General features: G+C 39.1%; 1 protein-coding gene across 5 annotated transcripts; it reads right to left on the bottom strand.

Annotated features, from left to right (window-relative positions):
• Positions 1-9,223: 9,223 nt before the first annotated feature.
• On the bottom strand, positions 9,224-72,260 carry SPIN1 (spindlin 1). Of its 5 annotated transcripts, none has more exons than XM_021530430.3 (6): positions 72,163-72,260; positions 31,536-31,764; positions 22,110-22,158; positions 16,729-16,982; positions 15,540-15,773; positions 9,224-12,989 (listed from the first exon to the last, which is right to left on the bottom strand). In XM_021530430.3, the coding sequence occupies exons 2-6, from the start codon at positions 31,585-31,587 to the stop codon at positions 12,790-12,792; spliced, it is 789 nt and encodes a 262-aa protein (XP_021386105.1). In that variant the 5' UTR covers positions 31,588-31,764; positions 72,163-72,260; the 3' UTR covers positions 9,224-12,789. The 5 variants fall into 5 exon arrangements, with proteins under 5 accessions (XP_021386105.1, XP_021386104.1, XP_077646670.1 ...); XM_021530429.3 differs by having other exon boundaries at positions 71,928-72,241; XM_077790544.1 differs by lacking the exon at positions 72,163-72,260 and adding an exon at positions 71,248-71,448.
• Between the last annotated feature and the right edge of the window lie 71,919 nt (positions 72,261-144,179).

The raw sequence follows: 144,179 nt of genomic DNA on the forward strand, positions 1-144,179 counted from the left end.
GTTGCTTTGAGTAGTTTCATAGCTGCACACAAAAGAAATTGGCATCTGCACAGCCTCTTCTGGCAAAACTTGAATAGTCTTCAGTTGTGGAAGGGACAGCCTGCATCTACTCCTGCATCTACTATCTTGTTAGCAGCCTTTCTTCTAGCTAGACTGACTGAATGATTTCATTAAACCATGTATTTCAGGTGATCATTTCTTAGCAAAAGGACTGGGTCCTAGAGAAGCCTGTGCAAGTTTTACAGTGCTGAAGCTAGAATATTTCTGCCAATAAGAAAGCTGCCAATGCATCTATGCTGCAGCTGATAGCAGGAGTAAAATGGCTAATAAGAGTTTTGGTAGAGCACATGGACCTCACTGCAGTCACTTGTCTCACAGGTTTGCAGATAGCTTCTTAAGAGTTTTCTGTCTAGCATGTTCCTTTTCATAAGAAATCTCTGTTTTCGCTGTTTGAATTAAGGGAATATTATTTTAAGTCTGGGATTCACTGTCATTTATATTGTACAGTTTTAACTAGCCACTGTAAAATCCCAAAGACCTTCCCCTTGCACAGACATACATAGAATATATAACATTCTGTAGCCTGTAGTATCATGTACTCTGATTTTAAAATCATAAGAAACACAGAAATAATTGAGAAAGCAATGTCACTAAATAGGCTGAAGACTCCACTACAAAATCCCCCAAAAAGCAGCCTAAGGTAAGACCTATTTCTTTTGTTGACCATGAGTTAAGAAAACTGTGATGGTACTTTAGAGCTCTGAATGACAATTAGCTTCAGAGAATGACAGATGTCAAAGACTCAGGTTTCCCATGCTAGCTTCGGTGCCTCGTGAACATTGACTTTCATGTAATTTTCATGGGCATCCGTGCCCAAGGTGGGGGGTTTGTAACTAGGCAAATTTACAGTCTCTTCCAGTCCAAGACATTTTATGATTCTATCATTTTCAGTTACATAGAAAATCATCTTGGGCAAGGAAAAGAGAAATCATACAGAACCTTGCTGAGTAGAATAAATCCTTATGCTATTGTGGTGAGTTAACCTTGCATGACTGTCAGAAGCCCACTCACTTTGTCTCTCAGTCCCCCTCCTCAACAGAACTGGGGGAGAAAAATGTTGAGAAAGTTCATCAGTCGAGATTGTCATGGTTTGACACTGGCACAATGCCAGTGCCTCCATGAAAATGTGATCTTTACCTTGAATGCTGTGAAGTGGAATCTAGAATAGAGCAAAGCAGGCCCAAGCTTAATAACAGGAAAAAAACTTTATTAAACTACCACTACAAAAGAAAAGAGAAAACTAAAGAAGGGAAAAAAAACACACAAAGATCCAAATGAAAACCTTGCAAAACATTCCTCCCCCCACCACCCAACTCCAACAAACCACAGTGAGACACAATCTGGACCCCAATCAGGTTTCCACCCTCCAAGCAATCGATACTCAGTCCATCAAGGGAACAGAGTCTCTCCTGTGCCACAGACCCCCCAAAAAACACAGCTCCACATCCTGTGTTTCCATGTCACACATGGCACCGCCCGGAGAAAAAGTTTGCCATGGTGACCCTTCTCCTTTCCATGCACAGTGCTCTCACCACCAATGCATGGATGGTCACTGCCTTTAGGATTTTTCCTTTCAAGGATGCCCTGCCAAGAGGGGAGAAAACAACAGTTCAGTTTTTCATTGTTTGGGACCACAGTCCCCCCCATTTTCCCCTGGGGCCGAGGGCTCAAGAACAGAGATCTTCTTCTCTTCTCTTTCCTTTCCAGGGCAAGGGGGCGCCACCACAAACCCCCTAACCTTTTCTCTGTTCACTCCACTTTTGTCTTTTTCTCAGCTGAAGCAGGTCTCTTGACTCACTGGCATCCTCCCAAAACACAGTCCCTCTTGAAGGAGAAGATTTGGTTCAGGTTGTGGCTAACACGGAAAAGTCCAGCTAAAAGCCACTCCTTGTCCCCCTCCCATCCAGAATTCCTCCTTCCAACATCCCATCCCAGGGTCCAAGGTGTCCCTCTTCCTCTCTTTCAAACCGAGGAGGGGAAAGGAAAATTCACAAAGCTTTCATTTCTCAAGGAAGGGTTAAAAGTCCGAACTCCCAGGATGGCTCGATGCCCAGACATCCAGCAACTCCCACACACTGGGCACCTTGCAGCTCCCCCCGCTCCTCCTTGCGGCTTTCTCTCTCCCTCTCGGGAGAGGAACTCTGGGGGGGGGAAATGGAGACATTTCAGATTTCTTCCACCCTTCCATCTGCAGGGGCCAGCCCGGTTCCAGTCCTTTCACCACCCTTGGGGCTTTCGGCCTACCTTTCTCAGGCCATGGGGGCTTCCCCTCCCCCACCCAGCTCGTGGCTGGGCGGGGGAAGGTCTGCACTGCACGCTGACCGAAACTAAAGAGAGCGAGTTCCCCTGGGAATTCTGCTTTCAACCCCTCTGTGTTCTCAGAGGCGTGTCTACTTTCAATTGGTCAATATCTAAATTGACCTCTTCCTTCCGGGGAAAAATTATTTTTCCGTGTCAAACCACGACAGAGATGAAGACACAAATGTTGTTTACTAAGTACCATGAAGGTAGGACAGGCTTAACCAAGGGAAAAATATTTTTTGCAAATTAAAAATAGGAGTAGGATAGTAACAAAGAAAGACCAAACCAAAAAAATCTTACTCCTTCCTCTTTTTCCCAAGCTCAGTTTTGCTCCTGAATTTTCTGCCTCCTTCTCCTGCCCAGCTGGTGCAAGGAAATGACCTGTTCATTATACTCTATCTTTGCTGCTCCTCCATGTAATCACAAAACTGTTAGAGTTGGAAGAGACCTCTGGAGGTCATCCAGTCCAAGGCCCCTGCCAAGGCCAGTCGCTAGAGCAGGTGAGGCAGGAATGCATCCATGTGGGTTCAGAATGTCTCCAGAGAGGGAGACTCCATGACGGTCCTGGGCAGCCTGTGCCAATGCTCTGCCATCCTCAACATAAAGTTAATCCTCTTGTTGAAGTGGAGCTTCTCGAGTTTTAGTTGATGGCCATTGCTCCTCATTGCTCCTCACACTTTTTCACTTTTCCCCCTGCTCCAGTGTAGGTCCATTCCATGGCCTACAGTCCTTCAGGAACAGATTTCACCATTTATTGGGTCCTTATTGGGCTGCAGTTCCAGAAAACTGCCCCAGTGTGAGCTCCTTTTCACATGCATACTACCTGGAGACAGCTTCAGGATGGACTTTCCACAGACTGCAGCTTTCTTTAAAGCATCTCCATCTGCTGCAGCACCAGGTCTCCAGTGACTACAGTGTGGATATCAGCTCTTCAGAGGTACTCCACAGGCTGTGGGGGCACAGCTTCCTCACCATGTATGGGACCACAGGCTTGTCAGAAACTGGAATATTAGTTTATGACTTAAACATCTTCATGAAGGACTTTTGCCTGTTATAGCATAACTGTATTACAAAAGCTGCAGAGAAGACCACCCACACCTGAGTGGGGCCCTGGCTGAGACCCTGCACTGCTCACTGATGAAGATAAATAAACTAATGGCCCTGTGAGAGCAGTGAGGCCATGCCACGCTGGGCACGGGGCTCGTGGAGTGGCCCCTTCACCCCGAGCAGCCTCAGCCACACCAAAGACACGGGGCAGCCACGGCCATGGCATCTGAGGGACCCCGAGGGACCCCGACCCTGGACAGGGCACGGCAGCACAGCGCAGCAGGCCTGGTGCTGCAAGGGACAGTGTCAAACTGGGTCCCTGCAAGGGAGGCACCTGGCTCCCACCTGCCCAAAGGAATCTCAATCCACAGGATTCCACACGTTTTGGTGTGGCACGCTGGCACGGCAGCTGCAGGGGACCTCACCACCAAGAAGTCCAGATGAGGGGAGCAATGAGATGTCTCTTGTCTACAAGGGTGATACGCATCCACCTAACCCCTGTCACTCTCTCCTTGCTGCCCCATGTATACCCCTTCCCTTCCCTTCCCTTCCCTTCCCTTCCCTTCCCTTCCCTTCCCTTCCCTTCCCTTCCCTTCCCTTCCCTTCCCTTCCCTTCCCTTCCCTTCCCTTCCCTTCCCTTCCCTTCCCTTCCCTTCCCTTCCCTTCCCTTCCCTTCCCTTCCCTTCCCTTCCCTTCCCTATTAAATAAATTTATTCAACACCAATATCTAACCTCATTTGGTTTTAATCATGTTTTTAGGTGTATTTCCAGTTTTAAAAGTTCTTTCCATTTTATACACAGAGACTTAATTTTCTTTGCTCTTCTGGATTTAAACCGGATTGCAACAAGGCTTCAGGAGAACTTCTGCTCCAATGACTGGAGCACCTTCTTCCTCTTCTTTTGCCCTGACCCTGGTGTCAGCAAGGCTATTGCTCTCACATAATCTCACTTTTCTCTTGCAGCTCTCTTGCAGCATTTTGTACGCTTTTTCTAATTGATTTCCAGAGGCAGCACTAATAGCTCAGCTAATGTGATCAGCAGTGTCCTGTAGCGGGACTGTTCAGGCTGGCTGTCCTATACAAGGGCAGCACCAGCTGTTTTCTTACAAAGGCCACCCTACAAGTTCTCTACTGCCAACACTTGACATGTACACCCAATACTCCTATTTTAAACTCTTGCATCCCAGTAACTTCACCTCAAAACTTCTACAAATTCAGAAGAGGAATTACTTGAACACAATAATCTTCATATTCAAGAAATTGTTAAGGCTGCTAACTCTGAAAAGTTCTGGGGCTAAGCCACAGGAACAGATCACTGCAAACAGGACATGGTGAAGATGCAGAAAGTTGGGTCCAGGTTGCAAGGACCTCAATGCTGTTGATCTGCCACTATTAAAGCCTCAAAGCAGAAGTCTTCCATGTTCACAGTAAGACCACATTTAATGCTGCATTTCCAAGTGGTTCTGACAGAAATTCTTCCTGTGAGACAGCCCGGGATCTTGAATAGAAGTAACAGACTTAGAGTCAGACAGGACTTCCCCAGTACCAGAGCATCAAGACAGAGCCTTCCTTATGTTGTTAATCCCACTGCAAAGAGAGCACTAGAGCATGGGGCAGCTGGTCCAGTCAAGAAAGGATTACTGCTTCAGAACTAAGTATTACAGCTCTACTCCAAATGCCAGTAAAAAGCAGGTTCATCTGCTGCCATAGCTTGCAGCAGCCTCCTACCCCAGTGCCATCCCAAAGGCAGTTCAGGATTTCTGTCAGTTGGACAGGTCATTTTTCACTCCGTAGCACAGTTTCCTCTGGTGCTTACTCTGCACATTTGCTGCCCAAGACTATTGACTAATCCCAGTAAAAAAAAAAAAAACAAAAATAAACTTTGAAACTGCATTTGTCATTTCCAAAATGGTTTTAGTGATATAATCAGGTAGTTTACATAAAAGCAGATATCTGAAGAATTCAAATTTCCACCTCTGGCAGCACAGTGTATACTTCATTTTTTAAAATTTATTTACTCAAATGGATACAGGCATCAGCAACTATTATCTTTACAATCCTGAACCCGTATTGAGTATAAAAAAATGTTTATACTCCACAGAGGAGCATCTTAAAACAAAGCATGAAATGCATCACAGGTTTTCTACAGTAAGGATTTTAGCACTCTTCAAGTGGAAAATTTGAAGCAATTCAGATCTCTATTTCATGCTTTTGTATTATCTGGAGGAGTATGATTAGATAGTATCAATTAGTAGTAATTTTAGGTAGTTGTAGTTTCGTCATCTGCTAGAGTGGTATTTGTTGAACAAAAAATTCAGAATTTGGAGAACATATAGTGTTCATTTGGGCCATTTACCTGCATAATTTGATTATATTTTAAATATGACAATTTTCATGTGTTAAACCAAATCTGTGGAAACCAAAATGCTAAGAATCTTCCCCTGTATACACTGCTAGTCTTGTTAAAGGCTAGGGTAATGTTTGGATTTAAAACATTAGAAAGCACCACGTATTGTAGTTAATTTTCTTTTCTTCTCAGTAAAATTTAACACATTGCATTTCTCATATGAGCATTCTCCTGTTAAATCTTACTGCCAGTTTTCTAAGAATGAAATCTTATTCTGTTCCCAGTCAGTAGATAATGGATTTATACTGATTTTTCCCCCCACCATCAGAAGTTCTGATTCAGAGTAGTTAGCTCTTCTGCCTTGCTTTTTCAGAAAACTGCACTGTAACTCACTTTTTAATTTTTTTGTCTATGAGCTACTGAGTAGACAATACACTGAGCTGCACCAGTAATAATAGAAGAGGATTTTGTGTCAGGCAGAATTACATCCTTTTAAGGCATAACCTGAATTAAATGAAAAATGGAGAATATTAAATATTCCCAGCAAGACAGAGTTCCAAATTTCCATAATGAAATGAGTGGCATCCTATCAAAGTTATTTGTAAAAATTGCTGTTGCCATTCTTGCAACACTTTAAGCACAACCTTTTAATCACTTTATCTTCCCTAGTGCTTCTACTGTTAGTGCCGATTTATTTTGTTCCTACAGCTTAAAAGGTTAAGGTTTTGTAATTAATTAAATTAATGGAAGTCTAAGTTAGACATCTGCCTCTGTAAGCTAAAAATAGTGAGGAGTTAGTGAACAGTGTTGTAAAAGCAAATAAATTAGTGACTGCTTCTATCCAGTGGTAAAGGCCTTTGTGGATATAATCAGTCATCCCTCAGTCCATTTCCATTATATATTCCCCAAAGCTGAATATATAATGTACAGCTAGTTAGTGCCACAGCACTAAAATGAATCAGCCCAAAACTCAGATGCTGATGCCCTGACACTGAGCAATCTTCCATAAAAGAGAAAAAATAAGACCAATCTCTCCTTAGTGGCTGTTGACAAGGATTCACTTTGATCAACAAGAATGTGTGTTTAAAGTAGTATAAAGTTATGGGTTTTTTTAATTAAAAAAAAAAAACATTGCCTCTCATCTGCTGGATCTGGGTGGAACATCCTTAGGAAATAATAGGATTATGCAAATCATAGTAAATGTGAAGATGTCCATATTCATTACTAAAGTTAGCTTTGAACAGATCAGTCCACAGACCTGAGAAACAATGGCATCAAAATACTAAAAAAGAGCCTGTAAAAATACTAAAAATGGACCTGTTTATATTAAATATCCATTGAATATAAACAATATCGAATGATATTCAATTTCCAATGTATATAAACAAATTTAAGAATTAACTGCTTGAGGGTGGGTGGAACCAGTGTCAAAACATAAAGGTATTTAAACTGTGAGGCTGCAAAACCATTTACACAAGTTGCATATAAATGAAATTAAGCAAATCATAACTGATTTCAGAAGAGATCTGTAATGAACAGAGATCTGTAATGAATATCTATGTACAATAGGGAAGTCTGGACACCACTTCACACTGCTGAGACTTCAGTGCCTCCTGTTATATATACATCGTGCATATGCAGTTCTGCACCCTGTTTGGAAATCAGGAAACTCACAAAGCAGTGGGAAGAGCAGAGCCTAAGAAAAATGCTGAGTAGCTTGGTAACTTCCCCAGGTTGTAAATCTGAAATTAATTAAAATCGTAAGATACTGATACTGGCAAAGAGGTTAAGTAATGTAAGTAACATGGTAAGGCAGGAACTTATTGAAAGAAAAAAAGTCAGATTGAAAATAAAAGCTTTAAAGTTTGTAAAACAGTAAAAATCTTTTATTATATAGTGCTTGAGGATAAAAGAACATACCTCTAATTTCCTTGACCTATTTTTACTTCTCCTTTTGCACCCTCATGATCTTAAATTGCAGCAGCCCAACCTCCACCAAAATATCCTTACTGAACTATATCCTTTCCAGAAAGCAGTAGTCCCCTGAAGTCATCAACGGTTCCACTGCTTACAGCATGAATATAAAAAAAGTATGTCAAAATAAGTGATTCACTGAGCGAAGAGCAGCTTTGTTTTCTTTCCCTGAAAATATAACCTGTTCATATTGACACGGAGGAAGCTGACAGATGTGAAAATACAGTATAGTAGCATTAAAACAATAGCTTTGAGGACCCCTATAACCCTCTTAAATCTGAGGGACATTATTGTCTACGTAGCACTGACATTTAAGATGCTTGTAAGAGAACTTGTAAGTAACCACCTCTCAGGAGCAAGTTTATTACTGCAGTGATAGACAACAAAAATATCTTTGCTTTTATAAGCCTTCTCTTTGTCTCTATACAGAGCAAGATGCCACCAAACTGAGGGGGGTTTATTAGCGGTAATACAGAACAGATTCAGGCATTAGTCACAATATATTACTGTATCTATTTTTAACTACAATTTAACAGACTGGTCACAGAGATAAACACCTGCTCTTTGGAGGTGGTACTCTGCTACAGCAAAGGCTTAGACTCTCCTTAATCACAGTTGTACACAATATAAATCTCCACTAGGATCAGTGTCAGGAGCAACAGGATACAATAAACTGGATGATGCACTAAGGGAAAAGGCTTGGGTATGCATGCTGGCAGACTCCATATTCTTCAGTATATGACAAAATAAGCCTGGTGCCAAAAACGTATTTTACAATCACAGAATCACTTAGGTTGGAAGAGGTCCTTCAGATTATTGAGTCCAACTGTTAACCTAACACTACAAATTCACCACTATACCACATCCTTTTAAGTGCCATGCACTCTTTATTATCAGAAAATAGGTAGTAATAAAGAAAATCTGTTCAACATGGAAAGCCTGCCATAGTAATTTAATCACATAAAGTCTTCAAAACAACTTAGAAGACTTTAGAAAATTCACAACATGGTGATGTTATCTTCTTTCCTCATCACATCCAATTTGCATCAACTTCATTTTTTATCACCAGTAAAATACACTTCATTAATTTTTTTTAATTCAAAGCAAATTAATATATCACCAAAACACTGCCAAATACTTCTGCAGCTCCCCACTGCCAAAATATTCTGTGTGCTCTGGAAATAGAGACTGCTTCACAGACCGGCAGAGCCGCCTGGGGAGAGGGGGAGAAGTTTTCTGTGTTTAGTTAAATTTAGCAGTATGCTTTTCCTTAGACAAGTTCCATCTTACTAACACTCATACTTACTTGGAAAAAAGAATAAAGATTTGGCTCTGCAAGCAAACATATTTCATAGAGCAATTATTATACCAGCATACATGGCTCAATATTAAAATAATAAATCCTTTAAATTAGAAAAATGAAGAAACTGCTTCTTCATAATCTGAAATCACATCTCTGTGTTTTGCTCATGAGAACAAAGTTTACAGGCATAAGTTGCACATAAAGGGTTTATTTTAAATGTTTTAAGGATAGAGTTACATCATAATTATAAAAATTACTTACAGAATTAAGTAACAATTTAAAGTGTTTATACTTCTAAATGCAGAGAACAGGGAACTGTCTACATTGTTCAAAATAAAATAAAAATAAAGAAATCAAGCTCTAAAGATGAATTTAATACCTAATTTAAAAATGCGAACACGAAGACCTCTGAACTATACGCATACCAAGAACCATCCAAATTGCACTAATGATGTAAAATACAAAAAGAACAGCATTTTCAAGGAACCAGAAACTGTTTTTACCGTAATTCTTTTTCCTGATGCAACTTGACAATTCTCTCTGAAGACAAAGCCCCTATGTTTAAACAATTCATTTAAAGAATGCTTCTACCTATTCCAACTAAAAGGGTTTTCCCCATCTCTACTCCAACATAGTTTAGGGTTTGGCACTCAAAAAGAAAGAAGAAGAATGTAGTGTTCTGCTATTCAACTGAAATTTTATTTTTTCTTTAACAGAATACATGGTCCCTTCAAATGCTGTATGACACATACAACTGGAAAATTACCTTCCGTTGGCACTATGCTCGTCTCACCGGTGCATTTAATCCTACTAACAACCATTAAAACAGCACAATAAGCAAATTCACAAAAAACTGAACACAAAATAAAAACAGAACAAAACAAAAACCTAAACATTTTAACATGCAACTTTAGTTTGTTACATTGAATGTTCTAACCCTCTAAGCATGCAAAAAAGGATGGTCTGCATTTAAGTTTGTTTTTTTTTTTTTTCCCTTTTAAGTTTTACATGGCAGCCTGACATCACACACACGCACACACACAATATACAACAATACTACAGCAGGTAAATGTGAAAGGTGAGTAACTTTTATACAAAGATCCATGGCTTGTGCCATCACAAGCCCTATGTGATTTTGGAAAGTAATGTTGAACCCCTATAACAAGGAACCAACATTTAGTTACCAGGGTAACGCAAGCACTGCATGCAGATCTGAAACATGAGCCTAAAACAAAGCCCAAAGCAGATGGGCAGGGAGTGGAATTAGTCTCAAGCCTCAAAACTGTGGTTTAAGCTATCAAAAAAAATAAAACCCAAAAAACCAAACCAAACCAAACCAAAACAAAAAATCCCCAAAAAATCCCCAATTGAAAATATCCACACAACGGACGAATGGGGACATCCAAAAACAACAGTGAAATTTACAGTTTGTAGATTATTCTCTAATTGTCAGAATACATAGTGTATTCAATAGGCTTGCAGAAAACCCACAAATGCAAGCCTAATGCTAAAAGTGTTCCAGTAGACCTAAACCTCAGATATTTCAAAACAAACCTCTTATTCCTCAGATATGTAGCCCCAAGATCAGTGTACTAGGTAATCCATGTATCTTGTGTGTAATTAATACACTCACTCATTCCTGTGCCACAAATATTGACTTGGGCTCATGGAGCCAGGCTCAGCTTTGAGATTTACATGCAGGACTCTTAAGAGTCAATAGAAAACACAACAGATCTGCAGGATGAAAACACTGTGTTGCAAATCTGCTCACTTTGTTCAAACACAAGAAACATTTACGACTCAGGTACTTACTGCATAAGGACTGCATTGAGAAGCTATTCACTGAAAGACAATAGCCTGCCTTTGGTTGCCCATGATGAAATACTGGACATAATGCAATATAGTAGCAATGGACAAAGAATTAAGGTATCATATTTATACGGAGAGTATTTATTACCATTCAACAGCATAATGAGGCACAAGCCTTAAGGCTAAATTATGAAATCAGGCAAAAAAATGGACAGAAAGGGGCTTAAACCACTGAGTCTTCAATACCAAGAATACCCACAACAGAGGTAGTCTGCACCTCTGTCCTCTGATTAACAGCTCCTGCATTCTTCCACTAATGGCACACAGTTGGATATCAGGGTATTTGTTCCTTCCATCAAAAGTGTTAACTGTCTTCACATTCTGTACTTCTGTGAAGCAGTTCTTTGAAACTTGCAGAGCTCTGCCTTACTGTAACATGACAACCTTGTTGCTGTGCTGCATTGTTGTTTCAATTCCATATTTTAAAAGCTGCCACACTTAAGGAAACCCTAATTTTCATTTACAACTATCTTGCGAGATTATAACCATGAAAAGATTTTGCAGTTGTGGGCTGCTATTTACATCCACAAGCTAATGCAGATGACTGAACCACTGAGACTGCCTTATAGCTTCCATTAGATAGTACACCACTAGCATGCAGAACTCTAGTGTTCATAGAATGAAATTAATGTTAACAGCATACCTCAAAGCAAGTACAATGTACACCACAAAAGGCAACAACAGGTTTAAACTGTAGATTTATCCAGACACTCCTTAAGTGGAAAAGCCAGGAAAAGAATAAACTGGGAAGATGCCTTCTTGAACCAAAATTATTAAAAGCAAACCAAAACAGAGGAATGCAACAGACTGAGCAGAAGGCAACAAATGCTTCTCCTTCTCTAAAGTTACATCTTCACTGTAAAAGGAAACCCCCTCCCACTCCCCTGGTGTGAGACTGTATTTACCATGTAAAATATTAATTACTGTTAGACTTCTAAGTCCAAACACAAACATTCAGGTTGCTAAGTTTTGATTTTAAATGAGAGACTACTGATGCCAATGCGTAGTCTAAATTCTTCTGAAGTAGCATATATACTGTTAAGAGTTGTGGCACCAAGCACTTGGGTTTTGCTAATAAGTGTGTATAACAAACAAAGAAAGAAGTACAACATTTAGGATTGAAGGCAGCCTTGTTGCATGTATTTTACTGGTTCCTATGACTTGTAAATATGGGCCATTAACTGGCATATTCTAATTAAGTGGTTATACAGATTAAATGTAATTTTATAGTGTAAAGCCTTTTCAATGAAAGGTGCGTAATCCAAACACTTGATATCCTACTGACCTGTGACTAGTAAAAAATGCACAAGCATTTCCACGCACTGCAAGTTCTTAAAAAGCTGATTTTGAAATAAAGTGTAGAAACACAGCAGATTGATGTTACTTGGGTTAGGCACTCCTTGATACTGCACAAACTGTTTAAACCTTTCAGAAAAGTCACCTCTGTCCCAACCCTGAAAACAAGGACTGCCAGTATCCAAGAAATTAAATTTAATGTTACAAAAGAAGGCATATCAAAATATCAAACTACACTTGCATGTGGCAGTTGAACAAGTGAGTGCAAGATTGAAGAAAAAAATCAAAATCTATGAAAAAATTTAGATTAATGATTACAATACTAGATCAACTTTACACAGCTTGAATTTGCAGCTGTTCTTTGCTTTTAACTCCCTCCTGCCCAAACATACTGACTTCCTTCAAGAAAAGGAGTTCTCTTACACAAAATGTGTCATGTTTGTATTACTCAGAACAAAACAGTTTTGCTGGCAGAGATTGTGGGTTCGCAGGGACATTTAAGCTTTCGTTAAACTGGAAAGCAGTCAAGTCTTTGTGTCTACAAATTTTACATTTAATAGTTCCACAAATTTGGCAAAAGTTCATGATGATGTCTAGGATGTCTTCACCAAATCGTAGACATAAATATGGAAATCATCATCAAACTTGATGAAATAGACAGATGGTTTGGCTTCAACTTGATGAATGACCATGCCAGTCCTTTTCGAGCCATCTTCTTTGGCATATTCCACTTGTTTGCCTACCAGGCTGTCCACAACTTCACCTGGTTCCCGTTCTGCAGGAGGTGAATCATCTGTAACATAAACCAGTATGCTTTAGTAGACATTAACAAAATTTTGCACTATTGGAATACAACTACACAGTTGTCTTTAAAAATCATACAAAACAATTAAAAGTTGTAAACAGCTTAATTAATTTAATTCAGACAACCTAACAATTGCCATGCTTGTGGAAAGTAGTTGCAGAAAAATTTTTCTAGCAATACTGTCTTCAGTTTTATTAAGACAAAACCAGCACTTTGGTAAGAGAAGTAAATCTTTGACAGGAAGGTGTATACACAAGTTGTAGAAAATGGCTGTAGACAGCTGAATTTAAGCCATGAGCAGAAAAAGGCATTGGACCTACTTAGCAGAAAGGTACTCTAACTTCCCTCTTCCCACACATGTTATTCAAAGGTTCAATGTGTGGATTTGACTACAACAGAAGCATCTCTTCTGAAATGGTAGCAGGTGTCAACTCCTTATTAAAAGGGACTTTTGACGCCATATTTGAGTAATTTTGGTGAAGTCTGACTGTATTATTTTCCTCTCTGGCAAAACCTAACCAGACAATCCCTACGTTAAATCTGGATTATGAAAGGTGTGTTTTGCAACATGCATAGTGATTGGCTACAAGCCAATCACAGAACATGATAAAGGGTAAGAAGTACTATATGGAGAACTGGAAGCTAACCACATATTCTTTCTCAGCTCCTCTTCTTTGATGCCTAGTTCAGATAAATTTCTTTGTATTGTACTGGAAAACTTTCTAAAGCAATTGTAATATCTGATGTGGCTTTTATTCTGGAAATCATATGCTTTTAAATTAATAACTTAGTTACAAGTCTATATTAAGAATCCCTTACAGATTCTATCCATTTTATTTTGAGTTTTGAGAACTATGAAAGAACTCTCAAAGGAGGAAAAAAAAAACAGGGAATGAATAGACTGGCTTGCATTTGCACTTAGAAACTCAGGCAAATAGAAGTTTCTCTTTTTGTGTTTCAGCTCCTCTATAAATGCACTGTCACACATAGTTATTATCCTCTTAGTATGAGCTTTATAGGAAGATTCTTTCTTGGCAAAGATTCAAGTTCAGTGCCTATATTTTCACTTAGAAGTGTAGGCCATGTTTTAGTATCAGATCCAACAGTATATTTTCCCTTTACGAAAAGAAAAAAGGTTAAAACAAATTATCTATTATTTGATCTCTTCATATGTGCAGAACCAACACTTGATAAGGGTCAGTACCCTAGAAATTTTATTTATAATATTATGGCAGGTTCCACCACATTTACAGAACTATCTGCAGATATTCTAAAATCTGATTTTGAACAATACTATTCCAAAATACTACCATCCAGCTGTTGACTCAAAGACATGATTCAAAATATCTGGAAAGCATTCATGTTCAGGAAAGGAAACAAATACTTAGAAGTGTTTAGAAAATCAGTAAGCAATAATTGTTTGGTGAGCACAGAGTGTAAAGTGCACTAAAAGCAATTAAGATTTAAATGGAAAGGAAGCATGTAAATTTTCCTTACTCTCAAGGTGGAAGAAAGCAAAGCAGACTTAAAATACATTCCTAATCCATTTTGATGGTCAATACAAAGAACAAGTTATTTTAATATTTAAGTCTGAAAGAGCTTGCTTTATTTCTTCAAGAAGAGGAAGGTCACTTTTTTCCATTAACATCTGTAGTTCTTTCTTTAAAAGCATCAGAGATGTTGCTTTTTGCTTGGGCCAGAGGAGAGGGCAATTTGAACACAGATAGTTAGCACAGAGATACTGCAAGTAAGTGCCACTTTTTTATTCTGCCAGATCATTACCAGTGGTGTATCTGAAACAAGATGATCTCAAACTCAACAAGTTACTAATTGGAGAACTGTAGTGGCTGACTACATAGCTCTTTGCATATGTATTAGTTACAATTAATTTTCTATAAATTAATACTAGTCTTTAGGATTAATAGAAGTCCTGAAGAAGACTACTTCATCCAAAATGAGGAGAAATACCAAGAGAAAAAAATTTATATATAACTAGTGTTAGAAAATGTGAGAGAAAATCAATTTCCAAAAAACCAGTACTTCTTTCCCACAGGCAACTACTCAAGAAGCTTTTCACACTGAAGACACATAGCTCAGTGAAATTGTTCTTACTGTATCAGTTTGACCCAAAATATTCATTCCCACAAGAACTGTTCAGAGATACAAATCAAGAGCCAACTCCACACAACATGATACTTTTGTAAGAAAACAGCAGTGGAAAACTTTCTGCTTGTCAATTCCCACTAAAAAACCAAAACGTCAAGTCTTTCTTGGTAGTACACCCATATTTTCAGCAGAATTAAGATTAATTATGAAAAGTATCACCCTGTATACATCACTGCTAAGAAAAGTTAAATATTTCAGCAGTTAACATAGATATTCTTTGTTGTATTATCACATTTGTTAGCTGTGTAAAAAAAAATTAAATGTAATATCAAACATGATGTTTGTTTGCCAGCTATCTCGACCATAAATAAATCACAGCTAAATGTTTAATATGAAAAGCTGTCAGAAGAAAACAGTAACTGGCCTACTTACTTGAATCAGGCATAATGCGAAGGTCACCTTCTTTATAATCATCTAAGAGCTGGTACATGTACAAGACGGGATCCTTCTCATACGTAATATAAAACCATGTGTTCATAATAGGAGCTCGAGCCAAGACCATCCCCCTCCATTCATCTTTTGAGCCATCCTCTGTCTCAAACATATGTTCCACAGCTTTACCAATCATTGTGTCTGCCAGGTGGGCATCACTAATTCGAGACGAAGCTGAAATGAAACAGCATTTCAGAAATATATTCAAAATCATATATATGTATCTTTGTGTATTAATCACCATAAAGATTATTTTTACAATCTGATTGGCAGTTAGTAAATTCATATACAAAACAAATAGTGTCCATTCCAGAGAGTTTAGTGCTGTGGAACTAAGAAGTTCAGAAGGTTGTTAAAACAACAATGCATTATTGTACTCCCTGTGATTAAACAATCACAATGCAAGCTAGTAAGAGATCAATCGAGCAAGAAAGACTCTGAACTTTAGACACTGGACGGGGAGAGGTAGAAACAAAAGGCCGGTCTCACGGCAGTTCTATGATGTTATTAATTCAGCTTTGGGGTTTGGTTCCTCATAACTCAACCCTACGGACTGTAACCAATTCCTTTGCAGTTAAAAGGAACAACAGCTTTTTCTATTTACAAACTAGTGTTTACTTGAGTAGGTATCACACCTGGTGGATTGAAAAACCTGCAGTTTAACAATCCAAGTGCTAATTCTGAAAAACAAAAAGCATTATTACTAATCAGGTTAGTTCATTTAGAAAATGTCTTCCAGCCATTATTTTAAGTACACGGTGGTAGTACAAGAAAAAATGTAACCTTATTACTGTTAGACACACAAAATAGACAACATAGTCTAGATGGCTCAGAGTTGAAATTTTAACAGAAATATCAGTGTTAATCTGAAAACTACAGAATGTACTATATACTACTTAATGACAGAAGACAGCAACTGAACTCACTAGCATCATCAAAGTTTTGTGGAATAGAAAAAAACTCCAAGATTTTAGATTACCTGCCATGAGACAAAAATGAAATTGACCAGTAACATTTAAGTGGTCATGGGTTACCTTGGGGGAAGTCTGGAGGGATTAGTGGAAAACATTCAGTGATAAATACCAGCCAATATATATATTTGTTTAGGAGAAAAACCCTAAACACTCACCAACTCTGTCTGGAAGAACTTCAAGTGCTGAAACTCTTTCATCTTTGTGAAGTTCTAGTCCGTACACACAATCAAATCCATCGTACTTTATGAGATAGAGCGAGGGATTTACAGGAACTTGATCAAGAACTGTGCCCTTCCATTGTGTTACAGGTCCACTTCCTTCTTTCCATCCGTGCTGTATCCTGCAGCCTACAATATTTCTTCGTGGCTGAGAAATAGGTTTGCTTGGTCCCACATTGTTTCTATGTTTTCTGTACACAGATACAAACATTAATATTAAACAAGTACATACATATTCTACTTAAGAAAATACTTGTATGCTTTTACATAAAAATATAAATATAAAAAATATTTTATAGCTTAGCACACCTTATTCAAATTAGGTCATAAAGCTTATCATGCTTTATGGGAAAAAAGAAAAACAAAAGTAGTGACACATTTTTGACATGCTGTATAAGGTCAGTTTCCTAAGAGTAAATTATAAATGTAGTTTGCTTAAGCCAAAATAACTATTCTATCCCTCGCTACACTGAATGTCAAAGGTGAAACTCACCTCAACAGATCTCAAGGCACAAGGCTAGATGGAAGTATTACAACTTTACTACCTTGTTACTCTCTGCAGAACAGTAAACAACTCCTTCTCAGAAGGAAGAAGTCAGTGCAAGCATTATGTGGCTGACTGAAATTCTTTCAAAATGTTTGTTTTCCCTAAAACAGATCTATTTTCACCTAAAGAAAATGTTGGCTCCTTCATTTACAGGTGATTTTGACTCCAAGTAGTTTTAAAGACACATGACTGCAACAACACTTCTGTATTTAGTATGGAAAATGAAAAACTGCACGTAATGTAATTAGCCATAGATGGGATACTCCTTAATGTGAAAAACAATCAAGTAACTTTTTTGTCCTTCTGATATTTTCAAGCAATTTGCAAGAAAATTCCCTCTGCTACTGTTACTATCAGTTACTATTCTGATGACCTGTAATGTAAGCTATTTGACAGTTCCAAATCACTGAAAGTGTTACACAAGTTTTGTTTTATCCAGCTATTAAAATCACAGTTTTGAACACAAATGGAAGAAACTAAGGAGCAATATATAAATATCAACTAGTTGGAAAAAAAATTTTTGGGCTACTACTTGTAGCACACATTATTTCAATGGCACAGTAATATATGCACACAACTAACTTAAAAGTAACATCAAAAAGATGATCAGTTGCAAAAGGCAGTATTTTTCCTTAGAGTAGAGACAGTGATCAAAGAAAAAGGTCTCCAGATATGATTAATACTCTCATAGAAGTCCCTATATGATCCAAAAAATACAGATAACGACCATATCACTGAAAACCTGGAAGCAGTATTTCAGAATAATACACTCACAATATGATATTGGAATCTTTAACGCTGTATGATAACTGTAATCATAACTATTAAAAACAAGATACACAATTAACTTCAGTACTTGTCCCACCTCCAGACTTTATTTCACTACGAAAATCTTAGCAAGGGTGTTTTCACATTTCACTTTTGTTATCATTGAGGTTTTCAAAGATCAGAATGCAGTTTTGCATTCCTAACCTTGATAGCACAGATAACTGCAACAGGTTGGAGTTCCTGTAAAGAGAAACTCTCCCACAAAGCTGGTTCTAACTTTATGCAAAAATTAGAATTTATTTTCAAATTCTAGCTCTGCTGAAGTATATATATGTGTTTCTAATCGTAATAAGTGTCAGTAATAGCTTACTATTACAAAGTAAGTTCACAGATCTGGTTCTCAGCAGAAAATTGAGTTTGTTTTGTATACAATTCATTTAATTAGTGCTAATGGAGCACTGCTTCATTCAGAAGGGAATAAAAACTACTAGAAATAAAAGAAGCTTAAACTGACATTGTTTTGTCTAGTTTAAGCAGTTTATATTGCTCATCATTTAATCTTTGAAAAATATAATGCTATTGGATATTCAACCTCAGTCAACTTTATGTTCTGCCTACAAAGCATAATCCACTTTAATATTTAATTTGGAACAATAAAGTAAAAATCTTTACACTAATTCTAAAAAAAAGATGGAAAAAGACAACAAAATTGAGTTCAAATAGGTATAAAGAGCAAAGAGCATTAGGAATTTAATTACAAATCAAGTACCCAGTAGATGTACCTGCGGTGCAAATTTTTGTTTGAATTTTGCATTACTGAACAGCTGCTCACTTCTCATTTCAAGTATAAGAAATTAGATATTCAAACTAGTGTATTACCAAGGAAAATCTACTTCCTGCATTTGAACATGGTAAGAAAACAAGCAAGTTTCTAACTATTAATAAGTTACAAATTTATTTCTATGTAAGACAACTAAATAACTAAACTCAACAGTGTGACATTCTTGTAATAAATCAAGTTCTACAGATAACTTCCTATGATGTCCTATCCAGAAGGTCCAACAAATTTTTTCCATCTCTTTCATTAAAACAGTCTTTAAAATTTCCAGAATTTGCTCTTCAATATTTGAAAACAACTAGACATGTAAGAAATGAAGCCAGGATAAACAGAAAATAGCAAGTCCTGGAAGTAGTTCTTGACACATCAGACAAATCCTCATTGTAAACGGCCCTTCGATTGCCAAAAGTTTCTGATCCTCTTCTTTATCTTGCAGGCTGTAAGCTGTTAAGTAAAACCTAATGTGAAAAAGTTTCATTATCAGAACTAGATACTTCGGAAACATTCTAAAGACTACACAGGCAGAAGGAAATCTGCCCAGAGGCTAAAGCTATGCTCATAAGGTGCTTGCACAAACTTTAATTTGGCTACTGCTACCTGGGAAACCAACATATTTCAGAACTGCAGAGGACTGGTAGCAGAAAAATCAGCCGTTACCACGAGTTGTGCTTAAAACACAAACTAGCATTTATAAAAACAGGAATGACAATGCCCAGTAACCTACAAAGTTACCCATTTAGGTTTGGTTGTTGATTGTTTTTTACCCTGATCATGTCATTTTAGAAAAACACAAGGGAAAAAAAACTCAGAAGGATGAAAGAAAACCACATCTCTTAGATATGCAAAACATGGAAAACTGTGAAAAACTCGAATGAAAATGAGAAAACATTATAGAAGCAGTACAGTAGCACTAGTCATTATGCTTTCAAATCTCGCATGGTACAAAACAGAAAAGTTATTGAAAACAGGATATAAAACTTAATACAACCGTGATCTTATTAATGTCTACGACTAATAACATAATGGTGATCTCAGAATTGTTATTAACTACTTCTCACAATATTCAGACTATGAGGCACATTAATTAAGACAGATGTTTTAAAGTACATTCTGTACTCCCTCAAAAGTTAAAAAAAAAAAATTCAGTTGTGAATTTCAGCTCTAGATGCCGCAGAAGCCAAGAGCATCTTACCTTAAAGTCGTATCAAAATTTCAAAATGTTCAAGTTCACTTGTAGTTAAATTGAAATTATAACCTACACCTCTAAGTCTCTAAATTGCTGACTACAAGAAATCTGGGGAGCCTCTGAAGAAAGAATTGCTTCATACCTGTGATACATCTTGCATTATCCCTATACACTAAGGGTGGAAAGAATGACATCTGTGATTATTGATTGATCTGATGCCAGTGAGGCCAGCTTCATATTGGCAGAGATCACCACTACCCACTGACAGAGCACTTGGAAGAACTGTCCTATCAGCACTGGAACTGTCTCCAAAAGGCTCAACAGTTAACTACCATTTAAAGAGCTCAGAAGGCTCATCCACACTGCTCATTCTATCACAATCTCACTTACTGAGTCATGCTTTGCTCCTTTCTCTGCCATAAACCTTCTGAAACAAACCTTTAAAATCTCAATGGCATTTGAGTACCAGTAGACTTTTTCTTCTTTTTCCTTAAATGAGGATGCAACTAAATAAATAGCTAAATCAGTGACAAAGTATACATTACTAACTCACAGTCTATCATGTTGCCTCAGAGTAGTATCAGCATATAGTATTACAGCATATTCATATCCTACTAATTTATGGTAAACTATAAACAATGTTTTACTACTCTACCTTATTCTCAGACAAGTCAGTAAGCAGCAAACAAGAAGTCACCTTGGATTGGTACAAAAAACCCTAAACTAAATAATAAAAATCGAACTAGGCTAAATTAACATAAAATTAAGCTGGATGCTTAAGTTAAATACCTCAAAATTATGTCACTTAGGATCAAAACTTCTTATGTCCCACAAAAGCTTTTATGCTAAAAAATTTACAACCTATTTAGTTATTTAAATAAGTGTATATTAACACAACAATAAAGACAAATCTAGCCACCCTCAAGTACAAAAGGCAACCCACCTCTGATAGTCTTCCCATCATACACTCCTTTCTCTGAGCGGTTGAAAGAGAACAAGAGAAATTAAAGTTTAACCAACTCTACCTGCCCCTAGACAAAAAAAAGTTTCTCTTTGCCTTCTATGAAGATAGACAAGAATGGATAATGATGAGCTGGTGGAAGGCATCAGAGTAGTTTAACACCAGGTGTTGTCTCTGGGAAACAGTTAACACTGTTAATAGTGATTAACTAGATTAACTGTGGAAAATACACCTGCCAAACAAATTGCTTGTGATTGATACACACTATATGACTTTACAATTGCAAACAGCTAGTAACATTTAAAATTTCCCACTTACCCAGCTTAGATTTCTCTCACCAGATACGGTATCTTGCTGCATGAACTAAGACCAATTATACCCAGAAGGTTAACTCTATTTTCACACAGCTACTCACCAGTGTTCAGCTGCCACTATTTAAAATGTTGAAGATGGAAAAATACATGCCATGAAAGTGTAGCAAAGCAGGTATCCTTCCTTCACATACTAATAGCAGCTTCCTTAAAGAAGTATTTCAGTGCATTCTTTACTTTTAAAAAATAAAAAATATTTTCCAACACTACAGTTATAGTGCATACATGATTACATATATCTGAGATTCCTTTCCAACTGGGTTCTTTGTAAGAATGATTTGCAGTTTTTGTTTTTTTTTCATGGTGACTGCATGAACTCTGTGCCAGAGAACAGACGTCCTACAATAGATGTGGCTAAGCTTAGTCTTGAAAATCCTTCTCTACAGATTCCAGAAAGAATTTCAAAATTATATTTAAAAAAATATAATGTTAACAGTCAAAACAATGTTTAAAGCTTTATCTGTATCTGTGGGGCTTTCTTTCCTACTACTCTCCTGGAAGGATTAGAAGTCTGACTCTACACACATATACAGACTGAATATTATTCCACAATTTTCACAAATAGAGTGGAACAATACAGATATATTTCTTGAACAGTACTTCCAGTTACTGAGAGCTATTCTTTAGTAAATATATTAACAACTTACTTGTGGGATGTTCTTTTCTTCATCATGCTGGCAGACACTCCTGCATGACCTACAATATAAAAGATGTTGGAATTACTGAAAACCAAGTTAAGAACTTACATAAAAGCTATCATATTTAATATCAAATCCAAACATTTCATGTTATGACTGATCAGGGACCTGCTAAAACCAGAAAAGGCTCTAGAGAGGTACACATTGGCTATCTGCACATGAAGCTGTGGTGTGCTGGCTGACCTTGGCTGGATGCCTGGTAACCACCAAAGCTGCTCTACCTCTTCTCTCAGCTGGACAAGGGAGAGAAAATACAACCAAACATTCCTGGGTCAAGACAGGGACAGAGACGCATAATTCACCAATTACCATCACAGGCAAACCAGGCTTTACTTGGGGAATATTAATTTATTACCAAGCAAGTCAGATAATGAGAAATAAAGCCAAATCTTAAAAATACCTTCCTCGCAGCTCTCCCTTCTTCCTGGGCCTAACTTCACTCCCAATTTTTTTCTACCTCTTCACTTCCAGGTAGCACAAGTGGACAAGGAATAAAGGTGCATTCAGTTAATCACTTTTTGTCCCTGTTGCTTCTTTCTTTCTCCTCAAGGTTAGGGTTAGTTCTCCCTCCTCAGGGGAAGGACTCATCTTACTTTTTCGCAACTGCAGCATGGGGACCCTCTCACGGAAGCTACAGGCTGCTCTGCAGTGAGCCCCACACAGGCTCACATGTCCTGCCAGCAGACCTGCTCCAGAGTGGCCTCTTCTCTCATGGAGCCACACAGACCTGCCAGGAAACCTGCTCCAGTGCATATTTCCTCCAGCCTCACAGACTCCCTCAGTCGCATCCACCTGCCCCAGTAGGGTCCTCCAAGCCCTGCAGGGGCACAGCTGCTTCACCATAATCTTCACCACAGTCTGCACTGGACCCTCTGCTCCAGTGCCTGAAGCACCTCCTCCATCTCCTTCTGCCAGTGACCCTGGTGTCTGCAGGGCTGCTATGCTCACACAGTTCTTCTCCTCTCCTTCACCTGGTGTAGGGCAGGATCTTTCCCCTGTTCTTAAATACAATATCCCAGTGGCACTACCACCATCACTGACACGCTCAGCTTTGGCCAGTGACAGGTCCATCTTGGAGCCAGCTGGCACTGGCTCTCTTGGACACGAGAGAAGCTTCTAGCTGCTTCTTACAGAAGTCACCCTTGCATGCTTCTGGTACCTTGCCATGCAAACCCAACACAGAAGCTCAGTGATGAACATAATGAGTGACAGCAACTATTAAAATGGAAGTTGAACAAAACAAAGACAGTAGATGCAATGGTCAATCAGTGACAATAGTGAAAATATGCATGAACAAAATGACAGAGAAACACTTTCAAAAGAACACTGTACATGAAAGGTAATGTGCACAGGTAGAAAAATCAAAATTAGTTATTAGAATAAAAACTGCAGCCCCCGATCACAGTCAAAGGCCAGCTGCATACAGACCATTTACTGGAGTTGACTGAAATAGCCCCTATTAAAGTGATGGCTGAAGGTGACTACATGGCCAGAAGGTACCTGGCTTGATCCTGATTCTCCTCACTATACTACTTTTTAATAGTACGGAGTAAAAATTTCTTCACAGTACCTTGTTTTGGATTTTTTGCTTCTTGGTTGCCATATCTAAAACAACTTGGTCAAAGTACTGGACTGAACCATGTATAACTCTAACACCTTGTGTTTATGTACAAACATGCCTACAATTTTAACTAGGAATGCTTGAATTAACACTTGCAGAGAAGTGCTTTAATTTCTGTATAGGCCTAAACAAACAAATTATTTTAAATTTACACTATATTCATGTTCCAAGCATATCTAGAATTATATACATATTGAAGAGAATCACACAGGAGTCAAGCACTGACAGTACCAATGATCTTTAAAGTCTTCACAAGTATCTTATTTTTTTTGTATGCAAACTCTAAAAGGGCATACACAAAGTAACAGAAATGGCAGAATTAATATAATTCATTAGTAATTAAAATAATCTTATGTTTATTATAGTCAAGCTTGCATCAGATCTTCAGGAATCTGCATTTCCAACAGTAATGATATCTGAAATGTGCCTAATTTTTATAAATTAAGCCTTGTCTGTCAATTACTGCAGTAAAGGTCCTACTTGCAATTTTTGACTGTTACAAAACCAAATAAATTGAGTATTTTTAAGAACTTAGCTGGAAAAACAAAAACAGTATCACAAAAAGTTTGATTAGAAACCTGTAAGACTTTAGGACTTTATTACAGCCTGTAAAAAAAACTTTCTAAGCATAATTTCAGTTATCTCTCTGTATATGAGGCTGTATTCTACTAATATATAACATAATAAAACACATTTTATTAAAAATATGGTGATGTTTTATTTTTTAAAAAGTAATTTCTTAAAATCCAGTAACTGTTTTTACAAAATAGAGAAACTTCATCACCAGAAGATGAATATATGCACTTAACATTTTAGATTTCCAGCTAACCAGAAAAAAGTAAGATTTTGGCTAAAGTAGCTCAAGTAAAAACACAGCAAAACAACAGAATAGTGTATCACAAGAATTTGCTTTCTGTCCACCTCCTCTCAAAGATTCTGTAACCCATAAGAAGGGAGGTATGAAGGATTTATCTTTCAAAGTCAAGAACAGAAATACTAAATTGACACAGAAGAAAGATTTACTACAACATTTTCAATAAGTAGAGAAGTTAACCTGACCTCTGGGAATGGGATTTTGCTGTTTGCTAAGTTCTCACCTTGGGATCTTCAAAATTTTTGTATGATGCAACTTGTTCACTGATGTAATGAGCTCTATACCAAAGACAACAGAGACAACTAAGTACTACTCATCATCTTAAGTCAGTCTCTTAAGAGAGCTCACAGTTTAATACATCAGGTAATGGCATCTGGATGTTTAATACATGTATCAATAACAAGTATTTGAAGATCCTCAGTTAAACACACTCTTGTACCAACCAGATGCCAATTTGCCACAATTTGCCCTCATAGAGATGTAAACTCCTTTTAAGGCTGTTATCAGGTTACTGTTGAATTGCTTGGCTACTGTAGTGCATCTAATACTGGCCAAATGCCAGTGCACTCACTAGAATTACTTATTCATTTTCTGCTGTGAGATAAGGATTAAGAGGAGAGCAAAAAAGGCTCTAACTTTTAAAGGGTATAAAGAAAACTTTATTAATAGAATTAAAAGAAAAATAAGAAATCAGAAAAAACCTTGAGAACACTTCTCCTCCCACCACACCCTCTTTTCTTTTCTACTAACAACATAAGAGACAAAGCCTGGGACCTTCAGTCAGTTTACCACGTCTAAAATAGTCTTCAGTTCTCTTAGGGAGCAGAGTCTCTCTTGCTATGCCATGGAGACTTCTCCACAAGGAGCAGTTCCCTCATGGCTTTAATTTGCACAAATAGCACCTGCCTGGAAATCTGTAATCATTAAGTCCCTCCACATTTTGGTAGTTTTTTCCATAACTATCACCATGGCTGAGTAATTTCAGATTATTGGGGTATAATTTTAAGGATGAGTTGTTCTAGTATAGAAACAGAAGTTCTCTTCTTCCATCTCTAGGACAATGTTTCTCATCTCTCTCTGTTCAAGCTATTTAAACATCTGCTTGCTTCAACGCTGGTGCCTCTGCTCACTGTGGCTAGAATGCTACATCCCCCCAGTGCATTCAGTGAATTACAGGGAAAAAATAAAAGTCTGATGTATCAATTATATTTTCAGCATAGGCTTAAAAGAGAATTTCAGCCCAAGACTAAAGCATCTCCTCCCATCTGGGATTTGACTCCTTTACTGACCTTGGTGTCTCTATGTTGTTTTCTCTATGTGTCTTCACTCTTTTCTCTCACTCAAGAGGATTGATGTCTGCAAGTTTCATCTGTATACTAAAAATGTTAATATCTTGCCCAGGTTGTGGATAGCTATATGATCTTTGCTGGGCATGGCTACATGGCTGTTTTCTGACCCCTGCTACATTTAATTCCAGTCACATGGACTGCTTTCTGCACGAGGCTGCAGACCCATCTCTGTCCTTAGCCACACGATTTTTCTGCAGCACCAGCAGAATGGCTCGGTGGCTTCACAGCTGGCACGGAGCCTGGCTCAGCTCTCCCTGGCCCACCAGCTGTGTTTGGAAGCCGGTGGCAGAATCTCAGCCAAGCCACACTGTGGGCTGGGCTGGCTGGGCCGTGTGGCAGAGTGGGGCCCAGCCTGGCCAGCACTGCAGGAGAACAGGGCCTGGCCTGGCCCTGCCAGGCCACAGGGGCTGCACAGTGGAGCGGCGCCTTGCCCGGCCAGCATCAGTTACCTGATGAAAGGTTAGAAGCAAGAGAGCTTTACCCAGGAGTTGTTCGGTTTGAAATGTATTTTCCACAGAGGCATGTTCGGCTCCTTCAATAGGTTTAACAGGTTGTCAATATTCAAATTAGCCAACTGATTGGTTTTGTCAGGTCCAAAGGAAGCTGCCATGGTCCTTACAGGGAATCACTTCCGTAGGTCAGAGATTTTTTTTCTTAACTAAAAACTAAGCTATGTTAAACTATGACAGCTACACAATTGTAGAAACTGCAACAAGAGTTTCTCTGTCCTCTACAGAATCCTTATATTTAACATATTCTAGTAAGAAGGTCAAAATCAGAACTATCTGCTGCCTGAATTTTTCTTGGTCCACAAGAATGCCATAGCTGGATGAAATGACCCAGCCATGGGCACTCCCAGCCCAGAAAGCCAAACGTGTCCTGGGCTGCATCCAGAGCAGCGTGGGCAGCAGGGGAGGGAGGGGATTCTGCCCCTCTGCTCTGCTCTGCTGAGAGCAGAGGGTTTCCACCTGGAACCAACCCTACATCCAGGGGTCCTAGCACTGAAGAGACCTGCTAGAATGAGGTCATAGAAAGGCCACGAAGATGACTGCAGGGCTGGAGCACCTCCTGTATGAAGAAAGGTGAGAGTTGGGATTGTTTGGCCTGGAGAAGAGAAGGCTCTGAAGAGACTTTATTGCAGCCTTCCAGTACGTGAAGGGGACCTATAAGAAATACAAGGACAGACTTTTTAACAGGACCTGTTGCAACAGGACACAGGGTTGTGATTTTAAAATGGATATTAGCTATAAGAAGTTTTTTTTTACATTGAGGGTGGTGAAATGCTAGCACAGGTTGCAGAAAGGTGGTGGTCGCCTCATCCCTGAAAATATCTAAGTCTTCAGTACAACTTCAGTACCCTTGTCCATCCATTTATTCAGAGAGCACAGTGAAGCACTTTATTAAGTACTAGCAAATAAATTGTGACTTTAAAAGGATTATGAATAAATTTTCTGTCTCTGAAGCATGATTTCAAATTTGGGGCATAGTAATGATTTGGGATATTCTATTTAAAAAAAAATTGATCTAGTTGAAGATGTCCCTGCTGATTGCAGGAGTTGGACAAGATGACCTTTAAAAGATCCCTTTCATATCAAACTATTTTATTTTTTTATGACTAAGGGCACAGAAACATATTTTTTGTAATAGAAAGTGACCACAACCACCACCTTCCAGACAAGAGCAACAGAATTAAGAATTCAACTGCCATATGGTGTTTTGTCATACTTGTCTTTTCTGAGGCTCATTAATTCTACCCCTTACATTAAACCCTTAAAATTCAACAGGAAAACTAGAAATTATGTTTCTGAACTTTACTCCAGATGAAGATAAAGACATAGGGTATGACAAGACAAAAAAAAAATTGTTCAGGATTTTGGCTTCAAGAGAAATACACGTGTTATTTCAGCTGGGGCTATAGAGGAATAGGAAGAAGCATGGGAGAAAGCTACTGGCAATGTTCTGCTATTGTGACATGAGCTGGTAATTTCACACAATCCATGAAAATCAGACAGGCTCTTCAGAAAACAGCAACCATATTTTATTTCTCTAAATATCTCCTATGTTTACAACAGGCAGCAAAATCTAGATGCTTTAAAGTTGTATTCCAGAATTATCTGTGTGAACAGCAGTAATTCCAGTCTGTATCTGGAGACTATTTCAGAATTACTTTTAGGGACCTAAGAAACACTTAGGTGTGCTGATTCACACCTCTAAGTATTTCTTGACCTCAACTTAAGAGTTTGAAGAAAGGAGGTCTTTTAATTGAAGTAGGTCAGAAGTACAGACATAAACCAAAATCTAACTCTGCAAGAAAGATTCTAAGCAATTCACATCCATGATCTCTTTTCTTAGTTAATAAAGACAATATGAAAACAATTTACACTTGCTTTTACGAGTGAAAATATATGACTCAATTGTTATATGCTTATATATGTGTTAAAAGTTTTTTTTTACTAAGACGGTATTTTTATGTTTTCAAACCATCCAGTAAAGTCTTTACAATTGTTCTTGACCATCATACAGTTTGGTAGGATTCTGTATCTCTGGGAGAACCCTGCTAAGAAAGACTCCAGAGGACCATGCCTTTCAGTTATACAGCATTATACAAGAGATCATTAGATTTAGAAGGGTCAAGTGTGTTAACGCAGGGTAATCACAGCTTACTTTACAAGCAAATATACTGCAAATTAACTTTTTTTAAAAGGCTGTATTTCTCCTATATTTGGGACAGCAATACACTAATTAGAGAGACACGCAGGCACGCTGCCAAAAGCACCTGTCTGATTCATGGAAACTATATAATGGAAAGAAACTCTGTCCTTTGACAAACTCATAGAGTCTGTAGCCATGTATTCTACTGTTGTGTAAAAATTAAATGTCTACCTTGTCTTCTTTTGTCCACCTTCAATCCCACCCTTTGCTTCTCAAAAAGGATCTACGTACAAATGTTTCCCAGAGAGAGAGATTTTAAAAGTCTAGACAGTATAAATCACATATACCTCTTCCTTTATACCTACTTTACAACATAAATAAAAACATTTCCTTCCTAAGCACCTACTTTACAACATATAAAAGCATTTCCTTCCTAATCAGACAGATAGGACAGCTGAAAATTGGCTTTGTCAAAGACGCTACCAACCTGTAGTGCCACTGATCAGTATTTCTACAACAGAATGAAATCAAAGTCAGTTGAAAAATGTTTTGTTAATGCATCAAATTTTGCCCTATATGAATACCTGATGCAACCACTGGACTTCCAGACTGTTTTTTGCTACCCATACATAATCCAGAAGTTTCCTAGAATCCAACCATTTTATTATTTTACATTATTAACACATCAAATATAAAATACGTAGACTATTTCCACTATTTCACTGTATCTTTTTCTTTTATTAATTTTTCCTCCTAATAAAGATCATATTACTGCTTTATTATTCAACCCCAGATGACAGCAATTTTACAGACATGACTTAAAATCCTAATTTCTACTTAAAATGTAGCTATCCTGGAACCCTACATGCTGTTTGTAAACTTCCTTGGCAAGTGGCAACCACCATTAAAAATGGAAGGCAGTAAGTAAGATATTTGTATCCATAATGCTGTAAAGTTCAACAAATCCGATCTAAAAGTTACTTCTTTAAGTACACCTTTTTTCTTTTTCTACAGCTGTTCCAGGTATTCTCACAGATTCTCTTAAAGTTACCTAGTTTAGCTCTATAATGGGGGAAGGCACTTTTTACTAGATCAAGTTGCCTAATATCTCTTTGAACATAACCTTAAACATTTCTAATGTTTAACCCAAGGTTAAAAATGTTAACCCAAGGTTAAACATTTGGGTAACCTGATCCTGTGTTTTACCATACATACTCATTGTAAAAAAATTCTTCTGTATATTCAAACCTAACTATACTCTATGTTTAAAACAATTACCCCATGCACTGTCACTGAAGACTCTGGCAAATAGCCTTTCTCTGTCTTCTTCATAAGTCTCACTTTAAAACAAAAAGGCTGCACTCCCTGGAGCCTCCTCTTCTCCTGGCTGAACAACCCCAACTCTTAGCCTTTTCTCATGAGAGGAGCTCCAGCCCTTTAGTCACTCATGGCCATCCTCTGGACCTACTCTCTTTCAGTTTGAAGCCATTTTCTCTTTTCCTATTATTACAAAAGGTTGTAAATATCTCCTCTTCAGCTGTCTTTTAAGTTCCTGCAGGTACCTGCGGACCATAATTAGGTCACCTTGGAGCCTTTTCTCTCCAGGCTGAACAACTATAGCTCCTGAAATCTGTCCTTTTGGGAGAGGTGTTCCAGGCCTCAGATTATTTTCATGGCACTCCTCTGTAGTCACTCCAACTGATCCACATAATCCTTACATTAGGGGCCCCAGAGCTGGATGCAGTACTCCAGGCCGAGTCTCACTGGAGTGGACTAGAGAGGCAGTAACACCTCCCTCGACCTGCTGGTCATGCTGCTTTTGATGCAGCCCAGGAGGTGAGAGGCCACTGGGGCTGAGAGTATACCCTGATGGGTCACGTTGAGCTTCATATTTGCCAACACCCCCAAGTCCTTCTTGTCAAGGTTGCCCTCAGTCCATTCTCTGTCCACAATGTATTTGTGCTTGGGAATTGCCCCAACGCAGATGCAGCACCTGGCACTTGGCTTTGCTAAATGTCACAAGGCATGCAGGGCCCACCTCTCAATCCTGTCCAGGTTCTTCCAGATAGCATTCCTTCCCTCCAGTATGCCGACTGTAACACACAGCTTGGTGCCATCAGCAAACCTGCTAAGAGTGCACCCAGCTCCACCATCCCTGCCACTGAGTAAGATGTTAAACAATGCTGCCTACAATACTGACACCTGAGGAGCTTCACTCATCACTGTCTCCATTTGATCACTGAACCAAGTGTTAAACACTTCACTGGATCTCTCCTTTGAAACTTGTAGCTCCCACTTGAAAGGTAATTACCTGTATTACTTCTGGAATCAGTACATGTTTCAAATAAGTGACAGCAAATTTTAACACAGTCTCAGGTAAAATACGAGTTCGAAAGTCTCCAAAGGGTTACTGGGAAATCCTCCAGTACCAGTTCCAGTATTCAATGAATCAAACATGTATTTGGAAGCACACAAATGGTTTATTGCTTAGGTACTTTAAAAGTTAACTCAGCTTTCCCAATTACACTTGCCAGTTGGCTCTTGAGAGTTTCATAAAAACTACAATTCACAATGATTGGTGATAAAAACCATGTTGCTTTCCCCACACAGGTCACTGATTAATAACTTTTGACACAAAATAGAAAGGTCAGATCTGTACTGCTACATTTACATTTAAATTTACTACTTCATTTTTTAGTTTGTCTTTTCAAGCCACGATCTTCCACAATAAAAGCAAAATTTCTTTTAAAACAGGTATTATGACATCTAAAATTATTAACATCTGCAGAAAATCATTCATATATTTAAAAAGTCAGTAAAGTAAGAATGCTTTTCATTCATTAAAAGCAAAGAAAACCATCCAAAAACGAACACCTCACCTGCATCAGCTCTGGACCGCTGACCTGGTGATTTTCCAAATGGGGTCTTCATTCATCTGTGTTTAAGTGAGCAGCAAAGCTGCTTGACTAGGGTGAAAATCCAGTTCTTTTCAACTTCCAGGATATCTTCTTCTTTAGTCTTAGGATGAGACAACTACTTATTAATCCACCATTAAATCAACAACTTGTCCTTTTTAAATGTAGAAGATGATCTTTCAATTACAGTACTCTGAAAAACAAAACAGGTGAAGTTTGTAAGTGGCTTGATTTTGAAATAAAAATATTCTATCTTAACCAAGACTCTCATTTTAAGGTTTGTTTTCATATGCAATAGGATATTCCTTCACATTATCTTATTCTGAAAACATTTAACAACACAGGACATATACAGCCAAATACAAGGGCTGCTACTTTTATCTCCTAATCACAGTAAATTTCCAGGTCACTATGTCAGCTTCAAAGAGAAAGGAAAGCTTCTTAAAAACCATTGAGATTAACACAGGGAAGTATGACTACTAACTTAAGAGAAACTGTACTACCTTTACTGGGTTAAAGCATCAATCAAACAATCTAGTCCATCTATTTGGTTAGAAATATCATGCTCTTACATAGTAGAATAACTTTGCTTCACAGAAGTGAAAATAAGACTGTTGAAAAAAAAGCTTTTAAAAACATTGATTTCACTGCAATGACTGCTCATACCAGCAATTTGTTGAGTAGGTCACCAGTTAATAGATCTCATGATTCATAGATCTCTTTAAGTTTCTGGCAATTCCTTCTACCTAAGTTCATCAAATTCCTAAAGCATTTAGTCATCACATTCCCATAGATAAGGGAGGTAACCGAGGACAACTTTTTAATATCCTTTTCAGCATTTAATAACAGAAAATTTTGACCATGTGAAAAAAAATCAAAGCATTACAGGTTAATTTATTTCTGGGCCAGAAACACTGATGTATAAGAATTCACTACTTCAGTGTTGCTCACAAAACAGGCAAGTGAGATCAGATCACTTCCTTAAGAAATGTCACTGCTAATCTGTGACAGACAGGACCTGTTCTAATCTGTGAGTCAGCACTGTCTTCCCTCTCTTACTTCAGTTTTGGAAACTGTTGTCAATTTTCATACAGGGGTAAACAAGACGAATGCCTCTAACCAGTGATCCAGACATGGGAAAAAAACATAGCATAAGCTAGTGCCTTACTGAATAAGAGAACATAAAGGTGACATACCTTGAGGTATGGTAAAATTATTACACAGAAAAATGCATTTACATCTAACACTTGGCAATTCTTTAATGAATTTTATGCATTAACTTCTTCAAACAATACAGCAACAAAGAACAATACACCTAGGAAATATTGGTAGGGAGTAATCTGCAGTAATCTTTCTTTTTAGAAGGAACTAAAGCAATTTACAGTCAGGAATTCACAGAACTTGTGAAATTAAAAAAATATTTACAGAAATGTACTAGTTTCCCACATTTCATTTCATCCTGAAATCTACCAGTGTATACCCAACAATGCTAAGTGATACCATGGCAACAATATTCAACAATATTCCAATAGGAAGCAATTAGTTTGCTTAACTATTTTACTAGAAATACAGCATAAAGATGATTTTTTTCTACTGAACTCAGATGTATTCTCCTATGGATCAAAACACATTAACATAGAATCATCACAGATTATGAAAAAACAACTCTAAATTTATAGCACTGCTGTGATATACTACCATACTCAGTCTCACAGGTATGGCATAAAAATACAAGAGATCAACTGTTCTCCAGCAAAGCTATTAGTTGAGAAGTAATGGTAATCTTGTATTGTATCTTCTGATTTAAGAATCCCCACAAAACTAAAAGAACAATCCCTCCAAAACATAAACCAAATCACCATAACCATCTCCACAAATTAATTATAATTTATAAATTTATATTATATATAAAAATTATAATAATACAACCTTTTACAGTAAGCTGAACTGTTATTCAAGGGAGGCATTTTGTAACACCTGTAATATACACTTCTCCTTCACAATATTTCCAATTCATAGTAAAAATAAAAAGTACTAGACGAAAGTAATAGACGAAAGATACAGTTTTCTACTAGTTAAGTTTTTTAATAGAATATCCCAAATCATTACCATGCTTCATAGACAGAAAATTTATTCATAATCCTTTTAAAGACACAGTTCATTTACTAGCACTTAATATTAAGTGCTTCACCATGCTCTCTGAACCAATGGATGGACACAAGGGTACTGAAGTTAAAACCAGATCCAGCTGTAAAACTGTTTTCTAGAAACTAAGCCAGTAACTGTTACCAGTTCAAAGCCCTACTGAAGATGAAACTCATGTTATCCTAACATTAGTGTTCCAAATTCAATTTACATTTCAGTTGCATAATGACAGTTCTGAAGTAACTAACAAGAAGGCATAAAACCTCATTTTCTGAAAACAAACTGATGCAATTTAAGAACACTCTGAATCTTAAGAATATATAAATTAAGTCTTACTTATATAATTACAAATACACAAAACCCTGTACAACTTAAGGTTCTTAAAAGTGAAAAATGACAAAATATCAGATTTAATGCCAACATGAAAGTATCGTGATCTCCTAATAAGTAAAATCAAAAAGGAAAATTAAAAAGAGAAGATCATTAACTCATAAAAATGAAAAATCATTTACTGCAAGTCTCAAGAAATGTCCTGCTTCACATAAAGTTAGGAAACATAAAACCAAAACACACTTCTGATGCACCCAGTCGCAATAATCTGCTCTGTGTAGAAAGAGCAGATATTCCTTGTTTGGCAATATGTAAGATGACCTATGAAACAATAAACTTTTTAAAGTCATTCTGTTGATAGCGGCAAACACACTAAAGCAAATCCAACGTAAGTAGGGATTTTTTGGATACAAAGTGACACATCCAAAGCAACTTTACAGACTGCCAGTAACTTTGGGAAAAGAAGTGCCACTGCCTCCTTGTCAGACACCCATTTCCCCAGCACCCAACAGCACAGGTCACGATCAGTGCGGCTGCAGGTTTCACTTAAAATACAAACATTGTTTTGACTTGTGAGCTTCTCACCAGCCTAGGTGTGTTGTTCATCTGTTTTTACAAGCCTTTCTACACAAAGGCATACTTTAGGAAAAAGTGTGAAAATTAGATAACTATTTAATTTGACAGTAGACTAATTAGTGCAGTGTTTCAGAGGCTTTTAAGTGTTAGATTAAAAACACTAGCACTAAAGATTGTCAATCATACCAGTTCTATTTGAGAACAGTGGAATCATACTACCAATATAGGCAGAAAGATACAACATAAAAACAGAAAAAATAAAACTCATGAAAAAAAAAATTTTTGTAGTATAAACAGAAATTATGGAAAAAACAATATGCACAGACTTCAGTTCTTACTGTGAAGTATCTTATCCCCTTTCTATAAACTTAATTGTTTACAAACATTAAAATGTTTATATGAGTTTTTAACTCCATGAAAGTAAGTGTAACCACCTAAAATAATTCTGTAGCTTAAATTTCACTTAACATTCATGTATGTATTTCCATGAAATTGCATCCATTTCACTGCAACACATGGCACAATGCTGTTTACAGCATTTTTGTGAAAGCTTCATGGCTCTGCTATGCAGTGAAGAGAGATGTTAGCACAAAACCAGTGATAATTAATGCTGACACCAAGCTCACAATTTTAAGAGCCTCACTCCTAAACAGCGTATTTAAATTTTACCATCATGAACACATAAGGAAGTATCTGCTGAGGAAATGCTTTAGGTATAGAGACGTTTGGAAGGAGGGGAAGGGTAATAGCACACGTTGCTTGTATTTAGAGGATACAATTTCAGCCAAAAATGGCAGGTTTGCACCTTCTCAGGTCTGTTCCTGCTGTCAGAGCCACAGTGATCAGGCCTTCTGGCACCACCTGGTGGGCTTCAATATTTTTACTTCGCTATCTAAAAGACTTCTGTGTACAACTCACTGAGAACTTTCACTGCTAGCTGCATAGGGGAGGACCAGCACTTCACAAAAATGTTCTGGGGAAGGAGTCATTCTAAACTGAAATGCATCAACTAAATTCCTTGGTTAGCAATTGTGACTTCCATAAGTTAGCTCAGAGCTACTGCTACACGTTTCAGATGAAGAAGTAGTATAGTTTATTCCAGCACTATCAATCTGGATAAAGCATGTTATTCAGCATGTTAGTCTGTTATTCAGACTTCCTAATCCTTATTATATGAGCAGAAAGGATCATTCTATGCAAGTCTTCTACACCTGCCTTCCAAAAGGCAATCTTACTGTTAAGATATCTTCTAAATAATGGTTGCAATAAAAATATGCTGGTTTTAGTTTGTTACAGTTGGGCCTCTTTTTTCATTACCTAATAAAAAAATCCCAAGCACTTTCCTGTGGTACAAGAATTCAGCAACTGAAATGACAAATTTTTGAAATATCCTACCAGATAAATCAGTATATTAGTTGTTAGGAACTTCTTTTATTCTAAACTAGGAATTTGTGTAGGTAGTAAGATCTGATGTCTGAGAAGAAAGTATTGCTACAATACATTAAGTCTGAGGATAAAAATTATTTGGAGCTGACAACTACCTTTCAGGAACATGTGTACAAACTGAAAGAAAAATCAAGTCAAATCAAGTACAACTACCTCTTCACTATCATGGCCTCTGCAGTTTGACCTCTACCCAGAAAGGTGCTGTCTACAACTGTACAAGAAAGAAGCAGCACTGGTGTGCAACTGTGTGCATATACACAAACACACCCATACTACTGCACTGGGACTGGCTGTATGGGGCTTTGATCTGGTTTAGGGAAAGAAATTCCTGCCAATGACAGGGCAGTTAGACTAGATGTTCCTTAAATGCCCCTTCCAACACAAACTACTCTCATGATTCAGAATTCAAAGTTAACTCCACATTGCAATGCCATAGTGATGAAACTGCAGATTACTTAGCAGAAGACTAGAAGAATCTGAAATTCATGCAAACTCTTTTGTTAACAAGGTGTCTATAAAATTCAAGAGACAGCACACTGCAATTCCTAATTATTTACAAAAAAATTTTAGTACTAACAAATGGGCAAGTTATTTACCATAATGAAAATCAATATAAAAAGGCATGCTAATAAATTACTGTGGTTGTAGGGAGCGGGTGGAGCTCAGAACTGCACAGGCATGGCTTATATTGCTATTCTATAGCATCTACATGACAACTACAGGACACAGCCATGGGGGAAAGAAAAAATGAGTACCCTGCAGAAATGACATAACTTCGTTTACCTCTTCCTCAGAGAGGTTGCTGGAATCAGCTGAGTGGACCCTGCCCTCTCCCATAACTCCTCATCCATTCCTGACCAAGGAATGTGCTGCTCTGGGTGGCGAACACAGCTGAGCTCTGCGGAGCAGTTAAAAACCCTGGTGCTGCTGGGAACCGAGCCCTAGCAGAGTGAAAAAGCACAAGCAGAGGTGCTGGAGTGGGAATCAGCCATGGGGAACAAAGCAGTGGCATAACACAATGTGAGCAATCTTGCTTTTAGGGGTCTGTCACTGTTTTCCACTGTCTCAGGCCTGCAGGACAGGGAGAGCCAACTGTGGGGAGTGCCTGCTATCTTGTCTTTGTCCCATCTGCCACAGAGAACTACATGGAGGTGGTGAATACTTGTTTTTGTCTATAACACACCTTCTTATCTTGTATATATCTGTTATTAACATTGCTGCTATTACTGTGCATTTCTTATTCCACTGATGCTTGCTTTCACTAAATTGTGATCTCAACCCATAATCTCTGCCTTTGTCAGGAAGAAGGGGAGAGGCTTATTTGGAGTTTAATTTGTGGATGGGCTTAAATCACTATATTCACTGGTGCCCACTGTGAGCCACAAAAGGGTAGGGATAACTTTGATCTAAGAATCTGTGTATTAGGTACAGAACTCCCTAGTTATAGCTGTTCGATTTGTTCATGGAAGTGTGATATTCAACCCTGCATATATTCCTATACATGCTCCCCATGATGCTATTTTTTCAGAGTAGGGAGAAGGATCAGGATTGCCTTGTTGCTGTACTGTGCGGTATGAGTTTATGACATGATAACATCAATGGCAATAAAGGCCATCTGGGATGGGTGGTCAGTGCTGTTCACCTGCCCTGGCCTTGGCTGCTACCTCTGAGAAGTCATTAATGATAGTACCCAGCCTGTAGAGGGGTCAGAGGACAATGATTTTTCTCAGTCTTTTACCTCTTTTTCCTCCTTTGGACCTGCTACAACAGTTTTTGAGAATCTTAAATTTCATTTGGATGTTAAAGAAAGCATATTCTAATTGAAATGTCTGCCAAGTTTCTTCAGTGCAGTTTAGAATAAGTGAAATTTAGAATAAGTTAAGTCTACACAATGTTTTGAGTAAGCTTAGACACATCTAGGAAGTTGTTCAGTGAACTGCCCTGGAGCTGAACAGTCATGAGTTGACACTGTTGAGGCAGGACAGGAATGAGATGACTCCACTCAGAAAGCGAGAGTAAAACTCAGATTTATTTCAAAATGCATCACTCTTTATACAGAGCTTTGTGCAGACCAATTCCATTGGTCCTGAAGTGAAAACTACGCACACCATTGGTGCAGAGTGCATGACACACAGTGGTAGATCTTAACTATAAACAATGTGAACACCAAGAGAGATAAAAAATCTTTCCCAAGAGATTCCCAGGCTTCTGCCCTATTAAAAACTTTCAGTTTCTCTCTTTGACTGAATCTGAGACAGACAATGAATAGCATGAGATGGCAGAGAAAATAAGCCAGCTTTTAAAGGAGTATGCTGCTCCAGTGGTTTGGAAGTTCACCCCTGAAAAATACAGGACCTTGATGAAGTGGCAAAATATTTGAAAGAAAAATGCTGTGACAGCTCCAGAGGGGTGCATAGCTATGCATCTTGCTGATGCATGTCTGACAGCACTCTGGAAGGAAAAGAAAGCAGAACAACAGGTAGCAAGATGACTCAAACTGCAGCTGAATCAGAGAACAACCCATGTCAGTTGCAGCTGCCCCTGTTCAGAAAAAAAAATTCAACAACTAATCAATTCACATGGTGAGGGACGAGGACCCTCAAAACCAGAGGGAGAGACAGGGCTGGACATAATCACCTGATCAGTATCCATGGGTGAGCTCTGAAATGCACAAAAAGGTAAAAGCCACCAGCCTGGTGAGCCCTACTGACCTGGCTGCTTGATTTTGGTATATCATGGTAAATAGTGCAACACCAGATGGCAATGAAAGAAAGCAATTAGGATAAACAACAAAAAGGATAAACAACACATTAAACTCTGCTAATAAATGAAGCTTCAGTTTTCCTTGGGCAAGACCTTAGAGAGATTAAAAATGCTGATGTTATTTCTGATCCTCTTGAAGATCATATTTACAAGAAGTAACAAGTACCATGACCAGAACAAGAGATGCCCTGCCTCTAAAACATAAGAGGGAAAGGAATAATCAGGTCTACTGGAATGTAGATCTGATACCCTGGCACATTAGACCCGTAAGAAGGCTTTACTTGGCACCAACACACCATGTCCCCTGCCATCAAGGTACGTAGGGGCAGAATCCATCTCTATTTATGGGCTGACAGGGGGATCACAACAGCAGACTCTACTGAAAGCTGAAGTAAGCATGATTGGAAACAAATGACAAGAACATTCCCTCAGGAAACTGTGGCTCTGGGTGCCAAGCACAGCAGAGTCCAGAGGAGTTGAGTGGAGACATCAAAAGTAGTGTCACTGGTTCAAGAAGCCACCAGGAATGATACAGTGGCACAGTGTGATGGATGGTCTTGCTTTTGGGGGTTTGTCTGCCAGTGTTTGCTGTTGTCTTGGGCTTGGGGACAGGGAGAGCTGGCTGTGAAAAGTACCTGCAATCTTGTCTTTGTCCAGGAAAACCACATGGTATGGAGTGTGATAGTAAACTGGTTTTAAAATCATGGGGATTTGGGGAGTTAGAAGGAAAATTAAGCTTAGTAGGCCCTGGGAAAATACCCTGGGAAAGCATAGGCCTTGTACTTGCTAGAACTGCACCTATGTAGCTAGTATATGATAAATGATATAATTGCTAGATGTGATGATTGTTTAGTAATTAAATATAATTACTGTTTGATCGTAAGAATAATCATTATTCCAAAGGTTTAGAAATAGATGGGTAGCTTTAAAAAAGATACTATTCTTTCAGAAGGCTGCTATCTCAGGCAATGGTTTGAACAAATTTCATTAAACCTATTATCTTTTAATGTATATTCTTACCATAGCTCTCTTAAAGTTAGGAACAATGACCAAGGTGAAAGGTGGATTTATTTTATTTTAGTTCATTAGCTTAAAACATTAGCATAGTCTTACAAGATCCCATGTAGATAGTAACCAGTGAATACTGCATTCAAAAGTTCTTACACATATGAAAAATAAATATTAATGAAAAGAAAAGCCAGAGAGAAAACCTAAAATTGCAATTTCCATTGTCTTCTATCCAGGCTTGTTTTTTACTTTCTGAATTAGCAAAATGTAGCTGTTAAAGAACCCAGTATAGTTGGTGCTTTCGTTCTATTACACTTCCTTCATATTATATCATTAAAACAGCCTGTCTCAATCCAATTCAGCATTACAATGGATGTAACTTGAAATAAACTCTGACAGTGTATATTTGGTTAATTTGTAAAGGCAGCAGTAAAAACTTCATCAGAGCTGATACTATAAAACAATATTTTAAACAAACTTACTTATCTTTTTTAATTTCAGAGACTTAACATCTTTACAGGATCAGAGTATTACCTTGCAAGACTAATTTTCAGAACACCCTCACTACACTTCTAAATTGCAAGAAAAACACGAGTGAAGAGGTCAAGAGGGCACAGGATTCTCAGTCCCCATGTTAGATTGCATCTAGTTCTGATTTAAGAAAAAAGTGTTATTGTCTGAATGATAAAAAGATGTTGTTTTCTCCAAGCATGTAAGTAATTTTTAATATCTACATACCCTTAAGTTTATATATATTTGTATGCACATGTATTTGTAATATCCCTCATCACTGTCGGAGATTCAAGATACGAAAAACAGCATTACAGCACCTATCCATCAATAGCATGAAAAACCAAAAACCTCAAGGAAATAGGACCTTTCACTGTCTACTGAGAAATACCAAACAAACATCCGAAACACAGAACAATCATGTTAGACTCTACCATGCAGGAGAACTGCTTAAAATTACAATAAGAACACATTGTATGACATTTGATGGCAGGAGTGGATGTTCCTTGAAAAGCCCTGGATTCCTGGGAGAAAAATCAATATCAGAATTCTAAGCACTATGCAAAGAAGGATAGGGTGTTTGCCTTAAAATATTCACATATAAATATATTTTGTAGTTTAAAATTAGTAAAATCCATAGGTGAAAAAGTATCTGTGAAATGTGAAACTTCCCAAATGTTTTCCAGCCCAAGGTAAGAGTCAATAGACCTAATTAGCGCCACATCACTGAAATTGATTATTGAAGTTCAGCTCTAGGAGTCAAGGTCATCCAGACAGCAAGAAGTACTTCCCTGAAAGTTTAGGTATCTAGAATCCAATGCCTACTCTTCTGAAATATACCAAGGGGTCACTCTAAAGAGTGTATAAATCCTACTGCATACAAAGAATTATTTCAGACTTTCTGGGCAACTACAAATTAATATAATGTCATCTTTTTTCTCCTCTGGCTGGCTTGATATTTTATGCTACCCCTCAGGATATAGTAGAACATGAATCTGGAATTCTGGCCTCAAGAGTGCTACAGTTTTCACCGGCCATTTGGGTAGTCCCTAGAAAGGTCATAAGGCTTGCTTCCTTTGTGAGTCCCTTTTGTGTGGAAGGTAACATTTTCAACATACTTGAACACAAACCAAAATAATAAGTACGTATGACCACGAAAGAGCTACCTTTTAGCCTCAGGGTTACAAAGGCCCAGGCTGTACCAGCCTAGGGTTTTGGGTTTTTTCTTTTGTTTTTTGTTTTTCTATAATGGGGAAGGAAAAAAAAAAACTTACTACAAATCGCCTGAAGAACACCAGCAAACAAAACCAGGGGTTGAAGCCTGATCCATTAGAGATCTGGAATTATCAGTTCCTTGCACATGGGTAATGTCGTGGTTTGACATGGAAAGAGAATTTTTTCCTGAAGGAATAGGTCAATTTGGATATTGACCAACTGAAAGTGGACACGCCTCTGAGAGCACAGAGGGGTTAAAAGCAGAATTCCCAGGAGAACTCACTCTCTTTCGTTCCGGTCAGCTGCAGTGCAGCCTCCCCCCTGCCCGGCCGTGGCTGGGTGGGGAGGGGAAGGCCCATGGCCTGACTGAGGTAGCCCCAAGGGTGGAGGGACTGGAACCAGGCTGGCACCCTGCAGATGGAAGGGTGGAGAAATCTGGGATGTCTCCGATCCCCCCCACCCAGAGTTTCTCTCCCGAGAGAGAGAAAGAGACATCTGCAGTTTTGTCAGCAATTCCACCGCGAGGAAGGAGGAGCGGGGGGAGCTGCAAGGTGCCCAGTCGTGTGGGAGTTGCTGGATGTCCGGGCATTGAGCCATCCCTGGGGAGTTCGGACTTTTAACCCTTCCTTGAGAAATGAAAGCTTTGTGAATTTTTCCTTCCCCTCCTCGGTTTGAAAGAGAGGAAGAGGGACACCTTGGACCCTGGGATGTTAGAAGAAGGAATTCTAGATGGGAAGGGGACAAGGAGTGGCTTTTGGCTGGACTTTTCTGTGTTAGCCACTACGTGAACCAATCTTCTCCTCCAAGAGAGACTGTATTTTCAGAGGATGCCAGTGAGTCAAGAGACCTGCTTCAGCTGGGAAGAGACTGAAGTGGAGTGAACAGAGAAAAAAGTTAGGGAGTTTGTGGTGGCACCCCCTGTCCTCAAAGGAAAGAGAAGAGAAGAAGATCTCTGTTCTTGGACCCTCGGCCCCAGGGGAAATGGGAAAATGGGGGAGACTGTGGTCCCAAAAAATGAAAAACTGAACTGTTATTTTCTCCCCTCTTGGCAGGACATCCTTGAAAGGAAAAATCCTAAAAGCAGTCTGTCCATCCATGCACTGGTGGTGAGAGCACTGTGCATGGAAAGGAGAGGGTCACCATGGCAAACTTTTCTTCGGGCGGTGCCATGTGTGACATGGAAACACAGGATGTGGAGCTGTGTTTCCTGGGGGGTCTGTGGCACAGGAGAGACTCCTGCCTCCCTCAAAGGGGCTGAGTATCGATTATCTGGAGGGTGGAAACCTGACTGCGGTCCAGATTGTGTCTCACTGTGGTTTGTTGGAGTTGCGTGGTGGGGGGAGGAGTGCTTTGCAAGGTTTTCATTTGATCTTTGTGTGGTTTTTTTTCTTTTTTTTCTTTTGTAGTAGTAGCTTAATAAATTTTTCTTTTCCCTGTTATTAAGCTTGGGCCTGCTTTGCTCTCTTCTAGATTCCACTTCACAGCATTCAAGGGAGGGATCACATTTTCATGGGGGCACTGGCATTGTGCCAGTGTCAAACCATGACAGGTAAGAATCTCAACATAACCTCTGAAAAACTCCATTATTAATTTGCCATTATCTGTCCATGTACTTGAAGAAATCACTACGTAGGAAACTTTAATATGCAGTTATTGTAAGGAAACTCTATTCTACAGGTTCACAGAACTGTGAGCTCCATCCACAGAAATTCTTCTCATAAAAAGATTCCTTTTGGAGGGCTCTTGTAGTTCAAACCCAGATGGAAATCAAGCTCCAAACTGCCACTTCATTTCTTCCAACTGCTCCACTGAGAAAGGGACAAAAAGGCAGAGATTATGGATTGAGACAATTCACTAAAAAAACAGCAATGAGCTAAGGAGCACAAACAGTAGTAGCAACAATACCAATAACAACAGCGAATAAAAGAGGATGATCACATGTAAAAAATGCTTATAGAAGTCTAAGTGACTCAGTATTACTGTGTCCAGTGACACACTCCTGAGACAAAGGAGAATATTGCAGACATTACCACAGACACCATCTTCTTCCCTGAGCCCAAGACAATGAAAAACAACGGCAGACAAATCATCTTGGGAAGTTCAGGAAGGACACTGAGACACTTGAACGCATCCAGAGGAGAGCAACTTGTGAAGAGCTTGGAACACAAGCCGTATGAAGAACAGCTGAGGGAGCTGGGAGTATTTGGCCTGGCCAAAAGGAGGCTCACGGGTGACCTTATCACTCCCTACAACTTCCTAAAAGGTGGTTGGAGCTAGCTGGGGTTCAGTCTCTTCTCCCACAAGAGCATGAGGACACAGTCTTAAACTGTACCAGGGGAAGTTTAGGTAAGACATTAGAGAAAAAAATCTTCCTTGTAAGAGTGATTTGGCACTGGAATCACCTGCTCAGGGAAGTGGTGGAGTCACCATCCCTGGACATATTTTAAAAAAGACTGGATGTGGCACTCTGTGCCATGGTTTAGTTGATGAGGAGGTGTTAGGTCATAGGTTGGACTTGATGATCTCAAAAGGTCTTTTCTAGCCCAGTTCATTCATGCTCCTTTCCAAGGCCTGAGACAAAAACCACAATGTACAAATCCTCCAGCTACACTGTGCACACTACTCTACTGGCTGCTTTGCTCTCCTGGAAAAACAGAACAAGTAACGGCCGTTCTCCATCATGTTCCCTTTTTCTCCAATTTCAAGCCACACCCTCTAATAATGATGTGGCTATAAAGTAATCTGGTTCTGCCCACACAGCTATAGGCTCCATCTTCCTCCTGGCAACTGTGATGAAATTAACTCTGTCCTAGCCAAAATTAGGACAAGTGTGAAATTAAAATCATAGAATAAGGATGAAGAATTACAGGTCAGAAGGTTAAATGTACCTTAACTGTTAATGAGGGAGGGAGTGAGAGAGAATACAGAGAATTCTGTACTGCATGCTCTTTCTTTTACTAATGATACGTATATGAGCAGTTGCTTCCCATACACTTTACTACAGTGGGAATTTTCATCCTGATGCATCAACCAGGATGTGCTAACCAGATTTTGCCTCTGACGGGCATAGAATTAGCACTTTCCTGTTGCAAATTCTTCCCTTCTGTCCCTGACCTCAAGTTTCCACTGTGATGCCTTATCTTACAGGCAAGTACCTTCTGTGGCCTTGACAGTCTGAGACAGCAAACTGTGCTCTTTTAAGTCCTTACACCACCCATGGCTCAAATACTGCCCTTCAGGGCCTTGTTCTTCAGCTCATGGGGTTGGCCACAGGGGTGATGTATATGAAGCAATAGAAGGAGAAAAGACAGAAATAATAACATGAGCAATCATACAATGTACAATAGCTATCCCAATAATTAAAAATGCAAATACAATTGCAATCATCAAACCAAGTCTCATTAAACATTTCCCCTACCCTCTGAGTCCCAAGGATCAAAGTACTGACAATTGGGAACTGGGGTTAAGTCCTAGAACACTGTCTTGGGCTTGGAGTGATTGGTAGCAATTTCTTCAATTCAGTCTTGGGCTTCTTAGGTCAATGCCACTGCATTGTGAACACTGATAAAACATTCAGTTTTATTAAGATTTAACATTCCACATACCTCTTGCTCCCTTAATAATAACATATCTAAAGCCTTTTTTGACACTTTTTTTGACTTGCAAGTTAAGGTCTCTGAACTCATACTTGATCCAGTCACTGAGAGTATGTATCTTCAACATAAAAGGTTCTCATGCAAAGTAGGAACCAGATATAAAAGGTTCTCATGCAAACATATCAGTCCATTGGGCCCATGTTCTATTTCTCCAGGGGACAGACTAAACTCTAGAGAAGGGGGGAGGACGACAGGGGGAGCGATTCATTGGTGTCCCATGGGTACTTCCTTACTCTGGGCTTCTTAATGGTGGGCATCCCCAAGTCCTTCTTCCAGAAGTACCACCTATACAGTCCAAGTTCCCACACAGAATCAGGCAGAATCACTAGGTCGAAACAGATCTTTAAGATCACCGAGTCCAACCCATGCCCTAACACCTCAATTAGACCAGGGCACTGAGTGCCATATTCATTCTTTTTTTTAACACATCCAGGGATGGTGACTTCATCATCTCCCTAGCCAGATGATTCCAGTACTTTATCAGTTTTTCTGTAAACTTTTTCCTAATATCCAACCTATATTTCCCTTGGCCCAGCTTCAGACTGTGTCCTCTGCTTCTGTCAGTGCTGCCTGGAGAAACAGACCAACCCCACCTGAGCACAGCCACCTTTCAGGGAGTTGTAGAGAGTGATAAGGTCACCCCTGAGTCTCCTTTCCTCCAGGCTAAACACCCCCAGCTCCCTCAGCCGTTCCTCACAAGGTTTGTGTTCCCAGCCCCTCTCCAGCCTCGTTGCCTCCTCTGGATGTGCTCAAGCATCTCAATGTCCTTCCCAAACTGAGGCCCCAGAACTGGACACAGCACTGGAGGTGTGCCCTCACCAGTGCCGAGTACAGGCGGAGAATGACCTCCTGCTGGCCACACCATTCCTGATCCAGGCCAGGAGCCATTGGCCTTCTTGGCCCCCAGGGCACACTGCTGGCTCATGCTCAGCCGGCTGGCAGCCACTGCCCCAGGTCCCTTTCTGCCTGGGCACTGTCCAGCCACAGCGTACCCAGCCTACAGCAATGCAGGGTTATTGTGGCCAAAATGCAGGACTCGGCACTCGGACCCATTAAACTTCATCTTGTTGGACTCTGCCCATCCACTCAACTGTTCCAGGTCTCTCTGCAGAGCCCTCCTACCCTCCACAACAGATCGACACAGCTTAGTGTCATCTGCAAATTTACAATGAAACACTCAACACCCTTATCCATGCTGTCAGTAAAAATACTGAACAGAGCTGGCCCAGCACAGAGCCCTGAGGGACACCACTGGTGCCTGGCCCCAGCTGGATGCAGCACTGCTCACCAGCACTCTCCGGCCCGGCCATGCAGCCAGTTCTGAACCCAGCACTGAGTGCTCCTGTCCCAGCCGTGGGCTGCAGCTTTTCCAGCAGTGTGCTGTGGGAGACAGTGCCAAAGGCCTTGCTGGAGTCCAGGTACACAACATCCACAGCCCTTCCTGCACCCACCAGGCCGGTCACCTGGTCATAAAAGGAGACCAGGTTGGTCAAACATGACCTACCCCTCCTAAACCCCTGCTGGCTGGGTCTGATTCCCTGGCCATCCTATAAGGGCTGCGTCATGACACCCAATATAAACTGCTCCATTACCTTGCCAGGTACTGAGGTCAGGCTAACTGTATTAAAATTACCAGGATCCTCCTTCCTACCCTTTTTGTGAATGGGTGTCACACTGGCCAGCTTCCAGCCATCTGGAACCTCCCCAATGAGCCAGGGCAGCTAGTAAATTATGGAGAGAGGCTTTGCAAACTCATCTACCATCTCCCTCTTTACTCTGGGATTGATCCTATCTGGTCCATGGATTTATGAACATCCAAGCAGCTCAGCAGTTCTCTGACTGGCTCCTCTTGGATAACAGGGCGACCATTCTAACACCACCAACCAACCCAGGAGGACAGTTGTCCTGAGGGCAAGCTGTCTTCCCACTAAAGACAAGAGGCAAAGAAGGCATTAAGTACCTCTGCCTTCTCCTCATTTGAAGTTATTAAGGTCCGTCCTGCATCCAATAGAGAACAAAGGTTGGTCTTACCCTTCCTTTTGCCATTAATATATTTGTAAAAACATTTTTTATTATCTTCTACAAAAATTGCTTAATTAAGTTCACACTCAGCTTTGGCCTCCCTAATTTTTTTTCCTACATGCCCTAGCAAGCCTCTTAAATACTTCCTGACCCTCCCTCCAAAGATGATACTTCCTCTTTTTATTCCAGAGTTCCTTCAAAACATCGTTGCCCATCCAAGCTGGACATTTACCTCATTGACTCAGGGCACACAGGGACAGTCTGTTCCTGTGCCCTCAAGATCCCTGTTTTGAAGCACGCCCACCTTTCCTGGACTCCTTTGTTTTTAAGGGCTACTTCCCAAGGAGCTCTCTGAGCGTGGCAGTATACCCCCTTGAGATCTGTGTTTCACCAATGATAACTGTATGAGCAGTGGCCTCCTTTCACACACTTTGCTACAGTAGGAATCTAAGAATGTATGAACCAGGATGCACTAACAAAGTTTTCCCTTCTACAGGCCTAGATTTAGCATCTTCCTGTTGCAACTTCCTCCATTTCCTGCTATCTAAATTTGCTGCTGTGCACGCTTATCTTACAGCAAGTTCTTTCTGAGGCCTGGACAGGCAACTGTGCTCTTTAACTCCTAACCTCTGGGTTATATCAGAATCACTTTTTACACAAAAAATTATCTAAAGCCATGGCTTCATATTTTCTTAAGAAAATAAGGGCTGTTAAATGGAAGTAGAAACCCAATAGCATGTTTTTCATCAGGTAACACATAAAAATCTCATTTCACAACATGTATGTTAAAACTATGAAACAGTTTTCCCTGATCTTATTTCATCTCACTCTGTGCTAAGAACACTGTAAATAAAACACAGCCCACAATCAAACAACAGATCTGAAAGAGGAACGGCTGCTGCCCAAGCTGTTGAAACTCCAAGATAGCAATGTTTTGATTTTAGATTTCTTAATTCAGAGCAATAAATAAAATTGCTCAAAGAATACAAAAAACTAAATACAAAACAAAGCAGCAGTGTACAATATGGTGCATTCTAAAAACAATCTAAAATACCCGAACCTGATCTAAAGATTACATTTGAGAAAAATAAAATTCAGAGACGAAATCCCTATAAAACAGTAAAACTCAAGCTTTTGCCTACAGACCCCTGATTAATAAGTTAAAGAAGGCTTCTAAATTACTTTTACATTTTTAAAGACTTTTTCTATAGAACTCAAGGAAATTTTTCTGTTTCTCCAAATCACGTAAGTCAGTATTAGTACTTTCCTAGTAAACTTTTTTTTTTAAACTTGCTGTGATGCATTGCCATTTAATAAGAGTTCAACAACTATTAAAGGCAAAGTTAAACAACTCTTACACTTGCTTCATTCTAATTCCATAGCTTTCTTTATAAAAGCACAGTTCATTATTTCCATGTTCATTTAAGTTCTGCTCCTCTCACATTCATAAAATTTTAAGTACATGCATATCAACCATTTAAGAGATGAGGTAAGCCTTAATAAGCACACACCAGCAGTTGCTAGTGATACCAGATATGCACATTCAAATGCTTCTACCGAGTGTATCAAGTTAACAAGTCTTTGCAGGACTTTGCAGCAGGTAGGCTTGTCTGGCTGCCCACATTTACCATCCATTGGTTACCCTTCCAGACAGGCAGGGTCTCTACCTCTCAAAACCACTTGTCACTCTACAGTTTCTAAAGCTATCTGCCACTATGAAATATTGAACTAAAATAAACAAAGAATTCTCTCATTATTTTAAAACACCTTACTCCTCAACCACTGCCTTACACTCTTTCTTTATCCCTCTCCCTGACTTCAGCCTTTGGTCATTCTTGCATTTAAATCATTCTACCATCGCTACATAGAAAAAGCCCTTCAGACATTTGACCATGACCAATTTAATCAGTCGCTCAACTTTTTTTACATAGTTCCTCATACCAATAATCTTGGGATTCTTGTGGTATTATTTTCTATCCTAGGCTAACACAGTACACACTTCTCTGTGGTTTCTGGTTTCTCACGGAGGGCTACTTGTCACAAATAAAACTCATAGCCATCACCTCTGAAAAACTGTATTTCAGTCAACATTAGAACCATTAAAAAAGCATAAAGCAGATCACAGAACACAAACCAAAACAGTCTCAGTGGTTGACTTCAACAGTGCAAGAAGTAACACTACAAATTAACTGTTGCAATCCTATCCAGCCCACACAATGCTGCATACAAAACATGGGGATTTACCAAGCTCAGTTGCAGTGGGTCTTTGGTTAAGTATGCATAAACAAGAATTGTTCAGTGCTTATTTCTTTGAGTTGAAGTGATCCATTAGCAGTTCACTATTTTTTTTCCACTTATAAAAAACCTATGCCCTTAACAAAGATTTAGTCTCTATACTCATCAATTTCACATCTTTGATACAAAGTTTGACATACATAATCAAAGACAACAGTTTATTTCGGAAGAAAAAAAAAGTTTTTCCTAACTATATCATCACAAAGACACTTCAGAAATTTTGACTGAAGTATCATTATAAATTTTCTTTAAAGATTTTGAAGCATACATCCAGACTAAGAAGTACAAATGACAACCACAAGCAGTCAGGAGGAACTGCAAATAAGCAGTACCACAAAATTCTTAAATGTCTGCTTAGAAGCACTCCCCAAATACACTCATCTTACTAGTTAAAATGCAATAAAAGGAAGCCATTTTAATCCCTCAATTTACACCATATTCTGACCAGCTACATACTTTTTCACCATTTTGAAGAACTCTGCACTTTTCACCATTTTGTTAATGTGCTCGTTTCACTATGCAGTCATAGATCCCTTTCTGCCTTTCACCCAAGGATGTCAGATTTATAATTAATTGGGCCATCCAAATTAATAAAAGAGCTATAGCAAACATTCAGTTAATCAGCTAATAATGACAAAACCCCACAGAATCATTAAGGTCAGAAAAGACCTCCAAAATTAACAGTCCTTTGTTAAGGACCATCTTGTTTGTCAACTAGACCTCAGCACTAAGTGCTACATCCAGTCATTTCCTTCATAATTCCTTGGGCAACCTGTGACTATACTTCCAAAAATATTTGTAACTTAGTTCACAAACACACATCATAGTGAAGTACTGAATCAAATATGTTTGTCAGAAAATTAGTATCTGACAAGTCATGTCATACATCATTTTCACTTATGTATTCAGAAGTTTTAGCCAGTCAACAGCAACATGCAGGGCACACACAGGCCTGCACACTGCAATTTCTTGAAATCCAAAAGAGAAAATGTTTTTAAAATATTATTTGAAGTATTACCTAAACTGTTTTATTGCTTTTGTACTTCATATGAGAAGAGTATTTTACATTACTGTACATAAAACTAAATTGATTACACAATTGATCTTATATTACTACTTGCAATTTTTAGAACAAGAGGCAGTAGGACTTAGAAGCATTTTTCAGATTTCCTTGCAGTTATCATCTACCAGGAATACAGCTAATTAAAACTAATACTGGTCAGAATGTAATGCAAACACATGCATCTATGCAGTGTACAGCAAGGGAAAAAAATGCACACTGATTAATTCAAGTGATCTCTTAATTTGATGCTTTCAAAGGCAGAACAACTCTAAGCCCAGAGAAACTTATCTACTATAGTTGACCCCAACATGCAATTATCACATGTCAAAAATTATACACTTTGCATACATTAAGCAAGAGACAGTCTGAAGCTACACAGAATTAGTAAAATAACAAATATTTCTAGACAGAGCATGACGTTATTTTGCCAGCAGAATAATTACAGAGGATTATGAGCTTTAGATCTACAGGAGATCCATTCCTTTCCTATGTACACAGAGAATAGCTTCCCTTTTACAGGAAGCAATCATATAAAATTCTTCTTTCTGCATTGCTTACTACTCATTGCTTTACTGAAATATATCACATATCTATACTACACTACTAACTACACAGGAGTTTCTTTGCTGCTTTTTTGCAGCAGAAGTTTTCAGAGCAGAAACAGCGTATTTTATCACAGTTAAATCAAGACTTTTTCTACTCTGTGGAGCATGTAATCTGTGACAATAAAATCTACTGATATTAGAAATGCTTTAGGCATTTTCAATATAATTTGAGAGGCAAATATTCCAGTTCTGAATAATGCACTGCACATTCAGCACAGTTTTCCAGCAACTCGGAATCTTCCTGCCATTCTTCTGTATTGTTAAGCTCTGAAGATTTAGCAAATGTCCCTGCTCTAACAGAAAGACGTGGTTGAAAAGAAACCTGACTTCTCTTCCTCTAATTTCCCAGGACACTGGCTTGTTAAATTACAACTTCCCTGTCAAACTGGTGAATTTTATTTCCTCTATTACATTCTGTGCTAGGTTTGGCTGGGGCAGAGTTAATTTTCTGGCTGGTATGGGGCTGTGTTTTGGATTTCTGCTGAACACAAGGTTGATAACACAACAATGGTTCTGTTATTTTTGAGCAGACTTACACAGGGCCAGCACCTTCTACGCTTTTGGTACAGCCATGTTGCTGAGGAAACTGGGCTGGGACACAGCCAGGACAGGTGACCCCAACTGACCAAAAAGATGTTCCGTACTCTGTGACATCATGCTCAGGATGTAAAGGTGGAGGGAAGAAAGAAGGGTTGGGGGATATTGGAGTGATGCAATTTGTCTTCCCAAGTAACCATTATGTGTCATGTGACGCTGCTCTCCTGAGGAAGGCTGAACACCAACCTCCCCATCGGAAACAGTAATTAATTCTTGTTTTGTTTTGCTTTGCTTGTTTGCACGGCTTTTGCTTTCCCTATAAAACTGCGTCTCAACCCGTAAGTTTTCTGTCTTTTACCCTTCCAATTCTCTCCCTGACCCTGCTGGTGTGAGAGTGAGGAAATGGCTGCATGGGGCTTGGTTGCCAGCTAGATTTAACCATAACACAAGCCTTAACACTTAGTTCTATTAATGTGCAGGTAGTCCAGTGACCCAATACTGGAAAATAATCCTGGCCCTGAAAGCAAGATGAATTTATCACACCGTAATGAATTTATCACTTCATAATGTCCAGTTTTATTCAACATCTTCATTGATGGCTGAAGAAAAACATTATACTGGCTTTTCTGGGTAACAGTAGAGGATCATCTTCAACAATGGACTATAACCAAGGGCAAAATTATGACTGACAAATCTAGTGGCCTTCTATAGCACTGGTGGATGAAGGAAGAGGGACTAACGTCATCTATGTGGACTTCTGCAAAGTATTGGATACTGTCCTGCACAACATCCTTGTCTCTAAACTCAAGAGACATGATTTGACAGATTAGACAGCTTAATGAGTAAGAAATTGACTGAAGGGCTGCACTCAAAAATGTTGTGGTAAATAGTTCAATATCCAAGAGGAGAGCAGTGACAAGTGGTGTCCTTAGGGGTCAGTACCGGGATCTGAACTGTTTGTCATCTTTGTCATCAACACAGGCAGTGAGATGAAATGAACCCTCATCAAATTTGCTGAAGACACCAAGCTGTGTGTGGCAGACCACATGCTGAAGTGCTGCCATCCAGAGGGACCTGGACAGGCTGTGTCTGTGGGAACCTCATGAAGCTCAAGAGGGCCAAGTGCAAGGTGCTGCACTTGGGTTGAGGTAGTCCCAAGCGCAAATATGGACATTGGGCAGACAATCGGTTGAAGAGCAGCCACAGAAAGATTTGGGGGTGTTGGTGGATAAGCCACAAAGACTTGGGGGTGTTAGTCACATCAACATGACTCAGTAACGTGTGTCTGAAGTCAAAAAAACAAATCATATCCTGGGCTGCATCAAAAGTAGCATGACCAGCAAGTCTGGGAAGGTGGTATTACCTCTCTAGCCCACTCTCACGAGACCACACCTGGAATACTGCAACCAGATCTCTGCCTCCCAGCAGAGACAAAAAGACAGACATGACCTGTTGGAAGAAGTCCCAAGGAGGGCCACTAAGCTGCAAGATCAGACTGAGAGAGTTGGGGTTGTCCTGCCTGGAAAGAGAAGGCTTTGGGGTAACTTTATAGCAGTCTTTCAGTACCTGAAGAAGTCCAACAAATAGGCTGAAGACTTTTTATCAAGGCAAGCAGCAACAGGACATGAGGGGGTGGCTTCAAAGTAAGAGAGAATAGGTTTAGATTAGGTAGGCATCAGGAAGAAATTGTTTACTGCACAGGTGATGAGGCACTGGAACAGGCTACTCACAAAAGTTTCAGATGCTCTATCTTTGAAAGTGTTCAAGGCCAGGCTACATGATGCTTTGAGCATCCTTGTCTAGTGGAAGGTGTCTCTGCCCAAAGCAGGGGGTGTGGAACAAGATGATCTTTAGGATCCCTTCAAATTCTGTGATTTTTAAGATCCATACAGCCTTATACCATAAAAAACCTGCTATGCCAAAAAACCCTAATCAAACCCCTCTAAACTAATGAAACTCAATTCTCAGCCCAGTTCTCTTCAACATCTTCATTAAAGACTTGAATGCATTAGTCAAATGGATACTAAATAAGTTTGACAAGGACACTAAATTAGGAGATGCTGATTCCCTCAAGGACAGAGAGATATCTTGACAATTAGAGAGGTAGGTGATCACCAATCCCATTAAGTTTAACAAAGGCAAGTGCTGACTCCTACACTTGGGACAACCATGGATGTGACAAGACTGAGGAACAAGAGGCTGTAGAGCAGCAAGTGTGGAAAGGGACCTGGAGGCACTGGTCAAAAGGAAGTTGAATGTAAGTCAGCAGTGCCCTAGCAGCCAGGAGGGCCCAACCTGGGGTGTATCAGGCCCAGCATTGCCAACAGAGGAATGGGATTGCCCCACTCTTCTCTGCACTGCACTGGTTCAGCCTCACCTTGAGTGCTGTGTGTAGTTTCGGGTGCCACAATATTAGAAAAAGACATTAAGCTATTAGAGAGAATCCAGAAGAGAGCCACAAGGATGGTGAAGGGTCTGAAAGGGAAGCCTTATGATGAGTAGCTGATGTCACTTCATCTGTTCAGCCTGGAGGAGACTGAGGGGAGAGAGACTTCATTGCGGTCTACAACTTCAGCATGAGGGGAAGTGGAGGGGAAGGTACCAGCCTCTTTCCTCTCATGACCAGTGGGAGTAAATGGCATGAAGCTCAGTCAGGGGAGGCTTAGGATGGCTATCAGGAAAAGGTTTTTCACCCAGAAGGTGACTGGGCACTGGAACAGGCTTCCCAGGAAAGGTGTCACAACACCAAGTTTGTCTAGTTCAAGAAGCATTTGGACAACTCTCTCAGGCAAGCACATGGTGTGATTCTTGCAGATGGTCCTGTGGAGGCCAGAAGTTGGACATGGTTATCCTGATGGATCCCTTCCACCTCAGCATATTCTAGAATTCTGTGATTTAGTTTTATCAGCAATTTCTTTTAGTAGCTTTTAAAAATCAAGTAACCAGCTTAAATAAAACCAAAACAACGGTTTTCTTAAATTACGTCTACCTTATTCAGCTATAGCTTTTCCAACTATTCTTGTATTACTCTGTACAGTGAAAGCTTCAAAGACAAATAGTAAGGGCTTTTCCTTCTGCCTGTAAAATGCATAATAAATACAACCTTAGAGAACTAGGCCTTAAAAGCCCTCAAAATTATCATCTCTCCTGTTGTTTGCTTGATGGTAGATTAAATTTAATATAGCTAAAGCAAATTTTCTAAGTCTTGTATTTTTTATTTACCATTTGGCTGGACTTTCTATATTTATTTTTAAAATACACTGCCTAAAATTATTCTCTGTAAGCATGTTTTCATTTTATCTTTCAAATTATTAATGGAACTTTAAAGAAAAATAACCCAAGTACATACTATGCATGGTTTATCAGGACTTAGGAGATCATGCAACAAGTTATCACCTACGAGCACCTTCTCCAGCTCAAGAAACTCATCTTCCTAACAAAAACTACCTCTGAGCACAGACCTATAATTTATTTCATATATTTACAGCTCCTGTAAGTATAGGTTAAACTAAGACATGTTTACATCTGAAGAAGTTTAGCTGACATATGAAAACAGTATCTTTTCTGACACAGCACTCTCACAATACTTCACTGTATTTAAGAAAAAAACTTTCTAAGTTTTGTCTTCAGTTACAGATGCTTATGGAGCATTACAGCTCTTATGACACAGCACACCTGTACTGGTAAACTGAATCGCCCTGGGATTTAGGAAGTAATTACAAATTGGCCTGAAGGTGAAAATTTTGGTCTCATGAATGAAGAAGGAGAAAAGTGATACATGCTGAAGAAGCTCCAGCATACAACCAACTGCCAGCAGAGGAAACAATCTACATTCTTTTCACTGATGGTTCCTGTCACATCACAGGGATGAATCTGAAGTGGAAAGCAGCTGTATGGAGCCCCACATGATGGGTTGCAGAAGGAGAAGGTGGATAAAGCCAACTTGCTGAATTCAAAGCTGTTCAACTGGACCTAGACATTGCAGAAAGGGAGAAGTGGCCAAAGCTCTACCTCTACACTGATTCATGGACGGTAGCCAATGCTCTGTGGGGATGGCTGGAGAGGTAGAAAGAGGCTAATTGACAGCATAGAGGAAAACAAATTTGGGCTGCTGAAGAGTGGAAAGACATTGCTACCAGCGTAGGGAGGCTACTTGTAAAAGTTTGCCATGTAGATGCCCATGTCCCCAAGAGTAGAGCTAATGAAGAGCACCAAAACAATAAGCAGGTAGACCAGGCTGCAAAGACAGGGGTGTCAAAGACAGACCTAGACTGGGAACAATAGGGAAAGTTATTGGGCCCATGATGCCTCAGGCCATCAGGGTAGAGATGCCACCTAAAAGTGGACATGGGACTATGGTGGATCTAATCATGGACAGTGTTTCTCAGGTGATCCATGACTGTGAGATGTGTGCTGCCATTGAACAGGCCAAGTGGGTGAAGCCCCTCTGGTATGGTGGGTGGTGGTCCAAGTACAAGTATGGGGAGGCCTGGCAGATTGACTACATCACACTGCCCCAGACATGCCAAGGCAAGCGCTACGTGCTTACCATGGTAGAAGCCACCACTGGATGGTTGGAAACTACCCTGTGTCTCATGCTACAGCCCGTAATACCATCCTGGGCCTTGAGAAGCAAGTCCTTTGGAGGCATGGTACCCCTGAGAGGATTGAGGCAGACAATGGGACGCATTTCAAGAACAGCTTTATCAACACCTGGGCCAGGGCACATGGCATTGAGTGGGTGTACCATATCCCCTACCATGCACCAGCTGCAGATAAAGTGGAGAGCTACAATGGACTGTTAAAAACCCAGCTGAAAGCATTGGGTGGGGGATCTTGCAAAAACTGGGAACAGCATTTAGCAAAAGCCACCTGGTTAGTTAACACCTGAGGTTCCACCAACTGAGCAGGTCCTGCCCAGTCTATAGCAGATGGAGATAAAGTTGCAGTGGTATGTCAGAGGTTTGTTAGGGAAGGCAGTGTGGATCAATTCTGCCCCAAGTACAGACAAATCCATTCATGGGATTGTCTTTGCTCAGGGATCATGGTGCACACGATGGATCATGCTGAGAGGTGGAACAACATGATGTGTACCTCAGGGAGATCTGATTGTGGGGTGAGACTCATGTCACTGCTAGATGTTACTGCCATTGTCTGTACATTAAACCACACAGACATAAAACAGAAGGAAATATTTAAGTGTCAAAGGTCTGAGCAAGTGAAAGATGGAGTTTTGAGTGAGTAAAACGAAAGTGCAGCTCTATGTTCAGGGGCCTGGATTCAGTGGTTTGGTGTGGGGACGCAACAAGGGCATGGTGGGTATTGCTTGCAAATTTTGGGTGGAACATATGAAAGTTTTTACATGAATAAAATGCATTATGTTTGGTAGTAAGTTGATGATATGGGGATAAGGGGTGGGATGTCCTAGGCTGACATTATGATGCTCATATCCCCAGGTGTGTGTTCTGTTTATGCTGGATATTCTATCCTGTGCCTTCAAGACTGGCTCTGAGAGCAAAGGCGGGGAGAAGAAGCACAGAGTTTGTTTCCAGCCTGCACTCACTTCTCCACACTCTGCTGGACACAGAACTCCACTGTGCTCTCTGGGCACGGACAGGGCAGAACACCGCACTCCTTTGCTGTTTAGCTCGTTCAGTGAGCTGAGGCAGCCCAAGTTTCCCTGGACTGGTTTTCTTTCCCTTTTCTTGGATCCATTGGACCCTGCTCCGGACTGTGCCCGGGGAAACACCGAGAGCTCGCACTCTGTGGCCCACCAGGGCCTTCCGTGGGCAGCAGCCTTCCCCAGGGCTGGCGGGACTGGTAACAGGGTGACCACGCACTGCAGAGACTTTCTGAATCTGTCAGCTCTTCAGAGTGACAAATGAGTTTTGTCACCTGGTATTGCTCATTTTTGTGTGCTGGGTGAGTGCTTTGCCTGTTTAAATAAACAGGTTTTTTTCCACTTCTGTCCGAGGAAATTTTTCCCAAACAGGTTGTGGTAGAGGGGCTGTGCGGGTTTGCTTTCTGGGGAGGCCCCTTCTGGAGGTTTTCTCCCAAATTTGTCGTAAAACCAGGACACAGGGTAAAGGCAAACAGCAGAACAGCCACTTTAAGCATTCCTAAATAAATAATCCAGAAAACAATGGAAGTTCTGCAGAAATTAATTTCAGAAAACCTTGTAGGCTTAGTCTGGTTTTTTACAATGAAGCTGTGCAAAAGTAGAGCATTTTACTAAAATTAAACTGATTAAAATGTAAGTTTCTTATTTGATCTGCTTCCCACATAGGCAATACTATAGCCAGATTAAATATTTGGCTAAGGACTCACTGACATTTTGACATAAGTTTGCCCTTTGAAGAATTCCTTGCTTCTCTCTCTTGGTTTAAGAAATAAATTCCAAAAATTGAACATAAAAACGCAAAAAAAAATTAATTTCATAAATCTTGTATTAAAACTCACAGATTTTGGCAGTTCTACTGACTAGGAATGAAGCTAATGAAGCTAAGGCAGGGACAAGAGAACTGATTCATACCAAATCAGCTTACAAGAGTTTCCTTAAAAAAAAAGAAAAAACCAACAAATGAAATATACTTGTCAACACAAACTTTCAAGTTGTACACTAAATCATGCAGTAGTTTTTAAATAAAGACATTTCTAGTCCATTTTCTTTCTAATGGCTAAGAACAAATATATCTGTTTGCCTATACACACAGATGGCTGAATAAAACTAATTTTGAAAAAAAAAAAAAATCCCACTACTGCAACACTATGCACACTTTATTATAAGAACAATGAAGACACACAGAGCGCATTTTAAAAGACTTTTCTTATATCTCTTGTCTACCCCTCTTTCAAGCGGCTTGGACAAGCACAGCTATGGAATCATTATCAACTATCAAAGTTTAGCCGAACAACAAATAGTGACAGTGTCTAAAATATACGTAGTAACCCAAAGATATTATTTCTTTTCACTATATTGCTACAATTCTTCCTATGACTTTGCATAATATACCAAGACTCTGAAGTACAATGACTTCTTTTTAATGCATTCTCTTACAAGCAATGGAAAAATACTTGCTGATTCAACCTTGTGTATGTTCTAACCTATAGACTGATCATTTGATACTTACATGATCCTCCATGCTTAAAGTAGTCTTACAAGATAAGGCTTTTTTAGAAAATATGAAGAAGAGATCTATCTAGTACTTATTCAAAGTCATGATAACCTCCCTTACATCACTTTATCCAAAGGTAAATTTTAACCCATTCCTAATTGTTCAGTCTACTACAAATAACTTTACATTTAACCACATGGCAAGAATATGAATCAACAGCACAAGAAGCTGTCAAATGCTTGTGTAACCACCCAAAGCAGCACACTTTTGCATCATGGCAAATACGAACTGGGCTAGCTTCTCAGGGCTGGTGAACACAGGGCTGGAACACATCTCTACAACATCAGGTTGAGAGCTGGGGTTGCTCCGCCTGGAAGGAGAAGGCTTTGGAGTAAGTTTATAGCAGCCTTTCAGTGCCTGAAGAGGACCTACAAGAGGCTGGAGAAAGACAGACTTTATATCAATGCAAGTAACAACAGGACATGAGGAAGTGGCTTCAAAGTAAGAGAGAACAGGTTCAGATCAGGTATCAGGAAGAAAATCTTCACTGTGCAGATGGTGAGGAACTGGAACAGGCTGCTCAGAGAAGCTATGGATGCCTCTTCTCTGGAAGCATAAAGACTACCTGAATAAGCCCTTAAGCATCCTTGTCTAGTGAAAGGTGTATCTGTTCATGGCAGAGGAGTTAGAACTAGGTGATCTTTAAGATCCATTCCAAACCAAACCACTCTGTACTTCTAGAACCTTCTTTCCTGGCAGGTAACTATCCTCCCCCCTCCCTTGAATTAAAAGAAAAAAAAAAAACCAAAAACAAAAACACATGTACAAAAATAACAGCTGCCCAGAAGCACTGCACAATCACTGTGCTTGCTGCAACTCCATGGTTAATGCAAGTGAACTGTAAGTTTTACAATGCAATTGTTTCGTTCTTAGTCATGCTCTTACAGACAGAAGTGACCCAAATGATTTATTACAACTCTAAGCAAGTTTACTCAATTTGTTTTGGAAACATTTACAACAGGTCTCTGGAAACAATGGGGGAAAAATGTCTATTTAAAAAAGTAAGGCACTTCACTGTTCTCTGCTTGTGTCTCCTCAAGTCGGCTTTTGTCAGAAGACTAGATTTAATTTCTAGTCTCTGACCTCTGCTGGTCAGAGGATTGTTCCAAAGGCAAAAGGATCACTCCAACATTCTGGAAGAGCAAGCCTAGGGCAAACATACCTACCCTTCTTTTAGAAAGTAACAGAGTGGTAAGTTACTGCCCTTACAAGACTGTTAGGTTCAGTAATCATGGCAAATCAAACTCCTACATTTGCAACTCCTGAGAAGGCTGGCTGATCTTTCTAAATGTCATTTTAAGTACATCAACCACCTCTCCACAATCCAGGCTAGCAGTGATGCTACACACCTTCAAACATGGAGGGAATACAAGCAGAATAGTCTTCAGGGCAGGGGGATGATCTCCATTAGATGGATCACTTGCAAGCTCTTTAGTCTGCACATCATAAGTACCAAACTATTCTTTTACGTGTTTTAGTATCCTGAAGATGCCTCTGCAAAACTACATTAAACCTAGGCATAATAAAAACAAAAATCCTAAACAAAATATAAGAATTTGTGACACAAATACTCGTAAGAAAAGTATTCTATGAAAAATACTTGTAAGAAAAAACCACTTGCATAACACAACCACCTACCAACTTTTAATGCAAACAAAGCGCATAAGCATTCTTATAAGGACAAGCTATTATTCACAGCATTGACTAGAATGTCTAAATTTAATTGTTATGAACCCCAACCTAAGTAACCAGTGAAGATATTGACATGTAAGTGGTAACTCAGCACTTAAAAAGAAAAAAAAAAAGCAGGATGACAAAATACTGAAAAGGGATAAGGTTAGAAAATAGATACCTACAATAGCTTTCTATACACCCAAAACTATGACAAGATTTGCCACAAGATCATTTATTCAAAAATTTGAGACACATGTATCCAAACTTCTCCCATAACCAACATCACAGTAGCTACAACCATAACAGACTGTTTTTAATAAATCAGATATTAACTTGGATTTCCACTAGACATAAACACTGATCGCCCCTATTTTAATAAAAATGTTGCTCAGTTTCTTTAATCAGCTAACAGCCAGAAGAGGAATTAGAATGAAAGTATTGATAAACTCCAGCCTCCACTACTCAGAAAAAAAATGGACACATTCTTTTACTAATTACTACGATGAAGAAACAAACTATAACATTTTTGCAAACTGAAGCATGATCACAGTGATAGGTACCAAATGCACAACCCAAGCATAGGAAAATTTCTCATTATACACCTAGTTTTAAAAAAAACTTACACAGTTTGACAATTCATATCAATAGCAGTTTTCATCCTATTTTTGCAATGACCAGGAAAAAAACCAACCAAACAAAAAAAAACCCCAAAACTTTTAAAAGGATTCAGAGAAAACAATCTCTTGGCTTTAATCTACAGTTTGAAAAAGCTGCGCAGTCAGTTTTAAACTGAATTTGTCTTACCTATTTTCTTCACATTGAGCCATTTTAGCTTATATTAAATCACTTCTCAAATCCATGTAACAGTCTACAGTGGAATCATAAACCACTTAAGTGAAAACACTTGCTCTTAAGTATGGCAGTCTCTTGCCACGGCTACTAATGAAAAATGAGATGTTAATTTTTCCAGATCAACTGCAGAACATTCACTCACCGTCTAAAAATCTTGGCCTAAAGAGATTATCATATTTAAATGGTGAATAGCTGCCATAGATGTCAAAGTTGCAATCTGCACCACAGCAAGTCACTGAAAACAAAATACAGCATTCTATTTTATGAGCTCCAATTGCAACTAACTACACTGGTTTCTGTAAGTCTGGAGGGTCAGTGAAAGAACAAAAACTTACTTTAGAAGAAGATAAATTAGCTGTAGAAAATTTGTATCAAATATTTGCAATATTAATTTAAATATTTCAGTCAGAACTGAATTCATCATCAGAGACAATGGTATCTTATTCAACCACCAATCATACATTCTTCTCTAAGATGAGAACCATCAGCATTGTGATGTACCATGGTATCTTCTTTGCATCTTTCACATTTTTGGTGAAAAAACACAACACATCCTGCATATGTGTGTATATGTGCATGTGCAAGAGTGCGAGTGTTGGTAAGGAGCAAGACAACAGAAATAAATTAAACTGTGAAACCACTGACTCCCTAAAAGCTGCACAGACATCGGAACATACCAATCCTCATAGCACTAGTATTTCTTAAAAAGCACAGAAGAAAAATGCGCAAAATATTACTTCTGATGATGATATCTACATAGTCATGAAACTAATTTGTAGATGTGAAGTATTTAAGCAGATGACAAACTATTTCAAGCTGCTTCAGGAAGTTATCTACTGGACTGAAAAAATGAACTTTAAGACAACATCTCTGCATGTGTTTGAGTATAGCTGACTTAAAACACTATGCTGTCCTCATTTTCTAGTTGTAGAAAGGTTAACAAAATAATGGCAAGGAGGATGTCAAGGCTTCCAGAATGATAATCATCTTGGAATTACTTGTTATTTACTGTACTGTGTCTGACCCACAATAAACTTACTTCAACTTCAGTGTTTAAGTTGTATTCAAAAGGACTGCTGCTCTGAAACTACTGTTATGTGGAGTAGATATAATTCACGTCATTTCTAATATGATATGTCATATTGAATATTTGTTGGAGTGTACACATTTGTATTAGGACTCTCCCCACCCTCAGCACGTGAAACCTGGTGTATGTTGAAACCTGATTTACAAGTAAAAGGATGTGGATCAGCCAGGAGATGGGCCATGTCTGGAGGCCCCAGGTGCTGATCATCCTGTGAAGGGCCCGAGATGGATATCATAAAAATCCTCGGGCAGATACATGTGAATGCAGTGTTCCTGTAAATTTCATCAAGAGATTCACCAACTCCTGACACTGAATTGTTCTTCTTCATCACCAAAAAAAGAAAATTTTATTAACATATGGAGTCTGAATGGAAGAAAACACTGATTGCTGAAATCTTGGCCTCAGGCGGAATTTTCCCTATAAAAACCGCTTGTGCCAGGATGGAGGTGTGTGGGCATAGGGGAAACCTCTGCTGAGGCTGACTCCTTGTTGCACACCCAGGGCTGACCCCAGGCTCAGCTCTGTTCTTTCCTTGTGGCTGGCTAGATAGAATTTGATCGCAAATATTTTTTTTTTCATATTAATTTGGCTGGACAAATTTTAATTTATAACACTACTTCACTGTGTACCACAAATAGAAATTAAATGCAAAAGTTAATTAATTATGATACAACTTGGAGGTAGAACTTCTAGCAACAGCAACAGGCAAATGAAGTCACTTTTTTGCTTTATAATCTCATTTTCTCTTTGTAAAGTTTTATATTTGATCTCAACTAGATTCACCAATAAACACTTAAATGTACTTGCTGAGATTCTGCATCAACCTAGGCATTGGTAATAACAACAGTCCTCCTCAAAAACACACATCCCTCTTCCCTTTCGAAAATGCACATGCCAAGTTGTAGGGAGGACTAAATTGTCCTGTGTCCTTGAAACAAAGTTGAGTCTACTCAACTGGGCAGCAGAGAATGGGAAATACAGAAGCTGAAGAAAGGAAAAAGTGAGGATCTCAGGAAGTGGGATATCCTTCCCCATAAAATCAGGTGAGGCTTTCTAGGAGTCTGTGCTGGAGATAATCAAAGCACACACTACAACAACCACACCTCTGCCCTTTTTGCTCATGCCATGCCATATTGCGCCATCCTCACCCAAACACAAACTCCTAGAAATGTGATTAGAGGCTTAAGTACAACCAAAACCTGGGATGCTTATTCACACCATCACTCTTCCTTCTTCAATTAATTATACCTAAGAGCAAAAGAATAAGCCTGTCTCAAACAAATCCATGTAAATTCAGTTCTTCAAGCCTCTAGCCTAAAACTATCTGTAATGCAAAATCTGTTACACTTCTGGTTAGCCACCAAGGTTACAGCATTTGAAAATGTAGTTTTCATCCACTATTAATACAGCCACATATCCCTATTGCATGAAGTAACATTAACCTGTCGGACCTCTTTCCATACAAGCCACAGGTATGAACACTGTAAACACAGTGCTGGGGTTTAAGATTCTTCCTTATGTTTCTTTCTCTCAGGGAATTCTCTCCCATACGTGTTGCTAGGAGACAGTAACGACTGGGTACTTATGACAGACAAGAGAAGTGGCCACAGCTCAGGGGAGGGGTCCAGCTGGCTACTCTCTCTGGGAAGGGCAGAGATGCCACGAGAATTGTGCGCAAAAAGAAGGGGCTGGGGCAGCTCCTAGCTCCCTTGAATTTGGCTTTGGAGGAGGATGGTCAAGACTGCTGCTTGGAGGAGGGAATTCACTGCGGCTGCTGGAGCCCAGCCCAGTCCTGCTTCTTCTGCCATGGGGTGAGCCTCTGCTCGTGAGAGCAGCCACTGAACTGGGACCTTATTAACAGCCAACCTCACTTAAAAAAGGGACTTTTCACCATCTGCTGGGGTGCCTCAGGAGAAAACCCCGGGATCCCAAGCGCTTTCCCCTCCCCTGGAGCCTTTTCCCTGCCCCGCTCCGAGATGGGCTGTCACCTCCCCACCCCTGCCATTTTGGTTTTTTTCTGCCACTGCTCCAAGTTTTAGCTACATTGTAGTTCTGCACCCCCTCCACACAGTCTGGAACGCCCTGTGGTCCCAGCTGCTAGATATGATGATTGTAATTCGCGCCAATATAATATTGTTATATTTGATTAAGGAAAGTATGGTACGATATGTGAAATATTTTATATTGTTGCAAGCACACATGCCAGCACTGAGAGCTGCCCCCACACATCCAAAACCGGTTTCTGACAAAAGGTCATTTGCATTCTAATACATGTAGCTCGCCACCCCATCCGCCCGGAGATGGGTCCTTGCCCGGGGGATGGGTCGTTCCTCGAGGTGATACCAGAATTGAAGGCCCAGGCGTTGATCATCCCGGCAACGACCCTAGATTGGGATCCCCGGAATCCTCCAGGCTGATACATCTGAAAGCCAAGGCTCCGTAACTCCATCAAGGAAAATCCTCCACACCTGGACCCGGATTGTTCAACCACAAACTTTATGAATATGTGGGACTTTGAATGGGAAGAAAAGGCAGACTGCTGAAATCCCGGCCTCGCAATCCCAGCCTCAGGGGGAAAATTTCCTATAAGGACTGCTTGTTCCAAGAGGGTGGGGTGTGTGCATAGCGGGTGCATAGGAGGAACCTCTGTTTAGAGACATCCCTTCTGTGAAGCACCCAGCACTGATCCCGGGCTCAGCACTGTCCTTTTCCTTGTGGCTTGCTCAGAGAGAATTCGATATAAAATAAAATTTTTATTTTTTTAATTTTTAATTTAGCTGGCCCAATTTTTATTTATAACACAGCTGCTACAAAGTTTCTGATACATCTCATCTTCCACTCAGCCCGGAACTGCAGCAATAGGGAGAGTGCTCAAAGACGGGAAGAGACTTCCATGGGATTTCTGCTCTTGTTTGCTAACGCTGCCACTGTCATTTGTTTGCCTTGCTACACACACTAGTAAAGAACTGTTATTCCACTTCTCATATCTTTGCCTGAAAGCCCCTTAATATCAAAATTATAACAATTCAGAAGGAAGGTCATTATATTTTGCATTCCAAGGGATGCTCCTGCCTTCCTTAGCAGACACCAAGACACAGAGGTATAACCAAAGGCAGGAGTGAAACTCCCCAACTTGAACAGATAGGAAAGTCTGCTTGCCCTCTTGTCCTCTGTCTGGCACCTAACAGTATGCTTTACTGATAAAATGGAAGTGCCGAAGACAGAGATGTAATTCACCTGAGACGTACTTCTGTAATCCAGGCATGAAGATTTCTGTGCTTATTCACTCCTCCCTTCAGCAGAAGGGAGAGATGACCGAGAGGCGAGCTGCTCTGCCTATCAACAAAGAACAGTAAGAATATGCAACAGTGTGTGGTTTCCAAGTATATTGAACACCTGCACATCCCTTAACCCTAGAAGCACTCAATAACAGATTTCTGTGAAGCCACATGAAAGTCAGAATCTACTGTTAAGCTGCTTTTGAGGGCATACTTGTCAGAGTACAGATTTTGGCCTATCACGTCTCACAAAATCTCAGCACCACAATATTTCATTTGAAGCTCCACTGACACCTAAACAACCAATACATAGGTTTGTAGGCCATCTTTCACCAACAAGACAACCTCTGAAGGGGATTTCTAAAGAAAAACCTAATTACATCCATTCAACAACTCTCTCTGCAACTGGAATACTTTGAGAAAGAAGGAGTAAATTGATCTCTACATTGTTTGCCCCCATTCTAGCTCTAGTGATGTTTAGCTCCTTGTCTAGAACATGCATGGTTATTAAACATGATAGGCAAGCAATTGTCCAGAATCAGTCAACTCTTTTCCAAGTATAATTTTATGAGTTAAACAAACTCCATATTTAAAGCATTAGTTTTTACTGATTTTTATCACTCCCAGGAAACTGGAGAAAGACAGTCTAATCCACAGACACTTTCAAGTGCACAATGAAAACCAGAAATAAGTTACAGATATATAGCACACAATTCTTCTCAGTGCATGGCAGGTACCTAATCTTTGGTTACTAAAAGAACCTGAAGCACAGCTCTAAACTTCAGCAAACACTGTATATAGAAAAGAATGGTATATAGAAAAGTTTATCAACAAAACTTCACGGATTTTTCACTGGAGAATTAATCTAGAACGTTTTTTATTGTGCTACCTACTCAGCTCACAAAACATTAAATCTAAAAGGGTGAAAATTTCCCTATTCAAAAATTTCAACTAAAATTACAAGATAACATACTGGACTTGAGCTGCTGTGGTCCCACATAACTAGCACAATTTCCATTGTAGGAAACATACACACTAACTTAGGAAAAACTGAAACTATTCTGAAACACATAATTACTTGATTTTAAATCAAACAGACCAAAAGTCTCACATCTAAGGACTCTTTCTGTCCTATCCATCTAGGATAAGAAGTCATAATCCAGCAAAGTTCTCTTTTACATGCAAATTGGATTAAAAGATGTTCATGGGAAAAGAAGTCGGGCAGTTGGGTTTTGCTTGTTCTGTTGCTGTTCATGTTTTGTTGTTTTGTTTTTTTTTTTTTTTTTAAGTCTGTGTTGGTGACACGTTATAGACCATAGCAGCTTACTATACTAAAAAGTAGTAACTAATTGATACAGCTCCATTTTGTTCAAAATACCGTATGGAACAGACGGTCTTAAGTTCAGCACCCCATCTGTGAAAGTCAAGTATTTACTAAATCACTGAAATCCACAGAATTGCTTTTGAAATAAGCACCTACTCTCACCAGTATCTGTAGGTGCAGAACTTGAATACTGTATTGGAATATTAACAGTAACATTAAAAATCACACCACCAACCAACCAAAAAACCCCCCAAACCTAACCCAATCAAAGAGCTAATCAAGTTTTAGAGATTTTTAAGTCTTATCAAAAAGAGTATAATTAATCAAAATATTTTAATAACATCTCAACTAAGGTGCAATAGCTGCAAAAATTAAAATATGATTAGACAACAGTTACAGCTAGTAGACGTAACAGGTAATCATTACTGTTTCTATAAATTTAATTTGTGGAACCATTACAATAGTGAGGCTTCCAAGTCAGTCATTCAAGGCCTCATTTAACATAGCTTTACAGCAGTTTCACAACATACATTACAGAAAAAAAAAAATAAAAATATATAACCTGGATTTGTGGAACCATCTTCCACAAACTGAAAGCCAAATCCATTCACCTCCTGAATTCTGTGTATCTTCAGCAAATTCACATTTTTACTACATAACATAAAGTTATGTAGCAAAAATGTGATTTTTTACTACTAAGTTATGTAGTACATAACTGAAAGTTAACTTCAGCCACTAGACAGTGAAAGCAGTTAGCTCAAATTAAATTATTTCACCGTTGTTTGAAATGGATCACTGACAAGGCCCTTTTGTCTCTAGAATCAACTGTTCATAGCTAAATATAAACCACTTAACTGCACTGTTTTAAAGATCTCAATATATATTCGTGTCAGATGTAAGCAAGTCTATGCGTTCATAAAGGAAAGTCAGACTCCCCATTCTTTTAAGGCAGGTGGCACATGTAGATAGCATCTGAACAGCAAGTGGGACACATCTTGATGTACAGGAGATACTCATAATGACAACCCATGTCAAGAAAGATCAGCATTCAGCCTTCCATCATAAAATCACCAACCTCTGAAGAGCAGTAAGAGAAGGAACACAAGAAAAACAACAAACCAAAAAAATTCTCTCACACCTGTCATGAGAAACAAGCTATCTAACCACACAACAGGAAGCAACTTTCTGTAAGAGCATTCTCTTTCGGTTCAGCTTCAATGAACAGCTTTCGAAGATGGTTTCCTAAACCAGGTTGTTGAATTGGTATTAGTCAGCTATGAAAACATATTACCATGGCACACCATCAAAAAATCAAAGCTTGATCTTTTTAATACTGGACCAAAAAAAGAAGAAAGGAGGCAAGAAAAAAATAAGGTGTTTTGCTTCAGTAAATAGAACCCTTGTAAAAATATTTGATTTGTCAAACATTAACATGCAGCTCTTGCATCAGCTATTGGTTTACAGATCTGAACATGTCAAAAAGTGCAGTCTTGCAACAGATAGCAAGAAAAGATACTGGGTAAGAAGAGGATGAAAGAATACTTGAACTGAGAAAATACAAAGTACTGAATAAGAACGTACTAAATGGTTATTATCTTTAGGACTGTATGTTACTCGGTAATTTCATAAATATTTAGAACTATAGCAAGTCATTATTTACTTGATTAAAGATCTACTGAAAAGCATGCCCACTTTAAAAAAATAGTTAATTTCTAACTTTTTCCAGCAAGCTGATCACTGAGACTGCATTTATTGCAGTCTTCCTTTTCCTCAGTTTCATTTGCCAAACAGTTTTTGAAAAGAAGGTTTTACTAGTCTCAGGTTTTTAATTCAATGGAATACAGCCTAGCATAACTCACAATGGCAAAAAAACTGGAGGGTCTTCACTAAGTGAAGATGTAGAGATTTGGCAAGTTCTTCAACTACATCTGCTCCTTTTGGGATTTCCAGGCCCACAATATTGACTTTTAATTAAATCAACACAACCAAGACAGAAAGAAAAACCTTCTGAGTGTCACAAAAAAAAATACAATGCAAGGTAAAGATGCTACAGACAAGAAACTTCACGAAGATGATGAAATAGACACAAATTTCACAGAATAAAATCTCGCTCTAGCAACAAAACTGCAATGCAACAGAGTTAAACTGTGTTGTGGATGGCTTATTTTTATTCTATTTTGTTCTTCAGCCCAAGAATTGGTTTAAGTATCTGAAGGCCTATTCTGAGGGAGGAGCTAAATACTTCAATGCATTTCACATTGTTAGTATGTGAGCATAACTTCAAAATGCAGTAGTTACCACAATAAACGACAACTACAACAGATAAGCTATTCTAGTTTAGGTAATATTGCTTTCAGACTGAAAAAAACAAAAAACAAAAAACAAAACAACCCAGTTGCCTGCTGCAGGAATTTACTGATGTACCAGGCTATAGACTTTTGATCTGACTTTTCCATCTAGAATTAAAACAGTTGCCCCAGAAGCCATGACGTAGATACACATTCCAAAATGATGCTGTAATTTGGATGACTTCTTTTAAGTTTTATATTGTTGTAAACTCTTTCTATATATTATTTTCTCCATAATAAATGTCTGCTAATCAGTGCTTATTAACGGGGGATGGAAAAACCATCAGACAGAAGTATTCATATACAGTATTTAATATATACAGTATTTAATTCGCATATTTCTATCTCGGTAGAAGCTGCAAAACTGTGTCATTCCAACGCTTCTCCACTAGAAGCTTCTACAGCAAAGCAGACAAAAGACAACATAGCTAGGCCATTTGTTACTTAAGAGCAGCGCTCAGAAACTATGGCTATCCATGTGTATAAGTAAAGATCATATCTTTAAGTATGATCCTTGAAAAATTAAACACTTAGAATTACAGCAGCATGTCTAGAAAGCAAATATAAAGCATCATGTCTTCACACCTTCATGATTCACCCTTAATTTACAAGCTAGAAATAAAACCGTTTCATGGCAGATCACTTTAGATATGCTTGAACTACCTTCAAGAGTTTTGGTTTTACGTCACAAGCAGCAAAAAAATAAGACATATTTATCAAAGCCAGAAGGGGGTGCTCTGAAAAACTGAGGTGGAGGGTACTGAACTAAGAGCATTTGCCTTGCACTAGTAAAGAGGTCAAAAGCATGCTGTCATGTTTTCATTTGGGAGCTCACTTAACTTCACATTACCATGCCTTTTATACAAAAAACCAAACAAATAAGCAATAACAACAACAAAAAAACCCCAAAATAAATAAAATCTGAAAGCACCCCTTTTAGGAGAAAGGAAATGCTTCAGTTTGTACTATTGTCATCACAAGGGCAAATTAATTTGTGACAGAAAGCTATCAAGACGAAGACCTGACAAGTGTAAATTCCGGTTTTGTATTCCATGTTTTGCAAGCTTTTAAGACACTAACAAGGAGATACAGGAAATGCAAAAAAGCCAAACCGCCTATTTTACGGGTTTTACCTACACAATGCCTATTCTGACGTAACTAGTTCAGATCTTTTTAATGTGATTGTCCAGAGCTGACCGCTTATACCGAATTGTCCTGAAACGAAAGAAAAGGCCCTAGTTCATTCTGCCAAGTGTAACACAGCATTCTTATCTCTGCCAGCACTTTGGTGCATCAGCCGCCCCCCACCCCACACCAGAAAAAGATACGCACATTCCAATCAAGCCTCTCTCAGCGGGGCTCACCCAGTTCCCCCCCTCCTTCCCTCCCTTCCTCCCTCGCCCCAGGCCTTGTCAGGTTCCCAAATCACCTCCGATTTTAGGTTTCATTTTCTTGTAAACAGCAAAACGACAGGAGAAAGCGTCCAAAGCGAGGATCCTTACCCTTGAAATCCCGCCATGCTCGCAAATAAGGAGGGTGAATTGTTTCTCCTCTCGTGTTTTTTGGGGGGATTTTTTTTTGGGTTTTTTTTTGGCCTTTTTTTTTTGGATGGGCGATGTAGGGGGAGGGGGGAAGAAACAAAAGCCTACACGGAGGAGCGGCTAAGCAGCAGAGGCTGAGGGAGAAGGCGGAGACCCTGCTGGAGGAGCAGGGCGAGCGTCAGCCATGTTGTGTGTGTGCGTGTGTGTTGGTCCAGTATTTACAAACCTGCAGCTGCAGCAGCGCTGGGAGCCCGGGAGAGAGAGGAGCAGGCAGGGAAGGAAGGGAGGAGGGAGGAAAGGAGCGAGGGAGGAGGGGAAAGCGGCGCGGCAGACAAAGGATCGCGGCAGCGCGGAGCGAGCGGGGCGCGCACACACCGCGCCGGCGCTGCCTCCCGCGGCCCCGGCTCCCCCGCCGCCCTCACGCCCCCCTCGTCCGCCTTCCCGCCTCCACCTCCCCCGGGAAAGGCTTCTCCGCCAGCAGCCCCTCAGCGGGCCCCAGCCCGCACACAATAGCTCCGCAACGGGGAGAGGGGGAGGGCACCGCTCCCCTGCGGGCGGTGGATGCGGCGCGGGGCCGTGCCGGGGGAGGGCGGCAGAGCCCCGGAGCCCGGAAGGGCGGGGGGGGAGGGTTGCCAAGCAGCCAGGGAGCTTGCGGGGAAAGGGAGAACAGAGACGACACCTCCAGACCGGAGCCTCCGCGGCCCCGATGCCGCCCGCGGCTTCCGGGCGGGGAGGGCGGGGGATCCACGATGAGAGGCCCGAGGGAGGCGAGGCGCGGCCGGCCTGGGAGCGCCGGTCCCCGCACAGCGACTCCCTCCGGCTCTGCCCGGTACTGGGCCGGGCCAGGCCAAGGGCGGCGCGACGGGCTGCGCTCCCCCCGTCCCCTCCCTCGCCCCGGTCGCTCACCTGCCGGCGGGGCGGGCGCCCGGGGGTGCCAGGGCTGCCGCTCAGCCCCTCCCAGCCGGGCCGCTCAGCTTCTCTGCGGCGGCGGCGGCGGCGGCAGCAGCGGCGGCGGCGGGCACGGCCGCTCCCCTCGTCTCGCTTGTCCCCCTCCGCCGCCGCTGCCTCCAACTCGCCTCTGCCACATTTGGATCCCCCTCTCCCTACGCCAGCTCCGCCGCCAGGATAGAGGCCTCCTCACCTTCCTGCCAAATAGTGAGCCGCCCGCATCGCGCCGTTCAAAACACAGGGCCGGGGCCCGCCCTCCGCCTCCCCGCGCCGGCCCCCCCTGCCGGCGCGCAGGCGCACTGCGCCGCCCCGCTGCGGCGGGCGCGGGGCCGCCCCGCCCGCCCGCCCGTGGGCGGCAGCGCGGCCTGAGGGGCGCGGCGGGAGCAGGGGCGGCGCGGCGGGACTGCCCCGGCCGCCGCCTGCCCTCCGCCGGGTGTGCGCAGCGGTCACCGAGCCGGGTGTGCGCAGCGGGGCACCGAGCCGGGTGTGCGCAGCGGGGCACCGGCCGGGTGTGCGCAGCGGGGCACCGAGCCGGGTGTGCGCAGCGGTCACCGAGCCGGGTGTGCGCAGCGGGGCACCGAGCCGGGTGTGCGCAGCGGTCACCGAGCCAGCCCTGCATGTCCTGTGTGGTGGCCCGCAAGTCCCGCTCTCAGCCCCGCACGGAGTCACGCAGTCTGCCTAAGAGCGTTGTCCAAACGCTTCTTGAATTCTGTCGGGTTTGGTGTTGGAGAAGGTCAAGAGTGTAGTGCAGCAGCCAGAAGGCTGAGTATTTATAAATAATACAAGTAAACAACTGCATTTTGTATGAAATTTGCTTCTCATTTCAAGAGAGGCAACATTACTGGGAGAAATACTCAAAACCTAAACGTTTCCCTGAAAACATCTTTATCTATGCAATAGTGGCATGAAAAAAGATAGGGAAGCCTTCAAAAATCCATGCTGAACAAAAGCAGTAATTACAAATTCTTACCCCCTCTGGAAGGGCTGTCCTGCATGCCCCTGGCAGACAGAGAGGCAGTACTGGAGAGAGCAGTAATGCAAAACCTGCAAGTAATCAAGAGTTGTTCACCAATTGACAGACTGCAGTTAAGTGTCATCTTTTCAACTGTTAACATTAGATACCAGGACACCTAGCAGAAAAGTAGTATGTTTCTTGGTCCTAATGGGGACTGTTTTCTAATTCATGAAGCATGCGTGATCTAGGTGGAGTGGAACACAAGGAAGAAATTTGGTGAGCCATACCAAAAATTTTCAGATGAAACTGTCTAAGGCAATAATTAGAGGGGGAAAATAGTAAAATCATATGGAAATGTACTGATGAAAATATTGTACAGTGTCATCAAATCCTAATTTGTCACTTTGGTAAATCATTAAAGGACAGACCTCTAATATCCATTCACACTGTCATGCTGACAGCAAAATGCTGACATCAGTAAGATTGTTACCCTCTGACAAATTTGTCTAATAATGAAGGCAGGTGGATAGCTGATCTGCTGTAACAAATCATCGTACCGGTACCTTTTTCTGAAGCAAGGCTTGGCAAGAAATTAAGTCAGTTTGGAGAAGGGAAGATTTGGTTAAAGAACGGACATTTGGGATTTCTTAGTTCAACAGTAGCAAATGCGCAGGATAGTATCCAGGTTCCTAAGTCATGCTTGCAGATCACATCATTCATGAATTCCGTGCTTGTGATAGAAAATAAAATATGGGTATGTGAAAGTACAGACATACATAACTGCTTAAAACTCTTATTGGTGGAACAGGAGAAGAATCATTAGTTTCTCCTTTGTTGTTTTCACATCTCTTAATTTCATCAAAGGAACTGTGTTCCCAGTAATTCCTATGATAAAAGAGTCCTGAGGTTCTGAAACATTATTCATTTGCAATTTAAAGGAAGAAATTTCTGAGAAAGAGAGTGAGAAACAATGAAGTATGGGACAAAGACTGGTAAAGATGAGGGTACAAGTTAATAATGCTGTACCATCTGAGTAGGATTGTAAAATCCATAGCTAGCTTTGCATATCATTGACATAAGCAATCATTGGTTAAATTTTCCTGAAATTAAAATAGAAATAGAGTCATAGAATCACGTGGCTAGGAAGGGACCTTCAAAATTCATGTAGTCCAATGCCCCTGAAATAAGCAGGGACATCTTCAACTAGAGGTTGCTTCTACTCAGGTTGCTCAGAGCCTTCCAGTCTGACCTTGAGTCTTTTCACTGATTTGGAATCTATCAACTCTCTGGGCAACCTGTGCCAGTGTTTCACCACCCTCATTGTAAAAAATTGCTTCCTACTATCTCTAAATCCCCACTCACTTAATATATAATCATTGCCCCTTGTTCAGCTGTTAAAGCTATTGCTGAAAGGTCTGTCCCTGTTTTTCTTACAACCTTTGCTTGACTACTGAAAGGCCACTGTAGGGCCTCCCTAAGTGCCTTCTCTTCCTCAGGTTGAGCAATCCCAAATCTTTCAGCCTTCCTTCATAGCAGTGGTGCTTCCAGGTGGGCTCTCAGCAGAGCAGAGCAGAGCAGAGCAGAGCAGAGCAGAGGGGCAGAATCCCCACCCTCCCCTGCTGCCCACCCTGCTCTAGATGCAGCCCAGGACACGTTTGGCTTTCTGGGCTGGGAGTGCTCATGGCTGGGTCATGTCCAGCCTCTCACCCACAGCACCCCCAAGTCCTTCTCCGCAGGGCTGCTCTTTATCTGTTCATCCCCCAGCCTGGATTGATACTGCAAGTTTCCCTGACCCAGCTGCAGCACCTGGTCTTGTTAAACCTCATGAGATTCACATGAGCCCACTTGTTGAGCTTGTCCAGGTCCTTAAGTATCTTATTCCTTAATTGTGTAATATATGTTCTGGAATAATTGTGCTTATATAAAATATGCATGAAATAAATTGTGCTTGTACAAAAAATTCTTAAAGTTTTAAAACCACAAGCCACAGCTGGTGAAAGACTGAGAAACCACAGATGGCAGCAGAGAGAAAGACCTAATTTACAAACGGAAAAACATGGCTCCATGCAGAGATGGGCCCTTTCCCAGGACAATCCAGGAGACGCCCAAGCATAGTCAGAGTTGGGGTGTGCATTCCAATACCAGGTTCCCCTAGATCAGCATTCATCGCTTCCCAGAAACAGCTTTGTCCAGCCCAGCATACAGAAAAGGAGACCACATGAATATATGAAGCAATGAAAAGAATAGGAGCAACTCTGCCCCAGGCGAAAAAAACTGTATAAAACTAACTGGACAGAGACAACAGTTGTGAACAGAGAGGAAGTGAAGCTGTATGAAGCAGTAGAGTTTGGATCAGAGCTCACCCAGTGCTGATCCTAGGCTCAATGCTGTCCCTTTGACCGTGGCTATCGGGGACCGAATCTCGGTCGCAAAATAAAAATCTATTTTTTGATTATTAATTCGGCTTTATCATTTATTTCCTATAACAGTTGTGTCAGTTGCACTGCTCAGCTTGGTGTTGCCTGCCGGTATGCTGAGGGTGCACTTGTTCTCACTGTCTGTGACATTGATGAAGACATTAAACAGTACTTCTCTGCCTACAGATCCTTGAGGGACACCACTTGTCACCAACCTCCATCTGGATACTGAGCTGCTGAACACTATTCTGTGGATGCAAGCATCCCACCAGTTCCTCATCTGCTGAACAGTCCACCCATCAAATCATGCATGAATACTTAGATCTGAATATATGGTGTGGGATGTACTCCATCACGGAACAATATTAACAGCTAGTTAGTATCCTAGCTAGTTAATAACACAAGGATAGTAACAGCTTCAGTAGTGGCTGTGGTGCTATTTTTCTGAAAGGATTTAATGGTACTAGGATGTATTTGTTCTTTTGAGCTGTCATTGACTGTACCAGGATGCTCTGCCTAAGTGGGGATAAACAGCTCAAACTTTACTGTTTGTAAAAGTTATCAGTGATAGATAGAGAAGGGGTTCATGCTGCTTTTGTTTTGAAGAATACTGAAGCCAGCCTGAAGCAAACATTCTGAGAATGTGAAAAACAGTGTTCTGACAACAACTGGTATTACTGAGGAGGCTGCAGACAAAGATCCTGATAAAGAAACCAGCAAGTGATTATACTGTAATAGATTTAAAGGTGCTGAGTTGACATAGCTGGCCTAGAAACGTATTTTGCAGTCAACGACTTTATACTGTAAAAGCCCAGTCCCTCTTCTTCCAGGATGGACTTGCAACACACTCCTTCTAGGAGTCCATTTGGAGATTCCTCCCTTTAATGCTCATGCGCCGCAGGGTTACTTTGCCCATGGCCATTGGTTTGGATAAGTAGCATCAGTCTCATTTAATAATTATTAAGCTAGCTTCAAAATTATTGATTTAACAAATAGTCCACTCTGCTAGTAGTTGCAGTTCTGACTGAAATCTTTTAGTCTAATCACTATCTTCAATTGAAATAGCTGATTTACTTTCTTCATATAGATGCATTTGGTTTGCCATCCTCAATCTTGCAGGACAAAGTCATATAAAGGTTCAATAACACCAATGAAGTCCTTTAGACATAATCATTGATTAAGTCTGTGACTAGAATTGGTTCCAGCCGCACCTAGACTTCTCTCTGAGAAAGAGCTCAGAAAGCAAGGGGGTCTTTTCTGAACCCTCTGTCACAATAGGAAGGTATCTCTGTTAAACTTGGACTGAAGCTTCCATTCAGACTACAATGTATAAGAGCCAATTTAGGACTTCCTACACTTCATCAGTTCAGATGTTTCTGTACCCAGGAAGCCAGACCAAAATGTGCATTGCCAATAACTCCAGTTACCATGCCCACCCAGAAGTCTTCACACTGTACCACAGGACTTGCTCCTCAATTTATGGGCCACAGAACATAAATGGGATTTAAGCCGCCTTTTGAATGAAATAGTGTTTGAATCCAGTGGGGTCTTTTTCCTGAAGTAATCAGATCACATGTGAAATCAACAAAGTGCCAGGAGCAAGAGCTAAATTCAGTCCTGGACACACTCCTGACATTGTGGTTTTGTTATGCTATTGGAGTGGGGAGGAGCAATTTAAAAGGAAAACTAAACTGTAACTGCTATTAATCCTGAGCTGTGTCAAGGTCCTAGTTGCTTTCTTCTCCTGGGAACAATGGGAGAGCCATTACCTTGGCAAACCCTCATAGAAAAGGATCCTCAGTGCTATCAACCCATTTCTTGCTTCGGGATCTGAGGTGTGATGATCCCTGAGGCACAGGAGATTACTTGATTGAGCAGCTCTTGAAACTTGACTGCCCATCAAGGCCATTTGTTCTTCCTTCTGAATTGCTAAGAGCTTCTGCCTGAAGGTAGGCAGGGCAGGGCAAATTGAACTGTGTAACCCTTGCAGCTCTGGATCTGACCTCTGCTTCAACCAGGCTGTGAATCTGTGGATTCCTTGGCACAAGCTTGGACCTCTCTGTCCATTCAAACTTTCTGAGGAAATGTTGGAGGTCATGTCTGTACAGAGAAGCCCAAATTTGTGCAGCTACCTGACAACTAATTAGGCCAGGCAAAGTGTGACCAATACAGGGCCTCAGATGCTGACAAAAGCAATCCCAGATACTATATTTTGTACAAAATAGTCTTCCTTATGGAAGACCCTCAGCACTATTTCTTCAACTATAGTAGTTCCTTCAGAAGTATTCCTTTAAAATTGTCTCCTTGTCATCTGTGAACCAGGGAAACAAAAAATAGGGTGGAGCAACATCTCCAAATTCCCTGCTAAAAAAAGCATAGGTTGCAAGTTCTTTATGCAGTCCTGATGGCCTTGGTGAACTGTTTGTGCTCCTAACTTTTTGGTTCCATTAGGCTAGAGAGCCTTCAACCAGAGCATGATGAGTATAACATGACATAATGTGACTTTTTTTTGTTACAACATAAACCAAAGAAACTTTTTAATTCCTGAAGACCCATAAAACACTCTTCATCTGGCTTCCTTAGGAGTACCTTAAGAGGTACTTGAAGAGTTCAATTGGACACCATCACATTGTGAACTCAAAAAGTGTCCTGGCTTTTTACAAAGTGTTGTACAGAAACTTCTTAGAATTTTTAATGCTCTAAATGCTGCCTAGTTTCTCTGGGAACAGAATGGCTGAAATCTCTCAAAAGCTTTGAATGCTGTTGTGATGCTCTGGGTAGGAACCAGGTTTCCTCCAGTTCCAGAAACATTTTCTTTTCCAACATCCTCCTAGCCTAGGAAGGATCAGCCTTAAGTCCTGAAACAAATTGATTATTGACTTGATGGTAGAATCAATAACTCTTGGAATCCAAGTTGCTTGTTGTGAATTTGAAGGGCAAATGCCATTTTGCCTCTGAGCCTGATTCTCAATCCACATCCTTAAATACTGGGATCAGTCAGCCCATTGTTTTAATTTTCCTTAAGGGACTAGGAGGACTTAAGTGTGGTATTAAAGGGAAGCTTTAATTGATTCTCTGGTAAATTTGTCTGTTCCAAACTAGTTGTTATAAAGCTGATACAGAAGTTATTTAAAATTAAAGGAAACAGAGGCCTCCTAGTTTGTTTACTGAATGACATTGTTTCAACATTTGTGTATTATGACGTCTACAGGAACCAAGTACCTGTCTTCTAATAATTTAAGTAAAACAACAAGAATGTTCAAATATTGGTGATTTATATTACAACTTGTCTTTTTTTTTTAGATTAAGCTATGTGTGCATCAGAACATGGTGAATAAAGCTGAGCCTTAAGAGATTCTCCAACAACAGAACTGAAGTTCAGGATCTATCAGAGATGTCCATCATGTGCTAACAGAGAGAGTGATTTCTGAGCAATGTGTTTAATTTCTAGGATTGGCTAACAATGAGTCTGCTAAGAATTGAAATATATAAAAAGTAAAAAACTATAAATGCTCAAAATAAACTAAATTAGAACTTCAGTTTGAAACAAAATCCAAAAACTTAAGTGAAATTTTAGAGGTTTGGTAGGGAAGCTTTTGTAGCTAAATTAATTATTTTTCTTATAGCTCAGTCTCAATTAATGATTACATTTTTCTTAGTATTAGTAATCGCCTTCATTCTTAGTGGTGTAGTTGCATCCCTGTTATAAGTGAATGATCTATTACTAAGTGTCAAGGAATGATTAACTATTGAAGAAGAAAGAGTCTCATAAATGTGCTTGGAGAAAAGAATCACAGATATTAACCCGACATTCTTTTAAAACAGATAAATATTTCTGTCACATAAGATGAGACTCTGCTTCACAGACTTACTTTGGTCACAGCAAGAGAGAATGCCAAATGGATTATACTACTATTGTAGAAATTTAAACCCTTCTCCTCCCACTCTTGTATCTTCCCCCCTCACTTTCACACACATATATCCAAAATAAGTAGTTGTGAGCTTTTTGCAGGACAAAGTGTATCATTTTTTCCTCTAATTTCCATATAGGTAGGAGAAATGAATCTCTGTGATAGAAAAGGAAGATACTTAATCCAAAATACACTTTTTCTTAATAATTTCCGTTATATGGGGTTTGATGAACAACTTATTTTGCAAATATATGACAATAATTTACATTCTGATAATTTTTATTTTAAAGGAGGTACACAAGCACTTGAGATACATGTGGTCTTTGTGTAATGTTCTTTAAAGCTTTCCAGGAGAACTAACCAATAATATTAAAAAAGTGCACAGCAAGAAGAAAAAGAAAGAAAACTACTGTGACAAATATTGGGAAAAAGGCATGTCACCTCAACGTGTTAATAGCTTTCAAGGAAGATAGGAAGACTGGTCTTTCAAAGATTTAGTACTGAAAGGAGATGAAAAATTATGAAATGCTGATATATTTTTAAAAATGGCAAATGTATTTCTATGTAATAGAAAATCTGATGTAGATAATCTTGTGTGATTTTCTCGTCAGTAGTGTTGGACTAATTAGGACTTAAAAGGTATTTTCTATTATGTTTCAATGTTTGCTTCAATTTGTTTCAATTCTGTTTCAATTTTTCTTAATATTTACATAACTTGTAATGTATTATTTTCATTTATTCATTCACTCTTTATGTGTACTATCTTCATTACTTTATTTTTTTTTTTTTGCTTTAATTACAGCCATGTCACTTCCAGTTCAGATTTGCTAATATGCATGGGTTGTATAAAAAGGAAAGAAGGCTTTACTCTGTTCTGTATTGACACCGAAGATGGAGTCTTCCATACCATACCAAAACTTGGTAGGATGAACATTTTAGTGGTCTCAGCTATGATGGTCTAGGGATACAAATTAGTCTGTTTTTACAGTGATACTTACCCAGTAAGCTTTGAGTAGGATGATGAACATGAAAAGAAATTGCAACCTGTGGACTACTAGGTGCACTTACACTCTGCAACAACCTAAACCAGCAAATGGAACCAAATCACAGCAGAACAATGGATAGAAGACATACATGCAGAGCTTCACAGCTATTTCAATAGGTACCTCCCAGCACAGAAATACAAAAATATAATAATTCTCTATATCAATTTAGCAGGATGTGATCCACTCCATTGCATCCATCATGTGTCTTCATGGAAACAATGTGCTGTTGCGCTGAACAAACACTGCTTTTCAGCACTGAACCAACTGATAAAGGATGGAAACATCCATTTAGTAGTAGTAGTATTTTCACAAAATAGCTGTCATTTGTGCCTTAATATTTTTCTTCTGGGGAGATTAAAAAAAAAAACCTTCCAAACCACACTTGGGAACAAACATTTATACGAGAGAACTAAAAGTTCCTAACTGGATTTAGTAAAAATATTGGATTTTGGCATAGTGTCAGAATTATTTAGGTTGGAAGAGACCTTTAAGATCAAGTCTATCCACTAGCCTAGCACAGCCAAGTCCACCATTAACTGTGTCTCTCTGTGTCACACCTACATATTTTCTAAAAACATCTAGTGATAATGACTCTCTCATTTCTCTGAGCAACCTGTTACAGAGCCTGACAACCCTTTCAGTGAATGAATTGTTCCTAATATGTTTTTCTCTATGTATGTAATTAAAATTTCACTTCAAATACTCCCTGCTAGCGCTTACTTTCCTCTATCACTTGCTATTGTTTGCTGGACTCTTGGTGCAGAGCATTATTTTTTCTCTATTTTTTTATGTTGATGTTTACAATTCAGATAAATTTAGTGTAAATGTTTTTTACATGATATGCGCTATTTTTGATTGATTGCTCAAAAGTTCTTAATTTTAAGTAGATGCAGTAAAAGAAATTTGTATATAAACACCTGTTAATGGTACTGTGAATGAACATTCTTATGGGCACAATTACCTAGATAAAGATTCTTAAGGCTTTCCTGTGCTTCTTGTGAAATTCTGTAGTCTACATCTAAAAATAATTGTTTCCAATCTGTTTATATTTAATAATATTATTGGAGTGCTTCCAAACTGTTTATATTTAACAATATTATTGAAGTAGTCAACCTGAGCACTCTTCCATTTTCTGGAGTCAATGAGTAGCAGTCAGACTACATGTATTTCTAGCACACAGTTAATATGGAGAATAAAGATCGCTTTGTAAATCTTGTGAGGATTTAAGGGAGCTCATTAACTTACGGGGATTCTCAGCACCTTAATTTTAAATATTTTCCTTCCCTCTTAACTCAAAAGGAAACTATCAAAACTTGACATCTAGGTTAATTTCAGGAAGCAGATAGTTAATGATCACCAAAATCTCCAATGATAGTATTTACTGATCATTATAATTGCAGAACATTTTCTTCTTTTGGTTTGTTTTTTTTTTTTTTTCATGTACATGTTCACGGGGTGTTTTTTCCATTTTTGTTTCAGATCCAACATATGAATTTGTGATCTGATATCAGAGTTGATTAGTTTACTCTTTCTACTATTTTATACACCCTGCAGAATCTGTAATAAGATGGTTACAAACTAACCATCATGTTTTAAACAAACATAAAGGATTGTCATTCAAATATTTCATTGTGGAAAACATATTCCTGTCTAACCAGAGTTAGATTTTCACTACTTTTTTTTTTTTTTAAGTTCTGCTTTAGCTCTCATTCACAGTGATAAAAAATTATACAATATGAAATCATACAATCAAATGCCATGGAAATTAAATTAATATTGAAAAATACAAGAAAGTTGCTTCAAACTGTTCTGGCTTGAGGTGTTAATGAATCAAAAGGATCTGAAAGATCTGAAATAAGCTAGCCATCTTACTATCAAAGATACCGCAGAAAGAAAATTGTTAAAAAAATACTAAGGTAAAGTTTTCCTGGTTTTGATCTGGAATGGATTTGCTTTCATTAAGAAAGAAAAGTAATTTATAACAGCAGGAGTGCTGTTAGGAGATGTTCAGAGTTAACTCCCAAAAAAAGCTTATAATTCAAAGAAGTCTTAACTGCTTGCAGAAATCATCAATCTTTGCAACAGAATAGTATTAGAATATTTTGGGGTTTAAGACATGATTTTTATGTACTGTAGCAGGATTGAGGAAGGTGATCCTTGAAGCTTGTTTATCCGTGGTTCCAGAGAATCCAAAGACACGATTTTTGTTCACTTAGGGAGAAAATAAATCCTTGTTACTTGTGTAGACAACTTCTGAATCAGAGAAACAACTAATACGGGCTGTCCAATAGCAGCATCGACATGCATCCTATTTGGGAGGTGGGGATGCCAGCTGGGGATTTAGATTGCAGCTACATGTGTCAGTAGTGGGGCTGAAGCAATTGCTACCTCTGTCTCCGTGTTCACTGACAGACAACACAGACAATGCAAAGAATATAAATTTTCTGTTCCCCTTGCAGTTACTAAAATGAGCTTAAAGAGTAACTGGCAAAAAATGGGAACAATTGAATACTGAAGAGTCATTTTTTGTAGGTGAGGCAAATTCAACATAATTTACTGGGAACCTATTGTTTTCTTTCACAAGTGGAGTCTTTTTTTTGCCATATGTATGTGCTTTTTTTAAATTATATGGTATCTAAACTTGTGCTTGTAAGCACTTTCTTCAAGGTGATTTGGTATGTTGTTGTTTTAATCACTCAAACACTTCTCAGTGTTCTCAGAAGTGTTCTGAGTACCACTTCTCAGAGGTACACATTGAAAGGACAAGAGACATAAATTACAGCAGTGAAAATTCTAACTCATTATAAACAACAGCTTGTTTCTGGTAAAGGGATCAGACCCTGGAATGAGCTGCCCAGAAACTGGAATTTCCATCTTCAGAGATTTTCAAAACTTGACGAATCCATGAGCAGCTCTGTCTAAGTCTGAAGTTAACTCTTCTTTGAGTATTTCAGAGGTCCCCTCCCATGTCATTTTCTCTATGAACATGTTAATAATTTCTCCATGATCATGTTAAGAAAATTCTAGTTATTTAATGTCTTCATTCTGCTCCAGGGCTGAGCATCCTTCTCTGTGGAGGCAATTCTGAGCTTTCATAAACAGCTTCTGAAAACTGCTCATATAAATGCTCAACACAGAAACATTATTTTTCTATAAATAAGAAATATCAGGAAAGTGTCACCCTACAATTTTCTAATAAAGTCAAAACAGTACTAATATTTTAAAAAATGTGTAAAAAGATAGGAAAACAAATATTGTTTGGAAATATTTCAGATCATTAAGCTCCCATAAATTCAAATAAGATGTAACTTTTGCTCTGTAGACAGCTGTTCCTTTCTTCTGCATCTTTCTAGGAAAGAGTTCACAACAGCAGAATCTCAGCGCAAGCAGGAGGAGGCATTAAACTATAGGCAACCACATTAGTTGAAGAGAAAAGATGTCTTCCCTTCTGTACCAACTCTTTAATTATACATGTGGGAACCAGTTTCATCCTTCTACTCTGAGCTGCATGAAATCCAGGGCTTGGGTTCACCTCATCTGATCAAGGAGCATGAGATGCAGAGGAAATGAAGAAGTAATGCAGTTAATGATATAGACATTTTTAAAGGTACAGTGCTAATGCAGTTAATTTACATATGTTAAGTAATTACTTTGTTACTGTTAGCATATAATTTGAAGTTCCTGAAAGCTTGTTGAAGACACAATATCTAAATTAGAGTTTGTAATTATTTGTGAATTTAATCCAGAACCTGTTATTAACACTTACAGAATGTAAGGAATTATATTTTCCTCAAATCCTTGACTTCAAAAGAATCATAATCCTGTGATAAACAGGTTTTAGTAAATGCTCAAAGTCAATTCTCATGCAGGCCTGAATAGTTTCAGACTTCCATTATGTACCTGTTGCCATCAATGCAGAAAGGTTTAAATTTTTTTTTAAGGTTTAATTTTTTTTTCAGCACTTCTGTAGTGCTGAAGCAGCCCATTTTGAAAATCTGAGGCAAAAATAATTTTCCTTTGACTCTTCTTTAACCAAGTGGGTCAGATGATTTGTGAATGGATGCACTCTCTAGAGAGCATAATTTTTGATTAAATTTACAGGTTGGTGGTGTGGGGGTGCTAGTGGAGCTTTGTTTATTTGTGTGTTGTTTTCTTTTCCTGCTTTCACGAGATTACTCTTAGGAAAATAAAAAGGAAATACATTGTGACTTGCAATAGGTGGATTTGTCCATAGTGTAAAAAGCTGAAGTTATTTGGCAAATATTAATTTAAGGTTTGTTTTAAGAAAGCATGGATAATGGTGGTTTAAGTAATTCTTAAAGTAATTTCAGGTAAAAAAAAAAATCAAAAATTTTGTCTCTATCCAATTCAAATTTGTATTATCTGATGATTAAAGATGGATTCACTGCCATTAATCTAAAGGTGAGAGTCTATGAAATATGTTGAATGTTCATTTCCCAGTTAGAGTCGCATTATGAGTATCATATGTTTGCGCATCAGAAATAAAATTTAAAATTAATGTTTCTTTCTTTATAATATCTTAAACTAACTTAAAATAAATTTTAGCAACTTCTTACTGATTCTTGGACATATGATGAGACCTATAGCAGTTTAAGAAAGCTAGTTTACATAAACAAGATTTGACCAGAAATATTTTTTTCTGGGACTTTTGAGGAACAGTAGGTAAATAAAAATTCATTAACAGCCAAGAAAACATATGAAAGTCACATATAACAGCAATAGACAGTCCTTTACTGCATACAGTTTGAAATAAATATGTAAATTCAATACTGAAAATGGTACTGTTAAGGTTGAGAATTTACCCTGGAATCTTTTCCAGTCTGAATTATTCTATGATTCTGTAACAGTGAGTCAGCCAATTGGGGAGGTAATTTCACTGTGTATACTTAAATTACAATAATAAATTGTAGAGAAAACTTGGGCCACTTGCAGATGAATACCTCTGAAGAATAGAGTTTAGTGACAGAGAAACATCATCCCAATACCTTTTATCTGCATATTTTTTACATACAAGTACCTAACCTTTAATATGTACGTGGACATTATTAATAGTGAATTAATAATCTGTGTGAGTGTGTGAGGTAAGCAAGCTTTTTTTTTTCTTTTTTTTTTTTTGCTTTTATCTATCTTCTGACTCCTTTCAGAAGACCTTAGCTTATTATCTCAGATACTCTCCTAATGTCTTCTGGCCCTCTTACTTCCAGTTAGCCTGTAAAAGACAAACTATGGCTATACAATATAAAGCTTTGCTGAACTTCTTGGCATATTGGAAATAGATATATTATCTAGCATGAACTGATACATTCATTAGTATATAATATTTGTATCATAGCTATGTACTTTACATGTACATAACTAATATACTAATACCTGTGTAATATGCTGAGGTGACTTAGTAGGTAGTTTATGCATTCTAGAAATTACAGTTGTAGCAGGAGAGGTTCAGTGAGGTGGAGTGATGGGTCCTGCCCCTTGGTTCACAGCAGCCCCAGGCAGTGCTGCTGGCTGGGGTCAGAGTGGCTGGAAACAGCTCAGTGGAAAAAGACCTAGGGTTGCTGGTCGACAGTGGCTGAACAGGAGCCAGCTGTGCCCAGGTGGCCAGGAAGGCTGATGGCATCCTGGCCTGTGGCCAGCAGGACCAGGACAGTGATTGTCCCCCTGATCTTGGCACTGGTGAGGCCACACCTTAGATCTTGTGTTCAGTTCTGGGCCACTCAATCCAGGAAAAAACACTGAGGTGCTGAAGTGTGTCCAAAGAAGGGTAACGGACCTGGTGAAAGATCTTGAGCACAAGTCCTCAGAGGGCAGCTGAGGGAGCTGGGGGTGGTTATGCTGCAGGAAAGGAGATTCAAGGGTGATCTTTCTGCCCTCTGAAAGGAGGTTGTAATTAAATGCGCATTGGTCTCTTCTGCCACATAAGAACTAACAAAACAGGAGGAAATGACCTCAGGTTGTGCCAGGGGATATTTAGATTGGATATTAGGAAAAATGTCTTCATTGAAAGATCTATCAAGCACTGGACAGGCTGAACAGGAAAATGGTTGAGTCACTATCTGTGGAGGTATTTAAAAGATGTAGATGTGGTGGTTAAGGACGTGATTTTGTAGTGGATTTCTTCATGTCACATTGATGGTTGGACTCAATGATCTTAAAGATGTTTTCTGAGCTAAATGAGTCTATGATTCTAAATTATAGATGACAGATCATATCTTTTGTAGCAGCTTTAAGAACAAAATCTTTAAATACACGTCTGTCTCCTAAACCTACCTTCATTTACATATTGTTTGTAATCTATACTGTGTAGTAAATAGGATACTTCATGAGTTAACAGTAGTATCCAATCCCTTCCATTAGCAGCAGATCAAAGCTTCATCTTGCAAGATTTTTTTTTAAAGTAGGTGTTGGCATGAGACAGCATCATTATTTGTCTTGTGTAAGAGTACTCACTGCAAACACATCCCTATCATCTCATTGTTTCCCAGATCAAATTGATCCAGGTGGCTGGCCAGGTGTATTGGATTTTCACCCCAGTAGTAAGAACATGTACTATTTCCGTGGCTGACATACTAAACCTCTACGCCCTTTTGAAACTAATGCAAGTTTTATATCAATGCGTCTCTTAATAATTTATAATTTTCCATCTACAAGCTGAGTAATGTGGCCAACAAATTCATATGTTGCAGGAAAGTAATCTTCCTACCCCTAGAATAGAGAACTACTCTTATAATTATGTTAATAAGAAACAATTATGTCAGTTCACAGTTAATTTTTGTGACTTTTTTTTTAAAGTAAAATAACTGTAGAGATAACTGTAGAGTCTTGCAGTGTTAATGAATTATAGAGAGATAATTTCTTGAATTGATCATCAAGACTCAAGTAAGGAACAGCCTATCAATAATATGGAGAGATCTAAGTTTCATTTATTTGCAAAACAAGGTCTCAATACTACTACTTGATTCCATTTTTGTATTCAGCAGTTGCTTGATGATAACATGATAAAGGACAGTTACAGTTTCAGTAAATTATTCAGTAAATATGCATTGAGAAGGGCTGGAGAGGTGTTTGGATTCAACTCATACTCTATTTTCTCAGGAAGGGCCTAAAGGCCTGAAAAGTGCTTGCACAACAACAAAAGTTTATGACCAGTGAAATTGCACAACTTCTACACTCAATGTCCACAGACTATCGGTAAACTCAATAAATCTGACAAAGGTACAGGCTGTCACTCTACTAGGCAGTCAAAAGTTAATCTGAGCTTGAAAGAAAATTTAAAAAATGAGAGGGAAATATCCTATTCTCATCTTTCATTCTCAGGAGATGCTTTAGGACTGGTTCAAATTAAGCTGAAGCAGTGCTGTTGCCAACTGGTCCTGCTTTTTTTCACTCTTTTGATGTGCACACCTCCTTATTAGACTGTGTTGGATCCAGTGACAGTGGAGTTGTATGCTGAGTGGGAGCTGCATTTTCCCTCAAAACATATCTCTACAAAATATACAATTTTTTATTTAGATCATACTACTGGGAAGGGTGAGGAGGAGATAAGAAGAAAAATAAATGGTTGGACTGCTCCTTCTGACAGCAGCTGTGTATCTGGTTCATTTAACTCCAAAATCGCATGAAGAGAAGAAGGAAATAATATATTTTTGGTGAATATTTTGAATAAGTATGCAGTTACCAATGTGTCTTTTATTACAGTATGCGGAATTTAAAGGACAGAAAAAAAATACTTGTATCCCAGAGCAAATATTTGTAACAGCATATAGTGCTGCAAAAAAACCCATGTAAATAACTTGACCTAATTATGATAGCACTCAGGGTAAAAAGCCTAAGAGATGAACCAAGATGGTGAAAAATGAGACATGTTTTTCTTGGATTGGATTAGCCTTGTTTATCTGTAAAGAATTTTTAATTAGCTCTTAAACATTTAGCCTAATTGTGAAGATTGATTTGCACAATTTGCAAATATTTGCTCCAAGACATAGTAATCTCCACTTAGGTGCAATTATATCTATTTTGGAAATAATGGACAGTCATACTGTGGTCACTAGTGGTTTTCAATGTCATACATAATAAGATCAAGAAGTATATCTAAAATATAATTGCTTCAGACAAGATTCTAAGGAATTACATATTTCTCAATGCAAAAATACCTGATTTTGATGTTTGTTTCAACTGTTGCACTTGGAAAAACATACTATAGGGGAAAAGTACATAATTTTAAAATATTTATTTACTTCAATATTTAATTTACCTAGCACATCAATCCAGCATGTTCTAATCTAATCTAAATACTATTACAATTTTGTAATTATACTTAGGTCAACATACACATATTTCAAAAATTAAGTCCCTACACGCCAGATTAACTGGTCTCACAAAAAGAGTATGGGAATTCAGCAGAAAATGAGACTCCTTGAGTTTCCAGCTGGCCTTCAGAGATCAGAGGGCCTGGGTGTGGCATGATTATAACCAATTTAGCACCGTAAGTCTGGTCGATTTCAAATGAAGAATTGAAGCATAGGTGCAGTTCACCGGTCCAGCATTATAGGTCTGGTTGCACTCAAAAAGCAATGTTCACAATCCAGATTCACAATGATGAGTTTTTTTTGAAGCAACAGAACACATTCAGGATTCCCAATGATAAATGCACTAAAAACACAGAGTGGTCATATGTGTCACATCAGAAAGTTTTGTGAGAGATATTCTAATAGTGGTGTATATATATACATATATATATTATAGATGCATATTATATGTTTGGCTTTTTGCAAATATTAAAATGAATACTATATGTGTTATGTTGGAAAGTTATGCTGTATCTCTTTTAAGTTTTGTGGTAAATATAGTTTTTAGGCTATAGCATAATATTAAAATAGAAACTATGTGATGTAAGATACCTTTTGAAATTAGCTCAAGGAATGGCTAGGATAGCCAAGAGATTCTTCGCATAGAGATAACAGCAACAAGACACTAAGATCCCAAGAGAATTATTGCCTCCTTATCGGGAAGACCCAGACTTCGAGGTACCAACATGATTGATTTACAAGATGAGGAGGGGAGTTGAAACTAAGCAGAAGAAATCCTTTGTTTGAAAGGAATTTTTGAATCGTATGAAATATATGAGTATGCAACAGGCTATTGCTTTTAAGGGTTAATCCTTTGTTAGCAAGGTGTGCTTTTGTGGCTTAGTGCCCAAGAGCATCCGGACATCCTAATTCTTTACTTTTTATGGTCCTTTATTGTCCTAACTCTGATTGTCCAACTTCTTATTGCTCTAATTTTATTACTATTTTATAACTATTTTATTACTGTTAAACTTTAAAAATTTTAAAACAAGTGGTTGGCATTTTTCACATATTGTTCCATCCCCTAGACAGGGGACAAAAATTATAATATAAATTATATTTATAATTTTTATATAAATATAATTTATAATAAATAATAAAGAACTGGCAACCCTGAACATGCTTTTTTGTTGCTTAAAAAAACCTGATTATTGTGAAAATTAATATGAAAAATTAATATTCTTGGTGTACTACAATGCAGTTGGAGGCATAAACCGCACCTAAAGCCATCCCTTCAGGAGATGAGAAATAGGAGAGACCCTGTCTCTCAGTCAATCCTGAGCAGATAGAGATATTTTTCCCCTCCAGCAATGTTTTCGTTCTCCAGAGGTTTTTTCCCCCTCCACAAGTGTTTTTGCCAGTCCACCCTTTTCTGCCCTGAAGACCACCATTTATATTATAAATTTTGGCCTCTGTCTAGGGGATGGAACAATCAGGTGTTGGGGTGGGGCTTGATGGCTTTGATGCGCATGCATTGCACAACACATGTTCTTAACTTGCATCCCTAAGGACAGAAGAGGTAGAATAAACACTTTGGTCCTCCTTCACATACTGAGATTGCAGAAAAGGGTCCCTGACCCTTTTCAGACTGTCTTTGTGCTCATCCTTAACTCCATAATCAACCAAGGCTTTTTTTTCCTGGTGAAGGCAGTGTGGCAATTGGATGGTACAGCAGTGTTTTTTCTATCCCTCCCTGAAATAACATGGGGTGGGAGTCTCTACTCCAGACATAATTCTGTTGTTAAGCCTTGCTTGAGCCAGATCCAAGAGAAGCAAATGGCCCAGCCCATGTTTTCCTCAAGGAGCCTTATCAATTCTTCACCTGTCTTAAAGCAACATTGTACAATTCTGACTATTTACCACGCCTGGGAACAGATTTTTTAACCACACCAGAAATCTATCAAGATAGTAGGATTTTAATTTACTGCAAGACTCATGTTTATACTTTTTTCAAATTTACTAGTTCTGAAAGTGAATTATTCAAAAACTTGCAAATATATTTAATTACATTGAATTACCACCATCCGACATTGAAACCTGTCAGGACTGGTTCTAGTGTGTAATTACTTTAATGACCCAGAAAATAAATACCAGTTCAGGTGATGTGATAAGCAAAGCATCAAATCTCTTACTCCTTTATCCCAATGGCACTGTGCTGTATTCATCATGGTACATTTTTTTTCTGTACAACATTAGTGTTAAGAGTTACAAAATACAATATCTTTTCCAAGTACCGCAGAAAAAGGATAAATGGGATCTAATGGTAATACCTTGTACTTTGTCTTGTATGACTGCCAGAGGCCCTCTCTGCTGCTCTCTCACTCCTCCTCAACAAGACAGCAGGAGGAAATAAGATGGAAAAGTTCATTGTCTGAGATAAAGGCTGTTCAACCAGAAAATAAAAAGTTGCACATGGAAACAAAGCAAAAAAGAGGAATTAATCACTACTTCCCATTGTCAGGCAGATGTGTGTCCATTGTCTTGGAAGCTAGGCCTCAACTATAGGGTAGCTTTGAAAGCCAGAACCATAACACCTCCTGCTTCGCCTTTTTTACAGTTTTGTCCTTGAGTAGAGTTTCACACCATTCAGAGTATCTCTTTCAACTGTTGGAGACTGTTGTCACTTGAAATTCGTGCCCAGAAGCAGCCTACTCTCCTTTGGTAGTAGCTGAAGGCTGTTGGAGAGATGACCTTGATGCTGTTCAAGCACTGCTCAACAGTAGACCAAAGACTGGTGTGTTTTCAGTACTCTTCTAATCACAAATGCAAAGCTTAGCACTATAAGGGCTGTTCTGAACATTGTACATACATACTCTTCCTTTCTCTTCTGTACTATATTTTAAGTGTCTACATAGACCAAGTTACATACATACTCTTCCTTTCTCTTCTGTACTATATTTTAAGTGTCTACATAGACCAAGTTTGATTTGAAATATGTATTTTTATTCAGTGTATATAAATTTGTGTAGTGTATTTGAGAAATTATGTGTTTTGAATAGTGCATAAATACTGTTTACAGATGTGCAAAGTTTGACATCTTTTTTTGGGGTTACTAAGAAATGTGTGACATTGAAAGTAAGATGAAAAGCCCAACTTTATCAAATAAGTTCAGAAGTATAGACATATATAGTATATGTATAGTATATACCTTGAGAAGTATAGACAACATAGAAATCTCAGCTTTACCAGTTGAGATTTTTCCAGCTGAAGGGACAATTTTTCTCAACAATTAGGCTACTTGCCATGTGATTTTATTCTGTTCAGGATATGTTTACATTAGCAAGTTACTCAGGCATCAATATTGAGAAATTAACTTTGCAGTAAAATTTGAATTTATTGAAAGGACTCACAGAAAAAATGATAAACTAATTATGTAATTTCTAGTGTCAGACAATAAGATGTCCATGAAATCCTAACTGATTCTGTGAATGTAATATTCTGTTAGTCAGGGCTAAAACTTATCATTTTTTTCTCCACTGTTATGGCAGACCTCCTCTCCTTGATTATTATTAATGTATTCACCTTTCCATGAAAATTGTTACCTATGTCTGAAGATTAACTTGCAAAATTCAGCCATTCATATTGCACAGTCTTCTGCTTTTCCTGTCAGAGTCTAACATGTTGTAAGCAAAGTTTTGCTTTATACCATTTCCACTACTTGAGAAACCAAGTACAAAATCTAGCAAAAGCTACAAGCATAGCTAAGTGCAGCATAGGGTGATGATCACATTTGTATCTTAATTCTTAAGTAGATATATGAATGTAAATTCCTTCTTAAATGGTTTCACACAGGGCCAAAATGGCCAAGTGCCACTGTGGAAAAAACAAGTGAGAAATCAAGATGTAAATTATTTAGATTGAAGCAGATGAGGATTATTTGGGGAGTATTAAAAACTTGGATGTAGGTGAGCACAGAAATAACTAGATTAAGAAGGTGGTGGAATCACATAAGCACTGAAGAAGGTTACAAAAGAAAAATGTGTCTGTCAAGAACAAGCTAAGTACAGCATAATGTTTTTTCCCAGACAAATTCTCTACAGTTCAGTGAAAAGTGCTTGGAAAAATAGAGAAAAATTTAATGTTGTAACACAACAGAAAAGTGATGCAAGTGATTTAAACTGCTAACAAAGTGTTACTGCAGTGTATTTTAGACTATTCTGAAAGGGCATGAAAGCTGCAGGGAGATCAGGCTGGTCTCCACTTTAGGTGGTTTTCAAGCAGATTTCCACTGTTATTCACTGAAGAGAACTTTTGTGAGCTTCCCTGTCACTGAAATTTTCAGGGTGGGTTTTGTTTGTCTAACTCTATGACTGCATTCACAATGATTCATTCAAAAATATCTACAGGTATTGTGCTTGACAGCAAAAGTATTGATGAACTTTATGGTGAAGTTTTCCCAGCAAGTTTTATTTTACATAACTGAAATAGCTGCGCTTATTAGGAATGGATACAATAGTTGTCCTAAATCCCAGGGGGAAAAAAAAATTATATATTTATATAGTTATCTATCTATATATCTGCATATATACACCTATGCTGAAAAGATAAGTAGCTGTTTAAAAAAAAGAAGGGCCTAATATAGAAATGAAATCCTTGTTTTCAAACAAACACCAGAAAACAGAATAAAGCAACCCCAATGTACAACTTCAGATATAAATTGGAAGAGAAGCAACATTTACCACTTGAAGCCAGATTTGTTGTGAAAATATAGCAAAGGATCAAACTATCAGTCCTGCATTCAGATGCTATTCTTAGCCTATAGTCATTACATCTGGAAATCCACAGAGACATGAGGAGACTCAGATTCATATATGTATATGCTGATCTGAATTACCTGCTCTCTGATCCAATTGCATCTTTCTCTTTTAAGAATGCTTAGAACCTTAAAATATCCCTCTTTTTTTCACAGGTCCTACTACTGTTCTGCCTCTTACATGGTATATACATGCCTTTGAGCAGAATAATTCTATCAATGCTTTTGTGATGACTGCTCTTTAGTTACAGCCTTGCCCATTCTGTTATGTGAGAAGGGTTTGACCGTACCTTGTCTCTAACTCCAAAGTGATCAAAGCATGTCTAGGGATTGTGGAGAAATTGAAAAGACCTAACAAGAAGAAGCATTCTTATAAATGAAAGTAAGGCTCAGGATTTAGTTGGAAGTTGCTGAGGACGTTTTCAATGAAATAAGCTGAAATAGATACACATTTCACATTGTTGTGAGAAATCAGAAGAGGTTTCAGATGCTTTTGAATATCAATCAGAGGAGCACAAAGGACAACTGCAGCTCTTGTCTTCTATTTTAAACTTGGCAAAATAATACTCAGATTTCTTTTCTATAAGAAGGTATTCACAGCTGCATACTAGCTAATTCAAACACAATCTTCCACAACAGTCTATAGCATGAAAACAAGACAGAAAAAGAGATACAGTGTAATACTATTAAAATTAAGAATTTAGTCAACCAGATTTACTGAGTAAAATTCTGGCTTCATATCAGACTTGGGAATTTTGCCAAAAATTTTAATAAGTTGAAAATTTCACTAAAATTCTATGACAGAAAAGAAAGAAAGAAAAATAATATTAAATACAAAGAAAGAAGGGAAAGGGAACTCATACACATAGTCAGATCACATGTAAATTCACTTGGCTGTGGATTTAACATATAGTGACAACTATTATTATCTATCAACATATTTTAAAAATGTTAATGAGGATGTCCATTTTATCCTATTTTATACCTGTATTTAGGTATAAAATAAACCTAAACCCAAACTTGGGTTGATCACTTTCTGTGGGAGCAGTTTTCTTCAAGTGTGATATGAGAGTCTGCAGATTAAACAAGGATTAATATTGAAAGGAAATATAGCAGGAATTCTGATAATCACCCTTTGTATTCAAGAATGCCATTGGTAGGGAATGCCTGTGTATATGTGAATAGAATATCATAGTGAGTAATTTTTGTCTAAGTGGATGGATATTTTTGCTTCAGTATGCTTCTATCAAGCCCTAGAAAATTATTTATATAAATCATCTGCCCATTTTAAGATATTTTTCCAATATGAATAGAGTGCCTTAGTTCCTGTACATGATTCAGAAATGGCTACTAGTTTACAAGCTGCAGGATGATTTCAGCATGAGCAGAACACACAGATATTCTTCCTAGCTACACTGTTCCTTCTCCAAGAATTTATTTTTTTTAATCTGCTATTGTTTTGACAGTATGCTGTTACCCTTCAACATAAAGACTTCAGAGAAAGAGTGATTTATTTGTATTCATGATGATTCTGTGATCCTTAAAAATGTTTCATCTTTGGCAAAGAGAAAGAAAATAATTTAGCTTCCTGGAACAACTTCAATCTCAAAAGTTTCTAATGGGCTAGGAAGTATTATGAAGAAAAAGAGACCCCATCCACCACCTTGTCAGGACAGGAGACTAAAGAGATGGGAACTATGGTATCCATATGAGAGTCCCGTAAAAGAGGAAAGAGGTGCCAGCTCCAGTTTAGCCACTTCCTGTGCAGTATGGTGGTGCCTTGGTGGTCTCCAAGTAGAAACACTAGAATGAGAATGTGTTGTTGCAAGTGACTTAATTGCTTTCTCCTTGTTAGAATCTCATGCCAAGGGAAAAGCATGAGAGTGTGCTTTCCCCTTGGCACAGTTAGACACCATTCTCATATCACGCCTTGCCTTTGTTTGGACCTAGAAATCACTTCAGGTGCTGGATTAGTAATGGATGGCAGCTTAGTATTCTACCAATTTAAGTATGATTTCCACTCTTTTCTTTCCAAGATCATGGCACAGACATAGTTCCCATCACTGAAGTAGGCTTTCCAAAGCTTTACAATGGTGATTGCATTTTACTTACAAGTCAAACATAGATTACTGGTGAGACACACAGTAAAGTGAACAGTCCCCTGCTCTGACTCATGCTCCTTCCTGAATATGCTGTGTAAAGACACCTGGGATCAGCAGACTACCCTCATTTTACTTGGCATCTCTAGCCAACACTGAGTTGTGTGCCTGGGGTGACTTGATCCACATCACTGCTTGCCTGGTAACTTGGTTCCTGTGTGATCTTTTGCTGTTAAACCAATTCTCCTAGCTGAAGGACAACCAGCACACTTCTTCCATGAGAGTACCATCAGGATTAATGATTCTTCATTCTTAGACTAGATCTTTATTCCCTTGAGTACCAGCACAACTGGAAACAAAACAACAACAAAACAAACGAACAAACAAGAATACTTGAGGAAAAAATACTTGGGAAAGAAAAAAAAGGAAGCCTTGAGTTTTCCAAGTGGAGCATGTAGACACAGCATGTTGATGATCTCATATAAAATGAATAAGTATTTTTTTAAAAAGTTATCATGTTCCAGAAATCATTACATTACATTAAATATAGGTAATAAGTCATCAGCGTGTAAGGAAGTGTCTAAACTCAGGAGAAGTCTGTTCAAATATTTCTTTTGTATTCTGGTTATGTTTATAAGAAGGCCTTAGTAGAAGTAGTCTGTTAGCTGAAAAATTATTTCACATGTTCCATGCTTTAGTTACATGGGAAACATATTAAACATATTAAACGTATTATGTTTAATATTACATATTAAACAAGCCTGATCCCTAACTCAGAAAGTTTATTAGTGTCTTGAATAAATACATAGATGTATTGTAATATGTAGTATATGTTATAAAATAATTCATGTTAAATGAAGTTAAAAACCACATCATTTTGTGTACTAAAACCAGTGTCAGGCAACAAGCAAGCTAAGTGATAGAAATTCAAAATACCAGGAAGACACTGTTGCCAGAGATGTATATTCCAAAGGATTTTTCGTCTGACAAGAACCCAGCTGAAGGCATTTTTGATAGGCATCAGCAGCAGCAACAGACTAAGTGATAAAAATTCAAACACCAAGAAGCCACTGTCTCCAGAAATGTATATTCCAAGAGATTTCTCTCATCTGACTAGATCCCAGCAGGAGGCATTCTGATAGGCATCATCAGAAGCTTATCCTGTTCCGGAGGAAAAAGACGATAATATGCTAAAGACAGCCCCCTTCCAAAGCCTGAGAGACTGTATAAAAATGGACCCCTTAGAACTGACCCTTGGAGACCCATGGGGACTTTGATGCGATAGAGGCCAAGTCCTAAGTCTCCCTGACACTGATTGCCTGGCTCAGAGTCGAATAGCTTGTGGCTTTTTTTTTCCCAAATATATACTTTGATAATTTAATATATTTCTTTAATGGTTAAATCAGAACATTCATTTATAACATGTATTAATTTTTAATTTCAAATTTATATATTTTTCTCATTAATTTATAAAGTATCTGTGACTTTTACAAGTTTAGGAACAGCAGTGTTTGGAAAGTAACCCAGAGACTACTTTGCACTATCCAAAAAGTACATGATTTTTGTGAGTAATGAGATTATCACATTGATAAAGCTCAAGTGCTGGAATAGAGTGCTGGAGAAAAGCAGGATAGAACTGAGAGGCACAGGCAAAGTTGTTCTAATAACTTGCTGTTCTGAGTTGCTGGATACAGAAACATTTAGAGAAGAATACTGCAAGGCAAAGAGAGCATGTAGTGTTAGCCATCAACACACCTCTGTGAAAGAGCCTCTTTCCACATAGAGGCAGTAAGGCTGTGTCTCATTATAGCAACAGTAGGAAATAATGCAATCTTGAAAGGTAAAGCTACAAGTGGATATAATGGCAACAGGCACCCAACAGACTTGAGAAGCATATCTAATGGAAAAGTGCACTCATTAGACAGAGGCAAAATTACTTCCACACAACAGTTATTTCTCCACGTCCTACATGTCTTTAGTGTGCAAATTTAATGACTCTTCGAAATGAGTAATGCAAATACAAGGAAATAGAGCATCACTTTTGCAAGACCATGGAAGAAACATTCAGCAACAAATGCCTTTGCAGGAATGCTGCAGTCCTATGAACAAAGGAAATATCTGAAAGGAAGAAGAGTGTGAATTCATAGGGATGCTACTGACTCTCATACCTGCAGCTGTGCCTCTTTTGTCATAGAGGTGAAGGTGTAATGAGATACAGTGGATGTCAGATGGTACAGGAAACTCCGTGTAGGAGCCTTTTAATGAGACATATAATTAAACATGGGAACAAATATGAGACAGCACATCTGAAGACATAATAGCTCATTTCACTATTAGATGCAAGACTCACTATGTGAAGCCTGTGTCTTGCTTTATTCAATTAATCAGCCTAATTGCTGATTAATTAATTGTGATCTTTTAAATGAGTGTACTGCTGCTCTTTGGTGCATAAAACCAAAACAAAACCAAAACCAAAACCAAAACAAACAAACAAAAAAAAAAGCTCCCCAGAAAAAACCTGGGAAAGAAAACACAGCCATAGAGAAGTCTGCAGAAAAATGTTTGCTAAAAACATGGAAGTCAAGGAGCTGGATCCTGTTTGTGTGCACTCTGCCTCTCTGGCACAGATTGGTGAGCCTCAGAAAGAGAACTGTAAACCAAGTGTAGACCATCAGGGAAGCTGAGATTCCAAAGATACTGCATCATTCCTGTACCCCCCAGTGTTTCTTTGTTTGGTTGGTTTATTTTGAGGTTGGTTGATTCATGGGCCATACTGAGCCTTGCATCTTGACCACAGCTGAGATTGCTTTCTGTCAGTGTGACCCAAGGAAGAGGTTTTCGTGGACAAGACACTGGCCACTCTAGTTTGAAAATGCTTCCAGAGCAAATGTATTTAAATTAGAGAAAATACAGAAATTTTGGCTCTAAACAGAAAATTTTAATCATATTCTGGAAAGCTGGGCTTTTGATGGAAACAAGATTCCAGTGAAGTTACTACTCTTATAGGTAAAAATGATCCAGCCGAATGAATAATTAATAAAAATAAATTTTTTATTTGGTGATCAAGATTCGGTCTAGGACAGCCACAATCAAAGGGACAGTGCCGAGCCCGGGATCGGCGCTGGGTGAGACACAGGTCCAACTGCTACAGCATCGGGTCTCCTATGTTTCACACAGATTGCCCTGTCCCGGGGGTTCTTATACAGTCTGTTCTGCCTGAGGCAGAGTTTTCAGGGATCAAGCTTTTCTTCCTTTCAGAATCCCACATATTCATGGAGTTTCTGGTGTCCAGAGCAATGTACATCCATGATTGAGTTACTGGAACTTCGCATTGAGGTGTATCTTTCTGATGGCTACAGCTATCTCAATCTTAGATATTTATCGAGTATTCATCACCTGGGAGTTCCTAGATTACCTTGGGGAATGACCCATCTCCTGCCCAGCTACGTTAATTCGTTTGCAAATGAGGTCCTCCTCCCTCTTAGGTAGTTTTGACATCCCCGGCTCTGTCTTGCATACTTAAAACATTATAAGAATATTTCTTGCCAACATATACATATTTTATATATATACCTATTTTATATATATTTCTTTTTATAAGCACGAATTATCCAAAACACACCTAACACTACCATGAACCCAAAAATAACAGTGTGGAGTTTTCAAACTACATAGCTCCACTTTGTACTAACTCCCTGTCCGAAAATGACATCTCTTGAGAAAGAGTGACCAAGTAGGATCTAGAGGATTTTTATTTTAATATGAGAAAAGGAAAGTTAAAGATTTCTGGAGACGGTGTTTTGTTTCATGATTTTCTGATGGGGGATGGGGAGAGATGACAGGCCAACATAATCCTGCTTAATTCCTGGCAATTCTTTCCTGATTAGTCACACTTCAATCCAGGGAAGGTTCTCCTGCTTTTCCATTTGTGAAACAAAGGGAGATCATGACTGTTACCTGAAAAGTGATAGCAGTGTATCTCCTGTGCAAAGGCACATACATTCCTTCACTTTATCTTCTAATTCATGGATGAAATATGCCTGTAAGGATCAGTGTGAACAGAAGTAAAAAGAGCTAAGTACAGCTGACAACTACTGATGCATAAGTAATATATGAGTATTAAAGGTGTTTGTCATACAGTTCAAGGATTAAAAAGAATTTCAAAATTATACATGACAAAATTTCACACTTACATTCACAAAATTAAACCAATCTAACGTTTTCAGCTAGTACCAAGTCCTGTACCATCATAGCCAATGGGAGATTTATCAATCCCATCATTGTCATCTGTCTGGGACTCTAAAGTAAGGGCAAACCTGTAGTAACTATCTTTATCAGAAGTTTCTCTAAATATATTGCAATTCCTAGGTGCAGAATTTGGAAACTGACACATGCCTAAATGTTTAGGATAAGTAAATATTTACCTTGAAGTTTTGAGAGACAACACATGGGATGTGATTCATTTCAAAGCTTGCTGTCTATACAGTTCTAGCTCTGAAACAGATTTGGGTTTTTTGGATGGGAGACTTTGTTTGAGACCTCTTGTATGTTCAACTTAAACCATAACTTTACACAAATGTAAAGTGTAGATATTATCTGGAGGATGTTTTTCTTTGCAATCTTTCTGATCAGATTTTAAAAGAAATAAATCAACTTCCTATATCCCCAGAAACTTCCCCTTCCTACCCCCTTTTATTTATTTTTTTTCCCCCCACATCTTGATATTCTGTGTGAGTAGTTTGTGGGTCTAAGCAGTCCACAGAAGTCTGACCAGCCAAAGTACAAAAGGCAGGTTAAGGTAAGGAGCAGCATTTAAGAAAGCAGAGTGGCACAAGGAGGAGCAGTGGCATGGCTTGGAGGATCATCAGTTGAGCCTATTTGACTAGACACAGGCAGAAGGATTACTCTAACAGTAAATAATCTCTTACAAATAGCTTCCTAGAATTGTGCTTTGTGAAATTTTCACCATTTTGGAGTTATCAAAAGTGTTGATGTTTCAAGCAATGTTTGTAGCCAAAGGTGTATATTGAAGGATTCTATAAATGTTAGGGGCAAAAGATTGGTGGAGTTTATTTGGCTGACTTAACAGCCAAAGTGATAGGTTCCTTCTAGGGAACAGGTACTTCATCCAAATGTGAGACTTGTGGTCTCACCTCTATAAAACTTTGCTCTGTCTCTCCCTCTTCCATGCTGTACTTTGCTTTTGTTTTGTTCTCCATTTTTTTGCTTTCTCTTTGTGCTTCTATTTTAAGCAAAATGTTTGGCCCAAGCAAACAAAACTGAGTAAATCAGTAGGCTTCTGAACCAGAAGGAATGGAGTGATGTGACAGAAACAAAATTACTGCATAACTTAATGACACATAACTGATAGTACTTAACTGAATTTATATATATTGAGTTTATATATATATAATACATATATACAAACTCAATATATATATTATTATTTATATATATTATTTATATATATTATATATATAATATATATTGAGAATTTTACTACAAATTCTTCATTATTTGGCAAATATGCTGTAGTTCTGAACTTCATTTTTCCATCTTCTGTATTTTTTTTCTTTCATGAGAAAATAAACTAATTGAATAATGAGGAGAATCCTCATTTAAATTATTAGCATCATTTTAGCAATCTAAGTTAAACAAAACAAAATTTTCTGTTCCTTCAAATCAGCTTAATTAATCCCGTGAGAACTAAATTAGTCTTTATGTTGACTGTGTTAAGGCCTCTTGTTAACTGGCAGAATTATAAGTTCATTATATGTCTCTGTATTCATAAGAAATACAGAAATAAGATTTCCAAGTACAATTCTGAAAGTACGAAAAAAATCTACCTACTTCAAAAATACTTATTTTAAAAAATTAGAAACAAACCCCATTGTGTTTTACATCCTATGCTTCAATGTTTTTTTTTCTTTACTTTTTTAAAAAGGGGAAAGTTTTAACTTTTTTTCTTCCAAAAATGAAAAGCAGTTTAAAATAAATTTTTAAAAACCCACAAAACAAACCACAAAACAAAAAAAGGAGCACTTTTTTTCACTGCTTAGAAGAATTGCATCTGATGAATGGATGTGTTTGCAACGCAGCTAATCAGGAGCTCTGACTCAAGTTTTTCTCATTGTCATAGTAGAAGGAAAGCTGGGTGATTGAGATTCTTTTTCTTATCCATGATAAAGAAAAAGAATCTCAATGAACCAGCTTTTCACTAGTAATGAATTTTTTCTGCTGCTTCTGCTGATTTCAATCATTGCTTTCACAAAACCTTTTGAAAATTAGTTTTTAGATTTTAAATAGTAATTCAATTTGAATAAACCAGCAGGTCCAAAATTTGTTTGGAATAACAGGATAGATGGATGGGCTTGTGAAAAAAAACATGCAGAGTAATTGATAATGTAGTGTCCATAGATAATCATTAAAAAATCACCTAAGGTGATCTCTTTTTTTCCTTTTGAAAAAAAAATATTTCAGATGAAAAAAACCCTAATTTATTTGAGAAATATTCTTCTGAAAAAAGGAATCAACCAGCTCTTGCTGTAACCTTCAGACTTTCAGACTTGATGTGGGGACAAAATTGACAAGAGAAATGAGTTGATGCATAGTATTTGAATGTTATGAAATTATAATTATTCATTTGTGTTCAAACTTGTTTCTTGGCATTGGAGTTCTTCTTTGAGAAACAATGGATCTTTGGCTGAGAAACAGGAGATTACTTGATAGAATTAATACTAACTATTCTTACGTCTCAGTCCAGAAGATTTGTCACTTGCATTTTTTTGTGGCTGTTACCACCTAGAGCAGCTTTCTCGGTTTTTTGTAAGAAGCTCTTGGTGTGTAGGTAGAAACATATTAAAAAAAAGTTTAATTGTGGTGGTGTGATTTATCAGACTGATGTATTTTCTGAAACAGTGCTGCTTACAATAGTCATATACATGAGGCCAAATTTAAGGGGGCTTAAATTAGAGTCGAGGCACATCCTGTTTTTAAATACTGACATTGAGTTTAGAAAGAAGTGTTAGTCTTTCAGGTTTTAAATTTGAGCAACATGTGAGTACTTCTAGAACCCTAGAATGACAGAGAATTTCAACAGAATGGACCCATAAAGCTCATTAAGTCCAACTCGCTGCTCCCTGCAGGATTACCCGACACTAGAACATATATGTGGCCTTGTTCCATTTCCTTGTGATCTACTGCTGCTCACCAGAGAGGGGATCAGCACATCCCCTGCACTGCCCACCTCAAGGAAGCTGTAGACAGTGATGACACCACCCCTCAGCCTTCTGTTCTCCAGGTGAATTAAACCAAATGGCCTCAGCTGCTCCTTGTAAATCTTGCCTTTGAGACCTCCCACCACCTTGGTAACTCTCCTCTGCATTCCTCAGTAGCTTAATGTCCTTCTCGTGTTGTGGCAACCAAACCAGCCCCCAGCACAGGCAGTGAGGCTGCTCCAGTGCAAAGCAGAGTGGGACAATCCCTTCCCTTGTCCGGCTGGTGATGCTGTGCCTGATGCACCCCAGGACACACTGGCCCTCCTGGCTGCCAGGGCACTGCTGACTCAGATTCAATTTGCCATCAGCCCAACTCCCCCCACCCCCATCTCTTTCTGCAGGGCTGCCCTCCAGGATCCCATCCCATAATTTATATGTATGAGCAGGATTACCTTGCCCCAGGGGGGGAATCTGGCACTAGCTCCTGTTCAGTTTCAAATGGTTGGTGATTGCCCAGCTCTCCAGATCTCTCATTACAGCCTCTCTGCCCTGGAGAGAGTCCATGGCTCCTCCTATTTTAGCATCACTGTCAGAGTTGCATATGACATTTGCCTTCTGTGAAAAATGTTTCTGTGATTCTTGTCAATTGGCAATGGAGTCAGCAAATGCTTGTATCTGCTATGTGGAAAGTGGACACGTTCCCTGGGATAACAAAGAACAATTTTGAAACTTTCTGACCAAACAGCCAAATAAAGTATCAAACAAGAAAATAGAAGAAGTATAGTAAGGAGATGGGGTAGCAAAACGAATGATGCTTAGAATAAAATAGAGGAGTTGTGATAAAGCTAAGGGGTATTGCAACAAAGCAACTAAATGTTTATGTATAATAAAAAGCTTGATGCACTTGTACCAGACTAAAATTATGTAGCAGACACCGGTGAAGGGCCTCCCTCCAGATGACCACAAGAAGGACAGGAAACCAATGACAACCTGGAAAGACTATGAAATTGCTGATTCCCAGCTTATTGATACTTGCTGATAACACAAGCACACTGGAAAATGCTTGGTAGACTTAAAAAGTGGCATGTGCCACTAGTGGCGCGGTGACTCCCTGGCCACCCAGTGCTGTGGGCTTGCTTTCTTTAAAATAAAATATATAAAAATAAAATTCAGTTTGCCTATCAAAATTTTATATCACTTCTGCATCCAAATTTACTTCTAAAAGCACTGAAAAATACTGACCCTAATATTGAACTTTGTAGAATTCTACTGGTGATTGAGCACCAGCCTGGTGTAACCTCATGTACTCTATGAATCTGTCCTGTCAGCCATTTGTTCACCTGGTGTATTATGGACTTGCCTAGTTATCTTGAAGTTTATGATGTTAGATGTCAACCATAGTGGCCTCCACAGGGAAGTGGTCACAGCACTTAGCCTGGCTAAGTTTGAGCAGTAGGCTGTCAGACACACAGTGTTGTTGGAAATGGCATAATTTAAAAAAAATTTTATGTGACTTTAGTCAGGGGTTTGTTCACCTTTGCCTGGGAGGAGAGGAATTGTTTCTCTTCAAAAGACTCTGTTCACCAAGTCTGGGCAAGGTCTGGGGAGTTTAAAATCAACAGATTGGGAGTAGCCAGAAGATATACAAGAGATAAGCGAACATTGGGGAGCATTACCCCCTGGAGAAGTCACCTGGTCTGGGAAAAGACTGATAAGAGAATCAAAGAATGAGGACCAAATTAGTATGGAAGCAGAAGGGATCAATAAATTATAAGAGAACAAATACTAATAATTGTGTAATTTGTAACAATGAATGAGAATTTATTTGTTTTTTGTCTGCATAAATATGTGAAAAATCAGGTTAAAAAAGCTTGTGTGATGCAATGATTTTTCTGCACAACTGGGCATATGTGGATGAAATATATTCTCTGGCACATTTTGGCCAGAATAACATCCTGGCCAGAATAAAGTATACCTGAATTCTCTAACACCAAAAAGATTTTTGAGACTTTCTGTTTTTCTCGCTATTTTGGTGACAGTGTGACTCTTGGGATTGTCCTGTGCAGGGCCAGGAGTTGCTTTTGATGACCCTCGCATGTCCCTTCCAACTCACTGTGTTTTGTGGTTCTGTGATAATGCTTAATGCTTTAGTAGGAGAGACTCTTTGGTCTCAGTAAAAAATGCAGAATGCCACATGTCATATGCAGTTGATAGACATTCAAAACTACATGCTTTGCCTACTATTAAATGTACAATGAAGCAGTTGTCAAGAACTTTGAGTTTCAAGACAAGATACTGATTATACAAATAAATAGATAAACAAATAAGACATACTTTCATGTTTGGAAGTCAGGTCAATTCTAATGATGGAAATCCTGAAGTTAGTTGGTCTCCTATACATCCTAATAGTATAAGGGAAATGTAAAGGAAATCTGAGGTCTGAAGGAATATCACATAACCGATAGATGGTGTGAAACTGCTTTGAGTAAAATATTTTGGGTTTAAATGTCCTGGTAATCACAAACAGTTAAGGTGCTGTTAAAATAAGCATGCATAGTGGGAGCCCAGGTGAATACAGATAATATTTTAAAATTAAGGGAACTGAAAAGGACTTGATGGAGAAGGCAGTGTAGGTAGAAACACTATCATGTATTGTACTGCTTGGGTTTGCTGTTCATATTCATTTACACTACATTGTGAAAAACAAGGTTCACTCTCCTGTAAAAATTAAAAGTTTAATAAAGGACAATAGGAGACAAAGACAATAAAGCAAAGATTTACGGCCAGGTACCTCTTGGCATTCAGCCAAGAGCACACCTGCTATTTTGGAAACACCCTTTATATAACATTTTTAATTGCATCAGCCTGTTGCATATTCATAAACAATTATGCATAGAAAACTTTTCCCTGAACTAGTTTACATGTTCCAAGAATGTTCAGCATGGCTCCTTCTTGGGTCTGCCTTTTTAGAGCATGCATATTCCTTGGCTGTGGTTTTAGTCCATTCTTATCATCATCTCCAGTTTTGGGCCTTGGTCCATACTGTCTTCAGATGGTGAATGCTGAGAGTTGGCGTATCAGTAGCAGGGTCCGCATCATATATTCCTTGGATATTACCCCAACCAAGCAGGCATTTTAACACACACATATCTTTATCAGCTATTTCCAAGTTTTAGTTAACAACAGAAATAAAAACTATCTTTATAGCAAAGTTACTTAACACCACATATATAGAATCCATTTTAATATTTGTGAAAAAACAATATTATAATAAGCATCTATGTTATAATATGTATCTATAACAACATGGTAACAACAGCTAGTAAATTGAATGCTACAGCTTTGGATGGCCTTCAGGCATGAGCAAGGGATTTTGTGGCATTGGAGTCCCAGGACTGATAGACAGAGACCTTCCCCTGTCATGTTCCATCCTGAGCTGCAGGCATCTCCCTGGTCAGGAGCTGGGCTGTGTGAGGATCAGACCAATGAGCTGTCGAGGCCCAGCAGTTCTGAGCAGTTTTGAGGAAGGCTCTCAGCACTAAGACAGGCTGTCTGCCCCATGGAGCTTTGGTGTGCATGTGTGGTCCCTGTCTCCGACCGCCGACCCCACCGAACATGTGAATTTTAATGTATTAGGCTTTAACACAGCAAAACAATGCAGATCATCTTGACACTAAAGATCCCAAATTAACAGCTAGTGTGCAAGTGCCTGACAGCATTTCTCTGGTAAATTGTAGGTTCAAGGATTCATTACCCTTGGGAGTTAAATTCACGTGGAAATCAGTGAACTGCTCTTTTGCCTTTGGTGATTTTTGAGTGCCAGAAAGCCAAATCTTTAAAAGGAAATAAGCTTTAGCAAAAGCAGAAGGCTGTTGCTTCCTGTAAGGTAGAATTACACTAAAAAGAGTGTCATTAGTATTTGCATACCTTGAGCCTAGTATAAGCACATCAAAATAGGGTAAATTATAGCAATCTGTAAGCATTTGCTAGCACTGTAATAATGCTAATGACATAACTGGTACCAACCATGAAGCATCAATGCACAAACAATACTAAGCTTCAAAGACATTTGCAATAGAGTTGCACAGCCAAGATACAGGAATACATCTGAGCAGTAGTTCAGGTAGAAAACCCAGGAGATAAGCACAGTGGAGACCAAATACAGGGAAAAAAGAAAAATTCTGTAGAATAAAGAGGAAACCTGCCTGGTGAGACCCAGCTCCCAAAATCTCATTGTCTTGGGTTTGAAAAGACAGGTGTCTGCTAAGGAAGGCAGGAACCTTCCTGAAATGAAAATGTAAACCCCCTCCCTCTGAATTATTATCATTTTGAAATTAAAAGGCTCACAGGCAAAGATATGGGAATAGGAGTAACAGTCTTTACTAGGAAAACTAAAAATACAAATGTAATAGTACAAACATCAACAAAAAACCCACTGAAAGAGTCAGAATATGACCTGACACCCTGTTGGTCAGGGTGTTGGTAGCAGTCCCATTGAAATCGTGGCTGCAGTCCTGCTGCAGTAACAGGCGTGGTTCTGTTGGAGCAGTGATCCTGTAAAGTTTGCAGTCTTCCTCTGAAAGTCCAGTGGTGGTGTAGATGGGTCTGGTTTTCCTCTTAGAGTCCAGTGGAAAAGAGAGCTACTCCTCTGGGAATCCAGTGGGAAAAAGGCTGTCCTGGTGTCCCAAAATCTCAGATTATATCCAAGTAGGAATGCTTGTCTCCTCCCTCTAGGCAGAAGTTCCCACAATGGGATGATTCAATTTTATCAGTCATGCAGTGACACTCAGTGGCCATTAACAGAAAATATCTCCCCGGAGGGAGAATTGGCTTGTGGAAGAGATAAAGAAAACGGCACAATTAACAGAAGATAACTGCCACACCTCTAACAGACAGCAAATAGAATACACACATTATCTTGCAATCTAGGACACAAATAAACAATCCTGGGTGAAGATGATACTCCTCAGCATTTTATTATTGTGCTGGAGGAATCAAGGAACACAACACTGCCAAAGGTGTTGAAATAAATATGAAGCATGTTGTCTTCTTTTGATTTCAGCTTCTTTACTCTTTATCAAAGGGCTCTCAAGCCCCAGCAGCTGAACCTTAATTACTAAAACAGTGACAACTATAGTCATCAGTGCTATCAGCATGGCATCAACTCTTAATTTACAATTTATTTCAGACAAGATTATTAAGAACTAATTTTGAAAATGCAATGGTATTGATGGAGAGCAAATAAAAGCTAGCCATTGGAAAAGTGTATTTTTAGTCAGTGTTGGTATATTATAGTTTTGTTATGAAGACTAAAACTGGCCTGATTTATTGATCTCCTATACACCATAGTGGAAGAAAGAAAAAAAAAATTAAAGTTAAAGCTGGGTGGGGGAATATCACATAGCTGTGTACAATCATTTAGACTGTAGTCTGTAGACAACCATTTGGGTAAAAGACATTGATTTTAAATATCATATTAACTCCCTTTCTATGCAGTTACATCGATTTTTAATTATTCTTGCCTTAAGAAATTGAGAATATCCCTCTGGTGATTGCTATTGCAAAGGTTATTATTCTCATTATTACCAGAGAAATTAAGAAACACACTACTACTTTTTATGTAGGGAGTTAAAATCCTTAGCTATTCTGATAGTCTTCAAGAACTTTCCTGGAGTAACTTTGGTGGCATCTGACTGTTCAGTAGCTGAAGCCAGAAGAGTTGATCTGTACTAGGTTCTCATAGCAAGGTGCTGGGAGCAGAGAGACTTCAGGAGTGGTCTTTGTGAGAAAAGAGCAGCACCTGCCCAGGTGTTGGACAGAGAAAGCACCAGCTGTCTCCTAAACAGACCCACAGATAGTTAGCACCTCTGTGATGTCATGCTTATTATAGAGTTCATAGTTATTTATAGAGTTAAAAATTACATACAGCAGCTCAGAGAGAGTAGATTGTGAAAAATGTGAGACTCTGCTGATACCTAAAGCATAGGACTGTGGTGGTGCAGATTCTTCCCCTGCAGCTCACTGAGAGCATGCTGGAGCAGATATTCATGCTGCAGTTACTTTGGGGGTACCTGTCATGGTCTTGCCTTGCTGGCAGCTTATGCAGGCTCTTCCTTGCTTCCCCCTCCCCTACACCACTCTCTGTGGCATGGAGGGGAGAATCATTAGTTCAGATAAAAATGGTTTAATAATTGAAGAAAAATAAAATTATGCCCAGACTATCCCCCAGAAGCAATCAGCACCTCTATCCAACACTCCCCATAGGCTGGGCATGATGTTTTATTGTATGCAATACCGCTAGATTTTCACCAGTCTTTGACCCACCTTGTAGAAATTTGTGAAGTATTGTACTCCACGGAAGAAACCTCTTCTTGTGGCAAGAAAAGAGCACGATGAGAAAGAAGTGGCAGAGACAAATTGAAATGAGCAGACCACAGCCCCTGTCACTCTCTACATGGCTTTTGTGTGTGTGTGCATGTGTAGGAGTAGAGGAGCCAGGAATGAAGGAATGGAGATGAGCCCCCAAAGAAGAGGAAGGTGGAAGGAAGGTGGTTTTAGTCTTGTTTTTATTTCTTGTTACCCTACTCTTAATTGGCAATACATTCAATTAATTTTCTGCAAGCTGACTCAGTTTCAGCCATGCTGGTAATTGGTGACCAATCTCCCTGTCCTTATGTCAACCCATGGTCTTTTTCTTGGTAGTTTGTTCATCTGTCCTGTTGAGTAGGGGGAGTGGGAAATAGTCAAGTGGAAGGCTGGCAGTCAAGGTCAGCCTATCACACTGTCTCACATAGCCTTTGTGTTGTTTTCACAAACACCAGTGGAACCACAACACTTGCAGCATGACAAGAAGCCAAATACATTGCAGATTAAGCATATTAGGCAAAATATGCCTAATACATAGCCAAGTACATTGCAGGTTAGGCAAAAAATACAAGTTTTCTATAGAAGACAAAAGTAGCCTAGCTATGAATGCACGCATTTGCTAAGAAGAAAATATTTTTTAGCTGCAAATATAGTTTTTAAAGCTTGAACGACCATGAAAGTAGCTATTGCAATACACAATTATAGTAAAAGGATGCTGTTGTATGTGCCTTATTGTAGTTAGTTGAGGTTAGGTCATGCTATTGAGACATACTGCAAATTCACATGCTGCTGAGAATTAGCTACAAGATTCAAAATACGAAACCTCCCCCCCCCCCCCCCCCCCCCCCCCCCATTCCTAGTTATTTCTTCTGCTATAAAAACCCACTTTTTCATACCTGTGGTCAGATGCTTAAAATCCTCTTGTATGGCTGCCCTGGAAGCAGAAAGCTTACAAAAAACAGTGAGAAAGAAGGTGAAACACAGGCATGTGTTTGCCAATTTCTGAATCATCAGGCTGACCAAACCCACAAAACAAGGAAGAAGAAACGATCAATATGACTGTACAGACTTGAAGCAAAACTTAGTGATCACCAGGCCAGATTTAAGAGGAGCCCTACCCATCAGCTAGCCTCCAGTTTTCATCTACCATTATACTTTGTCCAAAGAAACAGTAATTAAAAACACATCACCTTACAAAGGGTAGTTCAGCTTTAAAATTACCTTTATTTGTAGCATAAACAAGTGTCTGAAAATCACAGTCATCTGAAACTTCCTCTTTGAACCTATGATAACTTTTGAAATTTCTGTGGTCTGATTCATACTTGGGAGGGCAGCATTCTGGCCTGCTCAGTCCAAAAATAAATATACTTTTACGGACACAAAGAGCAATATTTTATTAAAAATCCATGTTTGTTGGAAACAAACAACCCTGTAATTAGGTTTTCTACAGTCTTATCTCACCACTTACACTGTTTTTACAGAGCAATTTGTAAAAATTTATCTCAGCACTTATACAGTTTCACAGAGCAATTTGTTTCAAATGGTAAGCACTTCTTTAAATAGCTGTTTAGTTACTGTCCTGTTAGGATAACATTTTACTGTTTTGTGATCAGTTGCTGACAAGACACTTGAACTTTTTTTACCATCTCAGAGTAAGATATAACCCTTTTTGTAAAAGGAACTAAGTAATTTGCTTTTCCTGTAGCAAGGTAACATTTAAAATCCTAATTTAAATATCTATTATTTGATTTCTTTGAACTGTAGTCCTCTCCTCTTATGTGTTTTGTTTCTGCATTGTTGAACACAGCAGATAAAATCTGAATTCCAAAGGCAACCAGCCAGCAGCAAAAGACACATTTGGAGATCTGATCTTCCTGTTCCCAGTTTGTTCTATCATTGCCCAGGAAACTCCTTGCTGTCCTGTACTGACATCGGGTACAGGACACCAGGAACTTCTTTCTGCAACAAAGTGAAATGGAGTTTTTCCCTGGCTTAGAGAAAAGTTTCCTTCTGGTTGCAACAAACTGCAAAGTGCAAAGAACTTTGTGAACATTTCCCTTGAAAATGATGCTTTTTACTTTAAGAATTTGTATGCATTTTTTCCTGTCTTATTTAAGGATACTGTTTACCGTTTTTGCTCATTATTTTTACTGACCAGATGGTGGGGGTATCAGAAACAAGCTTTTAATTCTCAAAGGCAAGCTGTTACGTTGCAATTGTGCACTTCATAGAAGAGGACAAACAGATATAGTCCCCTTAAGTCCTTGTGATCCTCAGACTATTAGGTGTAGTTTAAATCTCTACTATGCCCAACACAGAAGATTTTTGTTCTATTTTTTTTTTTTGTATCTACCATGGTTAAGTATAAAATATTATATTATACTATGTTATTAGTGTGCAAATAAACACTAGCATAAAATATACATATTAAAATACTTTAAAGAACAATCAAAATGTTTAATTCATAAACAGGACTTCCCCCTTCATGTCAGGTAACAAACACATAGAGTAACAAATAACTTCCCCTTTGCAAACATTGGAAACTGTCTACTAAAATATATTTTTAATTAATAGGGGTACACCACACACCATTTATTTTCAAGGCCAGATTTAAAACAGTAGTGAGCTGGCTTGACACCTGGTGGTACAAGGCAACATTTTTACATTCAAAAGGGAGACAGCTTAATGGAGAGAAAGAGATGACTGAAATGCCTGTCCTTACCAATCTGAATGTGGAAAATGAAGAGGCCCTGAAACAGGGTATCACTTCTTCTCCACAAAAGAAACAGAAATTATTCACCTGTTACCAAAATATTGCAACATAATTTATATCTGGACCCTTCTATATGAGACTATAATTACTTCCTTAGCCTTTCCAAAGTTTTTGCATTGCAGGCAATTGCTTTGATTTTTATTTTTGTAATGATTCAACTTAAGTACCCACCTGTTTTGTTGTATATGAGACCCATTCCTATCCTACCCCTGCAACACAAAATCAAAGAACTAACATACAACTAACAACCAACAGTCACAGATTTCACACGGCAGATAAGCATTTTTTTCCATTCTTCTTTTTAAAGCTCTCAGAGGGCAAAGAGATGAATTTTCAAGGATCTGACAAAAAATATTGAGTGAAAAGGAAAAATGTGCTAAATATGGTGATGTGGAAGCTTAATTAAAATATTGTTCCACAGTGTAAAAGCAGCCATCTGAGCAACCTGATGAGATTAAAATCCTATTCATCATACTTGCAACTAGACTTCCACCATGTTTTTTCTAGCTGGGTCTTTGTACTAGCACATAAGGGCTCGGTTGTTCATTTGGCACTGGGTTGCTGCTGTGATCTTGGTCACATGAGGAGGATTTCAGCAGACTGTTCACATTCCTTTAAACTCTTGCATAATAGAAAGCAGTTGCTGAGCATGCTGCTGAATAGTCTGCTGTTCTTCTCTAGCCTCTGCTCAGCATGGAGAATCTCCTCCTGCAGGGGAACTGGTTGTGAAGCCTTAGATGAAGCATTCAGATAGAGCAACTAACATGGAGAATTACTTATAACTCACTATTCAGTCATCTTCTACCCTATCATTACAAATTCTGGAGAGCTATTGCTCTGGTGAGCTAAAGTGCATACAGAGTGCCCCCTGCACTGCAACAAACCCAAAGAAGAAGCCACAAAAACACCAAGAGACAGAACTTCACAAAATAAAACTACATAGTCAAGCAGCAGAGTTGTAATGTTGAGCATAGCCTGTGCAAAGAAACACAAAAGAACGGATAATTAGTTCTGGTTTTGCAGGGGTCCAGTTGCTCATCATGTGATGCCTTTGCAAGACAGAAGATGTTTACCTCAGGGTGATTACCAGGACTGACAGTGGAATTAGCTGAGAAGATTGGAGTCTTTTTCTTTCCCTGCTAGTGCTGCCCAGTGTTCCAAGTCACATACTATAACGGGACAATACATGTACAGACAGCTCCTCTTCTGTCCAGCCCCACTCAACCCCACAGGTACATTCAGCCTTGCCAAGAAATAGCTCTTCATCATCCTCAGAAATCGAGGAGCCAACACCATAAAGTGATAGCTGTGGGTACAGGATGGGAGAATCCTGTCTCCTGTCATCTGAAAGTACAGGCACATGTCAGGCCATGTGGCTCAAACACAGCAGGTCTTTACTCCTCCACTACTGTCTCCTAGGGGAGGGTTGTCATTTCCCAATGTTAAAAGACTGAGTGAGGTAGGCTGGGAAAAATTCAAGACAGTAGACATGTGGTTGTTTGTCCCATACACCATTTTTATAATCCAAGACAGAGCAGCTGACCTAAAGACTCTTTGTTTATGCTGGAATATGAGTTTGTAATGTGTGACTCTCCTTGCTATCTAAGGTGCCAGCAGGTGTATTTTGTCCTTGCTTTCTGTTGAATCACAGGCCCAGTAAGTCAGCCACCTATGAAGAAACTCAGGAGGAGACTAACTTATTCATGGGTCAGCATGACGTCCTGGCGATGGAACTCAGTTTAAGTTCCTGTGTGTAAAACCACTGCCAAAGACAGGACGCTCCTTCAGAATGCACTTGACTCCCAGGAAGCTTTTTTCTTTTGCCAGACACCTGTCATGCCAAAACCCAAAAGGTTGAAGAAGGGTTAGCAGAAATGTGCAGGCGGATGGTGAGATGAGAGTAGTGAGGAACAGCAGGTATGATGGCACTACCAATCCCCTACTCCAGCACAAGTTCTGCTTCTGTCTGAACAAAAGACCCAAAGCCATGTCTCATCTTGAAGGGCCTCTCGTCATTATAACTGCCTGCCTTTCCTGTGATAAAAGGCATCTTAGTAATGATAAGGAAACCTCACTTCACATGGATCAATTATGATTCTTTAAATATATTGGGCTAATAAAGCAATAGAAGAAAAAAGGTTTGTTATCTTCCTACAAAACAATTTTTTTTGTGCAGTTCCTAATGTGGGAGTTTCATAATAATAAATTAGGACTTAAGTAGAGCTGTGGTGAAAAAAAATGTGCTTAGTATTTATGCAATTGTTGAATTCCTCCGTGTCCACAAAACATAACTGAGAAGTTGAATAAAAACCCAAGTATAATATTTGAAAACAATTAAAACTGTTACTGAGAACAAGTAGTTAAATTGTTCTAAGAGTTCCCTGGAGTATTTAGAGAATAGAAGCTGTGTATCATGTTGGCATGCAATATGCAAGTAAAAAAGAAAATTGTTTTGCAGTAAGAACTGTGTTCAAAACACATATGAAAAGGATTCAAGTGGAATGTGCAGTTATATCCACAGGTGTACAACTTCATTTGGAAGAAATTTACCCTTAGTTTATGAATCTCTCTTTCTTCTTTCCTTATCATTCTCCAACCTGGATTTGAGCCAGGCTTTAAGTTTTTTCCTTCTGACAATCTTGTGCAGTTCATGGTTTAAAAATAATAGATTGCAAAAATTAATAAACAGCCTAGCATCTACTTATTTTAATATGTCTGTCCATGATTTAGCATTATACAGTGTCTGAGAGAGGTCACTTTTCTGATACAATTTCTTGGAAGCAGATTCCCATTATATTTTTCTCTACATTGTATTTTACTTACTTTTCTGTTTGGTAGGCAACAAGAAATACTGCAAAATGTAGGCATTTACTATTTAAATGTCTGGTCCTAAATATCCCAGTCTACATTCATTTGGCTAAGTTTTGCCTACATGATGTATGGCAAACAGTGAATATTTGTACCTGAAGGGTTGAACTTGTGAGTGAAATCTAAAACCTCTTCTGCAGCTGTGCTGAACATCTTTCAATATCCCAAGGAAGAGACATAACCACATATTAGATCATTGGCAGGGGATTCCCAGAACAGATCCAGTGCAAGTCTGAAGCTGCATAATTAAGGATTATTCTTCTAAATTTGGTCTGAATATTGAACTCCATCATTGATGAATGTATAGCTAACTAATGGCCTAACAATGTTGCTGAAAGAAGTTGTTCATAAATTAATAGAAAAATTGAAAATGATAATTAAAAAACCCAAACTAACAAGTTAGGATATGGGAAAAATTATTAGAAATTATACAGCAATGTATGGGTACAAAAAATCCCACAAGAAGAGTATACAGCCATGGAAATTATACCATTGCGCTTGCTGAGGTTAAGTTAATGAACCATACAGACATAATCTGTGAATGATGTCATATCACAAGTATATGATTATAGATGTTGTAATACCTTTAAATGTACCAAGTTTTAAAAATTGAGTTTTAATACTTATTGAGATTTCTGCGTTGGAGCTGTTTGCATCCTTTGCTAAAGTCATTGTTTATCCTGAAATATTCAATTTGCTATTCTGAAATAGCTGTTAATGAGGGAGATATGAATAGACTACTACAAGGATTTGCTTGCAGTTCTTAAAGCTAATTTTTTTTTCTGACCACTGGGAGGCAGTTTGGAATCTTAGATGTGTGTTGAGCAATTAATCATCAAGCAATTCTAGAAAATGTCATCTTAGAAAATGTATGCAACTTGCTACATTCACTAAGGCACACCTCCTATCTGAAAAGGTCAGGAACAGATGAAAGAATCAACTAAATGTAAGCAGTCAAAGAACTTAAGTAGAACTAGATTAAATTTCTAATTGGATAGCCTCTTCTAGCAGTAAAATGAGCTTTGAGCTTGTCCATGTAACCAGGTCTTCTACTGTTTATTCTTATGAATCTTACAGACTTAATACAGCTAAGATGAGCTAAGCTGAATTTGACTGTGATTTATGTACAAGCACAGTTAAATCTTTGGATATTTGTTGTGACCCTGCACCTAGTGAAAGATATTTTTTTCTTTTTCTTCTTACAAACTCTATGCATTCTTATTTGGCACTTACTAGTGGGGTCATTCAGGCAAAAGTATGAAGGCCTATTCTTTACTTGGCTGTGGTTTTTCTGGTTAAAAGAAGCCTAGAGAATGAACATGTAAGAGCACTAGAAAAGAGGTTAAACAACTGTACTCAAAATAATGAAGGAAAGAGGACTGGCTTTTAAGTTTCCATAGTCAGTGAACAATACTCTGTACAAAACCTTGGTTGATTCTAATGCTATTATTTGATTACAAATTTTTTTGGGATAAATGAATAAGTGATTCAGAGAATAAGTACTGGGAAATACAATATTTCATTGGAGTAGTAAAACATTGAATGCATCCAGCACCACATTATTAGTACCAAGGCAATTAGAAGAGGATATATTGACAATAAATACATTTCAAACCTCTTCCATTCGGACAATCTATTCTCAAGACCTGCAACAACTCATTTGAACAACGTTTATTAAACATCACTAAGCCTTTAACAGGAAATATCTTCTGACCTAGCTCAAGAACTGTTTGTGTAAGGAATATGTGCTTTATCAACGCATTCTACAATGATTATTTCTTCAATATTCCTGCTCTATTCACACAATTATTTTTTATCAAATACTTTTATCAAATATTTTTATCAAATACAAGCACTGAATCAGTTCATTTGCTTCAGTTACTGTTCAGTTAATACTTTAAGCTGATGTAAGCCAGTTCTTCTGTCAGAAGAACCAGACCCACTCTCAGTTACCCAGGACTGGCACCCACTCCCTTGTACCAGCACAGTTGGCTTAGTAACTACTAGGAATTAAATAAGGAACCTGTGCCTATCAAAAATAACAATTTTACTCATTTCTCCCTGCCACCTGGTTCCATGATGGACTTCAGTGCATGGCTGCACAAATACTTGTGCAGGAGGAATGAGCAGGACTCCTTCTCTTGGCTTTGCAAAACAACCATGGCCATTCAAGCTCTAACAGTTTGCTCTGATCACAGTATTGAAGGTTTGCCACTGTACACATATTCAGAGTAGAGGTTGCAAAAACAGAAAAATAATGTATTTCTGCTGTTCAAGATGAAGTCTGGACTCCTACCTAACTCACTATCGTGATCAATTTAAGACAATCCTCCACAGTTTCCATAGACACCTATATTCTTCCCTCTATGGAGAGATTTAATTTCTAGTTAAGGGGTGGAGTAATCATTGGACAAGTAGAATGTTTGTAGCTTATGTATCTTTCTATCAGTGCTTTAGATGCAGGAAAACAGAAATAAGAGTGGAAAGACCCTAGTGAAAATCTTGTAGAAAACAGCTATTATGGAACAGCTGCTCTGAGATGGTTTTGAACATAGATGGACTATTGAACATGGTAACAAAGACAAAACCCCAATGTGTTTAATGAATAAAAGGAGATCCCAAAAAAGGAAAGGAGAAGAATGACCTGATGAAACATAGTGCAGGGACTTTGTAAACTGGTTTTGAAGCCACAAACAACTGTATGTGAAATTTACAGCTGTGGTGAGGCAAAATTCATCATGACTGACACTGGTGAAAAGGAAAGAAGCTATTGAGATCAGGAGTATTGTCAGGCTGTTTTTTATGTTAAAAGAGAAATTTTAAAGGATTCTGTATGGTTAGACTCAAGCAACATCTTCAAGTGTTCTCCAAGAGAGCACATTGAAAGGAAAAGACCAAACAAAGGGGAGTAAAGAACTGGGAAATCATACCCCCAGGATAATGAAACCTTACCATGTGTTGCTGATATTCCTGTTGAAGAAAATAACTCTTTTCACTGTAAGCACCTCTGAATGTCTTTATAACAACATGAAAATCATTACAATGCCACTGCCACAATAAAAAACATAGTGTGGAGGAGATGAAAAATGAAAGAGACATCATCAGGGACAACAAAATTCTGGGTGCATTAGTCTTGTTCAAAACCATGGAGGGTACAGTGAATTAATTACTACCGTAACGCTTTTAATGAATTGCACAGGCAATCTGTAGGAAAGCCATCTAGATCATTAAGATTTGCAAGCTTCTTGAGAGAGAGAATTATTTTGCTGCCCAGGTTATTAGCTCAATATTAATAGCAAGCAGCAGCTGAACTCCAAGCACAGAAAGAGGCCATTATACAGAAAGAACCTTGCTATTTAAGGTTATCTTCACAAAGATTTTTCCTTCCCCTTGTTATAAATAAAAGCTCCAATTTATTAATTTAAGAAAATGTATTAAATGTACCAAATATAAATTTAGAGAATAACAACAAAAAAAGAGAAGCCACTATCAAAAAGAAAAAAAAAATTCAGTGCCGAGCCTGGGTGTTGGTGCTGGGTGAGACACAGGTTTGACCGCTGCAGCAGAGGGTGTCCTGTGATTTAACACCAACTGTCCTGTTTGGCCGATTTTTATGCAATTTTTCTTGCTCAAGTCAGAGTCTCTTTTCTTCCTTTTTGGTCTGCATGTATTCATGTAGAGTTCTCTTTGGCAAGATGAACAATACATGTCCGGAGAGCAATGAACACCCGTGAGCGCATTCCCGGAATTTGGTATTGAGATGTATCTTCCTGATGGCTCTGGCTACCTCAATCTCGGATATTTATTGTGTATTTATTATTCCTTGGACTACCTTGAGGAGTGATCCATCTCCAGGCTGGCCATGTTCAATTGCTTGTGAATTGCTCCCTCCTTTGTCCAGGTGGTTTCAATATTGTGTTGCAATCCCCGTCATCGCTGGCTTGTGCATTTTAAAAACTTCTTATAAGAGTATATCTTAACTATAAAATATATGACAATTTTATTTGCACAAATTATCATATACGCATATAACAAACAACCTGCTCCCACACCCAAATTTAAGTCATCTCAGTGCTGAATGGAAGAGTTGCTGCAGGGGACAAAAGGTGTCAGGAATAAACATTGTAATACTATATGGAAGGCTGGGTTTACCAAAAAGAAGGTTACATTTAACTATCTATACTACTGCAATGAAAAAATGGTATAAAGCATATTTTGATTACCTGGGGTTGCCTCAGAGAGGACATGGATGACAAAATTGCTATGATATACTGAAAAATTGAACAGTGAAAACTGAGAAAGTAATGTAGTGGAAACTCAAATTCAAATGCACAGTGGCTATCTATCACAGCACCAGAAAAGATGAAATTTTCAGAGCATGAAAATAGCAAGTGAGTGATATCTATATATTTGAGAGATAAGGAAATCCTTAAAAACTTTAGTTTAAATGGAATTAATATTTGCAGGATTTCTTTCAGTACCACCTAGTCTTCAGAAAAGTTGATTCTACTCAAGGCCCACAGTGTAATAGTGCTTAAAACCTAGTTCCAAAACCTGTAGTGGTAAAGGAAAAGCATTTTTAGAAGGTTACAGAATCAATGGTTTATATAAATAAAAATATATATGTATATTCTTTAAGAAAGATCAGTAAAAAACACACAGAGCCAAGTCTTCTACCTCCAAGTTGCACCACAGAATTAAACATCTGGTGAAATAAGGTTGTATATTACAGAAAGAAATCCAGAAGTTTAATTTTTCAGAGAATGAGGTTGCCTTTGAACTGAGTGACCAAGGGATATAACAGCTGGTTAAGTTATGTAGGGACATATTACAGTGCTCTTTAGGCTTAGAAATAACCTTCAACACGTTATTGGAAAGTGTCGCTACATTTTCCGTCTTGCCCTTTGCAGTGGTAAATTCATATGCAGAGCAAGGGATCATTTCACCTCATTCAGCAAAAGGTGCAGCACAGAGCAGGTGTTCATGTTCTAAGGAAAAATCACAGAAAACAAACTCCAACACAATAGAACTGGGAAAAAGTTCTTGAAGGAGTTTGCTAATGCAAAAATTACTAAAAGGATATTTAGGTATACACAGGATAAATGATACAGATGTTCAAATTTCAGTTGATTTATTCCTATTCCTTCCTGGGTACTGACTGTTTCTTCTTGAAATCTCATGACAGGTTCTTATATGCCACCTCAAGACTCTGGATCAAGAGGTATGTTGTAAATTCATCATTGCACTTACACAGTATCCATGTGCAATATATTTATTTGTTTGCTTATTCATTTATTTATTTCAGCTGGGAATGAGGAGTGCAGTCCATGTAAAATTAATTCTCAACTGAATTTATTAATTCTTTGCCTATTTTTTTTTTTTTTTTGTATCCCAGGGTTGAGGAGAAAAACTGCATTCAGATATTTGTTGCCCAAGAAACTTCCTTCACGTAATCTTATTTAAAGGCAGCATTTTCAATTTGTGATGTAATGCAGAAAACACGCTGGAGGCACATAAATACAGAGAATCACACAAGGAAGGTCATTGCATCATACAGGGAGCATGATAAGTACAGAGGAAGGAATGTGTGGCCATACAATTCACATGGTACAATATGATGGCACCTCCAGGATTCTCATATCCCAAAAGTTTTCTTCAGTCAAGGACCAGGACGGGGAACTGTAGATGTGAGTCTCAGACACCACAGGAGATTCCTGTTCACCTCCATATGGCAATGAGCCCAAGAGTAAATACTGTCTGTGAATATGCAACCATTGTTCATTACATTAGCCTTGCCTGGAAACCTACCTGCTGCCCTTTTCTCTGTAATTTCCAAGCTTTGTTTTCCTAGTGAAAATTAATAGTGGGTTGAAATGGTTTAGATTTTATTCCTAAAAAATCTAAGAAATAAAAAACCAGAATACTTCTTCTATTGAAGTTTTATAAGTCCTAATGCAAAGATGTTAATGTTTTTAATTTTCTATAACAAAAGACATACTATCATTTGAAGTGGATATCTATTTTTAGAGACCTGATGTGAGGTACCAGTGTTTCTAGTGGGTGCACATGCAGGTTGAAGCAACATAAAATAGGATAAGACTTCTTATGAAACATGCTCAGCTTACAGCCTGTTCTAATTTTTTGAGAATGCAGTAACCATAACCCACTTCTATTCTTTCTAAGAAGTGGGCACGTACAGAAGAGGTTCAATAGCAACACAACTCTTTTCATAGTACCAAGCATGAACCTGGAGAAGACTCAAGTAGTATAGCCTGAGCTGGCTGTAAAAGTGTAATTCAAGATGAATATTCGAGACCATCATGATACATAGCACATCCCCATCTGATGAATTTATCCATTCTTAACAAATTTTGAAGAGTACGTTTAGTTGTGTATTAGTATAATGTGACATACAGAGGTGAATTTTCCAAAATAGGAACTCAGATGTCTCAGAGGCTTTCCAGACAGCTATTAAGGAGACTTCTCAGTCTGACCATTCATGAAGCTCTGGCAGTCACACTCCCACCATGAGAGACTTTTATTGCTGGGACCAAAGCCCTGTCACAGCAGGTGGCTCCGCTGGGAGCCTTGCTTGAGTCCCTGCTCACCCCACTCTCACAGTCAGAGGAGACTTCCCAGGGCAGAGTCTGAGATGTATTATTCCACAGAACAATTTATTCACAGCACAGCACAGAAACAGCCTGGCTGGTGCCTCTGAGGAGGATCCTAAACAAAGGAACCCCTGGGCTTTTACACCCTCACAGTCCAAGTGAGCTCAAGTCCCACCCTTCCTCCTCAGTCCTCAGCTCCTGCTGTGTCTCCCAGTGTCCATTCACCTGGCTGGCAGCACTGGCAGCTGCTGGCTGCTCTTTGTTATTCAAAAGGTTGGCTTCACAGCTCCTCTTTCACCCGGCTGGCTAACACCAGACTTGGTGCCCTTTGTTGTGCAAAGGGTCAGCAGTTCACTGCCTCTGTCTTGAGTTCCCACCTGGAGCTCAATCTGCATCTCAATCTGCAACTTGCCAACCAAGCTATCTGTACCAGATGTATTCCTCAACACATCTTTCCAAAGTTCTTTTGTTCTGTCATTCTGGGCATCTCAGTCACCTGACACCACCTCAACCAAGACTGCTAGGATTAACTTGTAATACCATGGCCCATACTGAAGTATGGATGCAGAGAGAAGTCTGTCAAATCAAGTAAATTCCACAAGGTAGAAAATATAAGTAAATTCTGACAGGAAGAAATCCACATGGATTAAGTTGTCTGGAGAGGCCATACCCTCAGGAACAAAGAAGATGCTTGGATAGTGGGCAACCATCTTTGCACAGAATGAAGCACATTCTTCCACATGTATTTATCAGCACTATTTAGCAAAAATTGTGATGTGGTAGAACACATGGCACCCCAACTCAGTTCCTCAGTCTGAGGAACCTTCCTTCCATTGAAGGAGCAATTACATTATCGTCCCCCATGACATAAAGCTCCTTAAGATGAGTCAGGCCAAATCCTTCTTTTGTCAGGACTTCCACAGAATTCCTTCAGCACTTCAACCTCTGTCACAGCAGCTGTGACTACAACTATGTGATACAACTACAGCTGTGACTATGGCCAGATTTGCCTGTGTAAAAAAAAAATTATTTTGCCTGTGTAGAAAAACATTAGTAAACACAGCTTGAGCTACCACAGAAGAGGATAAATAATTTAATTACAATGAGCTTCTCTTTATCTCTGCTATGGTATGCCAATCTCAATCCAAATTTTGTCATCGAGATCCACTGCTTAGATAATAACACATTTTTACATTTTGGTGACAAGTGGAGGCATGTTATACTGCTGCACTCACCTGTATTGGTTATTATTCCACAATAGCCACTCGCCTCAGAACCTGTACCTTATTCAAATAAATTACTTTCAAGTGTTTTCACCCCATCTCAATGCATAGGCACTTTACTTTCTCTGTTCCCAAAAGAGATTTATTGTAACATGAGTTTTCCTTGTTTATTCCCTTTTACAGCTTTTGTTATTAAATTCCAGTGTCTCAAGTAGAACAGGACCTACTGCTGGTCCTAGAGACAGGGCTGACACTCTGCTCAAGTTCAGACTTGAATCATCTGCAGTCTTCTCTAAAGAGAATGACTCTTCATTTGAATTGCTAACAGCAATAAAATAATACACCCATTCTGCATAGAGGATTTTTAGTAATTTCAAGCCATACAAGATGAATTAATTTCTTTACTGAACAATGTTTTTATTTAATACTTGAATGCCTATTATATATTTTACTAATTTAATTAAGTACTTGGTAGTTTGCTTGTTCACTACTCTTGTTATTGGATAATCTGGAAAATCTCTTCAAGTGAATAACTGAAGGACCATGTGTGCGGTGGTGTGTTTTTCTTTCATTTGATATTTGTTTAATATCTGTTTCCCCCCCCCCATCTCCAAGTGGTCAATCCTCCCTTTCCCTGCCCCTTTCCCTAGAACCTTCCCTGTCATTCATTCTAGCCCCCTCCTCAGCTTCCAGATGTTAGTTCTGCCCTAAACTCCTCCCCTGCTATTCCCTCATTGGTTGCTGTTCCTACACCCCTCCTCCTGAGTTCTGTATAAAACCTTTGCCCCCCCGCCCGCCGGGGTCTTGGGGCTCATGGAATAAAACCATCTCGTTCCCCCCCAAGTCCCGTGTCGCCTTCGTCTGTCCTTGCGCCACGATCTGAGACTGCAGAGCTTGCAGGGGAAAGCGGCCGCCCGTTCTCTTCCCTCACCGCCCAGCACAGCACGGCTCGGAGTGCCGCGGCGAGGAGCGCATGCCGCGCCACAACATATGGTAGCAGAGGATGGTTTCCTCCTTCGTCTTGTAAAAAAAACGGGCAAATTTGTGGGGGCGCCCGCCTCACAGAAGAAGAAGGAGGGAAGAGGAACATCTACGGCCGTAAAAGCTCTGCCTGATGCTAAGAGGAGCTGAGCGCCGAGCGAAAAACTGACGCTCCGGGACCCTCTTTGTTCTCGCCATCTTCCCGCCCGGGAGCAGCCGCGCTGCACGGGCAGCCGGGCTGCAGAGCTTTTTGGCGGGCAGACTTACCCGAGGACACAGAGGGCGGTTTTGGCAGCGGCTCGGGGGAGCCTGAAGAAGGGCTGACTGAGAAGAGGTTCGTTCCTCGGTCAGCAGCTGCAGTGAGACCACCGGAGGCTGATAGTGGCCGAAACCAAGGCTTCGGGGACGAGTCTTGGTTTAACGGGAACACCCAGGCTTCCGGAAGGGCCAAAACCGGGAAGGAACATCCCCAGTTTTCAGCGTGACTTTTCCATCGAGTCAAGGAGAAGATCCAAGCCATCTCCGTCCGAGCCTGCAAGGTAAGGTGGGCTACACGGGGTGGGGATCGCCCCGATGGGCGGCTGGGTCTGCCACTTTTTTTTTTTTTTGTGTTTTAACCCCCGTCTGCGCCCAGACTGGGGCTGTAGCCTTGCATGTCCCTGGCAAGCGGGTGGGTTTTCCTTTTCTGGGGGAAGCTAGCACTGAGTGCTATCCTTCACCTAGTCTTCTGTGGGGACCTAGATTGGATCGCTTTTTCTTCTCCTCGAAAAAGTTGTCTTCTCTATCCTCCCCTCCCCATTCTGGGCTGGACGGAGGGGGTAGAAAAGACACCAGTAGGGATCAGCTAAGAGGGCGACACGTTAGCTATAGGAGCGTTGTTAAAAGGGGCCCTTTACACCCACGCATTGCGCCGACATCCAGCTGCGTCGGGCGGCCCCCCCCCCCTCCTATAAATTTCCCCTTTTTGCTTCTGTGAAGCTCCCTATATCCCCATCCCCTCAGACTTTCCTAAAACCCTTTCCTATCCTCCCTTGGGGATTGCTGTGGCCGAGCCGCCCCAAGTGCCCTGCCGGACACTGCTCAGGCCAAGTGCAGTGTATCTGGCACCCCCTCCCAAGATGGCGCTGGCCACGCCGCTCGGGACCCATTTCCCGCCTTGACCCTTCTTTTCCGCCCCTGGCTTCCCGCCAGTCCCATTTCTCTCCCAATAGCCCTGCACCGTCCCTGCACGAGGCTAGTCCCTGTTGTGGGGAGGCGGGGTTGGATATTCCCCCATCCTTCTTCGGGCTCGTCCTCCGGGGGGAGGGTCGGGAGGGATCTTCTCCCGAGGAAATGGAGCCGAAACCCGGGACTGAGGATCCGTCATTTTGTCTTCCCCCTGAAATGGCAGCGCCCCGGTCCACCCCTTACCGATACCCCCTGTTAATCATGGCAATCACTAATTAAGTGATTGTCTGATTCCCCTATCCTATTCCTTAATGTACCCTACCCAATATTCCTTTTTATTTAACTACAAATTCCTCTTTTTGCTTTTGATTATTTTTGAATAATCTGTTTGTTAAGTTATATTTTATAGAAAAAAAAAAAAGATCATCCCAGTTAATTAATACTCAAGATATTATGCCCACCTCTCAAACGGACATTGAAATTGAACAAACCACATCGCTATCCGCTAACTCTGCTTTAAGACAAGCGCCGTTATCCGCTAACTCTGCTTTAAAAATTTAAAAGGCTGAACATCGCAAGCGCCGCGACGAAGCAAATTCTAAATCAGATGAAGTCACAAATCCTGCTGTGCTTTGTACCCTTAATTTGGACTTTGATTTAGGACAATTTTATATATTCCAGATGAAGTTTTTATATGTTTCATATGTTGTAATCACAATTAGTTTATCATTTTTTAATGTCTTTCAATTTATGTTTTTTTAATAATATGTAATGTTACAATTTGATTTTATATTAAGTTGTTTTGTTATAATTATAATTAATTCAGTCTTTTCTGATATTTTTTGACTTAAAGGCTGTGTTTAACCATTATTGCTACAGGAATCACTCAGCTACTATATCGCTTCAGGCTTGCTGCATTGCTGCGAAATTTAAAAATTTATTAGTTATATTTAGTTGATTTTTTATTATATTTAATTCCAATAATTCCATTTAATTATTTTATTTAAATTAGATAATTGTAATTTTAATCATTCTAATTAAATTTTAAAATTTAATTTCTGTCAATTATTTCAATTCTATTTCAATTATTTACATTATTTACATTATTTTAAATTGTTACCCAGAGCAGCAAAACAGCAAGTTTTGTGCAGTCTTGTGTCTAATTTAAGATATTACTACTCTTCCTGCCCTATAAATGCAATAATATGTCTTTCATGTCCTTTAAGTAATTTACAATGTTATCATATGATTTTATATTATTTGCATGTTTTATTAATTTGCTTAAACCACAAAATTCTCCTTCTTTTTGTAAAGGAAAAGAGGGAGATGCGGTGGTGTGTTTTTCTTTCATTTGATATTTGTTTAATATCTGTTTCCCCCCCCCCCATCTCCAAGTGGTCAATCCTCCCTTTCCCTGCCCCTTTCCCTAGAACCTTCCCTGTCATTCATTCTAGCCCCCTCCTCAGCTTCCAGATGTTAGTTCTGCCCTAAACTCCTCCCCTGCTATTCCCTCATTGGTTGCTGTTCCTACACCCGTCCTCCTGAGTTCTGTATAAAACCTTTGCCCCCCCGCCCGCCGGGGTCTTGGGGCTCATGGAATAAAACCATCTCGTTCCCCCCCAAGTCCCGTGTCGCCTTCGTCTGTCCCTGCGCCACGATCTGAGACTGCAGAGCTTGCAGGGGAAAGCGGCCGCCCGTTCTCTTCCCTCACCGCCCAGCCCGGCACGGCTCGGAGTGCCGCGGCGAGGAGCGCATGCCACACCACAACACATGTGACCCATTAAAATGGTTCCCTCTGGCAAATAATTTATATAGTAATTATACTGTAGCAAAAGTTTTGACATTATGCGCCCAGAAGACCCAATGCAAATTGTACACTAAACCTGCAAACTCAAATTTTCTTGAGATACCATAAAAATATATGATATTGACCGGAATAGTTTTTACCAAATAAGGAGTGTTTATGTATACAATTTTAAAGTGGTTGCTCAAACTTCCCTGTATTTGACAATAGTGATGGAAAAATGCCACATGCTCCATTTTGCTGTCCAGTAAAAAAAGCTCTTCTGAAGCTTTGTAGAACTAGGATCTTAATCAGAAAAACATGAAACTTGTCTTAAAGACAAGTAATCTAAATGTCACCCTTGTTTCATGTGGAATGGAGACTACCCATGCTTTACCCCAGCCAAAAGTATATATTGACACTGTTGGGAAAGCATGCGTCTAAAAGGATACCAAAATGTGTCTATTCCATGCTTTGTGAGCAAGTTTATCCTAAAACAGAGTCCCAGCTCAATGCTGAGTTCAGCCTAAGCACATTTACTGTCTTAGAATGGACCTTCCTTTTCTTGTTATTAGTTCTGATTTAATCAAGTACTGATGCATCTATCCAGCACACAGATTCAGATGTAGGTATGGAGATGTTTTTTGGGTAGCAATGCTGGAGTTTTTTCCAGCTTGCTAAAGTCATTCACCTTTCCAGGGATGTTTACAGAGTCACTTCTATATTTAATATTACCAATTTTGACACGTGGCACTTTCTGAGACAAAAAGAATATTCTTTCCCTTTGCAACATTAACCTTTCCTTGCCACAGATGCTTCTCTGTGGGACTTCTGTGTCTCTTCTGTGATTATTTCTCTCTCAGGCAGAGATGTCTATATAAAACATGCACTTAAGAACAAAAAATAAAACCTAGCTCTGAAAATATAAGCAAATAGGAAAGTGTATCTGTAGGGAAGCCATTTTGCATTTGGCCAGAGGCATAAAATGCAAATCATGCCCAGTAGATTCAGGACACCTGTCTTTCTTCTCTGTAATAAACCTGAGGGTTAATGTCATGGAGGATGAAATAGATGCAATACTTCTCCTCTTCCTACTTCACTTTACTTTATTACTTTACATGCACTTTCTCAATGGCTAAGGGTTGCTAAGAGAAAGAAATGAGAATCTAGCTTTGCTGGTAAGGAATTGAGATGCTCACTGTGCCACAGGCAGGTGTTCATCCTGGTGTGCAGTGGTGATTTTGTTGATTTCTGGTTTTGTTTTGGGATTTTAGAAGGAGTAAACCTCCTCACACACACACACACACACACACACACACACACACACACACACACACACACACACACACACACACACACATGCACACACGCACATGCACACAAGTACACACACACTCTGCAACTGGATGGATTTCAAAGAACGAGAAAATTCTCTGTAGGAAATGAACATTGAACTCCCTTTTTTTCATCTAGAAAGCTAGTTTAGTGAATGGGAGCCCAGCTGTTCATATAAACAGAATTATTTGCTATATGTGGATAATAATGAATAAAGCCATTAGCCTAGCATAAGTGCTTGTCTACAGGACTTCAGCCTGCTTGTTTTCAACAAATTAGCAATTTGAGAACCTGAACATACAGCACTGAATTGTATTTTCTTTCTTATTATACCAAATTGTAGTTGTATTTTAATCATCATTGTGACCTTAATTACTAATACCAGTAGATATTACCATTGTATCAAACCCTGCTTATTTCACTAACTATTCATATTGCATCAGAAGGGGCTGTAGCCAGGAAAGCAGGATTTTTAAATGATATTTTAAGTTCCTAAGTACTGAAAACTTTGAAAATTTGAAAACCATCTGTCCCTGAAGATTGACCATGCTTTCAAAATACGAAACTTTGTATGTAGCAATGTAAATTGATTGTATTGATATATCTGGATATATAAAAGTATGTATTACAGATCCGTACATTAATAATTAAGAGAAAACAAGAGAAAAAATATCTGGGCTAAATTTCAGATACATGATAACACATTAAAAACAATTCAGTGGACCTAGGAGTAGAAAATCAGCTTTTTTTCACTTGCCTGGTTTAGTATTCCAGCTGGAGGAATAATGTTTTGCTATATGATCCCTGTTCATTGAATTTGTCTGAGACCTCTGAGCAGGTTTTTGACTAGTCACCAATTTGGCTACATCTAAGTCTGACAGGACAAATAGATGAGCTGCTGCCACATTGTCTGCCACATTAACACACTGAAAAGTTGGTTTGTCTTAATACACAGAATTGTCTTAACATACAAACAGCTGAGGAGCAACCTTGCTACAGATAGACATTTCTTGAGCAAAAAAATAGAGTCCTTCAATTTGGTACATTTTGCAAAAATGTACATTGTAAACATTGTAAATGTTTTAGCCCTATGTAAGTGTGTAACACCTAAGAACACAGCTAAGCTTAAATACTTACATTTGTGAGTGTTTTGCTGAGTTTCCATTTGGAAGTTGAACATGTGTGTACAATGAGGCACAATGAAGGTGCTTTTGTAACAGATATATCACCATTCTGCCTGTAGTCTGCAGTTCCCTCTGTTTGCATTGAACAAAATCCTTCTATTCACTTCATTGCTATTTTACCTCTAGAAAACACAAATGATCAATTTGTGCACTCACATTGACTTCTGCAAAAAGGAAAAAAAATTACTCTCTTGATCTGGATAAGTGCTAGTTTTCAGTTATTTTCCATCTGTTTTGAAGGAATCATATTTACTTGACATGATAAAAGAAACCCTAGTCTTTAAAATCTCAATAGATATTATGGTTTTAAGCAAACTTCTTTAGTGCATGAAGGATTAATGAAGATTAGCTGAGTTTATCTGCTCCGTGTGTCTCAGTTCAAGCTCCTGTTTCAAAAAACCTAGTTTGAAAAAATGACAGAGAGTAATGAAATCACTCTTGATCCAAACACTTAGTTGCTGCCCTCTCTGCACTCCTTCAGCTTGACAGCTTGCCCATATAGGACATTAAATTTTCTCTCCAGCTGCAGGACTAAACACTCACAACCTTGATGGGACTTACACCTCTTTGAGTCTTGGAATGCATCAAATATGAGATTTCACTTGAGCCCTGACTTCAAAAAAAATATATGAAAATACACTGTAGGATGAAAAGCAGAGGAAATCACATGGGATTGAAGAGATGCTACCAGGAAATGGATTGTGCATACCTTAAGACCCATCTAGCTGTTTCCTCCTATGAGTTGCAGGGTTCTTAATTTAGGGTTTATACATCTCTAAAAATAACAAGACCATAATAAGAAACACCCTTCAATACAATGCACTCATGTGCAGTAAAAACGCAAGTGTTGGAGTAGTGGTTGCTGCTGCCTAAAATCTGTCCCCCACAAGCCTCTCCTGTGGAAAAGCAAGCTGAGATAACCTTCAGGCAATGCAGCCAGACCCTCACTCAAAACTCACCGCAGCTGGCTCAGCGATAGAGGCAAGAAAGGCTCTTTTTGCAGGGTTTTATTCCAGCAGAGGATATCACATGTGGCTGAAGGGAACGCAGTGAGGTAAAAAAGAGATTGACCGTTGGGGAAGATGAAATAGGAAAGTCTTATAAATATGATTGCCTGTCAAGAGGCCAATGGAGGAGACAGCTCAAGAAGGGGAAGGAATGGGAGGCAGAGCTAAGGGCTGGGCAGAGGGGTTTGGTGTCCAGGGAAAGGGGGGTGACCACCAGGGATATCAATCCAGTGGGGGGACAGGGAAAGGAGAAACCAGGAGAAGTTACACAGGGGAGGTTGCCACACAGAAGTCCAAATGGGAAACTGCTTTTTTCCCCAGGACTGACTGTGGTGAGTAGTTACTGCTCATGCCAGGGCTGAGGACTTGGGAGTTGACCCAGGTGGGAGAGTTCATGGGATGCTAAAGTGCAGGTATCCTTGTCCTCAAGCAAAAAGATCTGCCACCAAAATGGGAGAGTTGGTCACATCACTAGAAGAACTCTGTTAGCTCTGGATAGAAGAGCACATGTCTATTGGGTGACAGTGCTTTGTGACAAGAGAAAGCAGAATTGCAGCCTGTTCAGAGGTAAGTGGTGATCAGTTATAAGTGGTCCAGAGCTCAGAGTTTCAGCTCACAGAGTGCTGATGTACTTGCTAATGCTATTGCTGAGTCTAAAGCAGAATTGTGGTGTGCATACCAGTAGAATGGCCTATAAAAGCAGAGGGCAACAGCAGATGGAGCATGTTTCTTGTTGGCATCTAAGGAGTGGCATAATGTAATGACATTCCATTACAGCTGAGAAAATTGCTCACTCCTTAAAATGCAGTTTCAGGCTAGAAGTACAGTAGATACTGTATGTACTGTATTCCTGAGGTGCTGGTGATTAAGGTCTGTAATTGACCTTGAAAAAGGGAGATGTGCTGTTATGATCCATCCAACCTTCTATGGATGAGACACAGAACTTAACCTCTAAGGTACTGTAGTGGTCTTTATAATGAGTTAGATCATTCCACCACTGCAAGTGAGCCACAGCCACTAATCATATGTGTGTGTTTCTGTGAGTTTACAGACATAAATACTAATATTGTATACAACCTCGACACTATTTCTCAATGTAGATAAAATGGTTTTTAAAGGCTGCTGACATTTGTATTAAATACATGCTGTGCCCTGTAGAGCAGGGACAATCAGCATTTTGAGGGGTGAGCAGAAACTGATTTATTAATGCTGTACTTTTAATTGAAGTAGAAGTCTACTTGTACAGCCTTGCAGCTTAGCAATAGAAGAAGATCTGAAAACAAAAAGATTCCAGTGGCCAAAGCTTAATCTTTTTTAAAAATAGTGATTTTAAAAGATTAACACTGCAGAGGCATTTTAATAGCCCTTTTTTGATCTTTCCTGTATTTGGAGATAAACAGGCTTTTTCTCAGCACAGTACTACAAGAAGGACTAATTTTTGCTATTTTGCCTTTACTGGAACTACTTGAATATTTCATAATAACTGTATCTTGTTAAATTGCTGTGATACTATTTTAAAAGGTGAAATCAATCCTTCTGGGAATCCTGGGCATCCATCTGGCTGCTCTGGAAGGTCTGGGACCCTGGCAGGGGGTCAGGAACCCCCCTGTACAGAGCCCCAGGAGACACTGTCTGTGATCTCTGGCCATGGAAAAGAGTTTTCAATCTTACAGGATGAATTACAAGCTCTGAGTGTTTGATATAAGCAATAATTATTGTGGCATGGGTGCAAAAATAGAATTTTAGGATTCTATATAAGGGGTCCAAAGGGGACAAGATGGAGGAAATTGGAAGACATGGAAGAAGAAGAAATGGTTTGGCATTTTTCTGTTGGTTCAGGCTGGGGACACACTGTTCAACGTAGGTGACAGATATTGGCACGTTATTGTAAATCCAGCCCAGGGAGTTTCTGGTATTTAATGTTTGTAACATCCCACTGAGGGCAGAGCCCCACATGCTGCCCTGCAGGACAGAGCTGGGCAGGGCAGCAGAACATGTGAGAGACAAACAGAATAAACAACCTGGAACCAGCACAGATGAATTACAATTTCTTCTTTGGCAGCAGGGCAGAAAAACAGAGACTTTCTACAATCTTGGAATCATTTAAATATCACAGATTCCATCAAATCCTGCTTTACTACGATGAATTTCCTGTAGGCAGGAAGAATCTTCTCCCCTGAGATAATCATTGTAGTCAGTAAGACCCCATGCCGTGGCTCTTGTAGGCCAGAACTCAGCAGAACACTCTCAAATGCAAACACTGGACTTAGCAATGTTCTTAAGATTTACACCCTTGCAATAGGGCTGAAACACACTTTTACAAAGCCTGCCAAATTGAAGGAGTGTTGTCAGTAAGACTTAGGCTGCCTGGAGCACTGAAGAGACATGGCTGTTCAAAGCAAGAGAAGGCAACAGCCAGAAGACAAAGCATTCTGCCTTTCCAGCATTTCTGTGTACTGCTGGCTGGGCTGCAGTAGGTAGAGGGTTCCTCATTTGTCCCTGGCTGACTGAGAACCTTAGGCATAGCCAGAGTTAGAACTTGACTGAGAACCTTAGGCATAGCCAGAGTTAGAACCTGACTGAGAACCTTAGGCATAGCCAGAGTTTCCGTGGTGTTACTGCTGCAACACAGGCTCAGTGCCCTGCTAGTTTAAATTTGAAGTGGTTTGTATCATTAGTAGTGATGATCTGCTCGTTAGGGACCAAAACTAATGTAACTTTGAATGGAATGTTGCGAAGATAACAGAATGTTTGAAACCCTGACACATTTGATGTCCTACTTCTCATACTTGGCAGTTACAAAGCAATCCTCTGTTTCTCCTGACTTTACAGCCTCTTCAGGCCCTCCCTGGAAGATTGGGCACAAATATGAACAATGGCTGTTTTTCACTAGACTTAGATATTGTTATACTTCCAGTTTTAGTGTTCTACACAGAAAGTGGGATATTCTTAAGATTCCTTGACTTAGGGTTGAGAATGTCAAGGCAAAACCACACTTTCTAGGTTTTCTTCACAACCTTTGTTTGGAGGACTTGCTAAATTTCACTGACAGATTCAGCTCTTTTAAATCAAGTGTCAAATATTGTATTGGCAGTTTTCCATGGACAGGATGGGACTGCTGGGTTATGTTCCTTGAGCTTTATTGCAGCATCAGCCTCATTTCATGGTTGAGACAATAGAAAGGTGGCAACAGCTCATGTCTTGCCAGCAGCAGCCAAAGATTTCTTTGTTACAGAGCATTTAAAAAACTTTTTAGCCAATAGAGTATTGCTGAAGTTTTCAGACAATTGTTCTAGCCAATTACTAGAAGTACATGTACACCTGCTTCACACAATGTTTGCTTGTTTGCTCTCTATTAACAATACACAATACTTCATTATTGAGCTTAAAACCTTCTACTATCCCAAGGATATTTTCTGCAGTCTTAAGGTCTATCTCAGCCAAGCCTAAAACTCAAGCTATTGTTTCATGTCCTTGCTAGCTGTACTATTGTAACATTTTCCAACTTTCAGACTTTGCAGCTAGTTCTAAGTTTTCTGCTCTTTCTGTTTCTAAGGCCCGCTTTTACAGCTTTCTGGAAATCTTTTTACCTTCACTACTTCCCACATTATATGGAGCCAGAACTCTGAGGCTTCAGTTGTCCTCTACAGCAGGTCTTGTGGAAAGAAAAGCATTTAAATGTATTTGTAGAGAGAAATAAATGGGCAAAGGTGTATTTGCTGTTCTGTCACTGTTAAGGATAGCCAGAACATTGCTAGATTTTCTATCTGGGTAACTGAAACTGAAACCTGCAGTTGTTTCTGTCTTTTTTTCTGGAAGGTACTAAGTGAAAAAGCATCAGAAGATGCTTATAGAGTTTTTTTTCTAATAAAGAATTAAGAACATGCATGTAGTTTGAATCAGTAAATAATGTTGACTTGTTCAAGCACTCAGCTCAGTCTATGAGTATTCTGCACTTTCACATGAAAATCTGTATAAATGCCTTGAGTTCTATCTCCTGTTTATTTATTTATTTATTTATTTATTTTCCTTTATGGATGTTGTGGGTTTTTTTATAGTGGGGTTCAAGAACATTCTCTCAAGATGAGCTCTGGAGTTCTTTACTTTTTCTATAAGGACATCCATTTCTGGCTTGAACTACAGCCTGAAATCAGAGGCTGAGTTGGCCTTTTCCCACTGAGCTACAGAGTGTAAGTGGTAGGAAATGAATGAATGAATTTTGAACAGGGAAGAAATGCTTGAGGAAAGAGGAAAGAATTTAGTTTTAGATGAGAGCAGGGAGAAAACAAAGATCTTGACTAACTAGTTCAACTTTCATTTAGGAATTCACTAGCTGTCCATCAGAAGGATGCATAACTGTCATCCATTATATTATTGTGCTTTCTCCTGTTGCTCTGCCAAACATTAAAAGGTGGGAAATTGAATCAAAGTGAGAGCATATGTCATGAGTACCTAATAAAATCAGAGTATGTTGAATATCTAATTACAAAAAAAAAAAAAGTGAGTTAGAGTTTGTTGATAACCTCTGTATTCATTGGACCCTGCTGATACAATATCACTTCAAAGTTTTTGGATGAAACCCATATAAAAATTATCCAAGGCCTGCTTGTGCTATAGCCTTAGAACAGAGAGAGGAGTTCTTAAAACTGATACAGCATATATCCTGTCCAGGAAGTGTAAATGGAGGTATGGAAAGTGTCTCCAGTCTTTCTACCTCATGTCCAATTTGGTCATACACTATTCCTGTACTCAACTTGAAGGTTAAAAGTAGTTTTACACATGAAGGGGCACCTTCAGTACTTGGTCTGTTCAGAGCAGTGAAACACTAAAGTAACAACTTAGTACCAAAATGGATGTCAGTTCCAAGGAAAGTGACAGCCAAACAGCTAAGAAAAAGTGATCAGAGTTCACAGGTAGCACTGTGGAGAAGAAAGCACCTACACCAGATTTTGTATTCTCTGGGCAGTAAAAGGCATCAAGAAAAGCAGAGCAACTAAAATAGTACAGAAAAAGACCTCTTAAAATTAAGTATTGGAAAAATCTGTAGAAGTGCCATGGTAAAATATTTTTGTAATCTGAAAACAGCACCAGAGATGAGTGGAAAAAATAATATACTCTTGAATACCATTATTAAAAATCTCTTCCACTGGATAGACAAAAATAGACATTGCTGGGATCTGGAGAGAGGATCAAACACAGCCTATGCATTGCAGACCCTTCCAAGTGCTCAGTTTCTGTCTGCAGATGTAAAAGATGGAATATTTGGAACCTGACAGCAGAATTTCAGAAGTGGTGATAATACCACTAAATCAAAAGTGTGGTTATTGTTATCTCTTAGATTTGAAACTAACTCCTAAATGAGAGATCACAGATCGCTAGTGCTGTTTGGATGTTCTTTGATATAGTTTCAAGCCGATGCAGAGAGGAGTACAACCTTGTTTTCTTGACTGAGTGGATGTTTATCTAGGATATTTCTGAGGGGTACCTTCCTATCTAGTAATTAAAAAACATGCTTTCTGGCTAATCTATTATTGTAATTTTATTCGTCTAGATTCAGATATCTTATATAATTCCCTGGTACTTAATTGAATATTTGGACCTATATAGTCCTCCAAATAGACAAGATATAAAATAGGCATGTCCCCATATACAGATCAGCATCTTATGCAAAGTCTAATAGAAAACAGTTCTTGCAGTATCATAGAAATTTACCTTTCTCTTATGCAGGAAAAAATTTAGAAGTGGTTGAAACAATGAAGGAACTCATCAGTTACTACCTCTTATTATGGACACAAGGTAAATGCTGAAATCTAGTATGAATTTTTTAAGTAGATCTCATTTACTAGGGATCTCCTTGGGAACAATTTAATATCCAAAGTCAATTTCAGAACGTCCTTAGACATCCTAGATGTTTCTCATATTTCTCATGCTGTAGTGAAAGGAGAAGAAACCTCTAGCTCTTGGGCAGTGAGGAGCATTTGGAACTAAAAACATTTGCAGCTAAAAACAGTATTCCATTTTGGCACATGGATTACCTGATGACAAGGGCATGTCTGTATTTTCAGAGGAACACACCTGCCAGTCAGCATGCTCAGAAGCACTTCTTCAGGGTGATTGGAGGTGTGGCAAAAGAAGAAATCACAAAGCAAACAAATGAGCAAAGTATGGCTTCTTTTCTTCTGATGTGAATTTAGTGCTTGCAACAGTGCACTCTTGGAAATCAATCTCTCACTTATACAGGCCTGAAAAGTAGTAAAATCCAAGAAATATCCATGCTGTGTTGCTTAGGCCCCTCACCTTAGTGCTGGACATGTCCCACTATATGGATGAAAAAAGTCTTAAGTTCTTCTGTTATGTCTTCTGGATGTCCTATAATGTTGCTGATTTTAGGGACTCCCTAAATACAAACAAAGACTCTTAGAAATGAAATATTTCTAATTCCGTGCAGAGTGAATGGTGGATATTTTTCACAGAGCACGCATGTCAAGAGATAAAAAGCAAGAGAATTTATGCATTTAAATCTACATAAACTCACCTATCTAGTACGTAGTTACACCTACATATTGCATAATTTTTTTAACTTGGGCCACTTTATAAAATATGAGTCACTGTGCCTGGTGGGCCTCTTCAGGGGTCTGCTGTGGTCTCTGGTTTGGGGAGGTTCCCCCTAATCAATTTTGAGAAACATTCATTTCAGTATGCACAGAGCTCCAAGTTGAGTGCCAAAGAAGATGTGATCTGTAACTCAGCACCACATCTTCCAAGACAATAGCAAAACAGGTTGTAAAATGCAAAAGCTTTCCATAAACATTGAGCAACATCTGCTTAATGCACCTGATAGTATCTTTTTACATTCAACAGGGAGGTTAAAGGTGAGAATGATATCATCTGGTTCCATCTGCAACAGAGATCAAAAGAAGGGAGACAGTGAATTCTGCTTAAAGACTCAGATCTTAAAAATACAGAGAATTCTAATTAAAATACAGAGAATTCTGCTTAAAGACATCAATAAGATTTCCAACTGCTGGTTATTTGTTTATGTGGACAACGGCTGACTTGACTGATCATTTTTAAAAGTCAAAGAGCCAGTAAAAAGTAATGCTGCTCCATCATCATTCCCTTGAAGTTCTATGAATGGCAAAGTTTGGAGACCCCTTTTGGGGTCCAAGAGTTGTACCTAGGGCTGCAGTAGAGCTCAGGGATGTCAGAGTTGGGATCAGAGTGCAGGACATGGTCCCTGCTCAGGCTGCTTGAATACACTGCTGTTCAGCAAACCAGAGAATGGCAGGCTGTATAGACACCCTCATGGATGTTGTCTAGGTTAGCACTCTGCAAATGCACTGCTAATGTATTCTTTTACACGCCAAAAGGAAAATAATTTTGAACAGAGAGATGAAATCGGCCGTTACCTTGTCATGTTGTACTGTAAATTTAATGATGTGTCCTTGCAATGGGTTTTTCTCCTTTGACTCTGCAGTGCTGCCACATCACCTGAGGGAAAATGGCTTAGAATAAGTATGTAATTTCCATTACTTCCTTCCCTGTCTGAAAACTATGTTTAAAATTCTTCCTCTTCCCCAGCAAATCTCAATTCTTTGAAATGCAGCTATCAAGAAAAAGATAACCATAAATAAGAAACAGTACTGTGTCCAGTCTAGGGATTGGTGAAAAATAGAGAATGATCTTCCTCTACTTCTTTCTTAGACTCCTGCCTTCTGAGAAAGATTAAGACAGGCTGTCTGAGCTGCAAGGAACACACTGAGATTCTGCTGTGACCCTTTGATAGACACCCAATAGGGAAACAGACAATTTTTTTTTGCCAGAGCAAGCTTGTTTCATTGTAAAAATGTAAACATCTCAGAAAAAAAAAAAAAAATCACTAATTTCCAGATGAACCACTTGAAACCAGATGAACCACTTTTCCAGGAAAAGTGGGGTAAAAAAATTTCAGTAATAATCCTCAAAAGACAAGTATTTCATGGGAGCATAGCACACTGTAGGATCAGTGTCGCTTGCAAAACTCTTCTGCATCTCTGGGTTTGCTGAGTTAACAGGGTTGATTGAGAGGCCTTTAAGCCAGGTTTGAAAGGGAAAGAGACAAGACAATTCTCACTAGAGATGAGCCTGCGGGAGCACCAGTGCTGGGCATGGCATGCACAGCCCAGCTGCAGTGCAGCTGCAGCAATGCACCTGCACAGGTGACAAACCATGGGAGCCATTGGCAGCAGGAAGCCGTGGAGCAGTTCTCACCATGGGATTGCTGGGATGGCTGCAGTGCTGCAGGGCTGGCTGCAAGCTCCCAGAAGGGACAGGTGAGGAAGGAGGGGCTGCGGGTGGCCCTGTGCCCTGGGGAGGGTTTGGCTGTACAGAGCTCAGGGACAGTGGGCACAAGGATGAGAGCCCGTGGATGACAGGCAGAGGGATGGCCAACAAGGCAGAGATCCTGCTGGGAGCCTGTCCCAGAGCCCCCAGCCAGGATGGAGTGAAATATTCTGTCAGTGGTGTCTCATGATCACCAGCCCTTGCTCTTGTGGGAGACTTTGACTTGCCCAATGTCTGCTGGAAACTCAGCAGTGGAGAGGAGACGGGCTAGGAGGCTCCTGCAGTGTGTGGAGGGTAAATTCCAGACACAGCTGGGAGGGAACCTGCCAGGACCTGCCCTGCCAGAGCTGCTGCTCAAGACAGAGAAGGGCTGTGGGATGTGTGGTGCTCAGAGGCCATCCTTGGGCACACTGACCATGGAATCAATCACAGAGTTTTGGATTCTTGGAGAAGTGAGCAAGAGGGTCAAACGGCTTGGGCCTTGGACTTCCAGAGGGTGGCTCTTAGCCTGTTCAGGCCACTGGTTCAGAGTCACCTGGGAAATAGCATTTAATAACAAAGGGGCCCTGGAAGGCTGGATATACTTAGGAAGAAAATCTTAAAGGTGCAGAAGCAGGCCATCCCTATTGTCTAATGAACATGTCAGTGAGGAAGATCGTCCTGGCTGAACAGGAAGCTTTCAGTGTAATTCAGGGGTAAAAACAGAGAGTTCATGATATCTGGAAGATGGGGCAAGCAACTCAGAGTACAAGGATGTTGCTAGGTCATGTAGAGAGAAATTAGAAAAGTGAAAGCTTAGCTAGAACTTAGTCTGACTTCTGCTGTGAAAGACAATAAAAGTGTGTTTAAAAATACATTAATAAAGAGAAGAGGTACAAGGAAAATCATAATTTATTGGACACAGGGGTGTTATTATCAATAAGAATGAAGAAAAGTCCGGGTTGCTTGATGCCATCTGTGCCTCAGTTATTACCAGAAAGCCCAGTGAGCTCAGGGCAGCCAGCCCCTGAGTGGCAGACAGGGATGGAGACCAGAACAGACCCCAGGCAGTCCAGGAGGAAGCAGTTCATGACCTGCTGTGCCCCTGGGACACTCACAAGTGCGTGGCACTGGGCGGGATTCTCCCAGGCACTGAGGGAGGGCAGGAAGAGCTCACCAAGCCACCCACCACCATTTATCTTCAGTCCTGGGTAACCAGGGAGGCCCCAGGCAGCTGGAGGCTGGGCAGTGTGATCCTATCTGCAGGAAGGGTTGGATCCAGGGAATACAGAATTGTCAGCCTGACCTCAGTGCTGGGGAGGTTTAGGTACCAGGTTATCCTGGGGCACATTGGGCAGCACTTACAGGACAAGGAGGGGGTTGGGCCCAGCTGTTGAACATGGCACTTTGTGCTGTGGTTTAGTTGATGAAGTGTTTGGTCAAAAGTTGAACTCAAAGGATGATCTGGGAGGTCTTTTCCAGCCTTAATGATTTTATAATTAGGAGTTGTCAAGAAACTTCTTTTTTAACCTAAGAAAAACGTAAGGACATTAAATGTCTTATGAAGGGAATAATTTGTGAAGCTGAAAAGTACCCAAATTCTATGCATACACATCAGTATTCTATGTCCTTCATCCATCTTTCACTCCAAACAAAATATGTCACACTATAGTAAAAACACGACCTGAAAAGAATGAAATAAGTGATGAATCCAAGAATATTTTTAGAGTTAATTAACGTCATTATTATATTCAAGGAAATCAGAGTAGCATTAGATGCACTTGAAAATAATGCAGCAGCAAATATATTCAGTTTATACTGTTGTCAGTAGGAGTTGTTTCCCTTTTCTTAAGAGGTTCTGAATCTTATTTTCATATTTCCAGTTTGTTCAATTATCACTGAGGTATTGATTCTTCTTACCATGGAGTTTTCTTAATCCACATTTCTGCATCTGTGAACAATAAATGACCGGATATACAAAATGATTGTTTTGAGGGTCGAAAGTACTGTGATTCAGACTTTGTTTGGAATTAAAAGAGATCATGTGATTCCTCCTTGAATCACACATGAAAGTGTATTCCTTTGTATGAAGTATGTATATGAAGGCATACTCCTTTGAATCATCTTGAATTGAATGAAATCAATTTCCACATAACATTAAAAAACCCAGAAGAAATCACATTTTATAAAATAGGCAGACCACTCATCTACTTGAACATCTATTTAACATGTGTAAGACTTAAAAAGAACTTTTCAATTCTGGAGTAAGAACTGCAGGACCTTGCACCATGCAGGACCTTTTATTAATAACCTAAGTTTTTAATTTTCCAACAAAATTTATTAAATTACCTGAAGGTCTGTACTATATCTGTTTTTATAACAAATCTATTAGTCAGAAGTGTGAATTTTTGCCTCCATAATGGAATTGGGAGAATCCATTATGGTACTACCATAATGATTACTTCTCCTCTGTATTCTGGGTTATCACTCAAGATCTTTTTTTACAAACCAAGACCACATTATGCTGGATAACACATAAGCACAGAATGAAAAGATAATGCTTATCCCTCAATATTGCAGTCTGTAGCACAGCAGGTTCACTAACTCCACTCTCTAGAGTACAGTAAATAAATGTGTGCATCCAGCTGTCACACTGGCCTGATCCTGATACATCAGCAACAGCCTTGGAAAAGCTCTGGTGTACATTCACTGCACTTTTGGAGTAGGATGCTGTTCACCTGCATAGCTCCTTTCTTCAAAGTCTGTTTAATCAAGGTGAGAGGATTTAAATTCACATACCAGCTGTGTTTTATTTGTAATGAGTAGTGGTTCATAATGGAAATGTAAATCTGCAGCCAAGGTCAGAATGCACTCTGTAGGACAACCTGTTCTTTCATAACCTAGACCTTGTGATTTTTGCTGGAAAGCTTTTTACAGTAAAGGTGGAGGCATGAGGAATATTTTTCCATGACAATTACAACTCTGACAAACTGCAGAAAACAGATAGGTGATTAGTGTTTTGATTAGACAGCTGGAATCACGGTCGTGAACAACTCTAGTCACAGCGTTCTTAAATTTCAGATTCTATATTAATTCAAATTCCTTCAGTAATGCAAGTGCAAAGTGTTTAAATTCTATTATGGTGTAAGCGGGGAGCTGCAAGGACTGTTCTGTTGCTGACAGATGTAAATATGACCTAAAGCTATTATCTACGATTTATAAAGTGTAATTATTCCTGATTTTAACAATTATGTTTGCTTCTTCTATTAACCATGATAGTGTAAACATGTTCATGTCTGTTAATTAGATAACAAATTAAGCTGAAATGTAATAGATGGCTAAGAAAAATCTTAATATACTATTAACAGCACTGCATCTTTTTACAATTTCTTGTACTTATGATTCTGTCAACTCTTACAAGCAATTTAACTTAAAAAGAAGTAAAGGACAGAGGATGACAGATGGTTATGAAAATAACTTCATGACTAAACTCCCTTGATTCTCTAAGCAAAAATGCAAGGAAATAAAGGTATCTACACTTCATATCACCTTTGTGCACTTTACATAATTTCATTTTATTTGTACTAGAAAACACTCAATTAAAAAATATCCTCAACCAAAATGTTTTTTTGGACCACTAAAGGTGTTTGCTTTTCCAGCCTCAACGAGTTCCAATGAACTTTATTTTTCAAGGAGTCTGGAGCTTCCCATTAAACAATAAAGACCTCTTAATATCATATTTCTTAATATGAGTATTTCTAAAATACCATTCTTGTCATAGATTATTGCATGAGACAAACAAAAGGATTTTTATTCACCTGTACCCTCATTTGCTTATTTTATGACTATGATGACCTGCATAATAAATTAAACTTACAATGATAGGAAACATTTAAACATTTAATTTTAGTAAGAAAATACTACACTGATAGTTGTCTCTAATATTTTCCGAACTGTCTAAACATTTTAAAAGCTTGCCTAGATGCATTAGCTTAATATGCACCTCAGATAAAATTTTATTTCTATTATAAATTTTAGGATTTTTAAAGTCAAACTATTTATTTTATTTTTTATATTTGTATTTTTATTCCTATTTTTCTTTTGTTATAATAAGAGATAGGAACTTTGAGTTGTAGATTTTAGCAATCATGTTGTAAGCCATGCCCTACTGAATCAGTGTTGGATGAAGATACATTTTAATATTCCTAGAAGACCTATAAGATCTCTGAACAATTGCCTTTCCTTGTTGGATGCTATGCAGAAACAAATTTGTTCTTTAGGGCATAATCCATTATAAATACCCTAGTAAAGCCTCAATTGTGTTCAGTTTTTTATAAAGCTGAAATTCAATTACATATATGAAACTTCACATATCTTCCCCAGATGTTTAGCACTTTTAAATTCTGAATTATCTTTTCTGAAGTTACATATAAAGAAATAGGCTTAATAATGGATTACAAGGAACAAAAAATGAGTCAGAATTGTAGCATCTGTGTAAGCAAGTTGTTCATCCAGAATAATCTAAACAATGGAGCAAAGTAACCCTTTAAGGGTCATTACAAAAATGGAGATTTTGTATCCCAGCTCTATTTGAAGGCACTGTTTTAGTTGCTATACCTTTTTAATTAGGAGCACTGGAAGAGGCAATCCACTCAGATGACTTTTGAAAGGAATTGAGGGACCGGGTTAAGTAATGACTATTCATTCTGGAGAGTTACCTGAGTGAGAAGGTTCTGCTGGCTTTTGTGATGTGGAGAAAAGGATGAGAGCAGATACTGGAGTTATCTCACTGCCGGATTTCATCTCGCATCCCCGCCCCTGGCTGCAGACCGGCTCAGTGTCTGATGGGCACCGGGGGGCAGCAGCAGCTTGCTTCTAAGCTGCTTCAGCCTAAATGTTTTTCTTAAGGATGACGTTGAATTTATTAAACGCTGAATTGCTCAGAATTGTTCCATTTGCAAACTAGACCCCAATAAACACAGCCAGCCCCCACCGCTGACAGTTTTGTACACGTACATACGTGTCTGTGTCATACATTATTACACCAAAAGGCCTCAGCAGAATCTTCAACATGTGATGAGAAAATGTGAGCTTGAAAGGGAAAATTGGTCAGTCAGTATTTCCACACAGTTTTTTGCTCCTGCAACAAGACTGTTAACCAAAGTGGTTTTTTTTTTGTCTGCTGAGCAAAGACCAGAAACCCTCAAATATATTCCCCATGATTGTGTTATAAAACACACTGCTAACATGACACAGGAAAGCAGAAGTGAAAGCCTGATATTCTATTTCAACTCATGTGATCCTGATAGTTTCCTGCAAGCAAACATATTGTAAAGAAAGGAAAAGCAAAATAAAAGTTTATTTGGGCTGAAAGCAGCTCATAGATTGTTATATGTTTGATTTTGATTTTCAATCTTTGGAGAAACTACATAAAGGAAAAAGTTTTAAGAAAATTGTTAACATCCCCACACCCAGACTCTCAAACCATTGTAAATCTGCCTATTACTGCCTTCAGAAATTGAGGTGAATGTAAATATATTTCCATGCTGCCCTAGTTGAAAATTCAGAAAATAAATAGGATTATTTTATCACTCTTGAGTACATACTTTGATGTAGTTTGTAACTTCATGTTTGCCCATTGTTTTCTTCTCAAGATCTTTGTTTATTTCAGTGCATAGTATAAACATTACATATATCATGGTGAAGGAAAAAAAAAAGGGAAACCAGAAATACCATTGTACAAAGCCATAACTTTATTGAGGTAATAAGAAAATTCTCTGAACAGATCTTCATGCTGAAACTAGTACAGTAATGCTGTGACATTTTGCCAGCCTGTTTGGACAAGCC

Source organism: Lonchura striata, chromosome Z, assembly GCF_046129695.1.
Source record: "Lonchura striata isolate bLonStr1 chromosome Z, bLonStr1.mat, whole genome shotgun sequence".
In the NCBI taxonomy this organism is placed as follows: Eukaryota; Metazoa; Chordata; class Aves; order Passeriformes; family Estrildidae; genus Lonchura; species Lonchura striata.

What these genes read in the sequence shown, in the direction of transcription:
- SPIN1 (XM_021530430.3), bottom strand. Translation starts at nt 31,587, where the DNA reads ATGAAGACCCCATTTGGAAAATCACCAGGTCAGCGGTCCAGAGCTGAT. An exon ending in GCGGTCCAGAGCTGATGCAG is followed by an intron (nt 22,159 to 31,535) that starts GTGAGGTGTTCG and finishes TTTATATTGTAG; the next exon opens with GTCATGCAGGAGTGTCTGCC. An exon ending in AAGAAAAGAACATCCCACAA is followed by an intron (nt 16,983 to 22,109) that starts GTAAGTTGTTAA and finishes ATCTGTGTACAG; the next exon opens with AAAACATAGAAACAATGTGG.